This window comes from Salmo salar, chromosome 17 (genome assembly GCF_965601325.2).
Source record: "Salmo salar chromosome 17, fSalSal1, whole genome shotgun sequence".
In the NCBI taxonomy this organism is placed as follows: domain Eukaryota; kingdom Metazoa; phylum Chordata; class Actinopteri; order Salmoniformes; family Salmonidae; genus Salmo; species Salmo salar.
Genome location: NC_138307.1, coordinates 20,851,706 through 20,995,884, shown reverse-complemented (window position 1 = coordinate 20,995,884; position 144,179 = coordinate 20,851,706). Strand labels below are relative to the sequence as shown.

Below are 144,179 nucleotides of genomic sequence, written 5' to 3'. Positions count from 1 at the left end.
TATAATCACTCATACTGTACAGTACTGTGAGGGTTCTAGTTCTCATCAACATGTATGGTATAATCACTCATACTGTACAGTACTGTGAGGGTTCTAGTTCTCATCAACATGTATAGTATAAATTACTCATACTGTACAGTACTGTGAGGGTTCTAGTTCTCATCAACATGTATAGTATAAATCACTCATACTGTACAGTACTGTGAGGGTTCTAGTTCTCATCAACATGTATAGTATAATCACTCATAGTGTACAGTACTGTGAGGGTTCTAGTTCTCATCAACATGTATAGTATAATCACTCATACTCTACAGTACTGTGAGGGTTCTAGATCTCATCAACATATAATCACTCATACTGTAGAGTACTGTGAGGGTTCTAGTTCTCATCAACATGTATAGTATAAATCACTCATACTGTACAGTACTGTGAGGGTTCTAGTTCTCATCAACATGTATAGTATAATCACTCATACTGTACAGTACTGTGAGGGTTCTAGTTCTCATCAACATGTATGGTATAATCACTCATACTGTACAGTACTGTGAGGGTTCTAGTTCTCATCAACATGTATAGTATAAATTACTCATACTGTACAGTACTGTGAGGGTTCTAGTTCTCATCAACATGTATAGTATAAATCACTCATACTGTACAGTACTGTGAGGGTTCTAGTTCTCATCAACATGTATAGTATAATCACTCATACTGTACAGTACTGTGAGGGTTCTAGTTCTCATTAACATGTATAGTATAAATCACTCATACTGTACAGTACTGTGAGGGTTCTAGTTCTCATCAACATGTATAGTATAAATCACTCATACTGTACAGTACTGTGAGGGTTCTAGATCTCATCGACATGTATAGTATAATCACTCATACTGTACGGTACTGTGAGGGTTCTAGATCTCATCAACATGTATAGTATAAATCACTCATACTGTACAGTACTGTGAGGGTTCTAGATCTCATCAACATGTATAGTATAAATCACTCATACTGTACAGTACTGTGAGGGTTCTAGTTCTCATCAACATGTACAGTATAATCACTCATACTGTACAGTACTGTGAGGGTTCTAGATCTCATCGACATGTATAGTATAATCACTCATACTGTACAGTACTGTGAGGGTTCAGGTTCTCATCAACATGTATAGTATAAATCACTCATACTGTACAGTACTGTGAGGGTTCTAGTTCTCATCAACATGTATAGTATAATCACTCATACTGTACAGTACTGTGAGGGTTCTAGTTCTCATCAACCTGTATAGTATAAATCACTCATACTGTACAGTACTGTGAGGGTTCTAGTTCTCATCAATATGTATAGTATAAATCACTCATACTGTACAGTACTGTGAGGGTTCTAGTTCTCATCAACATGTATAGTATAAATCACTCATACTGTACAGTACTGTGAGGGTTCTAGTTCTCATCAACATGTATAGTATAATCACTCATACTGTACAGTACTGTCAGGGTTCTAGTTCTCATCAACATGTATAGTATACATCACTCATACTGTACAGTACTGTGAGGGTTCTAGTTCTCATCAACATGTATAGTATAAATAACTCATACTGTACAGTACTGTGAGGGTTCTCGTTCTCATCAACATGTATAGTATAAATCACTCATACTGTACAGTACTGTGAGGGTTCTAGATCTCATCGACATGTATAGTATAATCACTCACACTGTACGGTACAGTGAAGGTTCTAGATCTCATCAACATGTATAGCATAAATCACTCATACTGTACAGTACTGTGAGGGTTCTAGATCTCATCAACATGTATAGTATAAATCACTCATACTGTACAGTACTGTGAGGGTTCTAGTTCTCATCAACATGTTTAGTATAATCACTCATACTGTACAGTACTGTGAGGGTTCTAGTTCTCATCAACATGTATAGTATAATCACTCATACTGTACAGTACTGTGAGGGTTCTAGATCTCATCAACATATAATCACTCATACTGTACAGAACTGTGAGGGTTCTGGTTCTCATCAACATGTATAGTATAAATCACTCATACTGTACAGTACTGTGAGGGTTCTAGTTCTCATCAACATGTATAGTATAATCACTCATACTGTACAGTACTGTGAGGGTTCTAGTTCTCATCAACATGTTTGGTATAATCACTCATACTGTACAGTACTGTGAGGGTTCTAGTTCTCATCAACATGTATAGTATAAATCACTCATACTGTACAGTACTGTGAGGGTTCTAGTTCTCATCAACATGTATAGTATAAATCACTCATACTGTACAGTACTGTGAGGGTTCTAGTTCTCATCAACATGTATAGTATAATCACTCATACTGTACAGTACTGTGAGGGTTCTAGTTCTCATCAACATGTATAGTATAATCACTCATACTGTACAGTACTGTGAGGGTTCTAGTTCTCATCAACATGTATAGTATAATCACTCATACTGTACAGTACTGTGAGGGTTCTAGTTCTCATCAACATGTATAGTATAATCACTCATACTGTACAGTACTGTGAGGGTTCTAGATCTCATCAACATATAATCACTCATACTGTACAGTACTGTGAGGGTTCTAGTTCTCATCAACATGTATAGTATAAATCACTCATACTGTACAGTACTGTGAGGGTTCTAGTTCTCATCAACATGTATAGTATAAATCACTCATACTGTACAGTACTGTGAGGGTTCTAGTTCTCATCAACATGTATAGGATAATCACTCATACTGTACAGTACTGTGAGGGTTCTAGATCTCATCAACATATAATCACTCATACTGTACAGTACTGTGAGGGTTCTAGTTCTCATCAACATGTATAGTATAAATCACTCATACTGTACAGTACTGTGAGGGTTCTAGTTCTCATCAACATGTATAGTATAATCACTCATACTGTACAGTACTGTGAGGGTTCTAGTTCTCATCAACATGTATAGTATAAATCACTCATACTGTACAGTACTGTGAGGGTTCTAGTTCTCATCAACATGTATAGTATAAATCATTCATACTGTACAGTACTGTGAGGGTTCTAGTTCTCATCAACATGTATAGTATAATCACTCATACTGTACAGTACTGTGAGGGTTCTAGTTCTCATCAACATGTATAGTATAACTCACTCATACTGTACAGTACTGTGAGGGTTCTAGTTCTCATCAACATGTATAGTATAAATCACTCATACTGTACAGTACTGTGAGGGTTCTAGATCTCATCGACATGTATAGTATAATCACTCATACTGTACGGTACTGTGAAGGTTCTAGATCTCATCAACATGTATAGTATAAATCACTCATACTGTACAGTACTGTGAGGGTTCTAGATCTCATCAACATGTATAGTATAAATCACTCATACTGTACAGTACTGTGAGGGTTCTAGTTCTCATCAACATGTATAGTATAATCACTCATACTGTACAGTACTGTGAGGGTTCCAGTTCTCATCAACATGTATAGTATAATCACTCATACTGTACAGTACTGTGAGGGTTCTAGATCTCATCAACATATAATCACTCATACTGTACAGTACTGTGAGGGTTCTAGTTCTCATCAACATGTATAGTATAAATCACTCATACTGTACAGTACTGTGAGGGTTCTAGTTCTCATCAACATGTATAGTATAATCACTCATACTCTATAGTACTGTGAGGGTTCTAGTTCTCATCAACATGTAGGGAATAATCACTCATACTGTACAGTACTGTGAGGGTTCTAGTTCTCATCAACATGTATAGTATAAATCTGTCATACTGTACAGTACTGTGAGGGACCTAGTTCTCATCAACATGTATAGTATAAATCACTCATACTGTACAGTACTGTGAGGGTTCTAGTTCTCATCAACATGTATAGTATAATCACTCATACTGTACAGTACTGTGAGGGTTCTAGTTCTCATCAACATGTATAGTATAAATCACTCATACTGTACAGTACTGTGAGGGTTCTAGTTCTCATCAACATGTATAGTATAAATCACTCATACTGTACAGTACTGTGAGGGTTCTAGTTCTCATCAACATGTATAGTATAATCACTCATACTGTACAGTACAGTGAGGGTTCTAGATCTCATCAACATATAATCACTCATACTGTACAGTACTGTGAGGGTTCTAGTTCTCATCAACATGTATAGTATAAATCACTCATACTGTACAGTACTGTGAGGGTTCTAGATGTCATCGACATGTATAGTATAATCACTCATACTGTACGGTACTGTGAGGGTTCTAGATCTCATCAACATGTATAGTATAAATCACTCATACTGTACAGTACTTTGAGGGTTCTAGATCTCATCAACATGTATAGTATAAATCACTCATACTGTACAGTACTGTGAGGGTTCTAGTTCTCATCAACATGCATAGTATAATCACTCATACTGTACAGTACTGTGAGTGTTCTAGTTCTCATCAACATGTATAGTATAATCACTCATACTGTACAGTACTGTGAGGGTTCTAGTTCTCATCAACATGTATAGTATAATCACTCATACTGTACAGTACTGTGAGGGTTCTAGATCTCATTAACATATAATCACTCATACTGTACAGTACTGTGAGGGTTGTAGTTCTCATCAACATGTATAGTATAAATCACTCATACTGTACAGTACTGTGAGGGTTCTAGTTCTCATCAACATGTATAGTATAAATCACTCATACTGTACAGTACTGTGAGGGTTCTAGTTCTCATCAACATGTATAGTATAATCACTCATACTGTACAGTACTGTGAGGGTTCTAGTTCTCATCAACATGTATAGTATAAATCACTCATACTGTACAGTACTGTGAGGGTTCTAGTTCTCATCAACATGTATAGTATAAATCACTCATACTGTACAGTACTGTGAGGGTTCTAGTTCTCATCAACATGTATAGTATAATCACTCATACTGTACAGTACAGTGAGGGTTCTAGATCTCATCAACATATAATCACTCATACTGTACAGTACTGTGAGGGTTCTAGTTCTCATCAACATGTATAGTATAAATCACTCATACTGTACAGAACTGTGAGGGTTCTAGATGTCATCGACATGTATAGTATAATCACTCATACTGTACGGTACTGTGAGGGTTCTAGATCTCATCAACATGTATAGTATAAATCACTCATACTGTACAGTACTGTGAGGGTTCTAGTTCTCATCAACATGTATAGTATAAATCTGTCATACTGTACAGTACTGTGAGGGACCTAGTTCTCATCAACATGTATAGTATAAATCACTCATACTGTACAGTACTGTGAGGGTTCTAGTTCTCATCAACATGTATAGTATAATCACTCATACTGTACAGTACTGTGAGGGTTCTAGTTCTCATCAACATGTATAGTATAAATCACTCATACTGTACAGTACTGTGAGGGTTCTAGTTCTCATCAACATGTATAGTATAAATCACTCATACTGTACAGTACTGTGAGGGTTCTAGTTCTCATCAACATGTATAGTATAATCACTCATACTGTACAGTACAGTGAGGGTTCTAGATCTCATCAACATATAATCACTCATACTGTACAGTACTGTGAGGGTTCTAGTTCTCATCAACATGTATAGTATAAATCACTCATACTGTACAGTACTGTGAGGGTTCTAGATGTCATCGACATGTATAGTATAATCACTCATACTGTACGGTACTGTGAGGGTTCTAGATCTCATCAACATGTATAGTATAAATCACTCATACTGTACAGTACTTTGAGGGTTCTAGATCTCATCAACATGTATAGTATAAATCACTCATACTGTACAGTACTGTGAGGGTTCTAGTTCTCATCAACATGTATAGTATAATCACTCATACTGTACAGTACTGTGAGTGTTCTAGTTCTCATCAACATGTATAGTATAATCACTCATACTGTACAGTACTGTGAGGGTTCTAGTTCTCATCAACATGTATAGTATAATCACTCATACTGTACAGTACTGTGAGGGTTCTAGATCTCATTAACATATAATCACTCATACTGTACAGTACTGTGAGGGTTGTAGTTCTCATCAACATGTATAGTATAAATCACTCATACTGTACAGTACTGTGAGGGTTCTAGTTCTCATCAACATGTATAGTATAAATCACTCATACTGTACAGTACTGTGAGGGTTCTAGTTCTCATCAACATGTATAGTATAATCACTCATACTGTACAGTACTGTGAGGGTTCTAGTTCTCATCAACATGTATAGTATAAATCACTCATACTGTACAGTACTGTGAGGGTTCTAGTTCTCATCAACATGTATAGTATAAATCACTCATACTGTACAGTACTGTGAGGATTCTAGATCTCATCAACATGTATAGTATAATCACTCATACTGTACAGTACTGTGAGGGTTCTAGTTCTCATCAACATGTATAGTATAATCACTCATACTGTACAGTACTGTGAGGGTTCTAGTTCTCATCAACATGTATAGTATAAATCACTCATACTGTACAGTACTGTGAGGGTTCTAGTTCTCATCAACATGTATAGTATAAATCACTCATACTGTACAGTACTGTGAGGGTTCTAGATCTCATCAACATGTATAGTATAAATCACTCATACTGTACAGTACTGTGAGGGTTCTAGATCTCATCAACATGTATAGTATAAATCACTCATACTGTACAGTACTGTGAGGGTTCTAGTTCTCATCAACATGTATAGTATAATCACTCATACTGTACAGTACTGTGAGGGTTCTAGTTCTCATCAACATGTATAGTATAATCACTCATACTGTACAGTACTGTGAGGGTTCTAGTTCTCATCAACATGTATAGTATAATCACTCATACTGTACAGTACTGTGAGGGTTCTAGATCTCATCAACATATAATCACTCATACTGTACAGTACTGTGAGGGTTCTAGTTCTCATCAACATGTATAGTATAAATCACTGATACTGTACAGTACTGTGAGGGTTCTAGATCTCATCGACATGTATAGTATAATCAGTCATACTGTAAGGTACTGTGAAGGTTCTAGATCTCATCAACATGTATAGTATAAATCACTCATACTGTACAGTACTGTGAGGGTTCTAGATCTCATCAACATGTATAGTATAAATCACTCATACTGTACAGTACTGTGAGGGTTCTAGTTCTCATCAACATTTATAGTATAATCACTCATACTGTACAGTACTGTGAGGGTTCTAGTTCTCATCAACATGTATAGTATAATCACTCATACTGTACAGTACTGTGAGGGTTCTAGATCTCATCAACATATAATCACTCATACTGTACAGTACTGTGAGGGTTCTAGTTCTCATCAACATGTATAGTATAAATCACTCATACTGTACAGTACTGTGAGGGTTCTAGTTCTCATCAACATGTATAGTATAATCACTCATACTTTACAGTACTGTGAGGGTTCTAGTTCTCATCAACATGTATGGTATAATCACTCATACTGTACAGTACTGTGAGGGTTCTAGTTCTCATCAACATGTATAGTATAAATCACTCATACTGTACAGTACTGTGAGGGTTCTAGATCTCATCGACATGTATAGTATAATCACTCATACTGTACGGTACTGTGAGGGTTCTAGATCTCATCAACATGTATAGTATAAATCACTCATACTGTACAGTACTGTGAGGGTTCTAGATCTCATCAACATGTATAGTATAAATCACTCATACTGTACAGTGCTGTGAGGGTTCTAGTTCTCATCAACATGTATAGTATAATCACTCATACTGTACAGTACTGTGAGGGTTCTAGATCTCATCAACATATAATCACTCATACTGTACAGTACTGTGAGGGTTCTAGTTCTCATCAACATGTAGAGTATAAATCACTCATACTGTACAGTACTGTGAGGGTTCTAGATCTCATCGACATGTATAGTATAATCACTCATACTGTACGGTACTGTGAGGGTTCTAGATCTCATCAACATGTATAGTATAAATCACTCATACTGTACAGTACTTTGAGGGTTCTAGATCTCATCAACATGTATAGTATAAATCACTCATACTGTACAGTACTGTGAGGGTTCTAGTTCTCATCAACATGTATAGTATAATCATTCATACTGTACAGTACTGTGAGGGTTCTAGTTCTCATCAACATATATAGTATTATCACTCATACTGTAGAGTACTGTGAGGGTTCTAGTTCTCATCAACATGTATAGTATAATCACTCATACTGTACAGTACTGTGAGGGTTCTAGATCTCATTAACATATAATCACTCATACTGTACAGTACTGTGAGGGTTGTAGATCTCATCAACATGTATAGTATAAATCACTCATACTGTACAGTACTGTGAGGGTTCTAGTTCTCATCAACATGTATAGTATAAATCACTCATACTGTACAGTACTGTGAGGGTTCTAGTTCTCATCAACATGTATAGTATAATCACTCATACTGTACAGTACTGTGAGGGTTCTAGTTCTCATCAACATGTATAGTATAAATCACTCATACTATACAGTACTGTGAGGGTTCTAGTTCTCATCAACATGTATAGTATAAATCACTCATACTGTACAGTACTGTGAGGGTTCTAGATCTCATCGACATGTATAGTATAATCACTCATACTGTACAGTACTGTGAGGGTTCTAGTTCTCATCAACATGTATAGTATAATCACTCATACTGTACAGTACTGTGAGGGTTCTAGATCTCATCAACATGTATAGTATAAATCACTCATACTGTACAGTACTGTGAGGGTTCTAGATCTCATCAACCTGTATAGTATAAATCACTCATACTGTACAGTACTGTGAGGGTTCTAGTTCTCATCAACATGTATAGTATAATCACTCATACTGTACAGTACTGTGAGGGTTCTAGTTCTCATCAACATGTATAGTATAATCACTCATACTGTACAGTACTGTGAGGGTTCTAGTTCTCATCAACATGTATAGTATAATCACTCATACTGTACAGTACTGTGAGGGTTCTAGATCTCATCAACATATAATCACTCATACTGTACAGTACTGTGAGGGTTCTAGTTCTCATCAACATGTATAGTATAAATCACTGATACTGTACAGTACTGTGAGGGTTCTAGATCTCATCGACATGTATAGTATAATCAGTCATACTGTAAGGTACTGTGAAGGTTCTAGATCTCATCAACATGTATAGTATAAATCACTCATACTGTACAGTACTGTGAGGGTTCTAGATCTCATCAACATGTATAGTATAAATCACTCATACTGTACAGTACTGTGAGGGTTCTAGTTCTCATCAACATTTATAGTATAATCACTCATACTGTACAGTACTGTGAGGGTTCTAGTTCTCATCAACATGTATAGTATAATCACTCATACTGTACAGTACTGTGAGGGTTCTAGATCTCATCAACATATAATCACTCATACTGTACAGTACTGTGAGGGTTCTAGTTCTCATCAACATGTATAGTATAAATCACTCATACTGTACAGTACTGTGAGGGTTCTAGATCTCATCGACATGTATAGTATAATCACTCATACTGTACGGTACTGTGAGGGTTCTAGATCTCATCAACATGTATAGTATAAATCACTCATACTGTACAGTACTTTGAGGGTTCTAGATCTCATCAACATGTATAGTATAAATCACTCATACTGTACAGTACTGTGAGGGTTCTAGTTCTCATCAACATGTATAGTATAATCACTCATACTGTACAGTACTGTGAGGGTTCTAGTTCTCATCAACATGTATAGTATAATCACTCATACTGTACAGTACTGTGAGGGTTCTAGTTCTCATCAACATGTATAGTATAATCACTCATACTGTACAGTACTGTGAGGGTTCTAGATCTCATTAACATACAATCACTCATACTGTACAGTACTGTGAGGGTTGTAGTTCTCATCAACATGTATAGTATAAATCACTCATACTGTACAGTACTGTGAGGGTTGTAGTTCTCATCAACATGTATAGTATAAATCACTCATACTGTACAGTACTGTGAGGGTTCTAGTTCTCATCAACATGTATAGTATAAATCACTCATACTGTACAGTACTGTGAGGGTTCTAGTTCTCATCAACATGTATAGTATAATCACTCATACTGTACAGTACTGTGAGGGTTCTAGTTCTCATCAACATGTATAGTATAATCACTCATACTGTACAGTACTGTGAGGGTTCTAGATCTCATTAACATATAATCACTCATACTGTACAGTACTGTGAGGGTTGTAGTTCTCATCAACATGTATAGTATAAATCACTCATACTGTACAGTACTGTGAGGGTTCTAGTTCTCATCAACATGTATAGTATAAATCACTCATACTGTACAGTACTGTGAGGGTTCTAGTTCTCATCAACATGTATAGTATAATCACTCATACTGTACAGTACTGTGAGGGTTCTAGTTCTCATCAACATGTATAGTATAAATCACTCATACTGTACAGTACTGTGAGGGTTCTAGTTCTCATCAACATGTATAGTATAAATCACTCATACTGTACAGTACTGTGAGGGTTCTAGTTCTCATCAACATGTATAGTATAATCACTCATACTGTACAGTACAGTGAGGGTTCTAGATCTCATCAACATATAATCACTCATACTGTACAGTACTGTGAGGGTTCTAGTTCTCATCAACATGTATAGTATAAATCACTCATACTGTACAGTACTGTGAGGGTTCTAGATGTCATCGACATGTATAGTATAATCACTCATACTGTACGGTACTGTGAGGGTTCTAGATCTCATCAACATGTATAGTATAAATCACTCATACTGTACAGTACTTTGAGGGTTCTAGATCTCATCAACATGTATAGTATAAATCACTCATACTGTACAGTACTGTGAGGGTTCTAGTTCTCATCAACATGTATAGTATAATCACTCATACTGTACAGTACTGTGAGTGTTCTAGTTCTCATCAACATGTATAGTATAATCACTCATACTGTACAGTACTGTGAGGGTTCTAGTTCTCATCAACATGTATAGTATAATCACTCATACTGTACAGTACTGTGAGGGTTCTAGATCTCATTAACATATAATCACTCATACTGTACAGTACTGTGAGGGTTGTAGTTCTCATCAACATGTATAGTATAAATCACTCATACTGTACAGTACTGTGAGGGTTCTAGTTCTCATCAACATGTATAGTATAAATCACTCATACTGTACAGTACTGTGAGGGTTCTAGTTCTCATCAACATGTATAGTATAATCACTCATACTGTACAGTACTGTGAGGGTTCTAGTTCTCATCAACATGTATAGTATAAATCACTCATACTGTACAGTACTGTGAGGGTTCTAGTTCTCATCAACATGTATAGTATAAATCACTCATACTGTACAGTACTGTGAGGATTCTAGATCTCATCGACATGTATAGTATAATCACTCATACTGTACAGTACTGTGAGGGTTCTAGTTCTCATCAACATGTATAGTATAATCACTCATACTGTACAGTACTGTGAGGGTTCTAGTTCTCATCAACATGTATAGTATAAATCACTCATACTGTACAGTACTGTGAGGGTTCTAGTTCTCATCAACATGTATAGTATAAATCACTCATACTGTACAGTACTGTGAGGGTTCTAGATCTCATCAACATGTATAGTATAAATCACTCATACTGTACAGTACTGTGAGGGTTCTAGATCTCATCAACATGTATAGTATAAATCACTCATACTGTACAGTACTGTGAGGGTTCTAGTTCTCATCAACATGTATAGTATAATCACTCATACTGTACAGTACTGTGAGGGTTCTAGTTCTCATCAACATGTATAGTATAATCACTCATACTGTACAGTACTGTGAGGGTTCTAGTTCTCATCAACATGTATAGTATAATCACTCATACTGTACAGTACTGTGAGGGTTCTAGATCTCATCAACATATAATCACTCATACTGTACAGTACTGTGAGGGTTCTAGTTCTCATCAACATGTATAGTATAAATCACTGATACTGTACAGTACTGTGAGGGTTCTAGATCTCATTGACATGTATAGTATAATCAGTCATACTGTAAGGTACTGTGAAGGTTCTAGATCTCATCAACATGTATAGTATAAATCACTCATACTGTACAGTACTGTGAGGGTTCTAGATCTCATCAACATGTATAGTATAAATCACTCATACTGTACAGTACTGTGAGGGTTCTAGTTCTCATCAACATTTATAGTATAATCACTCATACTGTACAGTACTGTGAGGGTTCTAGTTCTCATCAACATGTATAGTATAATCACTCATACTGTACAGTACTGTGAGGGTTCTAGATCTCATCAACATATAATCACTCATACTGTACAGTACTGTGAGGGTTCTAGTTCTCATCAACATGTATAGTATAAATCACTCATACTGTACAGTACTGTGAGGGTTCTAGTTCTCATCAACATGTATAGTATAATCACTCATACTTTACAGTACTGTGAGGGTTCTAGTTCTCATCAACATGTATGGTATAATCACTCATACTGTACAGTACTGTGAGGGTTCTAGTTCTCATCAACATGTATAGTATAAATCACTCATACTGTACAGTACTGTGAGGGTTCTAGATCTCATCGACATGTATAGTATAATCACTCATACTGTACGGTACTGTGAGGGTTCTAGATCTCATCAACATGTATAGTATAAATCACTCATACTGTACAGTACTGTGAGGGTTCTAGATCTCATCAACATGTATAGTATAAATCACTCATACTGTACAGTGCTGTGAGGGTTCTAGTTCTCATCAACATGTATAGTATAATCACTCATACTGTACAGTACTGTGAGGGTTCTAGATCTCATCAACATATAATCACTCATACTGTACAGTACTGTGAGGGTTCTAGTTCTCATCAACATGTATAGTATAAATCACTCATACTGTACAGTACTGTGAGGGTTCTAGATCTCATCGACATGTATAGTATAATCACTCATACTGTACGGTACTGTGAGGGTTCTAGATCTCATCAACATGTATAGTATAAATCACTCATACTGTACAGTACTTTGAGGGTTCTAGATCTCATCAACATGTATAGTATAAATCACTCATACTGTACAGTACTGTGAGGGTTCTAGTTCTCATCAACATGTATAGTATAATCATTCATACTGTACAGTACTGTGAGGGTTCTAGTTCTCATCAACATGTATAGTATTATCACTCATACTGTACAGTACTGTGAGGGTTCTAGTTCTCATCAACATGTATAGTATAATCACTCATACTGTACAGTACTGTGAGGGTTCTAGATCTCATTAACATATAATCACTCATACTGTACAGTACTGTGAGGGTTGTAGTTCTCATCAACATGTATAGTATAAATCACTCATACTGTACAGTACTGTGAGGGTTCTAGTTCTCATCAACATGTATAGTATAAATCACTCATACTGTACAGTACTGTGAGGGTTCTAGTTCTCATCAACATGTATAGTATAATCACTCATACTGTACAGTACTGTGAGGGTTCTAGTTCTCATCAACATGTATAGTATAAATCACTCATACTATACAGTACTGTGAGGGTTCTAGTTCTCATCAACATGTATAGTATAAATCACTCATACTGTACAGTACTGTGAGGGTTCTAGATCTCATCGACATGTATAGTATAATCACTCATACTGTACAGTACTGTGAGGGTTCTAGTTCTCATCAACATGTATAGTATAATCACTCATACTGTACAGTACTGTGAGGGTTCTAGATCTCATCAACATGTATAGTATAAATCACTCATACTGTACAGTACTGTGAGGGTTCTAGATCTCATCAACCTGTATAGTATAAATCACTCATACTGTACAGTACTGTGAGGGTTCTAGTTCTCATCAACATGTATAGTATAATCACTCATACTGTACAGTACTGTGAGGGTTCTAGTTCTCATCAACATGTATAGTATAATCACTCATACTGTACAGTACTCTGAGGGTTCTAGTTCTCATCAACATGTATAGTATAATCACTCATACTGTACAGTACTGTGAGGGTTCTAGATCTCATCAACATATAATCACTCATACTGTACAGTACTGTGAGGGTTCTAGTTCTCATCAACATCTATAGTATATATCACTGATACTGTACAGTACTGTGAGGGTTCTAGATCTCATCGACATGTATAGTATAATCAGTCATACTGTAAGGTACTGTGAAGGTTCTAGATCTCATCAACATGTATAGTATAAATCACTCATACTGTACAGTACTGTGAGGGTTCTAGATCTCATCAACATGTATAGTATAAATCACTCATACTGTACAGTACTGTGAGGGTTCTAGTTCTCATCAACATTTATAGTATAATCACTCATACTGTACAGTACTGTGAGGGTTCTAGTTCTCATCAACATGTATAGTATAATCACTCATACTGTACAGTACTGTGAGGGTTCTAGATCTCATCAACATATAATCACTCATACTGTACAGTACTGTGAGGGTTCTAGTTCTCATCAACATGTATAGTATAAATCACTCATACTGTACAGTACTGTGAGGGTTCTAGATCTCATCGACATGTATAGTATAATCACTCATACTGTACGGTACTGTGAGGGTTCTAGATCTCATCAACATGTATAGTATAAATCACTCATACTGTACAGTACTTTGAGGGTTCTAGATCTCATCAACATGTATAGTATAAATCACTCATACTGTACAGTACTGTGAGGGTTCTAGTTCTCATCAACATGTATAGTATAATCACTCATACTGTACAGTACTCTGAGGGTTCTAGTTCTCATCAACATGTATAGTATAATCACTCATACTGTACAGTACTGTGAGGGTTCTAGTTCTCATCAACATGTATAGTATAATCACTCATACTGTACAGTACTGTGAGGGTTCTAGATCTCATTAACATATAATCACTCATACTGTACAGTACTGTGAGGGTTGTAGTTCTCATCAACATGTATAGTAAAAATCACTCATACTGTACAGTACTGTGAGGGTTGTAGTTCTCATCAACATGTATAGTATAAATCACTCATACTGTACAGTACTGTGAGGGTTCTAGTTCTCATCAACATGTATAGTATAAATCACTCATACTGTACAGTACTGTGAGGGTTCTAGTTCTCATCAACATGTATAGTATAATCACTCATACTGTACAGCTCTGTGAGGGTTCTAGTTCTCATCAACATGTATAGTATAATCACTCATACTGTACAGTACTGTGAGGGTTCTAGATCTCATTAACATATAATCACTCATACTGTACAGTACTGTGAGGGTTGTAGTTCTCATCAACATGTATAGTATAAATCACTCATACTGTACAGTACTGTGAGGGTTCTAGTTCTCATCAACATGTATAGTATAAATCACTCATACTGTACAGTACTGTGAGGGTTCTAGTTCTCATCAACATGTATAGTATAATCACTCATACTGTACAGTACTGTGAGGGTTCTAGTTCTCATCAACATGTATAGTATAAATCACTCATACTATACAGTACTGTGAGGGTTCTAGTTCTCATCAACATGTATAGTATAAATCACTCATACTGTACAGTACTGTGAGGGTTCTAGATCTCATCGACATGTATAGTATAATCACTCATACTGTACAGTACTGTGAGGGTTCTAGTTCTCATCAACATGTATAGTATAATCACTCATACTGTACAGTACTGTGAGGGTTCTAGATCTCATCAACATGTATAGTATAAATCACTCATACTGTACAGTACTGTGAGGGTTCTAGATCTCATCAACCTGTATAGTATAAATCACTCATACTGTACAGTACTGTGAGGGTTCTAGTTCTCATCAACATGTATAGTATAATCACTCATACTGTACAGTACTGTGAGGGTTCTAGTTCTCATCAACATGTATAGTATAATCACTCATACTGTACAGTACTCTGAGGGTTCTAGTTCTCATCAACATGTATAGTATAATCACTCATACTGTACAGTACTGTGAGGGTTCTAGATCTCATCAACATATAATCACTCATACTGTACAGTACTGTGAGGGTTCTAGTTCTCATCAACATCTATAGTATATATCACTGATACTGTACAGTACTGTGAGGGTTCTAGATCTCATCGACATGTATAGTATAATCAGTCATACTGTAAGGTACTGTGAAGGTTCTAGATCTCATCAACATGTATAGTATAAATCACTCATACTGTACAGTACTGTGAGGGTTCTAGATCTCATCAACATGTATAGTATAAATCACTCATACTGTACAGTACTGTGAGGGTTCTAGTTCTCATCAACATTTATAGTATAATCACTCATACTGTACAGTACTGTGAGGGTTCTAGTTCTCATCAACATGTATAGTATAATCACTCATACTGTACAGTACTGTGAGGGTTCTAGATCTCATCAACATATAATCACTCATACTGTACAGTACTGTGAGGGTTCTAGTTCTCATCAACATGTATAGTATAAATCACTCATACTGTACAGTACTGTGAGGGTTCTAGATCTCATCGACATGTATAGTATAATCACTCATACTGTACGGTACTGTGAGGGTTCTAGATCTCATCAACATGTATAGTATAAATCACTCATACTGTACAGTACTTTGAGGGTTCTAGATCTCATCAACATGTATAGTATAAATCACTCATACTGTACAGTACTGTGAGGGTTCTAGTTCTCATCAACATGTATAGTATAATCACTCATACTGTACAGTACTCTGAGGGTTCTAGTTCTCATCAACATGTATAGTATAATCACTCATACTGTACAGTACTGTGAGGGTTCTAGTTCTCATCAACATGTATAGTATAATCACTCATACTGTACAGTACTGTGAGGGTTCTAGATCTCATTAACATATAATCACTCATACTGTACAGTACTGTGAGGGTTGTAGTTCTCATCAACATGTATAGTAAAAATCACTCATACTGTACAGTACTGTGAGGGTTGTAGTTCTCATCAACATGTATAGTATAAATCACTCATACTGTACAGTACTGTGAGGGTTCTAGTTCTCATCAACATGTATAGTATAAATCACTCATACTGTACAGTACTGTGAGGGTTCTAGTTCTCATCAACATGTATAGTATAATCACTCATACTGTACAGCTCTGTGAGGGTTCTAGTTCTCATCAACATGTATAGTATAATCACTCATACTGTACAGTACTGTGAGGGTTCTAGATCTCATTAACATATAATCACTCATACTGTACAGTACTGTGAGGGTTGTAGTTCTCATCAACATGTATAGTATAAATCACTCATACTGTACAGTACTGTGAGGGTTCTAGTTCTCATCAACATGTATAGTATAAATCACTCATACTGTACAGTACTGTGAGGGTTCTAGTTCTCATCAACATGTATAGTATAATCACTCATACTGTACAGTACTGTGAGGGTTCTAGTTCTCATCAACATGTATAGTATAAATCACTCATACTGTACAGTACTGTGAGGGTTCTAGTTCTCATCAACATGTATAGTATAAATCACTCATACTGTACAGTACTGTGAGGGTTCTAGTTCTCATCAACATGTATAGTATAATCACTCATACTGTACAGTACAGTGAGGGTTCTAGATCTCATCAACATATAATCACTCATACTGTACAGTACTGTGAGGGTTCTAGTTCTCATCAACATGTATAGTATAAATCACTCATACTGTACAGTACTGTGAGGGTTCTAGATGTCATCGACATGTATAGTATAATCACTCATACTGTACGGTACTGTGAGGGTTCTAGATCTCATCAACATGTATAGTATAAATCACTCATACTGTACAGTACTTTGAGGGTTCTAGATCTCATCAACATGTATAGTATAAATCACTCATACTGTACAGTACTGTGAGGGTTCTAGTTCTCATCAACATGTATAGTATAATCACTCATACTGTACAGTACTGTGAGTGTTCTAGTTCTCATCAACATGTATAGTATAATCACTCATACTGTACAGTACTGTGAGGGTTCTAGTTCTCATCAACATGTATAGTATAATCACTCATACTGTACAGTACTGTGAGGGTTCTAGATCTCATTAACATATAATCACTCATACTGTACAGTACTGTGAGGGTTGTAGTTCTCATCAACATGTATAGTATAAATCACTCATACTGTACAGTACTGTGAGGGTTCTAGTTCTCATCAACATGTATAGTATAAATCACTCATACTGTACAGTACTGTGAGGGTTCTAGTTCTCATCAACATGTATAGTATAATCACTCATACTGTACAGTACTGTGAGGGTTCTAGTTCTCATCAACATGTATAGTATAAATCACTCATACTGTACAGTACTGTGAGGGTTCTAGTTCTCATCAACATGTATAGTATAAATCACTCATACTGTACAGTACTGTGAGGATTCTAGATCTCATCGACATGTATAGTATAATCACTCATACTGTACAGTACTGTGAGGGTTCTAGTTCTCATCAACATGTATAGTATAATCACTCATACTGTACAGTACTGTGAGGGTTCTAGTTCTCATCAACATGTATAGTATAAATCACTCATACTGTACAGTACTGTGAGGGTTCTAGTTCTCATCAACATGTATAGTATAAATCACTCATACTGTACAGTACTGTGAGGGTTCTAGATCTCATCAACATGTATAGTATAAATCACTCATACTGTACAGTACTGTGAGGGTTCTAGATCTCATCAACATGTATAGTATAAATCACTCATACTGTACAGTACTGTGAGGGTTCTAGTTCTCATCAACATGTATAGTATAATCACTCATACTGTACAGTACTGTGAGGGTTCTAGTTCTCATCAACATGTATAGTATAATCACTCATACTGTACAGTACTGTGAGGGTTCTAGTTCTCATCAACATGTATAGTATAATCACTCATACTGTACAGTACTGTGAGGGTTCTAGATCTCATCAACATATAATCACTCATACTGTACAGTACTGTGAGGGTTCTAGTTCTCATCAACATGTATAGTATAAATCACTGATACTGTACAGTACTGTGAGGGTTCTAGATCTCATCGACATGTATAGTATAATCAGTCATACTGTAAGGTACTGTGAAGGTTCTAGATCTCATCAACATGTATAGTATAAATCACTCATACTGTACAGTACTGTGAGGGTTCTAGATCTCATCAACATGTATAGTATAAATCACTCATACTGTACAGTACTGTGAGGGTTCTAGTTCTCATCAACATTTATAGTATAATCACTCATACTGTACAGTACTGTGAGGGTTCTAGTTCTCATCAACATGTATAGTATAATCACTCATACTGTACAGTACTGTGAGGGTTCTAGATCTCATCAACATATAATCACTCATACTGTACAGTACTGTGAGGGTTCTAGTTCTCATCAACATGTATAGTATAAATCACTCATACTGTACAGTACTGTGAGGGTTCTAGTTCTCATCAACATGTATAGTATAATCACTCATACTTTACAGTACTGTGAGGGTTCTAGTTCTCATCAACATGTATGGTATAATCACTCATACTGTACAGTACTGTGAGGGTTCTAGTTCTCATCAACATGTATAGTATAAATCACTCATACTGTACAGTACTGTGAGGGTTCTAGATCTCATCGACATGTATAGTATAATCACTCATACTGTACGGTACTGTGAGGGTTCTAGATCTCATCAACATGTATAGTATAAATCACTCATACTGTACAGTACTGTGAGGGTTCTAGATCTCATCAACATGTATAGTATAAATCACTCATACTGTACAGTGCTGTGAGGGTTCTAGTTCTCATCAACATGTATAGTATAATCACTCATACTGTACAGTACTGTGAGGGTTCTAGATCTCATCAACATATAATCACTCATACTGTACAGTACTGTGAGGGTTCTAGTTCTCATCAACATGTATAGTATAAATCACTCATACTGTACAGTACTGTGAGGGTTCTAGATCTCATCGACATGTATAGTATAATCACTCATACTGTACGGTACTGTGAGGGTTCTAGATCTCATCAACATGTATAGTATAAATCACTCATACTGTACAGTACTTTGAGGGTTCTAGATCTCATCAACATGTATAGTATAAATCACTCATACTGTACAGTACTGTGAGGGTTCTAGTTCTCATCAACATGTATAGTATAATCATTCATACTGTACAGTACTGTGAGGGTTCTAGTTCTCATCAACATGTATAGTATTATCACTCATACTGTACAGTACTGTGAGGGTTCTAGTTCTCATCAACATGTATAGTATAATCACTCATACTGTACAGTACTGTGAGGGTTCTAGATCTCATTAACATATAATCACTCATACTGTACAGTACTGTGAGGGTTGTAGTTCTCATCAACATGTATAGTATAAATCACTCATACTGTACAGTACTGTGAGGGTTCTAGTTCTCATCAACATGTATAGTATAAATCACTCATACTGTACAGTACTGTGAGGGTTCTAGTTCTCATCAACATGTATAGTATAATCACTCATACTGTACAGTACTGTGAGGGTTCTAGTTCTCATCAACATGTATAGTATAAATCACTCATACTATACAGTACTGTGAGGGTTCTAGTTCTCATCAACATGTATAGTATAAATCACTCATACTGTACAGTACTGTGAGGGTTCTAGATCTCATCGACATGTATAGTATAATCACTCATACTGTACAGTACTGTGAGGGTTCTAGTTCTCATCAACATGTATAGTATAATCACTCATACTGTACAGTACTGTGAGGGTTCTAGATCTCATCAACATGTATAGTATAAATCACTCATACTGTACAGTACTGTGAGGGTTCTAGATCTCATCAACCTGTATAGTATAAATCACTCATACTGTACAGTACTGTGAGGGTTCTAGTTCTCATCAACATGTATAGTATAATCACTCATACTGTACAGTACTGTGAGGGTTCTAGTTCTCATCAACATGTATAGTATAATCACTCATACTGTACAGTACTGTGAGGGTTCTAGTTCTCATCAACATGTATAGTATAATCACTCATACTGTACAGTACTGTGAGGGTTCTAGATCTCATCAACATATAATCACTCATACTGTACAGTACTGTGAGGGTTCTAGTTCTCATCAACATGTATAGTATAAATCACTGATACTGTACAGTACTGTGAGGGTTCTAGATCTCATCGACATGTATAGTATAATCAGTCATACTGTAAGGTACTGTGAAGGTTCTAGATCTCATCAACATGTATAGTATAAATCACTCATACTGTACAGTACTGTGAGGGTTCTAGATCTCATCAACATGTATAGTATAAATCACTCATACTGTACAGTACTGTGAGGGTTCTAGTTCTCATCAACATTTATAGTATAATCACTCATACTGTACAGTACTGTGAGGGTTCTAGTTCTCATCAACATGTATAGTATAATCACTCATACTGTACAGTACTGTGAGGGTTCTAGATCTCATCAACATATAATCACTCATACTGTACAGTACTGTGAGGGTTCTAGTTCTCATCAACATGTATAGTATAAATCACTCATACTGTACAGTACTGTGAGGGTTCTAGATCTCATCGACATGTATAGTATAATCACTCATACTGTACGGTACTGTGAGGGTTCTAGATCTCATCAACATGTATAGTATAAATCACTCATACTGTACAGTACTTTGAGGGTTCTAGATCTCATCAACATGTATAGTATAAATCACTCATACTGTACAGTACTGTGAGGGTTCTAGTTCTCATCAACATGTATAGTATAATCACTCATACTGTACAGTACTGTGAGGGTTCTAGTTCTCATCAACATGTATAGTATAATCACTCATACTGTACAGTACTGTGAGGGTTCTAGTTCTCATCAACATGTATAGTATAATCACTCATACTGTACAGTACTGTGAGGGTTCTAGATCTCATTAACATATAATCACTCATACTGTACAGTACTGTGAGGGTTGTAGTTCTCATCAACATGTATAGTATAAATCACTCATACTGTACAGTACTGTGAGGGTTGTAGTTCTCATCAACATGTATAGTATAAATCACTCATACTGTACAGTACTGTGAGGGTTCTAGTTCTCATCAACATGTATAGTATAAATCACTCATACTGTACAGTACTGTGAGGGTTCTAGTTCTCATCAACATGTATAGTATAATCACTCATACTGTACAGTACTGTGAGGGTTCTAGTTCTCATCAACATGTATAGTATAAATCACTCATACTGTACAGTACTGTGAGGGTTCTAGTTCTCATCAACATGTATAGTATAAATCACTCATACTGTACAGTACTGTGAGGGTTCTAGATCTCATTGACATGTATAGTATAATCACTCATACTGTACAGTACTGTGAGGGTTCTAGTTCTCATCAACATGTATAGTATAAATCACTCATACTGTACAGTACTGTGAGGGTTCTAGTTCTCATCAACATGTATAGTATAAATCACTCATACTGTACAGTACTGTGAGGATTCTAGATCTCATCGACATGTATAGTATAATCACTCATACTGTACAGTACTGTGAGGGTTCTAGTTCTCATCAACATGTATAGTATAATCACTCATACTGTACAGTACTGTGAGGGTTCTAGTTCTCATCAACATGTATAGTATAAATCACTCATACTGTACAGTACTGTGAGGGTTCTAGTTCTCATCAACATGTATAGTATAAATCACTCATACTGTACAGTACTGTGAGGGTTCTAGATCTCATCAACATGTATAGTATAAATCACTCATACTGTACAGTACTGTGAGGGTTCTAGATCTCATCAACATGTATAGTATAAATCACTCATACTGTACAGTACTGTGAGGGTTCTAGTTCTCATCAACATGTATAGTATAATCACTCATACTGTACAGTACTGTGAGGGTTCTAGTTCTCATCAACATGTATAGTATAATCACTCATACTGTACAGTACTGTGAGGGTTCTAGTTCTCATCAACATGTATAGTATAATCACTCATACTGTACAGTACTGTGAGGGTTCTAGATCTCATCAACATATAATCACTCATACTGTACAGTACTGTGAGGGTTCTAGTTCTCATCAACATGTATAGTATAAATCACTGATACTGTACAGTACTGTGAGGGTTCTAGATCTCATCGACATGTATAGTATAATCAGTCATACTGTAAGGTACTGTGAAGGTTCTAGATCTCATCAACATGTATAGTATAAATCACTCATACTGTACAGTACTGTGAGGGTTCTAGATCTCATCAACATGTATAGTATAAATCACTCATACTGTACAGTACTGTGAGGGTTCTAGTTCTCATCAACATTTATAGTATAATCACTCATACTGTACAGTACTGTGAGGGTTCTAGTTCTCATCAACATGTATAGTATAATCACTCATACTGTACAGTACTGTGAGGGTTCTAGATCTCATCAACATATAATCACTCATACTGTACAGTACTGTGAGGGTTCTAGTTCTCATCAACATGTATAGTATAAATCACTCATACTGTACAGTACTGTGAGGGTTCTAGTTCTCATCAACATGTATAGTATAATCACTCATACTTTACAGTACTGTGAGGGTTCTAGTTCTCATCAACATGTATGGTATAATCACTCATACTGTACAGTACTGTGAGGGTTCTAGTTCTCATCAACATGTATAGTATAAATCACTCATACTGTACAGTACTGTGAGGGTTCTAGATCTCATCGACATGTATAGTATAATCACTCATACTGTACGGTACTGTGAGGGTTCTAGATCTCATCAACATGTATAGTATAAATCACTCATACTGTACAGTACTGTGAGGGTTCTAGATCTCATCAACATGTATAGTATAAATCACTCATACTGTACAGTGCTGTGAGGGTTCTAGTTCTCATCAACATGTATAGTATAATCACTCATACTGTACAGTACTGTGAGGGTTCTAGATCTCATCAACATATAATCACTCATACTGTACAGTACTGTGAGGGTTCTAGTTCTCATCAACATGTATAGTATAAATCACTCATACTGTACAGTACTGTGAGGGTTCTAGATCTCATCGACATGTATAGTATAATCACTCATACTGTACGGTACTGTGAGGGTTCTAGATCTCATCAACATGTATAGTATAAATCACTCATACTGTACAGTACTTTGAGGGTTCTAGATCTCATCAACATGTATAGTATAAATCACTCATACTGTACAGTACTGTGAGGGTTCTAGTTCTCATCAACATGTATAGTATAATCATTCATACTGTACAGTACTGTGAGGGTTCTAGTTCTCATCAACATGTATAGTATTATCACTCATACTGTACAGTACTGTGAGGGTTCTAGTTCTCATCAACATGTATAGTATAATCACTCATACTGTACAGTACTGTGAGGGTTCTAGATCTCATTAACATATAATCACTCATACTGTACAGTACTGTGAGGGTTGTAGTTCTCATCAACATGTATAGTATAAATCACTCATACTGTACAGTACTGTGAGGGTTCTAGTTCTCATCAACATGTATAGTATAAATCACTCATACTGTACAGTACTGTGAGGGTTCTAGTTCTCATCAACATGTATAGTATAATCACTCATACTGTACAGTACTGTGAGGGTTCTAGTTCTCATCAACATGTATAGTATAAATCACTCATACTATACAGTACTGTGAGGGTTCTAGTTCTCATCAACATGTATAGTATAAATCACTCATACTGTACAGTACTGTGAGGGTTCTAGATCTCATCGACATGTATAGTATAATCACTCATACTGTACAGTACTGTGAGGGTTCTAGTTCTCATCAACATGTATAGTATAATCACTCATACTGTACAGTACTGTGAGGGTTCTAGATCTCATCAACATGTATAGTATAAATCACTCATACTGTACAGTACTGTGAGGGTTCTAGATCTCATCAACCTGTATAGTATAAATCACTCATACTGTACAGTACTGTGAGGGTTCTAGTTCTCATCAACATGTATAGTATAATCACTCATACTGTACAGTACTGTGAGGGTTCTAGTTCTCATCAACATGTATAGTATAATCACTCATACTGTACAGTACTGTGAGGGTTCTAGTTCTCATCAACATGTATAGTATAATCACTCATACTGTACAGTACTGTGAGGGTTCTAGATCTCATCAACATATAATCACTCATACTGTACAGTACTGTGAGGGTTCTAGTTCTCATCAACATGTATAGTATAAATCACTGATACTGTACAGTACTGTGAGGGTTCTAGATCTCATCGACATGTATAGTATAATCAGTCATACTGTAAGGTACTGTGAAGGTTCTAGATCTCATCAACATGTATAGTATAAATCACTCATACTGTACAGTACTGTGAGGGTTCTAGATCTCATCAACATGTATAGTATAAATCACTCATACTGTACAGTACTGTGAGGGTTCTAGTTCTCATCAACATTTATAGTATAATCACTCATACTGTACAGTACTGTGAGGGTTCTAGTTCTCATCAACATGTATAGTATAATCACTCATACTGTACAGTACTGTGAGGGTTCTAGATCTCATCAACATATAATCACTCATACTGTACAGTACTGTGAGGGTTCTAGTTCTCATCAACATGTATAGTATAAATCACTCATACTGTACAGTACTGTGAGGGTTCTAGATCTCATCGACATGTATAGTATAATCACTCATACTGTACGGTACTGTGAGGGTTCTAGATCTCATCAACATGTATAGTATAAATCACTCATACTGTACAGTACTTTGAGGGTTCTAGATCTCATCAACATGTATAGTATAAATCACTCATACTGTACAGTACTGTGAGGGTTCTAGTTCTCATCAACATGTATAGTATAATCACTCATACTGTACAGTACTGTGAGGGTTCTAGTTCTCATCAACATGTATAGTATAATCACTCATACTGTACAGTACTGTGAGGGTTCTAGTTCTCATCAACATGTATAGTATAATCACTCATACTGTACAGTACTGTGAGGGTTCTAGATCTCATTAACATATAATCACTCATACTGTACAGTACTGTGAGGGTTGTAGTTCTCATCAACATGTATAGTATAAATCACTCATACTGTACAGTACTGTGAGGGTTGTAGTTCTCATCAACATGTATAGTATAAATCACTCATACTGTACAGTACTGTGAGGGTTCTAGTTCTCATCAACATGTATAGTATAAATCACTCATACTGTACAGTACTGTGAGGGTTCTAGTTCTCATCAACATGTATAGTATAATCACTCATACTGTACAGTACTGTGAGGGTTCTAGTTCTCATCAACATGTATAGTATAAATCACTCATACTGTACAGTACTGTGAGGGTTCTAGTTCTCATCAACATGTATAGTATAAATCACTCATACTGTACAGTACTGTGAGGGTTCTAGATCTCATTGACATGTATAGTATAATCACTCATACTGTACAGTACAGTGAGGGTTCTAGATCTCATCAACATGTATAGTATAAATCACTCATACTGTACAGTACTGTGAGGGTTCTAGTTCTCATCAACATGTATAGTATAATCATTCATACTGTACAGTACTGTGAGGGTTCTAGTTCTCATCAACATGTATAGTATTATCACTCATACTGTACAGTACTGTGAGGGTTCTAGTTCTCATCAACATGTATAGTATAATCACTCATACTGTACAGTACTGTGAGGGTTCTAGATCTCATTAACATATAATCACTCATACTGTACAGTACTGTGAGGGTTGTAGTTCTCATCAACATGTATAGTATAAATCACTCATACTGTACAGTACTGTGAGGGTTCTAGTTCTCATCAACATGTATAGTATAAATCACTCATACTGTACAGTACTGTGAGGGTTCTAGTTCTCATCAACATGTATAGTATAATCACTCATACTGTACAGTACTGTGAGGGTTCTAGTTCTCATCAACATGTATAGTATAAATCACTCATACTATACAGTACTGTGAGGGTTCTAGTTCTCATCAACATGTATAGTATAAATCACTCATACTGTACAGTACTGTGAGGGTTCTAGATCTCATCGACATGTATAGTATAATCACTCATACTGTACAGTACTGTGAGGGTTCTAGTTCTCATCAACATGTATAGTATAATCACTCATACTGTACAGTACTGTGAGGGTTCTAGATCTCATCAACATGTATAGTATAAATCACTCATACTGTACAGTACTGTGAGGGTTCTAGATCTCATCAACCTGTATAGTATAAATCACTCATACTGTACAGTACTGTGAGGGTTCTAGTTCTCATCAACATGTATAGTATAATCACTCATACTGTACAGTACTGTGAGGGTTCTAGTTCTCATCAACATGTATAGTATAATCACTCATACTGTACAGTACTGTGAGGGTTCTAGTTCTCATCAACATGTATAGTATAATCACTCATACTGTACAGTACTGTGAGGGTTCTAGATCTCATCAACATATAATCACTCATACTGTACAGTACTGTGAGGGTTCTAGTTCTCATCAACATGTATAGTATAAATCACTGATACTGTACAGTACTGTGAGGGTTCTAGATCTCATCGACATGTATAGTATAATCAGTCATACTGTAAGGTACTGTGAAGGTTCTAGATCTCATCAACATGTATAGTATAAATCACTCATACTGTACAGTACTGTGAGGGTTCTAGATCTCATCAACATGTATAGTATAAATCACTCATACTGTACAGTACTGTGAGGGTTCTAGTTCTCATCAACATTTATAGTATAATCACTCATACTGTACAGTACTGTGAGGGTTCTAGTTCTCATCAACATGTATAGTATAATCACTCATACTGTACAGTACTGTGAGGGTTCTAGATCTCATCAACATATAATCACTCATACTGTACAGTACTGTGAGGGTTCTAGTTCTCATCAACATGTATAGTATAAATCACTCATACTGTACAGTACTGTGAGGGTTCTAGATCTCATCGACATGTATAGTATAATCACTCATACTGTACGGTACTGTGAGGGTTCTAGATCTCATCAACATGTATAGTATAAATCACTCATACTGTACAGTACTTTGAGGGTTCTAGATCTCATCAACATGTATAGTATAAATCACTCATACTGTACAGTACTGTGAGGGTTCTAGTTCTCATCAACATGTATAGTATAATCACTCATACTGTACAGTACTGTGAGGGTTCTAGTTCTCATCAACATGTATAGTATAATCACTCATACTGTACAGTACTGTGAGGGTTCTAGTTCTCATCAACATGTATAGTATAATCACTCATACTGTACAGTACTGTGAGGGTTCTAGATCTCATTAACATATAATCACTCATACTGTACAGTACTGTGAGGGTTGTAGTTCTCATCTACATGTATAGTATAAATCACTCATACTGTACAGTACTGTGAGGGTTGTAGTTCTCATCAACATGTATAGTATAAATCACTCATACTGTACAGTACTGTGAGGGTTCTAGTTCTCATCAACATGTATAGTATAAATCACTCATACTGTACAGTACTGTGAGGGTTCTAGTTCTCATCAACATGTATAGTATAATCACTCATACTGTACAGTACTGTGAGGGTTCTAGTTCTCATCAACATGTATAGTATAAATCACTCATACTGTACAGTACTGTGAGGGTTCTAGTTCTCATCAACATGTATAGTATAAATCACTCATACTGTACAGTACTGTGAGGGTTCTAGATCTCATTGACATGTATAGTATAATCACTCATACTGTACAGTACTGTGAGGGTTCTAGTTCTCATCAACATGTATAGTATAATCACTCATACTGTACAGTACTGTGAGGGTTCTAGTTCTCATCAACATGTATAGTATAAATCACTCATACTGTACAGTACTGTGAGGGTTCTAGTTCTCATCAACATGTATAGTATAAATCACTCATACTGTACAGTACTGTGAGGGTTCTAGATCTCATCAACATGTATAGTATAAATCACTCAAACTGTACAGTACTGTGAGGGTTCTAGATCTCATCAACATGTATAGTATAAATCACTCATACTGTACAGTACTGTGAGGGTTCTAGTTCTCATCAACATGTATAGTATAATCACTCATACTGTACAGTACTGTGAGGGTTCTAGTTCTCATCAACATGTATAGTATAATCACTCATACTGTACAGTACTGTGAGGGTTCTAGTTCTCATCAACATGTATAGTATAATCACTCATACTGTACAGTACTGTGAGGGTTCTAGATCTCATCAACATATAATCACTCATACTGTACAGTACTGTGAGGGTTCTAGTTCTCATCAACATGTATAGTATAAATCACTGATACTGTACAGTACTGTGAGGGTTCTAGATCTCATCGACATGTATAGTATAATCAGTCATACTGTAAGGTACTGTGAAGGTTCTAGATCTCATCAACATGTATAGTATAAATCACTCATACTGTACAGTACTGTGAGGGTTCTAGATCTCATCAACATGTATAGTATAAATCACTCATACTGTACAGTACTGTGAGGGTTCTAGTTCTCATCAACATTTATAGTATAATCACTCATACTGTACAGTACTGTGAGGGTTCTAGTTCTCATCAACATGTATAGTATAATCACTCATACTGTACAGTACTGTGAGGGTTCTAGATCTCATCAACATATAATCACTCATACTGTACAGTACTGTGAGGGTTCTAGTTCTCATCAACATGTATAGTATAAATCACTCATACTGTACAGTACTGTGAGGGTTCTAGTTCTCATCAACATGTATAGTATAATCACTCATACTGTACAGTACTGTGAGGGTTCTAGTGTTCATCAACATGTATGGTATAATCACTCATACTGTACAGTACTGTGAGGGTTCTAGTTCTCATCAACATGTATAGTATAATCACTCATACTGTACAGTACTGTGAGGGTTCTAGTTCTCATCAACATGTATAGTATAATCACTCATACTGTACAGTACTGTGAGGGTTCTAGATCTCATCAACATATAATCACTCATACTGTACAGTACTGTGAGGGTTCTAGTTCTCATCAACATGTATAGTATAAATCACTCATACTGTACAGTACTGTGAGGGTTCTAGTTCTCATCAACATGTATAGTATAAATCACCCATACTGTACAGTACTGTGAGGGTTCTAGTTCTCATCAACATGTATAGTATAATCACTCATACTGTACAGTACTGTGAGGGTTCTAGTTCTCATCAACATGTATAGTATAATCACTCATACTGTACGGTACTGTGAGGGTTCTAGATCTCATCAACATGTATAGTATAAATCACTCATACTGTACAGTACTTTGAGGGTTCTAGATCTCATCAACATGTATAGTATAAATCACTCATACTGTACAGTACTGTGAGGGTTCTAGTTCTCATCAACATGTATAGTACAATCACTCATACTGTACAGTACTGTGAGGGTTCTAGTTCTCATCAACATGTATAGTATAATCACTCATACTGTACAGTACTGTGAGGGTTCTAGTTCTCATCAACATGTATAGTATAATCACTCATACTGTACAGTACTGTGAGGGTTCTAGTTCTCATCAACATGTATAGTATAATCACTCATACTGTACAGTACTGTGAGGGTTCTAGATCTCATCAACATTTAATCACTCATACTGTACAGTACTGTGAGGGTTCTAGTTCTCATCAACATGTATAGTATAAATCACTCATACTGTACAGTACTGTGAGGGTTCTAGTTCTCATCAACATGTATAGTATAAATCACTCATACTGTACAGTACTGTGAGGGTTCTAGTTCTCATCAACATGTATAGTATAATCACTCATACTGTACAGTACTGTGAGGGTTCTAGATCTCATCAACATATAATCACTCATACTGTACAGTACTGTGGGGGTTCTAGTTCTCATCAACATGTATAGTATAAATCACTCATACTGTACAGTACTGTGAGGGTTCTAGTTCTCATCAACATGTATAGTATAATCACTCATACTGTACAGTACTGTGAGGGTTCTAGTTCTCATCAACATGTATAGTATAAATCACTCATACTGTACAGTACTGTGAGGGTTCTAGTTCTCATCAACATGTATAGTATAATCACTCATACTGTACAGTACAGTGAGGGTTCTAGATCTCATCAACATATAATCACTCATACTGTACAGTACTGTGAGGGTTCTAGTTCTCATCAACATGTATAGTATAAATCACTCATACTGTACAGTACTGTGAGGGTTCTAGATGTCATCGACATGTATAGTATAATCACTCATACTGTACGGTACTGTGAGGGTTCTAGATCTCATCAACATGTATAGTATAAATCACTCATACTGTACAGTACTTTGAGGGTTCTAGATCTCATCAACATGTATAGTATAAATCACTCATACTGTACAGTACTGTGAGGGTTCTAGTTCTCATCAACATGTATAGTATAATCACTCATACTGTACAGTACTGTGAGTGTTCTAGTTCTCATCAACATGTATAGTATAATCACTCATACTGTACAGTACTGTGAGGGTTCTAGTTCTCATCAACATGTATAGTATAATCACTCATACTGTACAGTACTGTGAGGGTTCTAGATCTCATTAACATATAATCACTCATACTGTACAGTACTGTGAGGGTTGTAGTTCTCATCAACATGTATAGTATAAATCACTCATACTGTACAGTACTGTGAGGGTTCTAGTTCTCATCAACATGTATAGTATAAATCACTCATACTGTACAGTACTGTGAGGGTTCTAGTTCTCATCAACATGTATAGTATAATCACTCATACTGTACAGTACTGTGAGGGTTCTAGTTCTCATCAACATGTATAGTATAAATCACTCATACTGTACAGTACTGTGAGGGTTCTAGTTCACATCAACATGTATAGTATAAATCACTCATACTGTACAGTACTGTGAGGGTTCTAGTTCTCATCAACATGTATAGTATAATCACTCATACTGTACAGTACAGTGAGGGTTCTAGATCTCATCAACATATAATCACTCATACTGTACAGTACTGTGAGGGTTCTAGTTCTCATCAACATGTATAGTATAAATCACTCATACTGTACAGTACTGTGAGGGTTCTAGATGTCATCGACATGTATAGTATAATCACTCATACTGTACGGTACTGTGAGGGTTCTAGATCTCATCAACATGTATAGTATAAATCACTCATACTGTACAGTACTTTGAGGGTTCTAGATCTCATCAACATGTATAGTATAAATCACTCATACTGTACAGTACTGTGAGGGTTCTAGTTCTCATCAACATGTATAGTATAATCACTCATACTGTACAGTACTGTGAGTGTTCTAGTTCTCATCAACATGTATAGTATAATCACTCATACTGTACAGTACTGTGAGGGTTCTAGTTCTCATCAACATGTATAGTATAATCACTCATACTGTACAGTACTGTGAGGGTTCTAGATCTCATTAACATATAATCACTCATACTGTACAGTACTGTGAGGGTTGTAGTTCTCATCAACATGTATAGTATAAATCACTCATACTGTACAGTACTGTGAGGGTTCTAGTTCTCATCAACATGTATAGTATAAATCACTCATACTGTACAGTACTGTGAGGGTTCTAGTTCTCATCAACATGTATAGTATAATCACTCATACTGTACAGTACTGTGAGGGTTCTAGCTCTCATCAACATGTATAGTATAAATCACTCATACTGTACAGTACTGTGAGGGTTCTAGTTCTCATCAACATGTATAGTATAAATCACTCATACTGTACAGTACTGTGAGGATTCTAGATCTCATCGACATGTATAGTATAATCACTCATACTGTACAGTACTGTGAGGGTTCTAGTTCTCATCAACATGTATAGTATAATCACTCATACTGTACAGTACTGTGAGGGTTCTAGTTCTCATCAACATGTATAGTATAAATCACTCATACTGTACAGTACTGTGAGGGTTCTAGTTCTCATCAACATGTATAGTATAAATCACTCATACTGTACAGTACTGTGAGGGTTCTAGATCTCATCAACATGTATAGTATAAATCACTCATACTGTACAGTACTGTGAGGGTTCTAGATCTCATCAACATGTATAGTATAAATCACTCATACTGTACAGTACTGTGAGGGTTCTAGTTCTCATCAACATGTATAGTATAATCACTCATACTGTACAGTACTGTGAGGGTTCTAGTTCTCATCAACATGTATAGTATAATCACTCATACTGTACAGTACTGTGAGGGTTCTAGTTCTCATCAACATGTATAGTATAATCACTCATACTGTACAGTACTGTGAGGGTTCTAGATCTCATCAACATATAATCACTCATACTGTACAGTACTGTGAGGGTTCTAGTTCTCATCAACATGTATAGTATAAATCACTGATACTGTACAGTACTGTGAGGGTTCTAGATCTCATCGACATGTATAGTATAATCAGTCATACTGTAAGGTACTGTGAAGGTTCTAGATCTCATCAACATGTATAGTATAAATCACTCATACTGTACAGTACTGTGAGGGTTCTAGATCTCATCAACATGTATAGTATAAATCACTCATACTGTACAGTACTGTGAGGGTTCTAGTTCTCATCAACATTTATAGTATAATCACTCATACTGTACAGTACTGTGAGGGTTCTAGTTCTCATCAACATGTATAGTATAATCACTCATACTGTACAGTACTGTGAGGGTTCTAGATCTCATCAACATATAATCACTCATACTGTACAGTACTGTGAGGGTTCTAGTTCTCATCAACATGTATAGTATAAATCACTCATACTGTACAGTACTGTGAGGGTTCTAGTTCTCATCAACATGTATAGTATAATCACTCATACTTTACAGTACTGTGAGGGTTCTAGTTCTCATCAACATGTATGGTATAATCACTCATACTGTACAGTACTGTGAGGGTTCTAGTTCTCATCAACATGTATAGTATAAATCACTCATACTGTACAGTACTGTGAGGGTTCTAGATCTCATCGACATGTATAGTATAATCACTCATACTGTACGGTACTGTGAGGGTTCTAGATCTCATCAACATGTATAGTATAAATCACTCATACTGTACAGTACTGTGAGGGTTCTAGATCTCATCAACATGTATAGTATAAATCACTCATACTGTACAGTGCTGTGAGGGTTCTAGTTCTCATCAACATATAATCACTCATACTGTACAGTACTGTGAGGGTTCTAGTTCTCATCAACATGTATAGTATAAATCACTCATACTGTACAGTACTGTGAGGGTTCTAGATCTCATCGACATGTATAGTATAATCACTCATACTGTACGGTACTGTGAGGGTTCTAGATCTCATCAACATGTATAGTATAAATCACTCATACTGTACAGTACTTTGAGGGTTCTAGATCTCATCAACATGTATAGTATAAATCACTCATACTGTACAGTACTGTGAGGGTTCTAGTTCTCATCAACATGTATAGTATAATCACTCATACTGTACAGTACTGTGAGGGTTCTAGTTCTCATCAACATCTATAGTATTATCACTCATACTGTACAGTACTGTGAGGGTTCTAGTTCTCATCAACATGTATAGTATAATCACTCATACTGTACAGTACTGTGAGGGTTCTAGATCTCATTAACATATAATCACTCATACTGTACAGTACTGTGAGGGTTGTAGTTCTCATCAACATGTATAGTATAAATCACTCATACTGTACAGTACTGTGAGGGTTCTAGTTCTCATCAACATGTATAGTATAAATCACTCATACTGTATAGTACTGTGAGGGTTCTAGTTCTCATCAAAATGTATAGTATAATCACTCATACTGTACAGTACTGTGAGGGTTCTAGTTCTCATCAACATGTATAGTATAAATCACTCATACTATACAGTACTGTGAGGGTTCTAGTTCTCATCAACATGTATAGTATAAATCACTCATACTGTACAGTACTGTGAGGGTTCTAGATCTCATCGACATGTATAGTATAATCACTCATACTGTACAGTACTGTGAGGGTTCTAGTTCTCATCAACATGTATAGTATAATCACTCATACTGTACAGTACTGTGAGGGTTCTAGATCTCATCAACATGTATAGTATAAATCACTCATACTGTACAGTACTGTGAGGGTTCTAGATCTCATCAACCTGTATAGTATAAATCACTCATACTGTACAGTACTGTGAGGGTTCTAGTTCTCATCAACATGTATAGTATAATCACTCATACTGTACAGTACTGTGAGGGTTCTAGTTCTCATCAACATGTATAGTATAATCACTCATACTGTACAGTACTGTGAGGGTTCTAGTTCTCATCAACATGTATAGTATAATCACTCATACTGTACAGTACTGTGAGGGTTCTAGATCTCATCAACATATAATCACTCATACTGTACAGTACTGTGAGGGTTCTAGTTCTCATCAACATGTATAGTATAAATCACTGATACTGTACAGTACTGTGAGGGTTCTAGATCTCATCGACATGTATAGTATAATCAGTCATACTGTAAGGTACTGTGAAGGTTCTAGATCTCATCAACATGTATAGTATAAATAACTCATACTGTACAGTACTGTGAGGGATCTAGATCTCATCAACATGTATAGTATAAATCACTCATACTGTACAGTACTGTGAGGGTTCTAGTTCTCATCAACATTTATAGTATAATCACTCATACTGTACAGTACTGTGAGGGTTCTAGTTCTCATCAACATGTATAGTATAATCACTCATACTGTACAGTACTGTGAGGGTTCTAGATCTCATCAACATATAATCACTCATACTGTACAGTACTGTGAGGGTTCTAGTTCTCATCAACATGTATAGTATAAATCACTCATACTGTACAGTACTGTGAGGGTTCTAGATCTCATCGACATGTATAGTATAATCACTCATACTGTACGGTACTGTGAGGGTTCTAGATCTCATCAACATGTATAGTATAAATCACTCATACTGTACAGTACTTTGAGGGTTCTAGATCTCATCAACATGTATAGTATAAATCACTCATACTGTACAGTACTGTGAGGGTTCTAGTTCTCATCAACATGTATAGTATAATCACTCATACTGTACAGTACTGTGAGGGTTCTAGTTCTCATCAACATGTATAGTATAATCACTCATACTGTACAGTACTGTGAGGGTTCTAGTTCTCATCAACATGTATAGTATAATCACTCATACTGTACAGTACTGTGAGGGTTCTAGATCTCATTAACATATAATCACTCATACTGTACAGTACTGTGAGGGTTGTAGTTCTCATCAACATGTATAGTATAAATCACTCATACTGTACAGTACTGTGAGGGTTCTAGTTCTCATCAACATGTATAGTATAAATCACTCATACTGTACAGTACTGTGAGGGTTCTAGTTCTCATCAACATGTATAGTATAATCACTCATACTGTACAGTACTGTGAGGGTTCTAGTTCTCATCAACATGTATAGTATAAATCACTCATACTGTACAGTACTGTGAGGGTTCTAGTTCTCATCAACATGTATAGTATAAATCACTCATACTGTACAGTACTGTGAGGGTTCTAGATCTCATCGACATGTATAGTATAATCACTCATACTGTACAGTACTGTGAGGGTTCTAGTTCTCATCAACATGTATAGTATAATCACTCATACTGTACAGTACTGTGAGGGTTCTAGTTCTCATCAACATGTATAGTATAAATCACTCATACTGTACAGTACTGTGAGGGTTCTAGTTCTCATCAACATGTATAGTATAAATCACTCATACTGTACAGTACTGTGAGGGTTCTAGATCTCATCAACATGTATAGTATAAATCACTCATACTGTACAGTACTGTGAGGGTTCTAGATCTCATCAACATGTATAGTATAAATCACTCATACTGTACAGTACTGTGAGGGTTCTAGTTCTCATCAACATGTATAGTATAATCACTCATACTGTACAGTACTGTGAGGGTTCTAGTTCTCATCAACATGTATAGTATAATCACTCATACTGTACAGTACTGTGAGGGTTCTAGTTCTCATCAACATGTATAGTATAATCACTCATACTGTACAGTACTGTGAGGGTTCTAGATCTCATCAACATATAATCACTCATACTGTACAGTACTGTGAGGGTTCTAGTTCTCATCAACATGTATAGTATAAATCACTGATACTGTACAGTACTGTGAGGGTTCTAGATCTCATCGACATGTATAGTATAATCAGTCATACTGTAAGGTACTGTGAAGGTTCTAGATCTCATCAACATGTATAGTATAAATCACTCATACTGTACAGTACTGTGAGGGTTCTAGATCTCATCAACATGTATAGTATAAATCACTCATACTGTACAGTACTGTGAGGGTTCTAGTTCTCATCAACATTTATAGTATAATCACTCATACTGTACAGTACTGTGAGGGTTCTAGTTCTCATCAACATGTATAGTATAATCACTCATACTGTACAGTACTGTGAGGGTTCTAGATCTCATCAACATATAATCACTCATACTGTACAGTACTGTGAGGGTTCTAGTTCTCATCAACATGTATAGTATAAATCACTCATACTGTACAGTACTGTGAGGGTTCTAGTTCTCATCAACATGTATAGTATAATCACTCATACTGTACAGTACTGTGAGGGTTCTAGTGTTCATCAACATGTATGGTATAATCACTCATACTGTACAGTACTGTGAGGGTTCTAGTTCTCATCAACATGTATAGTATAAATCACTCATACTGTACAGTACTGTGAGGGTTCTAGATCTCATCGACATGTATAGTATAATCACTCATACTGTACGGTACTGTGAGGGTTCTAGATCTCATCAACATGTATAGTATAAATCACTCATACTGTACAGTACTGTGAGGGTTATAGATCTCATCAACATGTATAGTATAATTCACTCATACTGTACAGTGCTGTGAGGGTTCTAGTTCTCATCAACATGTATAGTATAATCACTCATACTGTACAGTACTGTGAGGGTTCTAGTTCTCATCAACATGTATAGTATAATCACTCATACTGTACAGTACTGTGAGGGTTCTAGTTCTCATCAACATGTATAGTATAATCACTCATACTGTACAGTACTGTGAGGGTTCTAGATCTCATCAACATATAATCACTCATACTGTACAGTACTGTGAGGGTTCTAGTTCTCATCAACATGTATAGTATAAATCACTCATACTGTACAGTACTGTGAGGGTTCTAGTTCTCATCAACATGTATAGTATAAATCACCCATACTGTACAGTACTGTGAGGGTTCTAGTTCTCATCAACATGTATAGTATAATCACTCATACTGTACAGTACTGTGAGGGTTCTAGATCTCATCAACATATAATCACTCATACTGTACAGTACTGTGAGGGTTCTAGATCTCATCAACATGTATAGTATAAATCACTCATACTGTACAGTACTGTGAGGGTTCTAGTTCTCATCAACATGTATAGTATAAATCACTCATACTGTACAGTACTGTGAGGGTTCTAGATCTCATCAACATGTATAGTATAAATCACTCATACTGTACAGTACTGTGAGGGTTCTAGTTCTCATCAACATGTATAGTATAATCACTCATACTGTACAGTACTGTGAGGGTTCTAGTTCTCATCAACATGTATAGTATAATCACTCATACTGTACAGTACTGTGAGGGTTCTAGTTCTCATCAACATGTATAGTATAATCACTCATACTGTACAGTACTGTGAGGGTTCTAGATCTCATCAACATATAATCACTCATACTGTACAGTACTGTGAGGGTTCTAGTTCTCATCAACATGTATAGTATAAATCACTGATACTGTACAGTACTGTGAGGGTTCTAGATCTCATCGACATGTATAGTATAATCAGTCATACTGTAAGGTACTGTGAAGGTTCTAGATCTCATCAACATGTATAGTATAAATCACTCATACTGTACAGTACTGTGAGGGTTCTAGATCTCATCAACATGTATAGTATAAATCACTCATACTGTACAGTACTGTGAGGGTTCTAGTTCTCATCAACATTTATAGTATAATCACTCATACTGTACAGTACTGTGAGGGTTCTAGTTCTCATCAACATGTATAGTATAATCACTCATACTGTACAGTACTGTGAGGGTTCTAGATCTCATCAACATATAATCACTCATACTGTACAGTACTGTGAGGGTTCTAGTTCTCATCAACATGTATAGTATAAATCACTCATACTGTACAGTACTGTGAGGGTTCTAGTTCTCATCAACATGTATAGTATAATCACTCATACTTTACAGTACTGTGAGGGTTCTAGTTCTCATCAACATGTATGGTATAATCACTCATACTGTACAGTACTGTGAGGGTTCTAGTTCTCATCAACATGTATAGTATAAATCACTCATACTGTACAGTACTGTGAGGGTTCTAGATCTCATCGACATGTATAGTATAATCACTCATACTGTACGGTACTGTGAGGGTTCTAGATCTCATCGACATGTATAGTATAAATCACTCATACTGTACAGTACTGTGAGGGTTCTAGATCTCATCAACATGTATAGTATAATTCACTCATACTGTACAGTGCTGTGAGGGTTCTAGTTCTCATCAACATGTATAGTATAATCACTCATACTGTACAGTACTGTGAGGGTTCTAGTTCTCATCAACATGTATAGTATAATCACTCATACTGTACAGTACTGTGAGGGTTCTAGTTCTCATCAACATGTATAGTATAATCACTCATACTGTACAGTACTGTGAGGGTTCTAGATCTCATCAACATATAATCACTCATACTGTACAGTACTGTGAGGGTTCTAGTTCTCATCAACATGTATAGTATAAATCACTCATACTGTACAGTACTGTGAGGGTTCTAGTTCTCATCAACATGTATAGTATAAATCACCCATACTGTACAGTACTGTGAGGGTTCTAGTTCTCATCAACATGTATAGTATAATCACTCATACTGTACAGTACTGTGAGGGTTCTAGATCTCATCAACATATAATCACTCATACTGTACAGTACTGTGAGGGTTCTAGATCTCATCAACATGTATAGTATAAATCACTCATACTGTACAGTACTGTGAGGGTTCTAGTTCTCATCAACATGTATAGTATAAATCACTCATACTGTACAGTACTGTGAGGGTTCTAGTTCTCATCAACATGTATAGTATAATCACTCATACTGTACAGTACTGTGAGGGTTCTAGTTCTCATCAACATGTATAGTATAATCACTCATACTGTACAGTACTGTGAGGGTTCTAGTTCTCATCAACATGTATAGTATAATCACTCATACTGTACAGTACTGTGAGGGTTCTAGATCTCATCAACATATAATCACTCATACTGTACAGTACTGTGAGGGTTCTAGTTCTCATCAACATGTATAGTATAAATCACTGATACTGTACAGTACTGTGAGGGTTCTAGATCTCATCGACATGTATAGTATAATCAGTCATACTGTAAGGTACTGTGAAGGTTCTAGATCTCATCAACATGTATAGTATAAATCACTCATACTGTACAGTACTGTGAGGGTTCTAGATCTCATCAACATGTATAGTATAAATCACTCATACTGTACAGTACTGTGAGGGTTCTAGTTCTCATCAACATGTATAGTATAAATCACTCATACTGTACAGTACTGTGAGGGTTCTAGATCTCATTGACATGTATAGTATAATCACTCATACTGTACGGTACTGTGAGGGTTCTAGATCTCATCAACATGTATAGTATAAATCACTCATACTGTACAGTACTGTGAGGGTTCTAGATCTCATCAACATGTATAGTATAAATCACTCATACTGTACAGTACTGTGAGGGTTCTAGTTCTCATCAACATGTATAGTATAATCACTCATACTGTACAGTACTGTGAGGGTTCTAGTTCTCATCAACATGTATAGTATAATCACTCATACTGTACAGTACTGTGAGGGTTCTAGTTCTCATCAACATGTATGGTATAATCACTCATACTGTACAGTACTGTGAGGGTTCTAGTTCTCATCAACATGTATAGTATAAATCACTCATACTGTACAGTACTGTGAGGGTTCTAGATCTCATCGACATGTATAGTATAATCACTCATACTGTACGGTACTGTGAGGGTTCTAGATCTCATCAACATGTATAGTATAAATCACTCATACTGTACAGTACTGTGAGGGTTCTAGTTCTCATCAACATGTATAGTATAAATCACCCATACTGTACAGTACTGTGAGGGTTCTAGTTCTCATCAACATGTATAGTATAATCACTCATACTGTACAGTACTGTGAGGGTTCTAGATCTCATCAACATATAATCACTCATACTGTACAGTACTGTGAGGGTTCTAGTTCTCATCAACATGTATAGTATAAATCACTCATACTGTACAGTACTGTGAGGGTTCTAGTTCTCATCTACATGTATAGTATAAATCACTCATACTGTACAGTACTGTGAGGGTTCTAGTTCTCATCAACATGTATAGTATAATCACTCATACTGTACAGTACTGTGAGGGTTCTAGTTCTCATCAACATGTATAGTATAATCACTCATACTGTACAGTACTGTGAGGGTTCTAGATCTCATCAACATATAATCACTCATACTGTACAGTACTGTGAGGGTTCTAGTTCTCATCAACATGTATAGTATAAATCACTCATACTGTACAGTACTGTGAGGGTTCTAGTTCTCATCAACATGTATAGTATAAATCACCCATACTGTACAGTACTGTGAGGGTTCTAGTTCTCATCAACATGTATAGTATAATCACTCATACTGTACAGTACTGTGAGGGTTCTAGATCTCATCAACATATAATCAGTCATACTGTACAGTACTGTGAGGGTTCTAGATCTCATCAACATGTATAGTATAAATCACTCATACTGTACAGTACTGTGAGGGTTCTAGTTCTCATCAACATGTATAGTATAATCACTCATACTGTACAGTACTGTGAGGGTTCTAGATCTCATCAACATATAATCACTCATACTGTACAGTACTGTGAGGGTTCTAGTTCTCATCAACATGTATAGTATAAATCACTGATACTGTACAGTACTGTGAGGGTTCTAGATCTCATCGACATGTATAGTATAATCAGTCATACTGTAAGGTACTGTGAAGGTTCTAGATCTCATCAACATGTATAGTATAAATCACTCATACTGTACAGTACTGTGAGGGTTCTAGATCTCATCAACATGTATAGTATAAATCACTCATACTGTACAGTACTGTGAGGGTTCTAGTTCTCATCAACATGTATAGTATAAATCACTCATACTGTACAGTACTGTGAGGGTTCTAGATCTCATTGACATGTATAGTATAATCACTCATACTGTACGGTACTGTGAGGGTTCTAGATCTCATCAACATGTATAGTATAAATCACTCATACTGTACAGTACTGTGAGGGTTCTAGATCTCATCAACATGTATAGTATAAATCACTCATACTGTACAGTACTGTGAGGGTTCTAGTTCTCATCAACATGTATAGTATAATCACTCATACTGTACAGTACTGTGAGGGTTCTAGTTCTCATCAACATGTATAGTATAATCACTCATACTGTACAGTACTGTGAGGGTTCTAGTTCTCATCAACATGTATGGTATAATCACTCATACTGTACAGTACTGTGAGGGTTCTAGTTCTCATCAACATGTATAGTATAAATCACTCATACTGTACAGTACTGTGAGGGTTCTAGATCTCATCAACATATAATCACTCATACTGTACAGTACTGTGAGGGTTCTAGTTCTCATCAACATGTATAGTATAAATCACTCATACTGTACAGTACTGTGAGGGTTCTAGTTCTCATCAACATGTATAGTATAAATCACCCATACTGTACAGTACTGTGAGGGTTCTAGTTCTCATCAACATGTATAGTATAATCACTCATACTGTACAGTACTGTGAGGGTTCTAGATCTCATCAACATATAATCACTCATACTGTACAGTACTGTGAGGGTTCTAGATCTCATCAACATGTATAGTATAAATCACTCATACTGTACAGTACTGTGAGGGTTCTAGTTCTCATCAACATGTATAGTATAAATCACTCATACTGTACAGTACTGTGAGGGTTCTAGTTCTCATCAACATGTATAGTATAATCACTCATACTGTACAGTACTGTGAGGGTTCTATTTCTCATCAACATGTATAGTATAATCACTCATACTGTACAGTACTGTGAGGGTTCTAGTTCTCATCAACATGTATAGTATAATCACTCATACTGTACAGTACTGTGAGGGTTCTAGATCTCATCAACATATAATCACTCATACTGTACAGTACTGTGAGGGTTCTAGTTCTCATCAACATGTATAGTATAAATCACTGATACTGTACAGTACTGTGAGGGTTCTAGATCTCATCGACATGTATAGTATAATCAGTCATACTGTAAGGTACTGTGAAGGTTCTAGATCTCATCAACATGTATAGTATAAATCACTCATACTGTACAGTACTGTGAGGGTTCTAGATCTCATCAACATGTATAGTATAAATCACTCATACTGTACAGTACTGTGAGGGTTCTAGTTCTCATCAACATGTATAGTATAAATCACTCATACTGTACAGTACTGTGAGGGTTCTAGATCTCATTGACATGTATAGTATAATCACTCATACTGTACGGTACTGTGAGGGTTCTAGATCTCATCAACATGTATAGTATAAATCACTCATACTGTACAGTACTGTGAGGGTTCTAGATCTCATCAACATGTATAGTATAAATCACTCATACTGTACAGTACTGTGAGGGTTCTAGTTCTCATCAACATGTATAGTATAATCACTCATACTGTACAGTACTGTGAGGGTTCTAGTTCTCATCAACATGTATAGTATAATCACTCATACTGTACAGTACTGTGAGGGTTCTAGTTCTCATCAACATGTATGGTATAATCACTCATACTGTACAGTACTGTGAGGGTTCTAGTTCTCATCAACATGTATAGTATAAATCACTCATACTGTACAGTACTGTGAGGGTTCTAGATCTCATCGACATGTATAGTATAATCACTCATACTGTACGGTACTGTGAGGGTTCTAGATCTCATCAACATGTATAGTATAAATCACTCATACTGTACAGTACTGTGAGGGTTCTAGTTCTCATCAACATGTATAGTATAAATCACCCATACTGTACAGTACTGTGAGGGTTCTAGTTCTCATCAACATGTATAGTATAATCACTCATACTGTACAGTACTGTGAGGGTTCTAGATCTCATCAACATATAATCACTCATACTGTACAGTACTGTGAGGGTTCTAGTTCTCATCAACATGTATAGTATAAATCACTCATACTGTACAGTACTGTGAGGGTTCTAGTTCTCATCTACATGTATAGTATAAATCACTCATACTGTACAGTACTGTGAGGGTTCTAGTTCTCATCAACATGTATAGTATAATCACTCATACTGTACAGTACTGTGAGGGTTCTAGTTCTCATCAACATGTATAGTATAATCACTCATACTGTACAGTACTGTGAGGGTTGTAGTTCTCATCAACATGTATAGTATAATCACTCATACTGTACAGTACTGTGAGGGTTCTAGATCTCATCAACATATAATCACTCATACTGTACAGTACTGTGAGGGTTCTAGTTCTCATCAACATGTATAGTATAAATCACTCATACTGTACAGTACTGTGAGGGTTCTAGTTCTCATCAACATGTATAGTATAAATCACTCATACTGTACAGTACTGTGAGGGTTCTAGTTCTCATCAACATGTATAGTATAATCACTCATACTGTACAGTACTGTGAGGGTTCTAGATCTCATCAACATATAATCACTCATACTGTACAGTACTGTGGGGGTTCTAGTTCTCATCAACATGTATAGTATAAATCACTCATACTGTACAGTACTGTGAGGGTTCTAGTTCTCATCAACATGTATAGTATAATCACTCATACTGTACAGTACTGTGAGGGTTCTAGATCTCATCAACATGTATAGTATAAATCACTCATACTGTACAGTACTGTGAGGGTTCTAGTTCTCATCAACATGTATAGTATAAATCACCCATACTGTACAGTACTGTGAGGGTTCTAGTTCTCATCAACATGTATAGTATAATCACTCATACTGTACAGTACTTTGAGGGTTCTAGATCTCATCAACATATAATCACTCATACTGTACAGTACTGTGAGGGTTCTAGTTCTCATCAACATGTATAGTATAAATCACTCATACTGTACAGTACTGTGAGGGTTCTAGTTCTCATCAACATGTATAGTATAAATCACTCATACTGTACAGTACTGTGAGGGTTCTAGTTCTCATCAACATGTATAGTATAATCACTCATACTGTACAGTACTGTGAGGGTTCTAGTTCTCATCAACATGTATAGTATAATCACTCATACTGTACAGTACTGTGAGGGTTCTAGTTCTCATCAACATGTATAGTATAATCACTCATACTGTACAGTACTGTGAGGGTTCTAGATCTAATCAACATATAATCACTCATACTGTACAGTACTGTGAGGGTTCTAGTTCTCATCAACATGTATAGTATAAATCACTCATACTGTACAGTACTGTGAGGGTTCTAGTTCTCATCAACATGTATAGTATAATCACTCATACTGTACAGTACTGTGAGGGTTCTAGATCTCATCAACATATAATCACTCATACTGTACAGTACAGTGGGGGTTCTAGTTCTCATCAACATGTATAGTATAAATCACTCATACTGTACAGTACTGTGAGGGTTCTAGTTCTCATCAACATGTATAGTATAATCACTCATACTGTACAGTACTGTGAGGGTTCTAGTTCTCATCAACATGTATGGTATAATCACTCATACTGTACAGTACTGTGAGGGTTCTAGTTCTCATCAACATGTATAGTATAAATCACTCATACTGTACAGTACTGTGAGGGTTCTAGATCTCATTGACATGTATAGTATAATCACTCATACTGTACGGTACTGTGAGGGTTCTAGATCTCATCAACATGTATAGTATAAATCACTCATACTGTACAGTACTGTGAGGGTTCTAGATCTCATCAACATGTATAGTATAAATCACTCATACTGTACAGTACTGTGAGGGTTCTAGTTCTCATCAACATGTATAGTATAAATCACTCATACTGTACAGTACTGTGAGGGTTCTAGTTCTCATCAACATGTATAGTATAAATCACTCATACTGTACAGTACTGTGAGGGTTCTAGTTCTCATCAACATGTATAGTATAATCACTCATACTGTACAGTACTGTGAGGGTTCTAGTTCTCATCAACATGTATAGTATAATCACTCATACTGTACAGTACTGTGAGGGTTCTAGTTCTCATCAACATGTATAGTATAATCACTCATACTGTACAGTACTGTGAGGGTTCTAGATCTAATCAACATATAATCACTCATACTGTACAGTACTGTGAGGGTTCTAGTTCTCATCAACATGTATAGTATAAATCACTCATACTGTACAGTACTGTGAGGGTTCTAGTTCTCATCAACATGTATAGTATGAATCACTCATACTGTACAGTACTGTGAGGGTTCTAGTTCTCATCAACATGTATAGTATAATCACTCATACTGTACAGTACTGTGAGGGTTCTAGATCTCATCAACATATAATCACTCATACTGTACAGTACAGTGGGGGTTCTAGTTCTCATCAACATGTATAGTATAAATCACTCATACTGTACAGTACTGTGAGGGTTCTAGTTCTCATCAACATGTATAGTATAATCACTCATACTGTACAGTACTGTGAGGGTTCTAGTTCTCATCAACATGTATGGTATAATCACTCATACTGTACAGTACTGTGAGGGTTCTAGTTCTCATCAACATGTATAGCATAAATCACTCATACTGTACAGTACTGTGAGGGTTCTAGATCTCATTGACATGTATAGTATAATCACTCATACTGTACGGTACTGTGAGGGTTCTAGATCTCATCAACATGTATAGTATAAATCACTCATACTGTACAGTACTGTGAGGGTTCTAGATCTCATCAACATGTATAGTATAAATCACTCATACTGTACAGTACTGTGAGGGTTCTAGTTCTCATCAACATGTATAGTATAATCTCTCATACTGTACAGTACTGTGAGGGTTCTAGTTCTCATCAACATGTATGGTATAATCACTCATACTGTACAGTACTGTGAGGGTTCTAGTTCTCATCAACATGTATAGTATAAATCACTCATACTGTACAGTACTGTGAGGGTTCTAGATCTCATCGACATGTATAGTATAATCACTCATACTGTACGGTACTGTGAGGGTTCTAGATCTCATCAACATGTATAGTATAAATCACTCATACTGTACAGTACTGTGAGGGTTCTAGTTCTCATCAACAGTATACTATAAATCACCCATTCTGTACAGTACTGTGAGGGTTCTAGTTCTCATCAACATGTATAGTATAATCACTCATACTGTACAGTACTGTGAGGGTTCTAGATCTCATCAACATATAATCACTCATACTGTACAGTACTGTGAGGGTTCTAGTTCTCATCAACATGTATAGTATAAATCACTCATACTTTACAGTACTGTGAGGGTTCTAGTTCTCATCAACATGTATAGTATAAATCACTCATACTGTACAGTACTGTGAGGGTTCTAGTTCTCATCAACATGTATAGTATAATCACTCATACTGTACAGTACTGTGAGGGTTCTAGTTCTCATCAACATGTATAGTATAATCACTCATACTGTACAGTACTGTGAGGGTTCTAGTTCTCATCAACATGTATAGTATAATCACTCATACTGTACAGTACTGTGAGGGTTCTAGATCTCATCAACATATAATCACTCATACTGTACAGTACTGTGAGGGTTCTAGTTCTCATCAACATGTATAGTATAAATCACTCATACTGTACAGTACTGTGAGGGTTCTAGTTCTCATCAACATGTATAGTATAAATCACTCATACTGTACAGTACTGTGAGGGTTCTAGTTCTCATCAACATTTTTGTATAATCACTCATACTGTACAGTACTGTGAGGGTTCTAGATCTCATCAACATATAATCACTCATACTATACAGTACAGTTGGGGTTCTAGTTCTCATCAACATGTATAGTATAAATCACTCATACTGTACAGTCCTGTGAGGGTTCTAGTTCTCATCAACATGTATAGTATAAATCACTCATACTGTACAGTACTGTGAGGGTTCTAGTTCTCATCTACATGTATAGTATAAATCACTCATACTGTACAGTACTGTGAGGGTTCTAGTTCTCATCAACATGTATAGTATAATCACTCATACTGTACAGTACTGTGAGGGTTCTAGTTCTCATCAACATGTATAGTATAATCACTCATACTGTACAGTACTGTGAGGGTTGTAGTTCTCATCAACATGTATAGTATAATCACTCATACTGTACAGTACTGTGAGGGTTCTAGATCTCATCAACATATAATCACTCATACTGTACAGTACTGTGAGGGTTCTAGTTCTCATCAACATGTATAGTATAAATCACTCATACTGTACAGTACTGTGAGGGTTCTAGTTCTCATCAACATGTATAGTATAAATCACTCATACTGTACAGTACTGTGAGGGTTCTAGTTCTCATCAACATGTATAGTATAATCACTCATACTGTACAGTACTGTGAGGGTTCTAGTTCTCATCAACATGTATAGTATAATCACTCATACTGTACAGTACTGTGAGGGTTCTAGTTCTCATCAACATGTATAGTATAATCACTCATACTGTACAGTACTGTGAGGGTTCTAGATCTAATCAACATATAATCACTCATACTGTACAGTACTGTGAGGGTTCTAGTTCTCATCAACATGTATAGTATAAATCACTCATACTGTACAGTACTGTGAGGGTTCTAGTTCTCATCAACATGTATAGTATAATCACTCATACTGTACAGTACTGTGAGGGTTCTAGATCTCATCAACATATAATCACTCATACTGTACAGTACAGTGGGGGTTCTAGTTCTCATCAACATGTATAGTATAAATCACTCATACTGTACAGTACTGTGAGGGTTCTAGTTCTCATCAACATGTATAGTATAATCACTCATACTGTACAGTACTGTGAGGGTTCTAGTTCTCATCAACATGTATGGTATAATCACTCATACTGTACAGTACTGTGAGGGTTCTAGTTCTCATCAACATGTATAGTATAAATCACTCATACTGTACAGTACTGTGAGGGTTCTAGATCTCATTGACATGTATAGTATAATCACTCATACTGTACGGTACTGTGAGGGTTCTAGATCTCATCAACATGTATAGTATAAATCACTCATACTGTACAGTACTGTGAGGGTTCTAGATCTCATCAACATGTATAGTATAAATCACTCATACTGTACAGTACTGTGAGGGTTCTAGTTCTCATCAACATGTATAGTATAAATCACTCATACTGTACAGTACTGTGAGGGTTCTAGTTCTCATCAACATGTATAGTATAAATCACTCATACTGTACAGTACTGTGAGGGTTCTAGTTCTCATCAACATGTATAGTATAATCACTCATACTGTACAGTACTGTGAGGGTTCTAGTTCTCATCAACATGTATAGTATAATCACTCATACTGTACAGTACTGTGAGGGTTCTAGTTCTCATCAACATGTATAGTATAATCACTCATACTGTACAGTACTGTGAGGGTTCTAGATCTAATCAACATATAATCACTCATACTGTACAGTACTGTGAGGGTTCTAGTTCTCATCAACATGTATAGTATAAATCACTCATACTGTACAGTACTGTGAGGGTTCTAGTTCTCATCAACATGTATAGTATGAATCACTCATACTGTACAGTACTGTGAGGGTTCTAGTTCTCATCAACATGTATAGTATAATCACTCATACTGTACAGTACTGTGAGGGTTCTAGATCTCATCAACATATAATCACTCATACTGTACAGTACAGTGGGGGTTCTAGTTCTCATCAACATGTATAGTATAAATCACTCATACTGTACAGTACTGTGAGGGTTCTAGTTCTCATCAACATGTATAGTATAATCACTCATACTGTACAGTACTGTGAGGGTTCTAGTTCTCATCAACATGTATGGTATAATCACTCATACTGTACAGTACTGTGAGGGTTCTAGTTCTCATCAACATGTATAGCATAAATCACTCATACTGTACAGTACTGTGAGGGTTCTAGATCTCATTGACATGTATAGTATAATCACTCATACTGTACGGTACTGTGAGGGTTCTAGATCTCATCAACATGTATAGTATAAATCACTCATACTGTACAGTACTGTGAGGGTTCTAGATCTCATCAACATGTATAGTATAAATCACTCATACTGTACAGTACTGTGAGGGTTCTAGTTCTCATCAACATGTATAGTATAATCTCTCATACTGTACAGTACTGTGAGGGTTCTAGTTCTCATCAACATGTATGGTATAATCACTCATACTGTACAGTACTGTGAGGGTTCTAGTTCTCATCAACATGTATAGTATAAATCACTCATACTGTACAGTACTGTGAGGGTTCTAGATCTCATCGACATGTATAGTATAATCACTCATACTGTACGGTACTGTGAGGGTTCTAGATCTCATCAACATGTATAGTATAAATCACTCATACTGTACAGTACTGTGAGGGTTCTAGTTCTCATCAACAGTATACTATAAATCACCCATTCTGTACAGTACTGTGAGGGTTCTAGTTCTCATCAACATGTATAGTATAATCACTCATACTGTACAGTACTGTGAGGGTTCTAGATCTCATCAACATATAATCACTCATACTGTACAGTACTGTGAGGGTTCTAGTTCTCATCAACATGTATAGTATAAATCACTCATACTTTACAGTACTGTGAGGGTTCTAGTTCTCATCAACATGTATAGTATAAATCACTCATACTGTACAGTACTGTGAGGGTTCTAGTTCTCATCAACATGTATAGTATAATCACTCATACTGTACAGTACTGTGAGGGTTCTAGTTCTCATCAACATGTATAGTATAATCACTCATACTGTACAGTACTGTGAGGGTTCTAGTTCTCATCAACATGTATAGTATAATCATTCATACTGTACAGTACTGTGAGGGTTCTAGATCTCATCAACATATAATCACTCATACTGTACAGTACTGTGAGGGTTCTAGTTCTCATCAACATGTATAGTATAAATCACTCATACTGTACAGTACTGTGAGGGTTCTAGTTCTCATCAACATGTATAGTATAAATCACTCATACTGTACAGTACTGTGAGGGTTCTAGTTCTCATCAACATTTTTGTATAATCACTCATACTGTACAGTACTGTGAGGGTTCTAGATCTCATCAACATATAATCACTCATACTATACAGTACAGTTGGGGTTCTAGTTCTCATCAACATGTATAGTATAAATCACTCATACTGTACAGTCCTGTGAGGGTTCTAGTTCTCATCAACATGTATAGTATAAATCACTCATACTGTACAGTACTGTGAGGGTTCTAGTTCTCATCTACATGTATAGTATAAATCACTCATACTGTACAGTACTGTGAGGGTTCTAGTTCTCATCAACATGTATAGTATAATCACTCATACTGTACAGTACTGTGAGGGTTCTAGTTCTCATCAACATGTATAGTATAATCACTCATACTGTACAGTACTGTGAGGGTTGTAGTTCTCATCAACATGTATAGTATAATCACTCATACTGTACAGTACTGTGAGGGTTCTAGATCTCATCAACATATAATCACTCATACTGTACAGTACTGTGAGGGTTCTAGTTCTCATCAACATGTATAGTATAAATCACTCATACTGTACAGTACTGTGAGGGTTCTAGTTCTCATCAACATGTATAGTATAAATCACTCATACTGTACAGTACTGTGAGGGTTCTAGTTCTCATCAACATGTATAGTATAATCACTCATACTGTACAGTACTGTGAGGGTTCTAGATCTCATCAACATATAATCTCTCATACTGTACAGTACTGTGGGGGTTCTAGTTCTCATCAACATGTATAGTATAAATCACTCATACTGTACAGTACTGTGAGGGTTCTAGTTCTCATCAACATGTATAGTATAATCACTCATACTGTACAGTACTGTGAGGGTTCTAGATCTCATCAACATGTATAGTATAAATCACTCATACTGTACAGTACTGTGAGGGTTCTAGTTCTCATCAACATGTATAGTATAAATCACCCATACTGTACAGTACTGTGAGGGTTCTAGTTCTCATCAACATGTATAGTATAATCACTCATACTGTACAGTACTTTGAGGGTTCTAGATCTCATCAACATATAATCACTCATACTGTACAGTACTGTGAGGGTTCTAGTTCTCATCAACATGTATAGTATAATCACTCATACTGTACAGTACTGTGAGGGTTCTAGTTCTCATCAACATGTATAGTATAATCACTCATACTGTACAGTACTGTGAGGGTTCTAGATCTCATCAACATATAATCACTCATACTGTACAGTACTGTGAGGGTTCTAGTTCTCATCAACATGTATAGTATAAATCACTCATACTGTACAGTACTGTGAGGGTTCTAGTTCTCATCAACATGTATAGTATAAATCACTCATACTGTACAGTACTGTGAGGGTTCTAGTTCTCATCAACATGTATAGTATAATCACTCATACTGTACAGTACTGTGAGGGTTCTAGATCTCATCAACATGTAGTATAATCACTCATACTGTACAGTACTGTGAGGGTTCTAGTTCTCATCAACATGTATAGTATAAATCACTCATACTGTACAGTACTGTGAGGGTTCTAGTTCTCATCAACATGTATAGTATAAATCACTCATACTGTACAGTACTGTGAGGGTTCTAGTTCTCATCAACATGTATAGTATAATCACTCATACTGTACAGTACTGTGAGGGTTCTAGTTCTCATCAACATGTATAGTATAATCACTCATACTGTACAGTACTGTGAGGGTTCTAGTTCTCATCAACATGTATAGTATAAATCACTCATACTGTACAGTACTGTGAGGGTTCTAGTTCTCATCAACATGTATAGTATAATCACTCATACTGTACAGTACTGTGAGGGTTCTAGATCTCATCAACATGTATAGTATAATCACTCATACTGTACAGTACTGTGAGGGTTCTAGTTCTCATCAACATGTATAGTATAAATCACTCATACTGTACAGTACTGTGAGGGTTCTAGTTCTCATCAACATGTATAGTATAAATCACTCATACTGTACAGTACTGTGAGGGTTCTAGTTCTCATCAACATGTATAGTATAATCACTCATACTGTACAGTACTGTGAGGGTTCTAGTTCTCATCAACATGTATGTATAATCACTCATACTGTACAGTACTGTGAGGGTTCTAGTTCTCATCAACATGTATAGTATAAATCACTCATACTGTACAGTACTGTGAGGGTTCTAGTTCTCATCAACATGTATAGTATAATCACTCATACTGTACAGTACTGTGAGGGTTCTAGTTCTCATCAACATGTATAGTATAATCACTCATACTGTACAGTACTGTGAGGGTTCTAGTTCTCATCAACATGTATAGTATAAATCACTCATACTGTACAGTACTGTGAGGGTTCTAGATCTCATCGACATGTATAGTATAATCACTCATACTGTACGGTACTGTGAGGGTTCTAGATCTCATCAACATGTATAGTATAAATCACTCATACTGTACAGTACTGTGAGGGTTCTAGTTCTCATCAACATGTATAGTATAAATCACTCATACTGTACAGTACTGTGAGGGTTCTAGTTCTCATCAACATGTATAGTATAATCACTCATACTGTACAGTACTGTGAGGGTTCTAGATCTCATCAACATGTATAGTATAAATCACTCATACTGTACAGTACTGTGAGGGTTCTAGTTCTCATCAACATGTATAGTATAATCACTCATACTGTACAGTACTGTGAGGGTTCTAGTTCTCATCAACATGTATAGTATAATCACTCATACTGTACAGTACTGTGAGGGTTCTAGTTCTCATCAACATGTATAGTATAATCACTCATACTGTACAGTACTGTGAGGGTTCTAGATCTCATCAACATATAATCACTCATACTGTACATTACTGTGAGGGTTCTAGATCTCATCGACATGTATAGTATAATCACTCATACTGTACGGTACTGTGAGGGTTCTAGATCTCATCAACATGTATAGTATAAATCACTCATACTGTACAGTACTGTGAGGGTTCTAGATCTCATCAACATGTATAGTATAAATCACTCATACTGTACAGTACTGTGAGGGTTCTAGTTCTCATCAACATGTATAGTATAAATCACTCATACTGTACAGTACTGTGAGGGTTCTAGTTCTCATCAACATGTATAGTATAATCACTCATACTGTACAGTACTGTGAGGGTTCTAGTTCTCATCAACATGTATAGTATAAATCACTCATACTGTACAGTACTGTGAGGGTTCTAGTTCTCATCAACATGTATAGTATAAATCACTCATACTGTACAGTACTGTGAGGGTTCTAGTTCTCATCAACATGTATAGTATAAATCACTCATACTGTACAGTACTGTGAGGGTTCTAGTTCTCATCAACATGTATAGTATAATCACTCATACTGTACAGTACTGTGAGGGTTCTAGTTCTCATCAACACGTATAGTATAATCACTCATACTGTACAGTAAAGTGAGGGTTCTAGATCTCATCAACATGTATAGTATAAATCACTCATACTGTACAGTACTGTGAGGGTTCTAGTTCTCATCAACATGTATAGTATAATCACTCATACTGTACAGTACTGTGAGGGTTCTAGTTCTCATCAACATGTATGGTATAATCACTCATACTGTACAGTACTGTGAGGGTTCTAGTTCTCATCAACATGTATAGTATAAATCACTCATACTGTACAGTACTGTGAGGGTTCTAGTTCTCATCAACATGTATAGTATAAATCACTCATACTGTACAGTACTGTGAGGGTTCTAGTTCTCATCAACATGTATAGTATAATCACTCATACTGTACAGTACTGTGAGGGTTCTAGTTCTCATCAACATGTATAGTATAAATCACTCATACTGTACAGTACTGTGAGGGTTCTAGTTCTCATCAACATGTATAGTATAAATCACTCATACTGTACAGTACTGTGAGGGTTCTAGATCTCATCGACATGTATAGTATAATCACTCATACTGTACGGTACTGTGAGGGTTCTAGATCTCATCAACATGTATAGTATAAATCACTCATACTGTACAGTACTGTGAGGGTTCTAGATCTCATCAACATGTATAGTATAAATCACTCATACTGTACAGTACTGTGAGGGTTCTAGTTCTCATCAACATGTATAGTATAATCACTCATACTGTACAGTACTGTGAGGGTTCTAGTTCTCATCAACATGTATAGTATAATCACTCATACTGTACAGTACTGTGAGGGTTCTAGTTCTCATCAACATGTATAGTATAATCACTCATACTGTACAGTACTGTGAGGGTTCTAGATCTCATCAACATATAATCACTCATACTGTACAGTACTGTGAGGGTTCTAGTTCTCATCAACATGTATAGTATAACACTCATACTGTACAGTACTGTGAGGGTTCTAGTTCTCATCAACATGTATAGTATAAATCACTCATACTGTACAGTACTGTGAGGGTTCTAGTTCTCATCAACATGTATAGTATAACACTCATACTGTACAGTACTGTGAGGGTTCTAGTTCTCATCAACATGTATAGTATAATCACTCATACTGTACAGTACTGTGAGGGTTCTAGTTCTCATCAACATGTATAGTATAAATCACTCATACTGTACAGTACTGTGAGGGTTCTAGTTCTCATCAACATGTATAGTATAAATCACTCATACTGTACAGTACTGTGAGGGTTCTAGATCTCATCGACATGTATAGTATAATCACTCATACTGTACGGTCTGTGAGGGTTCTAGATCTCATCAACATGTATAGTATAAATCACTCATACTGTACAGTACTGTGAGGGTTCTAGATCTCATCAACATGTATAGTATAAATCACTCATACTGTACAGTACTGTGAGGGTTCTAGTTCTCATCAACATGTATAGTATAATCACTCATACTGTACAGTACTGTGAGGGTTCTAGTTCTCATCAACATGTATAGTATAATCACTCATACTGTACAGTACTGTGAGGGTTCTAGTTCTCATCAACATGTATAGTATAAATCACTCATACTGTACAGTACTGTGAGGGTTCTAGTTCTCATCAACATGTATAGTATAATCACTCATACTGTACAGTACTGTGAGGGTTCTAGTTCTCATCAACATGTATAGTATAATCACTCATAGTGTACAGTACTGTGAGGGTTCTAGATCTCATCAACATATAATCACTCATACTGTACAGTACTGTGAGGGTTCTAGATCTCATCGACATGTATAGTATAATCACTCATACTGTACAGTACTGTGAGGGTTCTAGATCTCATCAACATGTATAGTATAAATCACTCATACTGTACAGTACTGTGAGGGTTCTAGATCTCATCAACATGTATAGTATAAATCACTCATACTGTACAGTACTGTGAGGGTTCTAGTTCTCATCAACATGTATAGTATAAATCACTCATACTGTACAGTACTGTGAGGGTTCTAGTTCTCATCAACATGTATAGTATAATCACTCATACTGTACAGTACTGTGAGGGTTCTAGTTCTCATCAACATGTATAGTATAAATCACTCATACTGTACAGTACTGTGAGGGTTCTAGTTCTCATCAACATGTATAGTATAAATCACTCATACTGTACAGTACTGTGAGGGTTCTAGTTCTCATCAACATGTATAGTATAATCACTCATACTGTACGGTACTGTGAGCGTTCTAGTTCTCATCAACATGTATAGTATAAATCACTCATACTGTACAGTACTGTGAGGGTTCTAGTTCTCATCAACATGTATAGTATAACACTCATACTGTACAGTACTGTGAGGGTTCTAGTTCTCATCAACATGTATAGTATAAATCACTCATACTGTACAGTACTATGAGGGTTCTAGTTCTCATCAACATGTATAGTATAACACTCATACTGTACAGTACTGTGAGGGTTCTAGTTCTCATCAACATGTATAGTATAATCACTCATACTGTACAGTACTGTGAGGGTTCTAGTTCTCATCAACATGTATAGTATAAATCACTCATACTGTACAGTACTGTGAGGGTTCTAGTTCTCCCTCTCTCCTGCATTTGGCCATAAGTTGTCATCAACATCACATCTTATGTCTTCTCTGGCGATGCGTCTTGGAAAGTATGTTCTGGAATGTCTAATCCAACCCTGGCAGTCTTCAGGAGAAGTGTCTCCACACCCCGCATTCATGGCCTCCAGTAAGGACATCTGGTCATGTGGATGGTGGTCATAAACCTTTCACCTCCAAGCAGAGAAAAACTCCTCTATGGGGTTTAGGAAGGAGTATGGAGGCAGGAATAGTACTGACATCCTGGGATGTGCAGTAAACTAGTCTGACTGCAGCAGAGTGGTGGAATGCCACATTATCCCACACAACAACGAAGGTAGGGGAGTTTCTTGCCCCTCTCTCCTCCGCTGCCACAAGTTGATTATGCAGGTCATCAAGAAAATAAATGAGCCTCTCTGTTGTAGGGGCTGTTTGTGTAACAGCAAACCATCATTGGACAGTGCAGCACACATTGTGATGTTAGCTCCTCTCTGGCCTGGGACATCCACGGTTGCTCTCTGTCCAATCACATTTCTTCCCCTGCGGCGCGTTTTTGCCAGGTTGAATCCAGCTTCATCCACAAAGATAAATGTATGTGCAGTTTGCCAGGCTTCCATCTCCATTACTCTCTAAAATACAGTAAATCCACAGTTGTACAGTACTTTACATTATGCATAGCTGTTTATGTACCCTGTTTGGTTACAGACATCTTACCTGGACATATTGATACCGGAGTTCTTTCACACGTTCCATGTTTCTCTCAAAGTGCTTTCACGTCATAGTCTTCGTAATGTTGAGCTACAGTTGGAGTGAATGCTATCGCTATGGCAGACTAGTATAAGAATACAGTCAGGTAACAACTCATAGAAGTACGGTTACTGTGAATGAGTCTAATGACAATCTGTTATGTGACTCACAGTGTGACTGGCTCCAACTACATTGAGGTTTCAAAGGCAAAGAGAACAGGAAAATAATGATTTTCTGTCCGTCCTCCATTTCCCTTTCATCAATCTGTAGAATCACATTAAGTCAATATTCTATATCTTACTAAGCCTTCCCTGTAGCTCAGTTGGTAGAGCATGGTGTTTGCAACGCCAGGGTTGTGGGTTCGATTCCCACGGGGGGCCAGCACAGGGAAAAAAATAAAAAAAATGTATGAAATGAAGTGTATGCATTCACTACTGTAAGTCGCTCTGCATAAGAGCGTCTGCTAAATATGTAAAATGTACTAGGACACATGCAGTGGACGATTCTACAGGGGTTTTGCTGATAGAGGTATCAATTCACAGACATTGAATGATCTAATTTTGCATCAGTTATTCACACTTTTAAATTGTGAATTGAATTAGGTCTACTTTGACCATTCCTTTTTAACGTCTTGTCCAATCAAGAACATGTACTTGTAAGAGTAGGATAAGTCCATTGAAGAACTGATGTAGTATAGCGACCTCTTGTGGTCACAAGGGGCTCTCACAGCGTTGTTGTCTGCTTGAGTTAGATCAACGTCTCACCATTTGTGGCCTATTTTGGAATATTTAATATGTCATGATATTTTCACTTAATCTGACTGAAAAAGCAATGCAATCAAACTAGTTTAGCATAATGACTAGACATCATTATCTGATATAGGTTTAGTTTGTCTTTCATATTTACATACATTACATACACATTTAAATATACAGTTGAAGTCGGAAGTTTACATAAACTTAGGTTGGAGATATTAAAACTTGTTTTTCAACCACTCCACAAATTTCTTGTTAACAAACTATTGTTTTGGTAGGTGGGTTAGGACATCTACTTTGTGCATGACACAAGTCATTTTTCCAACAATTGTTTACAAACAGATTATTTCACTTATAATTCACTGTATCACAATTCCAGTGGGTCAGAAGTTTACATACACTAAGTTGACTGTGCCTTTAAACAGCTTGGAAAATTCCAGAAAATTATGTCATGGCTTTAGAAGATTCTGATAGGCTAATTGACATAATTTGCGTCAATTGGAGGTGTACCTGTGGATGTATTTCAAGGCCTACCTTCAAACTCATTGCCTCTTGGCTTGACATCATGGGAAAATCAAAAGAAATCAGCCAAGACCTCAGAAAAAAAATGTAGACCTCCACAAGTCTGGTTCATCCTTGGGAGCAATTTCCAAACGCCTGAAGGTACCACGTTCATCTGTACAAACAATAGTACGCAAGTATAAACACCATGGGACCACACAGTCGTCATACCGCTCAGGAAGGAGATGTGTTCTGTCTCCTAGAGATGAACGTACTTTGGTGTGAAAAGTGCAAATCAATCCCAGAACAACAGCAAACGACCTTGTGAAGATGCTGGAGGAAACCGGTACAAAAATATCTTTATCCACAGTAAAACAAGTCCTATATCAACATAACCTGAAAGGCCCTCAGCAAGGAAGAAGCCACTGCTCCAAAAGCGCCATAAAAAAGACAGATTACGGTTTGCAACTGCACATGGGGACAAAAATCGTACTTTTTGGAGAAATGTCCTCTGGTCTGATGAAACAAAAATAGAACTGTTTGGCCATAATGACCATCATTATGTTTGGAGGAAAAAGGTGGAGGCTTGCAAGCCGAAGAACACCATCCCAACCGTGAAGCACGGGGGTGGCAGCATCATGTTGTGGGGGTGCTTTGCTGCAGGAGGGACTGGTGCACTTCACAGAATAGATGGCATCATGAGGTAGGAAAATGATGTGGATATATTGAAGCAACATCTCAAGACATCAGTCAGGAAGTTAAAGCTTGGTGGCAAATGGGTCTTCCAAATGGACAATGAGACCAAGCATACTTCCAAAGTTATGGAAAAATTGCTTAAGGACAACAAAGTCAAGGTATTGGATTGGCCATCACAAAGCCCTAACCTCAATCCTATAGAAAATTTGTGGGCGGAACTGAAAAAGCGTGTGCGAGCAAGGAGGCCTACAAACCTGACTCAGTTACACCAGCTCTGTCAGGAGGAATGGGCCAAAATTCACCCAACTTATTGTGGGAAGATGGTGAAAGGCTACCTGAAATGTTTAACCCAAGTTAAATAATTTAAAGGCAATGCTAACAAATACTAATTGAGTGTATGTAAACTTCTGACCCACTGGGAATGTCATAAAAGAAGTAAAACTGAAATAAATCATACTCTCTACTATTATTCTGACATGTCACATTCTTAAAATAAAGTGGTGATCCTAACTGACCTAAGACAGGGAATTTTTACTAGGATTAAATGTCAGTAATTGTGAAAAACTGAGTTTAAATGTATTTGGTGTATGTAAACTTCCGACTTCAACTGTATATACTTTTTTTAAATGAAAAACTTCATACAACTTGATTAGAGATTTCACTTCTCCTGTGGAAATCCTTCACTTCTGCTGCATAAAAGTCACTGTGTTGCCATGGAGAGATGACTTCCTTTCGGAAGACAAAGCGGTCCAGCCGCTTTCTCTTCTTTATTTGATGCTCAAATAAAGAAATAAAAGACTGTCATGGTGCAATACTTTGGGATGACAAAAGAGGTTGCTACATGTACTTCCCTAATGAAATAGCATGCAGTATGGGTGCATCTCATACAGTGGGGGGAAAAAACGTATTTGATCCCCTGCTGATTTTGTACGTTTGCCCACTGACAAAGAAAGGATCAGTCTATAATTTTAATGGTAGGTTTATTTGAACAGTGAGAGACAGAATAACAACAAAAATATCCAGAAAAAAACGCATGTCAGAAATGTTATAAATTGATCTGCATTTTAATGAGGGAAATAAGTATTTGACCCCCTCTCAATCAGAATGATTTCTGGCTCTCAGGTGCCTTTTATACAGGTAACGAGCTGAGATTAGGAGCACACTCTTAAAGGGAGTGCTCCTAACCACAGCTTGTTACCTGTAAAAAAGACACCTGTCCACAGAAGCAATCAATCAATCAGATTCCAAACTCTCCACCATGGCCAAGACCAAAGAGCTCTCCAAGGATGTCAGGGACAAGATTGTAGACCTACACAAGGCTGGAATGGGCTACAAGACCATCGCCAAGCAGCTTGGTGAGAAGGTGACAACATTTGGTGCGATTATTCGCAAATGGAAGAAACACAAAAGAACTGTCAATATCCCTCGGCCTGGGGCTCCATGCAAGATCTCACCTCGTGGAGTTGCAATGATCATGAGAACGGTGAGGAATCAGCCCAGAACTACACGGGAGGATCTTGTCAATGATCTCAAGGCAGCTGTGACCATAGTCACCAAGAAAACAATTAGTAACACACTACGCCGTGAAGGACTGAAATCCTGCAGCGCCCGCAAGGTCCCCCTGCTCAAGAATACATATACATGCCCGTCTGAAGTTTGCCAATGAACATCTGAATGACTCAGAGGACAACTGGTGAAAGTGTTGAGGTCAGATGAGACCAAAATGGAGCTCTTTGACATCAACTCAACTCGCCGTGTTTGGAGGAGGAGGAATGCTGCCTATTACCCCAAGTACACCATCTCCACCGTCAAACATGGAGGTGGAAACATTATGCTTTGGGGGTGTTTTTCTGCTAAGGGGACAGGACAACTTCACCGCATCAAAGGGATGATGGACGGGGCCATGTACCGTCAAATCTTGGATGAGAACCTCCTTCCCTCAGCCAGGGCATTGAAAATGGGTCGTGGATGGGTATTCCAGCATGACAATGACCCAAAACACACGGCCAAGGCAACAAAGGAGTGGCTCAAGAAGAAGCACATTAAGGTCCTGGAGTGGCCTAGCCAGTCTCCAGACCTTAATCCCATAGAAAATCTGTGGAGGGAGCTGAAGGTTCGAGTTGCCAAACGTCAGCCTCGAAACCTTAATGACTTGGAGAAGATCTGCAAAGAGGAGTGGGACAAAATCCCTCCTGAGATGTGTGCAAACCTGGTGGCCAACTACAGGAAACGTCTGACCTCTGTGATTGCCAACAAGGGTTTTGCCACCAAATACTAAGTCATGTTTTGCAGAGGGGTCAAATACTTATTTCCCTCATTAAAATGCAAATCATTTTATAACATTTTTGACATGCGTTTTTCTGGATTTTTTTGTTGTTATTCTGTCTCTCACTGTTCAAATAAACCTACTATTAAAATTATAGACTGATAATTTCTTTGTAAGTGGGCAAACGTACAAAATCAGCAGGGGATCAAATACTTTTTCCCCCACTGTACTGAAGTGGCTTCCTTTCCTTTCCTCCTTTCCTTCATCCCTACTGGGCACACACTGGTTGAATCAACGCTGTTTCCATGTAATTTCAATTAACCAAAGTGGAATAGATGTTGAATTGACGTCTGTGCCCAGTGGGTCTGCACATATCTTGTTGGATAGAGTTGGACAGGTTAAAGCAAATACCTGCTAAATGTAATCACCATGTTGCTTTCACGTTTGCTTTATTTTCAGATCAGTGCAGATGAGGAAGTTGAGAAAAGAGGAAGCAGCGTTAGACTATTGAGAGTCACCCTCACTCACAGGGGTAGTGGTGGAAACCACATGTCCTGGTCTTTAGTGCAGTAGTCTATATAACTCAGCACATCACTGTCCCCCTTCCACTTTTCACTCTCTCTCGTTCTCTCTCTCTCTCACAAACACACACACACACACTCAATTATAATTTCACCATGGGCAACTTTGCTGCCAACGAGGGACTTTCGGTCTTTGTCATTGTAAGTCTGTCAAATTAAATTGTATAATTACTCTACATTTCTGTTTTGGGGTGTAATGTCCTATTGATCTAACCAGGTGAATTGGGTCTGTTTTAGCTGGTATGGCTGGGAATCAACGCTTACCTGTTTGTCCAGTTCTACATGAACTTCCTTACTGAGAGATGGTTCTACACACGGGTTCTTATTGGGGTAAGTTTGAGAACCAAAGTCCTTAGATTTTCTATTTAAGAAATTATTTAAGAAATGGAGGTCAGTTTAAGATTTCATACTCTGCTCTTAGTGTATTAGACATCTTGGCAACCCAGAACCAAATCTGGAGTGCTGGCCTCTGGCCAACTGTTGTGATCTGTCAGCAGGGCCTGCTGTATTACCGGTACATATTTAGCACGTAGACTTTTATTCTTATTTTATTTTATATTTATACATGTATATTGTACAGTTAGTAGGTCATTCATATTGAATATGTGTAGTCCATATTACGCCTAACCCCTCTTGTCTGACAGAGATTGAAACAAAAAAGATCACAAGTTGATGTGATATCTTTACTCTGTGGTCACAGCTGTGTGTACGGCTGACTACAGGTTCCTCACAGGAAGCCCAGGTGGCTAAACTAAAAGTAGTAATGACCAGAAGTGAAACTGAGTCTCCACTCTACTCTACGTCCCTCTCACTCCTGCTCAGTCCCTGAGGGCCCCTTTCAATTGAAACCAGTAACCAGAAGTAAAAAAAAAACCAGATTCAAACTGTAAAAAAAAAATTGTTTGACTAATTATTCCCACTTCATCTCTCTCTCCCCCTCTCTATCTAACCCTACCATCACTCCCCTCAGGATGCCCTCTCCTGGGCCAGGGCTCCTGCAGCCTGCCTTAACTTTAACTGCATGCTTATTCTGCTGCCAGTCTGCCGGAACCTTCTGTCCTTCCTCCGCGGCTCCATTCAGGTAACACAGACACACCCCGACCCTATTTAATTCAAATGTGTATGGGTAGCCATCTATAAATAATAGCTGGATCACATTTTTTCAAACGTTTCCTACACGATCAGTGTTGCAGTCGCACAGCTGCTCGACAACTGGACAGAAACATCACCTTTCACAAGCTGGTGGCTTACATGATAGCATTTCACACAGGTACCCTTCTCACTTACTTAGTTTGCTTTACATTGCCTTCGATCCTCTTCATTCATCTTCATTGTTCATCTTCATTGTTCATCAAACAGATGTCTCTGTACAGATTGTAATCTTTACTTTGCCTTTGTCCTTCCCTAGCGGTCCACATCATCGCCCACCTGTTTAACTTTGAGTGGTTCATGGGAGCCCAGCTGTACAGGAACAGCAGCTCTCTGCCCTTTGTGCTGTCCCAGATTGGCACCGGAGACAATGCCTCCTACCTAAACCCCATCAGGACTGACCAGACCGTGAGTATTCTATTAGCTACAGATTTTCATTGTTCATTATGTCTATGACTGCCTAGGACACTGTGTTCATTATGTTTATAACTGCCTAGGACACGTTCTAATGTCTTATGTTGTGTTATAAAGGCTTTAGGAATGCATAAAGTGTTACAGAGTATTCTGTATTTAATGTAGCTATGCCAAGAGGTCAGTTCTAACCTAGGACAGAATGTTGACACTTGATAGCAGATTATGACAGAGAGGAATCCCCCAGCATAGAAATAGAATGAATAGAATGATAATGTATTTCTATGTTCCTCAGCTCATAACACACTATGACTCCATTACTCATCGGCTGCCTCCTCTGAACAGAGAGAAATAATATATGACTAAAACAGATCGTAAAATGGTCAGCAAATGTCCCACCTCTTGTAATATTAAAGCAAGTTCATTATGCTGAATCAGAAGGAAGCATTTCTGAACATTACCGACTTCCCTGAATAGGTTGAGCAGATAGTCCCAAACACAGCCTCCACACTCCCTCCGAGGCAACAACATGACTGCATTACTCTGAAATCCCCCTTCTCTGATTGGGTCAGAACCCAACCATAGTGATGTTCACTACCATCGCGGGGTTAACGGGCGTGGTCATCACCTTGGCCCTGATCCTCATCATTACATCATCCATGGAGGTCATCCGCAGGTCATACTTCGAGGTTTTCTGGTACACCCATCACCTCTTCATCATCTTCTTCATCGGACTCGTCTTCCACGGCTTTGGGTGAGTCAGTTAAAACTCTCACAGAAATGTGTGCACATTCATTGTTTCTCCATAATACCCCTTTTGAGTCAGTTGAACATTTCCTACAGAGACATAACATATTATTAGCCTAATTTTAAGATATTAAAAGGGTTCATACATGCTTATAACAAGTAATAAAAGCATTATACCTGCAGGTAAAGCCCTACCGTTTTATGTTTAAATCTCTCTAAAACGGTTTGCCACAGGCGAATTGTCCGAGGGCAGACCGCTACAAGTCTCCTGGAGAACAAGCCATCGCAGTGTGCAGATCAGTTTGAGTCATGGGGAAAGAACGGGACCTTCTGCCCTAAGCCAGAGTTTGCTGGGAACCCTCCTATGGTGAGCTATGACAGTTCGGTTTTTTACATGACTTAAGTGTGCTGCTTCTTTTTTGTAAAGAACATTTTCTCTGTCGGTTTCCTCTTCAGACATGGAAGTGGGTGGTGGGGCCTATGATCTTGTATGTGTGTGAGAGACTGGTCCGATTCTACCGCTCCCAACAGAAGGTGGTCATCACCAAGGTCAGTACTGTCCTTCAAGCCAGTTTGTACACTTCCAACAGGCAATTTCTCTAACGGCCAATTTCTTTTAAATTCAAAGCCAGCGTGATTGAGACAGTCGTCCTTGTTGGAAGGCAGCCCTGGCCAAGAACCAGAATCATGCACTATGCAGTTCACGCGTCTACTCATCCAACAGTTAGTTGTCTCTTTTGGCCTCCATCTTGTTTTTCTCCCATCCTTCTCCTCTCCAGGTGGTGATGCACCCGTCCAAGACCCTGGAGCTCCAGATGAAGAGGAAGGGCTTCAGGATGGAGGTCGGCCAGTACGTCTTCATGCAGTGTCCCTGCGTCTCCCAGCTGGAGTGGCATCCCTTCACCCTCACCTCCGCCCCCGAGGAGGATCACTTCAGCGTCCACATCCGTATCGTGGGCGACTGGACCCAGGGCCTGTACGAGGCCTGCGGGGGGGACAAGAACGAAACCCAGGAGGCATGGAAACTGCCCAAGTACGTGCTTGAATGCAGAGAGCGAACATTTTCTACGACCCCATCCCCTTAACTAATCTTCGGTTAAATATCCATTAGGTTGAATGTCAATTAGGTTTTTATACGGCTATTTCTGCACTTAATGTCCCTACTTGACATCATAGTGTAGTTAGTGGGCTGTCATTTAGAACGTGAGGATGGGGTAGTAGTGTTTTCTTTTTACTGTGAAATAACGGTGAGGGGAAGTGCCATAAGAGAGGAAACGTGGTTTTCAGGAGTAGTACATTTCAATAACGGCAACATTGTGTAATTGTTTAACCAGAAAGTATCCAGTATATTAGATTCTTTCATGTTTTTACCATATAAATGTAATTAGAAAACTATTCAACTGTTATATGACTGTAACTCTCTCCCTGTATGCAGAATGGCGATAGATGGCCCGTTTGGTACGGCCAGTGAGGACGTGTTCGGCTATGAGGTGGTCATGCTGGTGGGTGCTGGCATCGGGGTCACCCCCTTCGCCTCCGTCCTCAAGTCAGTGTGGTACAAACACATCCAGGAGAACCAGAACGTCTTCACCAAGAAAGTGAGAGAGGGGCTTTGTCTGTCTGGTTTATTGTCTTTCTAAACTGCAGTGTAGGGTACTTCCCCATTTCATTCCAACAATATCTCAGCTGAAATGTTCTTCATTGCATTGTGATTTGCTTTTCTATTTAATTTCATCAAGTGAGAGAAAATCTCACTGCTATGAGTGCAATGTTCATTTATTTTCAACGTTTACATCGTTTCTTTAGTCTGCTCTTCACTCCTTGTTATATGTCCAATATGTGATTCAAAATTCAAAAGGGCACTCGCACATCTGAGCTATCTTTGTTGCAGGTGCACAGTAACTGTTGAATAAGATGAGGAAAAAGAAGAAACCTGCATACTGCTCGTGATAGTATCACTGCTCTTTATTAAGCTTTATGTTGCAGCCTCAAGGCCTTCGTCAGAGCTTTGTTTTGTCCAATATGTGAAACGGACAATCTTTCTTCCATCTCCTCCATGCCAGATCTACTTCTATTGGCTGTGTCCTGAGACCCAGGCGTTTGAGTGGTTTGCTGACCTGTTGCAGTCTCTGGAGGGACAGATGACAGAGAAAGGCATGGTGGACTTCCTCAGCTACAACATCTACCTGACCCGCTGGAAAGAGACCGAGGTCAGCACACCACACTTTTCAGCAGGGGCGCAACTTTGGTTTTAGAAGTGGGGGGGACAAAACACTCCAAACAGCCTACCCGACCGCTCGGACATGTCCGCGTGGTCCTAAAGCACACCTTCGCCTAATTTTGTATCATATTCCAATGATAAAACTGTGTGGGGACAAAAATGCAATTTCAGAATGTGGTCCTCCCCCCGTCCCCAGTGAAGGTTGTGCCCCTGCTTTTCAGAGTAATACTGATGAGAAATACAATTTTCTTCAACTCAAAAGACACACCGATGTACAGATACACAGCACTAACACACACATATTTATCTTGTATGTACAAGGATGAAAACTAAAGAAAATCTGCGTTGTCTCAAACTGAATAACTATTGCCCACAGATGAGAGTGGGACAATGCATAATCACAAAATGAATCTCAAAAAGTGATACTTTTTTTTTTTACAAAAGGCTGCTCACTTCAGAGTTCACCATGAGGCAGAGAATGACCCGATCACAGGGCTGAAGCAGAAGACTTTGTATGGGAAACCTAACTGGGACAATGAGTTTACTACTATTGGGACAAAGCATCCAGAGTGAGTGCCTTTCATCCTCTTCTAATCCAAATTACAGCCAACAGAAATTGCATATTCCAGAGAGACATATGAGTTAGATGTAAATTGTAAAATGTGTTACATGTATAGTTCACAACTTGTGAACTATTTGTAATTAATGTGTGTGTCCAGGAAAAAAGTAGGAGTGTTCCTGTGCGGTCCCACCCAGCTGGCTGACGTCTTGGAGAAGCAGTGCCTGTCTCACTCTGAGGCTGGCGTCAAGTTCATCTTCAACAAGGAAAACTTCTGAGACCCCAACACCCCTCCAAGAGCACCAATGAGGCAATAACAATATTCCTACTTTGTTACCAAAGTTAGCTTTCAATATTGCTCTGACCCAGAGTATCCTCTGGCTTGTAAGCCGTTTCACATTCCTAAACTGTTGTTATCCCCAACATAAACAATCAATGGTTTTTAATATGGATTCTTTGGGTGAATCAACATTTTTTTTTTACTTAAGTGCCCTTATCTCACACAAGCTTATCAGATCATAGCACCAAAAATGGAAGTAAACTTCACTGTTCTAATGATCATGACCTTCTACACCTCTCCTCCTCAGTGATATTTCACAATGTGTTTCTTGCACAAATCTGTGAAGAAATGACCAAACCTACTCGCATTTACCACAGAGGCCAGAACGTTATTCTTGTTCTGCAATACAACACGCAAACACAGAAACTCCAGTGTCAAAACACTCTAGTTCCACTTCCTCCTGTTTCTGCTGTTGTATTTACAAGTTTGTATAAGCAAAATAGTATGCATAAAGCTTACTTCATTTAAAAAAATATTTTATTTTCACTGCACCAGGGATAGCCTACCAGACATTTTGCCTTTGCAGCTTTCTTCAGTGTGTAGGTACAGCAAAAGTTTGTCTAAAATGAAAATGAGCAGCAACAAAAAGCTGTTTGGGATGTGATATTCTACTTATCCCAGCTTCAGCTTCTCCTGCTGGACTCAATAGCAGCTGAGAGTTTCTGTAGGCTGGCCAAGTGAGTGATACATTTCAGTGACCACTGAGACATGTCAGTCCTGTGTGTGTACGTGTGCGAGTTCAGCTTCTCTTTTTACTGAGGTCAGAGTCAAATAAACCTAAAGTGCTGGTGAGGAAAAGTCTTGCAGCTTGTGGCTGATCAACTAGACTGCATAAAGTATTGTAATAACGCTTGGCTAGTTGTTAAATACCTATGGATCTGCATGGTGTTGTATTTGTGCTGCTTGATATAAGTTATACACGGACATCATAAAAAGGTTTAATTTGAACGTTTAATGACATTCAGCTATGGGTCCTACAGTCTATCGATGGCACCTTCCACCCCACAAAATTACAGGCATATTATTATTTCTATGGAAACTTGTTTTTTTATTCTTCATTTGTTTAAACAATGATTGCAACTTGAAATCGTGTCTGTATGCAATATCCTGTGATCTGTTTACATAGCATTTCCTAAAACAAGTTCATCTGCTCTATGATGTAAAATAATGTACATAAACACACTGCTTTTCCTCACCCTATATCAAAGGACAAATAAGCACCCCCCCAAAATAATGATTTATTCATTAAGTAAAGCCAACATTATAGTTGGAACATTGGTATCGTAAGGTAGCAGCTTTGAAGCCAAGCTGTCATAATAGGAACATTTCAACTGATGCATTTAAAGTCAATGAATAAAGTCTCTTCAGGGTAGACAGCACTTCAGCCCACCCAGAGCATTTCAATAGATGCAGTAAATAGGTCAATGGAACGCAGATCGTGGGGATAGAAGGACACAGGATTGGTGCACATTCAACATATCTGATCTAACAAAGTAGATTTGTCAAATCCGTCATGATTGATGTATTGTAACGGGCCCACAATTACATTTACATTTAAGTCATTTAGCAGACGCTCTTATCACAATGTGGTTACTAGAGTTCGATTTGGATATATTTGGCTGTTTTCACTGCATAACATCCAGAAGTAGTCCCTTTTCAGGTTTAGAAGAAGTGACTGCTAAATGCTAACTCCCATTCCTATAAGCTGGTAGCATAGCTAGCATACAGAAGTCAGTGGTCATCAGTTGTTTTTTTCCCTTCTAGTAGTACATTGTTTTTGATTATTGCATTGATGGATTTTGAGTTTGCAAGAAAGGCATTTTACTGTACTTGTGCATGTGACATTAAAAATGTGACACTTGATGGCATGAATATGTCTTGTCAAATACACAAACAATAACCTTATTTTTCTGGAGGGCAATTAGGAGAGTCGGGATCTTTCCTACACGCATTTCCATTGTTTTGGTCGAGTTCCATTGACCCCTTTACCACATCTATAGCCGTCTCATTGCTTGTCCCATTCATCATATAATCTACAGTGAGCTACTGAATACCTCCCCTGCAGGATGGGTGAAGCATTGCACCTTCTATAAGCAGTATCAGGGTTGGTCCTGGTCTAGGGGGTTAAGGCCACAGCAAACACACTGACTACACAGTACATGGTGCGGTTCTCCCATTTGACTGAGCAGCTCCCTGAGAGAAAGGAACAGACAGTGCATGAGTCAGTTTGATAAGCAGTGTTTCCTAGGCAGCTGGGGGAGGGCTGGTTTAGTGAAGAGACCGGTGGTTCCACCCCAAAGTGCCGCATGTCATGATGACACACCTGTTTTGTTGAATGAAAGAAGATTTGAAATAGACAAGATGGCGGCATACACATTGACGATTACTTCATGGAGTAAAAAAATATATTTCAATAACGGCGCAGTTTCTAAATTACCCCCTGCCACTGGTCATTTTATAATATACATGTTTGGCTGAATCAAGAAGTATTGCCAAGGTTGGTCGAAAATTCTCTGTGCTACCAAACAGTACTTAACCTGTAACTCCCAGTAATAGATACCAAAAGTATTTCGTTAAATATCATTATCTGGTGTAAGAATCTGTAGCTAGGAAACCCTTTGAACTGAGCAGTGGTGGATGTTATCTTACCATCAGTAACAGTGTCCCAGTAGCAGGAGTTAGCTGTGTGGAGACCAGCACCACTCTTCTGCATGACAGCACAGCTAACTGTAGAGAGGAACAGGCAAGGGTCAAATTATGATCATCGTTAACAAAATATCAGTAAGCAATTGTATTTTGTCACATATGTTTCACCATTGGCATCATAGAATAAGTTTGCATGCTGGATTTACAGTAAAATTAACAAGTCTGTGTTCAATAGGAGATGACGGCAGCCGTACCAATGTACTTGTATGACTTAGTCTGTTTGACCAGCAGGGTGAGGGCTTGCTCCACAATCTTGGCTGTCCACTGGTTCACAGTGTCCTGTCTGTAGCTCTCTTCTCCAATGATACTCTGAATACACTGCAAGACAGTCAGTTTGGACACACACACACACACATCTGAGAAGGCTGGCCCCTTTAGGCATGTGGGGAGCATGGGACCTGATGTGAACAGTGCTGTATTCAGAGTCACGTCTATACTGGGGATATGAATGTTTGTCTTGAGTAATCAGGGGACAAACAGACTGCGAGGCTGGATACTGTTTCACATGATACCTAAGTATTAGCTAGCTAAAACTATTTCAAAATCCATCTTAATGTCCATATTCCCATTTGGTTATTCAAACGTATTGATGCTGAATCAATAGATAGTTACCTCTTTCACGGAGTTACTGGCCTCTTCAGAGTTGAAAGAGCCCTAGAAACAATGAGTCAGAGACTTGCACTGGCATCTCTTCAGCTCATCACACCTTTCACTGCAGTTAGAATGGTCAAAACTCTAGGACTAAAAATGAAATGCGGTAATATCAAGGTAGTTTTATAAATGCTGTAACGCAGATTATGTCTAGGTAGTTTAAACTTTAAACAATAGCTAGCTAGTTGTCTTTTCCACTGTAATTGTATTGCTATTTGGCTAGTTAAGAAGATAACTCGGCTAGCTAACAGGCGTTGTTGGGCCAGCTAGTATAGCAACGAAATAGTTGGTAGCATATTCAGTACCTCTTCGCCAGAAAATTCCTCCATTCTCGCCTTCTTAAAAGTGATAGAAATAGCTGCTTTTCCAGTGAAAATCTGCTTGATAAATGTTTGAGAGATTTCCTGTTTGCCGTCACAGGTGGTTAACGAGTGGAGGGAAGCAGGTCACAGCACCAAGAAATGAACTGCGAGTCTGTGAACACTGCCACCTAGCGAACGAGCCTTAAATAACACAGGATAAAAGAGGACGGCGCTTTCCAGCAATCTCGTTACATTAAAGTGAAAAATGATCAAAGCTTTTACATAAAGTTGTTTTACTAGTATTCAAATCATGAGATGATTGTCACACCAGAACCAAGTTCAAACGGTTTATGAGACAATGAAAATAAAATATTAGAACTCACACAAACGTCATATTTCCCTGAAAAACAGACAATAAGGTTACATTTAAAGTGCAATTGTGCATTTAGGATATTTCAGTCAGCAATAAATACTATATCCTCACAGTTTATAACACACGACTACATTATAAAAACAAGATCAAAACACAGTGGTTAATTAAAGACATTTTTGTGCACGTTAAATACAGAAAATACAAGTATACATATTTATAATACACTTTTCGCATATGGGAAGTTTGGGAACTGAATGTCAATAAATAGGTCACTTTGTGAGAAGTTAACTAGTGTTCAAAGTGGAGTGGTTGTTTGTGGTGTACAGTCAATGTGCATCCTCTTCAATGGTTTATTGGTTGTTGGCGCTGCCAGTCCAGTTCTCCAACCCCCTGTGAGTGGTGTCACAGTAGGGTGCAGGTGGTAGAGCGGGGACCGCTACCACCAGGGTCCGAGGGTACTCTCAGAGGGGGCTGGGCACCACTAGCGCTGGTCTCTGATGGATCTCTGTTCTCCAGCGCTGCAAAGGGACCCTTGGCACTGGCAGGCAGCTCCCCCATGCCGGTGCCCTCTGTCTGCTTGGCTTTGGAGGAGGACAGGCGTTTGAATAGCGACAGCTGAGGGCAGTAGAGAGGAGAGAACACAGTGAGATCTGACCTACTCAATCACTGACGTTCACAGAGCTTTATGAAGTGGTTTTCTGTTGTTTAAATTCTACCTCTTTGTTCTAATGACTTTCTGTTATACCTTTCTGTTGGTCCTTGGTTGGTTCTTGGGTTTCTCCTCTGTTGTTTGATTCTGCAGCTGAGTGCTGGATGCAGAGCTCTCCTCTGTCGGAGCCAAAGGACTGGGCTGACCCGAGTCCTCTGCAACTATACACAACAGACACTTCATGATAATCCATCCACCCTTAGCACAGAAACAGTAAAGCATTAACCACATAAATAGTTCAAGACAAAGTTCACCTGTTGGTCAGACATTTCAGAAAATCTCTTTTATGCTCACCTTTCTGCACACCGTCTGGGAGTTTTTCTTCTTTCACACCCGCTGGTCCCTAGAAAGAGGGCATTCTGTTTTAGAAGTTAACAAACATACAGGTCCTAGATCTGTAGATTAGGGTCATCTGTAGGGTAGAGTACCTGGAGGGGTTCTGCTGTGGACTGGCTCTGACCCTGTAATGATTGTCCCTCCATGTCCTCAGATTTCTCTTTCTCCTCTGCTTTGTTGTTCTCCTCCTCCTCCTCCTCTTCATCATCCTTATGTCCTTCCCCCTCTTCAGCTCTTAAATCCTGCAAAAAGGGATGAGAGTGTGTGGGGCAGATTGGTTTAAACAAGCGATAGTAAGTTAGGTAACAGATACAACTTAGTCACAGGGGAGAAACTGCACACTGGCACACACACACACGGGGGAGAGTCAGCACTAAAGAGACTTGAGGAAGAGGTGGGTGCTTCACATTGGATATGGATAGTGGAGTCACAACAGGGAGCTAAGGGATTACAGACAGGGATAAAGGAAGGAAAGGGATCCCACCTGCCACTGGAAGGTTAATGCAAACAGCACTATGTATTCATGTGTAGAGAATGTGTTCAACACAAATGATATGATATGTGATGGGACTAGTTCTTGACACTGATTTTGATAGTTTTAGAACAAATATGTATTTAAACATAAATATTTGTAATATTCATTATATCAAACAAATCATGATTAAAAAAAAAAGTTGTCCAAATCGTTGGAGGGTATGCCTGGAAAATAGTAGCTACTATTAGTAAATCTGTCTTTACAGAAGAACAAAGTTGAAAAGGGGATTTAAAAAAGCATTTTAGCATCAAATCTTAACTGCCATGCATGTAAAATGGTAAAGGACTATACAAGGAGATTGAAAGACAAGGCGGTGGACATGCAGTTGATATAAAGTAAAACAAAATGGAAGTCGTGAATAAAAACAGTGAGACAGTAAAGGCAGTTGCTATAAAGGAAAACAAAATGGAAGTCATGAATAAAAACAGTAGGAGAAAAATCTAAAGTACACAAAAAGGTATAGGTTGTAAAAAGGCATTAAAATGCTCAATTAAGAGTGTTCCTGAGAGAAGTTGACAGACAGCACTGGTTAGGAACAGAACAGATAGGGCTATCATTTGAGATTGAGGCACTGAGGTAAAACATTGTCCCAGAACTCTTCCCCTGACCTCTGTTTGGACCTTTACCTCTGGCCGCAGCATTCTGATGACTCTCCTGGCCTTTATTAGCTTTTTTTTTGTCAACCACCTCCTCATCTTCCCTCTCCTGCTCCCCTCCAGCTTCTTCTTCTTCCTCACCTTCACTCTCCTCCTCCTCTCTGGCTTCATTTTCTTCTTTCTCCTCTTTTCCTTCTTCTTCCTCACCTTCACTCTCCTCCTCTCCAGCTTCTTCTTCTGCCTCATCTTTACTCTCCTCCTCCTCCTCTCAAGGTTCTTCTTCTTCCTCATCATCTTCACTCTCCTCCTCTCCAGCTTCTTCCTCATCTTCACTTTCCTTCTCTCTGGCTTCTTCTTCAGTCTCCTCCTCTTCACTCTTATCCTCTTCTTCCCTCTCCTCTGCAGTATTGCTCTCCTCTGCAGTACTGCTCTCATCCTCTTCCTCTTCCTCTCCTTCCTCTGCCTCTGTTCCACTGTCTGCCTCATTCTCATCTTCCTCCTCTAAAGATCCTACACTCTCAGCCTCTTCCTCACTTTCTTCTTCCTCTTTATCTCCATCTTCTTCATCCTTGTCTTCATAATTGGATTCCTTACTCTTAGTGTCACTGCGATACTTTCCCACTCTCTTCCTCCTTGCTCTCTCCCTCCCCTTCTTCTTCCTCCTCTCCCACACTCTCTCCCTCTCCTCCCACTGGGCTACTCGTCCCGTCACCCTCCTCCTCCAGTCCACTCTCCTCTTTCTCTGCATCCTCTAACTCACTCTTCTCCCTGATCTGTTTCAGTCTTACATTGCTCATCTCCTCCCTCGCTCTCCTCCCCTTTTTCAGAGATCCCTCCATCCTCATCCTCTCCTTCTGTTCTCTGTTGTCTGGGGGACCAGAGTAGGACCTGCCTTGCTCCTCCTCCACCCCCTGATCAGAGCTCCCCGGGGCAGGGATGATGTTGATGCGGACTGCTGTTCTCTAGCCTCCTGGTTCAGAGACCATGGATGCAGACGACTGGCTCCAGGAAGACTGGGTGTCCTCAGCACTCTGTCTGCTGAACCTTTGGGCCCTGCTCTGACTCCGGACTGACTCACTGTCTGAGGGAGAACCAAACTGCCTGGCTGCCACTAGCCCCACACCTGACCCCAGAGAGGACACTCCGGTCAGTAAGCTGCGCAGCGGTGTCCGTTCAGGTGGTTCAGTCTTTGGTTTGCTCTTTCCTCTTTCTGTGTTTTCATTTGTCGTTTTTTGTGGCACTTTAGACACCAGGTCTGGTTCAGTTGTCTTGCCCACAGGCAGCGCATCAGTTAGCTTAAGGCCTTGTGAATGTCTGCCACTCTATCTGGTGTCCCACTAACAGCTACATGTTGACTTTTCACCTTTGTAAATATAGGGTTGACCTCTAAGAGAGTCTTTTTGACCTCTGCACTTTGACCTTCGCTGCGCCCTTTATTTGGATTGCCTTAGAATCCACGACAAATCTCTCCCTCACTTTTCTCTCAACTGCTAACAGTTGTTTTTTCTGTGAGGACGGACAGGGTTTGAACTTGGCCTCGCTAATGTCCCCTATGCTGGAGGGCTTGGCAGGGCCAGCCTTCGGCTCAGCAGGCTTTATCGCCTCCAGAGCCACAACGAGGTTCTCCTTGCCACTGCCTTTGCCCTGGGCAGCCCTGTGGCGCGGTCTCTTCTCAACCACCAGAGGAGACCTGTCACTGGAGCTCCTCAGCAGCTCTGTGGGCAGTGCCCCCCACGGGGTGGAATCCACCCTCCTAGGGGTACAGAGTTCTGGCTGTTCCCCAGCCTTACCATGCCCTTTCACAAGCTTACCCTTCCTCTATCACCAGCGCCAGGAAGCAGAGGATGAAGAAAATATGAAAGAGTTAGAGGAAAATAGTAAAGATGCAGAGAAAACAGAGTGAAGAACACAACAGAGCTCAACGCTGAATGAAAACCACAGACAGATGGTAGATAGTCACTGTAAATGGTACAGGGAAGCAGAATGGCTAGCGTGACATAAATGGAAGTGTATGCCCTGAGTTCCTCAGTCAGACCGTCCCTTGTTCAGGAAGACTTATTGATCATGCTGAGTAATTTTGCAAGGAGCTTGCTGGTCGGTGCGCAGAAGCTACAAGAAAAATCTTTAGTTGACAGTTATGCTGTGTGTGGGTCTTACCTTCTGTACAGGGGACAACGTCAACGTCTTGTCACTGGGGTCCATTTTCATCACAAGTCTGCCACAAAGAAGAAGAGATTTTTGTTCAGAACTTTTGTGATAACTTCTGTATGAAAGCCTCACAGAATGTACAGGACAGAATTGGGTCAGAGTTGGTGACTCGCCATGTTGAGGAAGTCCGTGGTGTCTCCCAGATCTTTAACACTCTCGTTGTCCATCACGTTCTCCACAGCGCTGCTGTCTCCCTCATCTCTTCCCTTCTCAGCTGACCTCTTTTCTGCCATCAACAAAATATCACAAGAATCTTTTGACTTCTTAAAAAGGAATATATAGGCTCAAGAAAAGTTAGTAGAAATGTGAACAGTTGCATTGTGATGTGTTAATGAAAAAGGGATCATGCTAGCTGTTGAAAATGCAATCCTTCACCAAGAAATATGCGTGTTTTCTAAATAGTTCAACATTCAAAACAGATATGCCTGCAATGTAATGTAATGCAATGTAGTTCAGTGTAGATACCCTTATTGTTAGACCCAGTGATCCTGTGTTGGTGAATGCCGTTGTGCACCTTTTTGTTGGTTAGCTCGTCTGGCTGGACACGGGCAGGGGTGCGGAGGTATTGAGGTGTCCGGACATCAGGGGGGGCAGGGTCCGAAACATGAGCCCAAACTGCTCCGGGGAACGCTCCTGAAACACAGAACACAGAGTTAGTTAGCTGTGTTAGCTTAGCTAGCTTACTTATATCCACTACTTGTTAGGCCCATAATTAGGCTCCATGTTGTTACTTATATCCACTACTTGTTAGGCCCATAATTAGGCTCCACGTTGTTACTTATATCCACTACTTGTTAGGCCCATAATTAGGCTCCACGTTGTTACTTATATCCACTACTTGTTAGGCCCATGATTAGGCTCCATGTTGTTACTTATATCCACTACTTGTTAGGCCCATAATTAGGCTCCACGTTGTTACTTATATCCACTACTTGTTAGGCCCATGATTAGGCTCCACGTTGTTACTTATATCCACTACTTGTTAGGCCCATGATTAGGCTCCATGTTGTTACTTATATCCACTACCTGTTAGGCCCATGATTAGGCTCCATGTTGTTACTTATATCCACTACCTGTTAGGCCCATAATTAGGCTCCATGTTGTTACTTATATCCACTACTTGTTAGGCCCATGATTAGGCTCCTTGTTGACAGTGCTAAAAGGTGGAGGATGTCTAGTTAGGGATTTCCTTAGAGAACCAGGCCGCTAACATTAAAACAAACACTGACTCAATAGTTTCAGGCAACTATCTGAGGAACTAGACCACAACATCCCAGGGACCTGTGGTGGTTCAGGGACTGGATGCTGAGACTCCCAACACTCCCACTTTTACATGTGTGGACCCCCAGGCCAGTACCCACCCTCTCTCTCCTCCTGACCCGGGCAGAGAGGCTACTGTTCAGGGTAGCAGGGGTGGAGGTGAGGGTGTCCCCTAAGAGCTCTGTGTAGGACGTCTCCAGGTAGTCCTCTGTGACATCATTCTCCTCCAGAGTCACTTCCTGACAGCTCTTGTCTCTGGGCTTGGCTAGAACCAGCATGTGACAACCTCCGCATGTCACCTGGAACAAAGACTAAATGTAATTGACCTGAATCTTGCACTAGACAAAATATGAGAAGAATGGATGTCCAACTACCGTCACTTTGTTACACTTTCAGGGAAAAATCTAAACTTCAGATAAATGTGCAGAACTTTAAATTTGGCATCAGTGAAATTCTCGAATTACAATTCAGCCTTCAGTTGAAAACATGAGGTACAGTTGAAGTCGGAAGTTTACATGCACGTAGGTTGGAGTCATTAAAACCCGTTTTTCAACCATTCCACAAATTTCATGTTAACAAACTATAGTTTTGGCAAGTCGGTTAGGACATCTACTTTGTGCATGACATAAGTCATTTTTCCAACAATTGTTTAACGACATTATTTCACTGTATCGCAATTCCAGTGGGTCAGAAGTTTACATACACTAAGTTGACTGTGCCTTTAAACAGCTTGGAAAATTCCAGAAAATTATGTCATGGCTTTAGAAGATTCTGATAGGCTAATTGACATCATTTGTGTCAATTGGAGGTGTACCTGTGGATGTATTTCAAGGCCTACCTTCAAACTCAGTGCCTCTTTGTTTGACATCATGGGAAAATCAAAAGAAATCAGCCAAGACCTCATAAAAAAAATTGAAGACCTCCACAAATCTGGTTCATCCTTGGGAGCAATTTCCAAACGCCTGAAGGTACAACGTTTATCTGTACAAACAATAGTACGCAAGTATAAACACCATGGGACAACGCAGCCATCATACCGCTCAGGAAGGAGATGTGTTCTGTCTCCTAGAGATGAACGTACTTGGGTGTGAAAAGTGCAAATCAATCCCAGAACAACAGCAAATGACCTTGTGAAGATGCTGGAGGAAACAGGTACAAAAGTATCTATATCCACAGTAAAACGAGTCCTATATCAACATAACCTGAAAGGCCGCTCAGCAAGGAAGAAACCATTGCTCCAAAACCGCCATAAAAAAGCCAGACTACGGTTTGGAACTGTACATGGGGACAAAGATTGTACTTTTTGTAGAAATGTCCTCTGGTCTGATGAAACAAAAATAGAACTGTTTGGCCATAATGACCATTGTTATGTTTGGAGGAAAAAGGGGGAGGCTTGCAAACCAAAGAACACCATCCCAACCGTGAAGCACGGGTGTGGCAGCATCATGTTGTGGGGGTGCTTTGCTGCAGGAGGGACTGGTGCACTTCACAAAATAGATGGCATCATGAGGTATGGAAATTATGTGGATATATTGAAGCAACATCTCAAGACATCAGTCAGGAAGTTAAAGCTTGGTCACAAATGGGTCTTCCAAATGGACAATGACCCCAAGCATACTTCCAAAGTTGTGGCAAAATGGCTGAAGGACAACAAAGTCAAGGTATTGGAGTAGCCATCACAAAGCCTTGACCCCAATCCTATAGAAAATTTGTGGGCTGGACTGAAAAAGCATGTGCAAGCAAGGAGGCCTACAAACCTGACTCAGTTACACCAGCTCTGTCAGGAGGAACGGCCCAAAATTCACCCAACTTATTGTAGGAAGCTTGTGGAAAGCTACCCGAAACATTTGGCCCAAGTCAAACAATTTAAAGGCAATGCTACCAAATACTAATTGAGTGTATGTAAACTTCTGAACCACTGTAAATGTGATGAAAGAAATAAAAGCTTAAATAAATCATTCTCTCTACTATTATTCTGACATTTCACATTCTTAAAATAAAGTGGTGATCCTAACTGACCTAAGACAGGGAATTTTTACTAGGATTAAATGTCAGGAATTGTGAAAATCTGAGTTGAAATGTATTTGGCTAAGGTGTATGTAAACTTCCGACTTCAACTGTACATACCGCTTGGACATTGTATTTGAGGAAGCGTGGACAGAGAGTCGGCTTGAATTGATTGGTGAAGTTCTCCTCTCCCAGACCCAGCTTCCCATGTCTCCCGTCCCCAAAGGTATAGAGAAGACCATTGTCTGAAACCATGACAACTACATGTCAGTCAGCTGACGCAAGCAATGTTATCATGGCAAATGGCAATGGAGTTCATCCATAAAATGCTAGTACCACTGTTGTATAAAAGTTTGCACATTTTACAATGTCTTTGTAACATTTTCTGAATTATAACTGTTTTGGGGTGAAAATTGTGTCCGCTAAGCCTGTTTACCTGTGATGACAGCAGTGTGGTTCTCCCCACACATCACCTGTCGTACTCGGCCCTTCCTGAAGTGATCCACCGCTCTGGGCAGCCTCGCCTCAAAGATGAAGGTCCCCTGACCCAGCTGACCAAACTGACCCAGGCCAAAGGTGTACAGGTCCTCCTCTAGAGTCAAATCAAACCCAGCACTACATGGTTAACCCACTATCTCCTGATGCTTTGTGCCATAGAGAAAAACCCCAGACAGTTTCATTACGCATATAAAACATAAAAGTAATACACAGCTACAATCAGGTACATCAAAATCTTATAACAATGTGCATTTAGACTTTACACAACCTAACTTCACTATTTGGATAAATACGAGCATTTTAAGGACACTTTCAAAGTGGGACCAAAACTTGTTCATGGGACATGCTGAAAGCCACAGCCTTGTGAGAGTCAACTGTCCATTAGCTGACACCAAGCTGCCTACCTGTCACAGCCACGGTGTGCCCGCCTCCACATGCCACCTGGGTCACCTGGTCTGTGATGCCCTTTACCAGCTGCGGCACGCGGTGTCCATCCAGCTGACCCGTGGCCAGGCCCAGTTTGCCGCTGTCGCGCTCCCCAAATGCGCACAGGCTCCCGTCAACTGTGACAAAAGAGATTCCCTGTTGATTAATAGCATTAACATATTTACCTATTTTTAAATCTATACATTATTCTACCAACCCAAGAAAAATGACATGTTCAGACACGATGGGGTAACTCCCTATTCCTACAAAGTTGTGGAATCATGTGACCTGCCACACTGACAGTGCTGAAGTAGGCTATGTCATTGTCCTCTCACCAGTGACGAAGGCAGAGTGGTAGTACCCACAGGACACCCAGGCCACTGGCCGACCCACAGTGACCTCCTGGGGGGACAGGGCACTGCTCTCCTTCCCCCAGGCCGATCTGACCCTCAGTGTTGTCACCCCACATGAACAGCGTCCCACTCTCTAGAACAAGGACATCATCACCGTGATTATTTCCAGCAAAAACCAGGTGAGGAGGAGCAACAGAAATATAGACAGTTGATAGTAAATTAGTGCAACTCTGGCCCATGAAGTAAAAATTTAAAAATGTTTGTCATCAATATGAACCAGAAGACACTCAAAGTTGTAACTCAGAGATTGTGACTTATAACGGGAGAGTCTTACCTGTGAGGGCAGCAGAGGTGTTGGAGCCGGCAGCAAGCATTTTGATTGGTCCATGTGAACTGAAGTCCACCAATTGGAAGGCTGTCCTCTCCTCACAGTCCGCCAGACCTAGCTGACCTTCGTTGTTTCCACCGGTAGAGTACACGTTTCCCTGAGCTGTGGACAGGACACATACATGAATCAGTCTCAGCTCTACTACAACAAGGATTATAATATAAAACATTAAAGGCAAAAACTTAACTTTCCTGTGTTTGTTTGTATATATATATATATATATATATATATATATCTATCTATCTATCTATCACACACGGTCCAATGTTTTAGAAAACCCCTCGAATGCATAGGTGTTCTTATTTTTTTTTTTTACTATTTTCTACATTGCTAAATAATTGTGAAGACATCAAAACTATGAAATAACACATATGGAATCATGTAGTAACCAAAAAAGTGTTAAAGACAATCAAAAATGTATTTTCTATTTTAGATTCTTCAAAGTAGCCACCCTATGCCTTGATGACAGCTTTGCACACTCTTGGCATTATCTCAACCAGCTTCATGAGGTAGTCACCTGGAATGCATTTCAATTAACAGGTGTGCCTTGTTAAAAGTTAATTTGTGGAATTTATGTCCTTCTTAATGCGCTTGAGCCAATCAGTTGTTTTGTGACAAGGTATGGGTGGTATACAGAAGATGGCCCTATTTTGTAAAATACAAAGTCCATATTAAGGCAAGAACAGCTCAAATAAGCAAAGAGAAACGACAGTCCATCATTACTTTAAGACATGAAAGTCAGTCAATACGGAAAATGTCAAGAACGTTGGAAGTTACTTAAAGTGCAGTGGCAATGCGTAGGTGTGTCCAAACTTTTGATTGGTACTGTATGTTATGTATGTACACTACCGTTCAAAAGTCTGGGGTCACTTAGAAATGTTCTTGTTTTTGAAAGAAAAGCACATTTTTTGTCCATTAAAATAACATCAAATTGATCAGAAATTCAGTGTATACATTGTTAATGTTGTAAATGACTATTGTAGCTGGAAATGGCTTATTTTTTATGGAATATCTACATAGGCGTACAGAGGCTCATTATCAGCAACCATCACTCCTGTGTTCCAATGGCACGTTGTGTTTGCTAATCCAAGTTTATCATTTTAAAAAGCTAATTGATCATTAGAAAACCCTTTTGCAATTATGTTAGCACAGCTGAAAACTGTTGTTCTGATTAAAGAAGCAATAAAACTGCCCTTCTTTAGACTTGTTGAGTATCTGGAGCAGTAAACTTTGTGGGTTCGATTACAGACTCAAAATGGCCAGAAACAAAGAACTTTCTTCTGAAACTCGGTAAAAGGCCTACTCCTTGCAGGACACAAAGAGTCAACTTTCACTTAGTAATATGATCATAATTTGGTACTTGTCATCATTTATATTGTACCTGTTGTCATAACTGTGTACTTACAAGTGTAAACTATAGTGTGATTTCTTCCACAGGCTGCAAGCCGCACATTTTCAGACTTCAAAGCTTACAGAAAGACAAGAATGAGAAAGACACCCATTTTCAGATTGCAATCAGCCACAATAGCAGTCCAACCCTCTCTTTCTCTCCTCTGCTGCCCTCCTGCTCAGGAGATTATTCCAGATTACAGACCCCTCCAGATTGGGATTACAGCAGTGACAAATCTCTCTGTCTCCTGCTACTAGTATACCCATTCACAATTTACAAAACAACAGCATCAACACTTAGTTTAAGCCACAGAAAATCCAACTAATTTTGTGGGGGAAAAACATCATGGGACATTTGATTTCAGTGGCTATATTGTCTGTCGTCGTCCCCCACTCCCTCTTGTCTAGTACATTCAAGGGGAGATAAGCAGCTGTGTATGACAGCAATACAAGAGAGTACTGTTTTTGAACCAAAACAAAGGGAGAGCAATTTAGACCCACCTTTCACACAAGTGGGCTTGTTCACCATGGTCTTTGATCCCAAACCCAGCTGATCCCAGTTGTTACTGCCAAACATGAAAAGCTTGCCATTCTCTGTTGAAAAATAAATAAATAAAACCACTTGAGAAAGCTACAGGAACAGCGACATTAATACTAATAGCAGCTGCAGTTGAGCAGCAGTTCATTTGCATACAAATTGATTTGAAACGTGTGATAGGGTGTGTTAGCAAATTCTTTTATCTTACTTCAGATGTTGCATGTTCTTCAGAATTGCAGGCCTATTTTCATATGACTCTGATCACTACTATCAATTTGAAAACGTAATCAGTCACTGACCTGTTATCAATGCAGTGTGTTCATCCCCACAGGCGATTTTCAGAGGTACATCATTTTTCAGCCAAAATTTACTAGGGATGTTATCTGCAAATTTGCTTTTTCCAAAGGTGAAGACTGCTCCCGTTTCTGTTAGAACAAAAACAACATCGATCACATTTCAAATAGCTAGCTAGCCAGCTAATAATATACAGTCATGGCTAGATGGGATACAAATGGACGTCAAATGATGCATTTTAGCTAACCCAACCTTTTATTTTATAAATTTAACTAGGCAAGTCAGTTAACTACAAATTCTTATTTACAATGACCACCTACCCCGGACGACGCTGGGCCAATTGTGCGCTGCCCTATGGGACTCCCAATCACGGCTGGACGTGATAGAGCCTGGATTCGAACCAGTGACTGTAGTGACGCCTCTTGCACTAAGATGCATTGCGTTAGGCCGCTGCACCACTCGGGAGCCCTAAAAGTTCCAATACAGCCATTTTATTTTTTATCTCAATATCAAATAATTTCTGGGTAACAATGAAGTACCATAATTAATGTGATTGTTTTCAATTAAAATAGTCAAAAATAAACAAAAATAGTTAGCAAATACTAGCAATTTCTCAAACAATTTTACTAGGACTGTCGGTGTGGTCTGAATGGGGAAGGGAAAACTGAAAACTAGCTGTTATTGGCAGAGGTTTGGAACTCTTTCTTATGGTCTTTGGTCTTTTAACTAATTTACCCGCAAACTCCATCCCACCAAAGCAAGCTGAAATTACAAGTGTACTTTTCCAAACAGCTAAAAGGGCATTGTCATAATTTCCACAATTTCACAGTATTATTGCAACCTCATAGTATGGAAATATACACTGCTCAAAAAAATAAAGGGAACACTTAAACAACACAATGTAACTCCAAGTCAATCACACTTCTGTGAAATCAAACTGTCCACTTAGGAAGCAACACTGATTGACAATAAATTTCACATGCTGTTGTGCAAATGGAATAGACAACAGGTGGAAATTATAGGCAATTAGCAAGACACCCCCAATAAAGGAGTGGTTCTGCAGGTGGGGACCACAGACCACTTCTCAGTTCCTATGCTTCCTGGCTGATGTTTTGGTCACTTTTGAATGCTGGCGGTGCTTTCACTCTAGTGGTAGCATGAGACTACAACCCACACAAGTGGCTCAGGTAGTGCAGCTCATCCAGGATGGCACATCAATGCGAGCTGTGGCAAGAAGGTTTGCTGTGTCTGTCAGCGTAGTGTCTAGAGCATGGAGGCGCTACCAGGAGACAGGCCAGTACATCAGGAGACGTGGAGGAGGCCGTAGGAGGGCAACAACCCAGCAGCAGGACCACTACCTCCGCCTTTGTGCAAGGAGGAGCAGGAGAAGCATTACATTTACATTTACATTTAAGTCATTTAGCAGACGCTCTTATCCAGAGCGACTTACAAAATGGACTGCCAGAGCCCTGCAAAATGACCTCCTGCAGGCCACAAATGTGCATGTGTCTGCTCAAACAGTCAGAAACAGACTCCATGAGGGTGGTATGAGGGCCCGACGTCCACAGGTGGGGGTTGTGCTTACAGCCCAACACCGTGCAGGACGTTTGGCATTTGCCAGAGAAGACCAAGATTGGCAAATTCGCCACTGGCGCCCTGTGCTCTTCACAGATGAAAGCAGGTTCACACTGAGCATGTGACAGACGTGACAGAGTCTGGAGACGCCGTGGAGAACGTTCTGCTGCCTGCAACATCCTCCAGCATGACCGGTTTGGCGGTGGGTCAGTCATGGTGTGGGGTGGCATTTCTTTGGGGGGCCGCACAGCCCTCCATGTGCTCGCCAGAGGTAGCTTGACAGCCATTAGGTACCGAGATGAGATCCTCAGACCCCTTGTGAGACCATATGCTGGTGCGGTTGGCCCTGGGTTCCTCCTAATGCAAGACAATGCTAGACCTCATGTGGCTGGAGTGTGTCAGCAGTTCCTGCAAGAGGAAGGCATTGATGCTATGGACTGGCCCGCCTGTTCCCCAGACCTGAATATATATTTATAAAACACTGGGAAATCAAGTTGTTGGCTGCACTGGCCCTTTAACCCAATTCTCATAACCTGCTACTCAAAGTTCACTCTGATATAAAATGTATCCCATCTAGTCCAAACAATAATACACCACTAGAAGCTAATTTAGCTAGCTTACTACCTGTTAACCACATTATCAAAGATACTGATAACTTTTCCCTTTTTCCTGTGACATTATTCTCCGTGACAGACGTAAACAACGGCGCACATGGAGGTTGTCCCGTGTTGCCAGCTAGTTAGCTAATTTTCACTAGTGTTATCTTGCCTGGCTACTTTGCTCATGCGTGATAGTTTATGTTAGCAAGCGATATATTTCATGTTCATTCCGAAACATTTTCAAACGGGTGAAATATGTTAACTAGTTAACGTTAGCTATATAGCAAGCTATCTTACCAGGTATCTCGTCTTCTGTCTCCCCTGCCATCATGTCAAATCGGCTTAGCAACTACACTACACAGAGTTAGCTGCTTCTATGCATGTTGTGTGTTGTTTTCGTCCGAAACAACCCGGATGTAAACAAAATTTCACCTGTAGCAACCAAGGCTACGTTTCATTTTGAATCGTGGACGCACCCTCCCCTGTGTCATTTGTTTAGTCCACCTCGCACATCTGGGGCGTCTGTTGAAAGCAAATGGCAGAAATAATGTTTACCTTTTGCTTACATTCATCCAGTGGCCTCAGATCTTAAGGGGAATGAGGCAGGGCAGAGGGGAAGAAGCATATTTTAAACTGAAACCCAGCCCAGGGATCAACTTCTATTGTGCAGCCATACGTTACGTTCCCTTACTCAACGAATGCTTACGTGCAACATCATCGATTGTGTCATCAACTGACAGATTGCTATAACATTATGATGTGGTTAGCTGATATGTTAAAAACCTATCCAGGCGTTGTAAGATGTGGCAGGCGTAAGGAACGCCTGGGCAGAGGAACGTGCCGACAGATAGCAGGGTTAGGTATTTACCGGTATCTTTGGTGCGGTCAGTGCCAGGGGTGTATTCATTAGTCGGATACCGTTTACTCCAAACGTAAAACCAATAGTTTTTATTGGAGAAATTCAGTTAGGCCACTCCCGGTTTCGTTCAAACCGGTTTTGCTACAGACAATCAAAGATGGTTTTAACCCATGGTCAAATATGGTTTTAACTCTGTGGCTAGGTTTCCCTTAGTCTGGTTATAACACCTAACTCTCGAAGTCCTCCTGACTTCACAGTTAGCCTGAACGAGGTTAACTGGCCTATTAGACTATGTTTGTGGAGCCTATGCCCCCTTTGGTTGCTAAGATCTTTCCCTTGCGGGTTCACGATAAGTTGCAATCTCAAGCATCTCACATGGAACACCTGCCTGTAAATTCTGTTACCAGTCTGTGAACTCTTTTCACACATTTTTACATTACATTTACATTTTAGTCATTTAGCAGACGCTCTTATCCAGAGCGACTTACAGTAGTGAATACATACATTTCATTTTCATTTCATGCATTTTATTATTTTTTTATTTATATATTATTTTATTTTTTTGCACTGGCCCCCCGTGGGAATCGAACCCACAACCCTGGCGTTGCACACACCATGCTCTACCAACTGAGCCACAGGGAAGGAAGGCGCCTTCCCTGTGGCTCAACCTTGTCAGATGATCACATGAACTTTAGTCACACTCCAAAATCACAGGAAAACGAAGATATGTAAAAATATATATATATATATATTTTTTAAAGATGGCTTCGTCAGCATTAGCGAATGCTTGGCTTAATTTGTGGATTCATTTCTTTCCAATAGTTGTACCCCTAATAGTTAAAAAAAAAATTAAGTGCAATAAATAGGCTTTGTCTTTAGACCAGTATTATAATGTTTTTGTAACGACTTTCACATAAAATGCAACACGTATTTTAAAATGATTCATTGACTTTGTAACACCTGTTATATACACCGCATAATAATCATTGATCACGGTTTTCACAGTAACCCGTGAACCCCGCCAGACGGCGCATGGAGAGGTCCGAGGCCTGTAGAATCACCTGCAGCTCATTCATTTACCGCCAGTGAGGAGAGAGCGACTGCGCTGTGAAAGACTGCGGGTGGATCAACTGAACCAACGAAGCCCAGTGGAGAATCACAGCAACGCAGCCCCGCTGAAAACCCAGCGCCCCATTTTACTGGAGAATGGCATCAAGAAGAATGGAGACCAAACCAGTGATAACCTGCCTCAAAACGCTCCTCGTCGTCTATTCCTTCGTGTTTTGGGTAAGCAGACATGACAAAGCGATAGTTTATTGTCGTCCTAAATGTCATATGTAGGTAATAATCTAGTTTGTAAACGGTATGATTGAGTTTGTAAACGGTATGATTGAATAGTTTACGTTGAAAAAAACGGATGTTGTGCCGTGCGCACAGGCTGCTGCCTTGGAACAAGCGCATGTTTATTAGTGGGCACGCTGTGTGGACCGTTATCTTTATTATAGGATAGCATTATTATAACGTTTGAGTTTTTTTTCTTCTGTAGGCTAGGAAATATATTTGTATCAAGTGGGCTATAAATATTGAAACAAATGTTGATTATGTGAAATGTCGTTAATATTTTTTCGCTAATGCTGACGAAGCCATCTTTTAAATGTTTGTATTTTTTATTTTTACATATCTTCGTTTTCCTGTGATTTTCTAAGTGGATAACATAACATTCGCATGCTATTGTAAGAATGTTAAGAATAGTCCAACAGGTAACCTAATCAACATCTGGTCACACTTTATTTGGATAGTCCGGATTTTCCATCTGTAGATGTTCTACAGATGCTCATACTATCAACAAACTATCTGTTGATAAGCAACTGCTTCATAAGGTTACGGTTAGGGATATGTTTAGAATAAGGGCTAAGGTTTATGGCTAGGATAAGGTTTAGGGCTAGTGCTAAGGTTAGGGTTAGTAGATAGTTAGTTGAAATGTTACTGATAGCCTGTAGATAATCTGTAGAGCATCTAAAGATGGACTATCCAAATAATGTGATACCCAACATCCTTGCATCTAATGGTGGCAGGTTCTCAAAGTACCATGATGGACACTGTGCACATTAAAGCAAATGTGTAAACTCTCCTGTAGCACCACCCCAATTGGTTGAATGATGTGTGTGAGACAGACAGAGTACTGTTTGGGTGTTATGCCTCTTATTTATTGAGATAGCCTATACTTGTCTCACTGTATTGGGTGAATGATCTTGTTGCTTTACAGGAAGGAAAGGGGTAAGTTACCCAGGTTGTAATCAAATGCCAGTAGCCTACAGCTATTTTAGCACAGGGCTGGGCATGCCCTCTCTCTGCATTTACATACATGGGTCCATATGGAATATATGCTTGTGATGGATGAGAGTAGGCGTGGCTCAGTCAGTCCTATATGTTAGTGGGGCTGGAGTCCCTTACACAAGGCATAGCAGCATCGGTGAAAAAAGTACTCAATTGTCATACTTGAGTAAAAGTAAAGATACCCTAATAGAAAATGTCTCAAGTAAAGTGAAAGTCACTCAGTAAAAAAAGTATCAAAAGTAAAAGTATAAACCATTTCAAATTCCTTATTTTAAACAAACCAGACTGATAGCTAGAGGCAAACTCCAACATTCAGACATAATTTACAAATGAAGCATTTGGCGATAGAGATGACCAGGGATGTTCTCTTGAACAAGTGTGTGAATTGGAGCATTTTCCTGTCAAAATAAGTTATTTTGGGTGTCGGAAAATGTATGGAGTAAAAAGTACATTATTTTCTTTAGGAATGTAGTGAAGTAAAAGAAAAAGTTGGCAAAAATATAAATAGTAAAGTAAAGTACAGATACCCCCAAAAACGACTTGAGTAGTACTTTAAAGTATTTTTACTTAAGGACTTTACACCACTGCATAGCAGGGATGATCTACCTCAACAAGCTCCTGAGTGGCGCAGCGGTCTAATGCACTGCATCGCAGTGCTAGAGGCGTCACTACAAACCAGGGTTTGATCCCAGGCTGTATTACAACCGGCCGTGATCGGGAGTCCCACAGGGCGGCGCACAAATTGGCCCAGCATCTTCAGGGTTAGGGGAGGGTTTGGCCGGTTTGGCTTTACAAGTAGGCCGTTATTGTAAATAATAATTAGTTTTTAACTGACTTGCCTAGTTAAATAAATGCCTAGTTAAATAAATGCCTAGTTAAATAAATGCCTAGTTAAATAAATGCCTAGTTAAATAATGGTTACATTTAAAAAAGGTGCTACCGTACTTATTGGAGCATCAGTAAGGCAGTTAGGCAGAACCCACACCTCCCATCAGCGAACACATATTTCCAGCTCTAATCTCATCCATCCATCCATCCATCCATCCATCCATCCATCCATCCATCCATCCATCCATCCATCCATCCATCCATCCATCCATCCATCCATCCATCCATCCCATCTACTATGTCTGTGACCCACATTCTCTGTGTCTGCGTCCCAAATGGCACCCTATTCCCATATATAGTGCACTACTTTTAACCAGGACCAGTGTCCCTCAACCCCTTCTCCATCCGTGGCCATGGGGGTCTGACTAATATCTTGCTACCCTCTGTGCAGTCCATATCTGCAAGGGGACATACAGATGAAATAGGCTTTCACGTCATCTCACAGGATTACAGCATGTGTCGTCACAGGATCGACCATGATTTCTCGGGATGAGGTTTTTGTCACCTCCTATGTAGTGACTGAAAGGATGGTGATGGTGGTGGTGATTAGGGGGGAGGAGATTTGACAGACGCCTCACAAGTCCTCAACTGGCAGCTTCATTAAATAGTACCCGCAAAACACCAGTCTCAACGTCAACAGTGAAGAGGCGACTCCGGGATGCTGGCCTTCCAGGCAGAGTTGCAAAGAAAAAGACATATCTCAGACTGGCCAATAAAAAGAAAAGATTAAGGTCGGCAAAAGAACACAGACACTGGACAGAGGAACTCTGCCTAGAAGGCCAGCATCCCGGATTCTCCTCTTCAGTGTTGACACTGAGACTAGTGTTTTGCGGTACTATTTAATGAAGCTGCCAGTTGAGGACTTGTGAGGTGTCTGTTTCTCAAACTAGAAGAAAGTTCTTTGTTTCTGGCCATTTTGAGCCTGTAATCGAACCCACAAATGCTGGGGCTCCAGATACTCAACTAGTCTAAAGAAGGCCAGTTTTATTGCTTCTTCAATCAGCACAACAATTTTCAGCTGTGCTAATAATTGCAAAAGGGTTTTCTAATGATCAATTAGCCTTTTAAAATGATAAACTTGGATTAGCTAACACAATGTGCAATTGGAACACAGGAGTGATGGTTGCTGAAAATAAGCCTCTGTACGCCTATGTAGATATTCCATTAAAAATCAGCCATTTCCAGCTACAATAGTCCTTTACAACATTAACAATGTCTACACTGTATTTCTGATCAATTTGATGTTATTTTAATGGGCAAAAAATGTGCTTTTGTTTCAAAACAAGGACATTTCTAAGTGACCCCAAACTTTTGTTACTGTAGTGTATTCATACTTGGGTTATCACTTTTCAACAGAAAAATATAAAAAATCACTGGAGGACGTCTTTAAGGAGTACATCGACTACAGGGCATTACCACTTAGACTGTGATTGAACAGAAAGACCCACTCCAATGAGATGAATTGCTCAGATTATATGTTGTGGACCGATATTGTGTTCACTCTGGGATGCAACATTACAATACAAGAATGTGGAGGGAGTCGGATACAAATAAAATTGGCTCGTTCATCATGACACAATTGGACCTGTAATCGTAGTTCTGATCACATTTTCTCCCCATTCAATTTTGACATGCTATTCTCTGTGTTTATTGGCTTCTTGAAGTTGGGTTGGGCTTTGGAGGGATGTTTGATGTTATAGGTCCTATGCACAGCGTAACAGCAACAACCTACGTATGTATCTTATTGAATATTATAAACTGGGTGGTTTGAGCCCTGAATGCTGATTGTCTGAAACACCGTAAACCACGGGTATGACAAAAAAGTACATTTTACTGTTCTAATAAAGTTGGTAACCAGTTTATAATAGCAATAAGGCACCTCTGGGGTTTGTGGTATATGGCCAATATACCACGGCTAACGGCTGTATCCAGAACAGCCCTTACCCGTGGTATAATGGCCATATAACACACCCCATTGTGCCTTATTGCTTAAACAACCAAACCAGACCCACCCACCTTGACCCAGCCAGCCACCCTGACCCATCCGCCCTGACCCATCCACCCTGACCCATCCACCCTGACCCATCCACCTACCGTGACCCACCCTGACCCACCCGGCCTGACCCATCTGCCCTTACCCATCTGCCCTGACCCATCCACCCTGACCCATCCACCCTGACCCATCCACCTACCTTGACCCACCCTGACCCACCCGGCCTGACCCATCTGCCCTTACCCATCTGCCCTGACCCATCCACCCTGACCCACCCTGACCCACCCACCCACCTTGACCCACACTGACCCACCCGCCCTGATGCACCCGCCCTGACCGATCCGCCCTGACCCACCTGCCCTGATCCATCCGCCCTGACCCATTCGCCCTGATCCACCCAACCTGACCCATCCGCCCTGGCCCACCCACCCACTCACCCACCCTGACGCACCCACCCACCCACCCTGACCCATCCACCCTGACGCTCCCACCATGATGCACCCACCCACCCACCCTGACCCATCCACCCACCCTGACCCATCCACCCAGCCTGACGCACCCACCCACCCACCCTGAGCCATCCACCCTGGCCCAGCCACCCACCCACCCTACCTGACGCTCCCACCATGATGCACCCACCCACCCACCCTGACCCATCCACCCAGCCAGCCACCCGCTGCAGCTATACTTGTATTAAAATAGACCCGTTCCTTCTCCAACAAGCAGACTCCATTGATGTTGACCAGAGGGCCACTTAGACAAAGAAAGCCATATGGCCTGCTTAACTAAACATATTAGAGGCTGTTTTCCTCCCCAGCCAGACAGACAGATGTATGAGGATGGACTGCAGAGAGAGATAGATAAACAGAGACAGGAGGAGACAGGAGGAGACAGGAGGAGACAGGAGGAGACAGGAGGAGACAGGAGGATGACAGGAGGAGACAGGAGGAGACAGGATGAGACAGAGTGCCACTGCTCTGCTGTCTTACTTGTTTTGAGAGCTTACCAGGGGGAGGTTGTTTGAGAGCTTGGCAGGGGGAGGTTGTTTGAGAGCTTGGCAGGGGGAGGTTGTTTGAGGCAGCTCAGCTGTCATTCTACTCTGGGTGCCTACTCTTTTTGTCTCTAACTTCTATGCCAAGAGCTCCAACCCCAACAATGGTACACTCTTAGAAAAAAGTGTTCCAAAGGCGTTTTGTGGCTGTACCCACAGGAGAACCCTTTTTGGTTCCAGGTAGAACCCATTTTGGTTCCAGGTAGAACTATTTTGGGTTCCATGTAGATGGAACCTAAAAGGGTTCTATCTGGAACCAAAAGGGGTTCATCAAAAGGTTCTCTTATGGGGACAGCCGAATAACCTTTTTTGTTCTAGATAGAACCTTTATTTCTAAGAGTGTACCTAGAGCCTGGCTATCAATCTGTTATTTACTGCTGTTGCCTGGACCAGTACCAGAAAGGTTCTTTGCATGATTACTGTGAGATTATCTGACAAATTGGGCGTAATTACTCAGCACTTCTCACTCTGTTTGTCACATTGTAATAAACCAAGGGCTTAGCATTGTGTAACGTACAGGCCGGGAGTCAGCAAACAGGTGAAGAAGGTGATTTTAATAAAGAACCGAAGCAAATGAACAAACATGACGTGAGAGAAAACAATAACACCTAGTGACTGGAGACAACTGAGGGATAAATAAAGGGGGAGCAATCAAGGAGAAAACTATCAGCAGGTGTGCGCAATGTGGGTTGCCAGGACCGGTGGTTAGTAGACCGGTGACGTCGCCCGGCGGAGGGAGGGCATGACACATTATTAGATTTACTACTGTTATTTTGGAGAAATATCGTTTTGGGTACAAGACTGTCAGTGTCAAGACAACAAATAACTTTTATTTTGAAATAATGTTTTGCACAAGCACCTTTTAACCGTCTAATTAACCTGATAATAACGTGTAACTCTGCTCTCTAACATGGTAGCTGGTTCATAGGCTTCATTTAGGGCCAGGCTGCCTGTCATTTCCTCAATTAAGATTTCTGCAGGGACTAAAGATTGACCTAGTTGTCGTTAGGTTCGAGTTGTAAGTGTACACCGTCACCATTGGCCAGACTTATTTTTATGGGTTGGTTTTCAACTTGTACACTCTTAGAAAAAAATGTGCTATCTAGAACCAAAATGGGTTCTTCGGCTGTCCCCATAAGAGAACCCTTGGAAGAACTCATTTTGGTTCCAGGTAGAACCCTTTTGAGTTCCATGTAGAACTATTTCCACAAAGGGTTCTACATGGAACCCAAAAGAGTTCTCCCAGGAACCAAAAATGGTTCTCCTCTGGGGACAGCCGCAGAGCCCTTATGGAACCCTTCTTTCCAAGAGTGTAAAATGGTCTGATTTTATGGATAACATTTACGTTTTCAAATCCACTCAGGCCATACCCTTTTGCAGAGTTTCTCCCCTTCATATACACGTTTTCTATGAACTATAGCTTGAAGGTAGCTTGAAGACTGTGCGTATATTTGCTGAAACAAGCCTACAGATGCAGTACATTGATAGACAATCCCATAGCCTCTTGGTATTAGGCTTCTCTGTGTAGTAGGAACAGCAGCTTGTTCAGTAGGCTAAGAACAGACAGACGCCCTAAGACTTGGCGTAATTCATGCTGTGGATGCATATTATTAATGCCCAGATGGGAATTAGAAGCATAATGTATTGTGTGTTTTGTGTTCCCTCTGTAGCAGGCTTTTATTGGGGCTTATTCCTCTGAGAATGTGATTGTACGTCTTATTGTACAGCATTTAAATGACTGAGCTCAGCTAAAGTTATTTCTAAATAATCATAGGAAATTGGCTAGGCTGCCATCTGAGCAAAGACATCAGATCAATATTCAATTTTGGCTCATATATCATTGTCAACAAACGTGAATTAAACTTCAAATAAATACTTTTTTTTTTAAAAAAACTAATGTTGATTCTGTGTTAAAATATGGGTTAAAATGTCTTCAAGAGAAGATGAAAAACAAGGAGTTAAAACTTTTACCCATCTACTTCAGCCAGCTAGAAGGATGGTTAACAGAGACAAACAGTTGCACAAGCCCAGCACACATCTCCCAGGCAACCGTATCAGTAGTCGCCTCCTTGTCCACTCTGTTAGTGCTGCTCATACAAATGTGGGTTCTTCATTTGAGCCAGTTTGATACAGCAGGATAATAATGCTGCAGCAAAAGGAAATGTGAATTATTATGTGGATTATAATTAATGGACATTTTTGTAGGGGTTAATCAATTTTTTCCTAAGGGAAAATTGGAAAAGTGGAAATTACAAACTTCAGAAGCCTTTTAACCCTGAAATTCACTACAAGAAAGGTGTCCTGCAACAGGTTAATCAAATTAAGATCCTCCATTTATCTGTTTCTCAGTATTCATTACAAATCCCCCTCAACGCTATCATCATCTCCACCGTCTGGTGGACTCCCTCCTCAGACCGACATTAGCCTAGCTAGCTCACCTCTGTCTGAATCCCATTACTGAAGGCCTCAAGAGGAAGAGGAAGCAACCTCTGGTCTCCAGGCTGAAAGCTAGGCCTTAGAAGCTCCAGCTAAAGCTTACAATGTGTAAGGCTTAGCCGCGGCTGTGTTAGCGAACGGGTAATGCATTAAATCTGTCTGATAGGAGCTGCCTGGATCTGATCTGGATCTGGCCTGGCACCGCTTAGTTACATTGGTTGCTTGGTGACAGCATTTACACTGGTCCAAAGGTCACTTATTTTCTTCTCAGAAAGGGAAAACAACGTAAATGGGGCAATCTGCAGTTGCAACATTCATTTTTTAACTCCTAAATTAATGATATGTACCCATTGATTCGTGAAAAATATAACTTATAAAAAGCCTCATGAGGTTCGTTCAACTGTCGTACCCCGTCAGAACCCGCAATAAAACCTTGTTTTACTCCAATGTTTATAAACAAAGTAAATGTAAACAAACACTGTAAAGCCTCAAAACATGGTTAAAATGATACTTTTGATATGAGTCATTTTGCATACATAGCTCTGTCTATTAATTTGAAAGTGGTTACATTTCTCCAGCAACACCCCCCGGCTTTTTACCGAAACAGTGGCGGGGTGGACACTTTGTTATTGTTTCAACTGCGGCTTGACCCTTTTAAAGGGTAAAACACAGGGAGAGTGAAGGTTACAGGGGAATAGAATGAATAAGACCTCGCCTCCCTTGCAGAAGAGATGATTAATAAAAGAGCCTAAGGCCTACAGTATCACTACACAAGAGACTGAAGAAAGTAAGGGATTTAGAGTGATGAACTCCTGGTCTCGGTGTGTATTGATCTCTCCAGGCAGCCGGCAAACTGCCCATCACTGAGGCAGCTAGAAAATATCTCATTAAGAACTTCCCTTCAGACTTCCAACCGAGTGGGGTTCAAAGGTGAAATAGCCACAGAGGTCATCCAGTGCCGGCCATCCAACCAATTAGTCTGTGATTGAGGAATTCCAAGGTGGCTGAAAATTCTAGTAATTGTGTGGTGTGTTAGATTTAGAACCAATAGACGTTGAACAAACAGTGTCTCTGACTCTTAGTCAGGGCTTTACATGTTGCTGGTAATGAAATATGGCCTAAAATTAGCCTGCAGCCAGGGAGGAGGTGCTGAATGCTTTGGATTGACTTTGATCGCTCGCCATAATTCCCTATGTGTGAGTGAACACAGTAGAGTGAGTAGGCAGCTGTTAGCATCTCAGCTATGTTCAGCATGGGGTGATTTGGACGCTCACCCAACAAACGCATTCTCAATGGCTAGGTCATTTGACTCTTTCACAGCGCTACTGATTGTCATTATGGGAAATGTACAGTAGTTTAACAGTTCGCTTGTCACAAATTAACACTCTGGATGAGCATTATATTGTAGACTAGTGATCACCTGTATAGATTCAGCTGTAGACCTACAGACAATATGCACTGCAGTGTTGTTGTAGCATATGTCCTTCATTGTTGACGATTTAAAGCCATATATCCAAATCTGTATTGCTTTGAAAGCAGACCTTTAAACCTCTTGCACCTGGCCTTTAATCCTTTGTTTTGCCTCTTTATCTTTTAAAACATGATGTGTTCCTTGTAGTAGATACACTATTTTTGCATGAATTTAGATCCATTTCAGAGATTGGGTTGTTTTTTGTCATACTCAACCAACTCCCAGAACTAGCCTCTAAGGCAAACTCAGAAGGCCATAGCTAATGCATGGCTGTGTGAGGTTAGGCAAGTCGCCGGCCAGGGTCAAGGCTAGCTATGGCTGGGGGTTGCTTGATCCCCCAATAAGTGATGTGGCATTCATAGGGGATCTTGCTATTCTTTGGTCTAGTAGGAAGGCTATATCCGACAGGAAGACATTAAACATGAGTCATTGTTGACCCGTGGACCAATGACAGTGAGCCGCTGGATCAGGGGGAATATTAAGTGCACTGATGTCTGTTTGCCTGTCTGATGGCGTGAGAGTGTTACCATGCTTCACGTCTTTAACATGCATGTAGTGCTCAGCTCACACATTAAGTTTGGCTTTCCTGCAAAGCCATCAGGTGACTGTAATATGTCATATGTAATATACCTTATGACTAATAATAATTGCAACAAACGAATCAATAAAGACTATAAGATGAATCATTATGGTGCCCTTCAAAAGACTTTTAAACAAGACGATATCTTCCTCCAGATAGGCCTACTGTCTTTCCAATGTTTCCGCCCGGTCCCTGAAAGCAAGAACCTCAGAAATGTTCAGTATGCTGTTTGTAAACATCTGGTACACATCTAGACGTTTCACTTCGCTCCCTGAAAGTGAGACCCTCCAGAATGTCCAGTATGTTTGTAAACACATAGGCCTGCAGAACCCAGAATGTGCTTCTGCGACCCTGTGTCAGCAAGGCCACTGTGGTATGGGCTACGACACCTCCACTGTGGTATGGGCTACGGCACCTCCACTGTGGTATGGGCTACGGCACCTCCACTGTGGTATGGGCTACGGCACCTCCACTGTGGTATGGGCTACGGCACCTCCACTGTGGTATGGGCTACGGCACCTCCACTGTGGTATGGGCTACGGCACCTCCACTGTGGTATGGGCTACGGCACCTCCACTGTGGTATGGGCTACGGCACCTCCACTGTGGTATGGGCTACGGCACCTCCACTGTGGTATGGGCTACGGCACCTCCACTGTGGTATGGGCTACGGCACCTCCACTGTGGTATGGGCTACGGCACCTCCACTGTGGTATGGGCTACGGCACCTCCACTGTGGTATGGGCTACGGCACCTCCACTGTGGTATGGGCTACGGCACCTCCACTGTGGTATGGGCTACGGCACCTCCACTGTGGCTACGGCACCTCCACTTTGGTATGGACTACGGCACCTCCACTGTGGTATAGGCTACGGCACCTCCATTGTGGTATAGGCTACGGCACCTCAACTTTGGTATGGGCTACGGCACCTCCACTGTGAATTGTGTGCCAATAAAATGTCTCAGGGCCAACCGTTTGGGGGTCACACTGACAGCCACCTGACTCAGCAGGTGGAGGGGAACAGGCTCCTCACTGGCTGGCTTGTCACCTGTTGGGAAACATTTGTGTCGTGTTTGTGCTAGCTAGCGACTCACAAAGCCTAATGTCACGCTGGACTCCAGGTCAATAAAAACAGGCTTATTTCCAGACACCATGCCTCCACTGGAGATATGTAAACAATATGAAGTATATCTTATCTATCCCATCCCAGGAAGTCTCACAGGGCACAGGCAGAGGAGAAAATTGATGCTGCTAATCCCTCAGTGGGACTGGAGAGCCAGGCAGTGCAAAACCCAAACAACGCTGCTGCCTGTTATTACACCTATCCAATGACAACACTGCTGCCAGCCAGGCTGCCTGTTATTACACCTATCCAATAACAACACTGCTGCCTGTTATTACACCTATCCAATAACAACACTGCTGCCTGCCAGGCTGCCTGTTATTACACCTATCCAATAACAACACTGCTGCCTGTTATTACACCTATCCAATAACAACACTGCTGCCTGTTATTACACCTATCCAATAACAACACTGCTGCCTGTTATTACACCTATCCAATAACAACACTGCTGCCTGTTATTACACCTATCCAATAACAACACTGCTGCCTGCCAGGCTGCCTGTTATTACACCTATCCAATAACAACACTGCTGCCTGTTATTACACCTATCCAATAACAACACTGCTGCCTGTTATTACACCTATCCAATAACAACACTGCTGCCTGTTATTACACCTATCCAATAACAACACTGCTGCCTGTTATTACACCTATCCAATAACAACACTGCTGCCTGCCAGGCTGCCTGTTATTACACCTATCCAATAACAACACTGCTGCCTGTTATTACACCTATCCAATAACAACACTGCTGCCTGTTATTACACCTATCCAATAACAACACTGCTGCCTGTTATTACACCTATCCAATAACAACACTGCTGCCTGTTATTACACCTATCCAATGACAACACTGCTGCCTGTTATTACACCTATCCAATAACAACACTGCTGCCTGTTATTACACCTATCCAATAACAACACTGCTGCCTGTTATTACACCTATCCAATAACAACACTGCTGCCTGTTATTACACCTATCCAATGACAACACTGCTGCCTGCCAGGCTGCCTGTTATTACACCTATCCAATAACAACACTGCTGCCTGTTATTACACCTATCCAATAACAACACTGCTGCCTGTTATTACACCTATCCAGTGACAACACTGCTGCCTGTTATTACACCTATCCAATAACAACGCTGCTGCCTGTTATTACACCTATCCAATAACAACACTGCTGCCTGCCAGGCTGCCTGTTATTACACCTATCCAATAACAACACTGCTGCCTGTTATTACACCTATCCAATAACAACACTGCTGCCTGTTATTACACCTATCCAATAACAACACTGCTGCCTGTTATTACACCTATCCAATAACAACACTGCTGCCTGTTATTACACCTATCCAATAACAACACTGCTGCCTGCCAGGCTGCCTGTTATTACACCTATCCAATAACAACACTGCTGCCTGTTATTACACCTATCCAATAACAACACTGCTGCCTGTTATTACACCTATCCAATAACAACACTGCTGCCTGTTATTACACCTATCCAATAACAACACTGCTGCCTGCCAGGCTGCCTGTTATTACACCTATCCAATAACAACATGGCGCAGAAGAAAAGTATTGGGTGTGAAAACAGGGACAATGGCAGGTTATAGTGAGACCAACACAGCACAATAGTAACTCTCATGGCCACACAGGCTGGCAGGCAGGCGGGCTGCTGAGACTGCCGTTGCCATGGAGATGAACTCCCCCGTTGGTTCTGTGTACTGCCTGGTTTAGTTTGGTTCCTTCACTGTAGAATGGACCCACAACTTTTCTGAGAGAGCAAGGGAGCCTTGTTGAGTTTATAGTTAAATTCCCAAACATCGTACTTTACTTGGCACCATTTTGAGCCTTTAATGAACTAATGATCAGTCCAACTCAGAAACCCTGCCAGCACCAGTGAATGATGTGAATCCCCCTCTTTCTCTCTATCCCCCTCGTTCTGCCTTCTCCGATTGTTTCTCTTTCACATTTTCTCTCCTTCTCTCTTTGTCTCTCTCCCTCTCTATTTTTGTCTCTCTCCCTCTCCTTCCCTCTCATTAATCAAAAGTGAACAGACATTTACATATAAACCATGGTTAAGAGGTACCCTTACCTTCAGTCTCTGCTAGCCGTTTCAGCTACTACTGTATAGCTCAGAGTAGTCAACCTTAATGTACAGTATAAATGCAATCATTTCCATCTTCCTTTTCCACTTCGGAAGCACTATCAATCCCTCTGGGTCTGAAGAGTAGTGCAGAGAAGGAGGCCTGTGGTGTGCTCAGCCAAGGATGCACAATATGGCTGTCGCTTTAAGGACCATTTTAGGATGTCATTATCCACCTTGACGAGCACAACACTTCCCGTCTTGTCTTCTTTGTCTGTGTTCATTACCTCCAATGATGTAGAGAATTCTGTCGTTGACCCCCATCAACTTGCATTACAGAGTCATCTTGGAGTTCTATCATTGTTGTAGTTCTAGCTGGTTATATTAGAAGCACAGGTTCACTCTAGAAACACCAAAGTCCTCTGGAGTAGAATGTTTGTATTTCAGAGGTGAATGTTATTGATCACTCCCTACACAGACTAAGTGAATTTAATGGCCCGCAACAAAGCAATCATTGTAATACTGTTAGGGCTGCCATCAAGCGACATCAAACTTTCTGATCCATGCTGTCATGCACGCACACATTAATTACTGTAGTGTTTTTGCAGACATTACTGTAATATTTACTATAGTGTTTTTGCAGACATTGCTGTAGTATTTGCTATAGTGTTTTTGTTTTATCTTTTATTATCCTACTGGACAAATTCTAAAAGAGCAAATTTTCCATAACCTGTAGGTAGGTAGGACTGGAGTCTGAATGGATAGTTGAGAGCTTCAGTTCTTTTCTATAACACAATATATGGTCTACACTGTACTTGGCATGTAGGTTTCTCACTTTTGGCTGGCACAAATTGGGATATGGGGGAGGGGAATAGGCAGGTTATATGCAAATTAAATACTGTACTGTTACTATAGTTAAACAACTGTCGTGTTTTTACAGACTGTAGTGTTTTTGCAGACATTGTGCTTTTTGGGGTAATACTGTAGTATTAACTATAGTATTCTACAGTGTACTACACAATTCTATAGTAAGTACTACACATGATTGAGGGATACTACAGTGTGTAGTATAGTATTCTACAGTATACTACACAATTCTATAGTAAGTATTTATTCAGGTGGGCTGTCAGTTATGCAACATAACATTTCTTGAACACCACATTGGAGTTTCAATAAAACACAGTCAGATGTCAAGATTTCTGTAACAGAATTCAGATTGGGGTTTCATTTTCACTCTGATTCTAGTCCCCCCCCATCCTAAAGTAAACAAATAAATAACAAAAAAAAGCATTTTATTTGAACGAGATTGAACTATAAGAGCCTGGCTTTGAGAGCCCATAGAACAACAGTGCCTTTGATCATGTCTGTGGCGAGGGGAGAAGGAGGGGTGCGCTTCCCCTTTGAAATCAAATGTGCTCTTTTCATTTCTACATCACCCTCCCTGCCAATTCTCCCGCTCTGCCATCCACTGAGCGACTGTTCTGGGGACACACTGAGTCCCTGTATCTCCCACAGCTTATTTTGTCTGTCTGGTTTGATTGTAGCCGTGTTGTTGTTAAAGGAAAAAGCTGGATGAGACGGTGTGAGCCAGATGAGCGGCTTGTTGAAGGTGTCTGTTCTGTTGTTGTTGGTGGTTTCCTCCAGGCATCGTTCATGTGCTGTGTTTAATCTGTCAGGAAGTGGCTCAGTGTTGTTTAGCTGGCTCCCAGGGGAGGATGGAGTGTGACTGTAGTCCATCTGTGAGTGGCTGGAATCCTATAGGGAACATAGGGGTGTGGCTCCCCCTGCTTCCCTGCTCCAGGAACATCGGGATCCAAAGAAACAGAGCAGAACCAAACAGAACAGAACAGAGCAGAACAGAGCAGAACCGAGTAGTGCAGAAAAGAACCAAACAGAGCAGGAAAGAGCAGAACCGAACAGAACAGAACAGAGCAGAACAGAGCAGAACCGAGTAGTGCAGAAAAGAACCAAACAGAGCAGGAAAGAGCAGAACCGAACAGAACAGAGCAGAGCAGAACAGAACAGAGCACAACAGAGCTGAACATAACAGAACAGAACAGGGCTGAACAGAGCAAAACAGAACAGAGCAGAACAGAGCAGCAATTCCTGTTGATGCAACACCAAGCAAACACAAGTGCCTTGCTTGGCTTTCAGATACAGAATAATAATGATCCAAGGGGGTCTCCTACCTAAATTCCTTGCGTGTGTGTCTCTTCATCATGTTCCCCTTACTGTATTTCTACCGAGACTAAAGCTCTATCTCAAAGGCTCTTCCTGCAGCTCACAGTGGCACAGCATAAAGGTGCGATGTCGTCTCATGTTTGCATGAGCATCAGTGCACCTGCCAGGGCAGATGGTCAGACCATTAGTCAGGCCTCGTCCCCAGCCGTCTCATTTATACATAGAGGCACCTCCAATCACAGTCCCTGCCCAGTGGTGGTGGATGACGTGTGTTTCCTCTTACACAATGTGTAGCGTCTAGTCTGAGCATCTGGAAAAGCTCTCTAAATCGAATCAATTATTCATTATAGTTTATCGACAAATCTCTTTCTGTTAGTGTTTTTCTGTGGATTGTTCCTGGTATCACGGGGCCACTCTTTTGAGGAGAGTCAGGAGAGTGCTTGAAGAGAGCAATAAGTAAGACAATCAAAACAGGTTGAACCGTTGTTGCTGTCGGCCCAGTACCTCAGCTCTAGGACAGGATTCTGACACCTCTACGTGTCACACTGTGAGATGTGAAAGTGAAATCACACTAGAGTACATATCGTGCCACCTCAGTTCTTGGAAGTCTAGTCTTGTCTAGAAAAGTTTGGGGTGAGCTGTGGATCTTTTTAATCTAGCTCGGCCAAATACGGCGCTACATTACATTTCATCTACATCAAAGTGTGTCTGGATATGAGCAATCCTGACCTGAAAAAACATTTAGAGCTCAACCTTTAAGTTACTAACTGCCCACTATAGTGATTATTAAGGGTTGACAACTGTCAGTGGCAACTCTGCTTGGAACAACGTCATGACATAAAAGTCCCCCACGGTTCATCCTAATCCTCTGAGTGGTGACAGTGGTGACCCCATGCTGTCCTGGCATCTGCCTTACTCTGTTGTCACAGAAAACAACATGAATCTGCCCATCAGGACGGAACCTGTTCAAAGTCTGAGGAGTTGTCATGGTGCTCTTATTTCTAGTTCCTTTCTCGTTCTGTATATTAACAGCCACAAATGGTTTGCCATCGACCAGATGTATTGGGACTGCACACGGGTGCTGGTAGCTTGCCAAGAAATATTACCTCGAACCCATCGTCAGTAAAAAACAGCATGTGGTTGTACCACTATCTTCACAAACCTAATTTTGTATTTCTGCGAGGCCAGCAGCTGCAGTGATAGACGGATGAGGAGAATGTCCGGAGGGAAATTGCCATAGCTGACGAATTCCATTACCTCTGTCAGGCTGTGTGAAGACTCCAATCTGGTGTTGAAATGAAACTAGCTCCTGTGCACCATCCGCGACGGACTCTGATAAAAGTGGCTCACTTTAACAGACTGGGAACTTCAGCGTTTATAGGTAAAATGGCTGACTTACCTATTCCTGCTCTGCAAGCCCTAGTTCACTCAAAATCAACATAGGCTACACACAGTACATCACAGTGTAAAGGGACTTCGCCATCTAGCATCGTGTATACATTTGTGTTTCAGATGTTGAATTTATTTTTACTGTAACCGAAACACGTGCAGTGTAACTGGCATAAAGGGTTGAAACCCTATGACCATGTCTCATGACTGTGGTGTAACGTCCCAGCTGAGATAATATACAGTACACATAAATACTTAAACACATAGCCCTGCTGAGTTAACTGAGGCCAATATGGCCGCCGACTGCAACACACCCCACAGGGCCTCTGCTTCATTTTAGCGGGGCTCTTTTTGTCAGTCCCCTCACACACACACATACACACACACATACACACACATACACACACACACACACACACACCATTTCCCCTTAATCCCTCCTGCCTAGGACGGTATCCCCTGCTGATGGAGCATGTAGGGGGCCCTTCGCTTGCTACAGCAGATGGCTCCATGAATCATTCATAGTGTCACGTTGAATAAGACATGAACACTGTAGAAGAGAGGAAACTGAGGACAGGGGAACGGTACATTACAGGGAAATGAACCTGCCGCTGCTCCCAGACATTACTAGAGAAGAGACAGTGGATGGGCATGAGATGGGGACAGAGAGAACTCATTCATATGCTATCTCTCAGATGTGTTCAACAGCGCTGTCTAAGTGTCATGCTACATGTCGGGCAGTGACTCATCTCTCGCTCTCTTTAATCTCTCTCTCTTGTATCTCTCACTAAATACACTCTCTCTTCCCTCCCTTTGTCTTCCTCTCTTTCGTGCTCTGTTTCTCACTCTACCTTTCTCTCCATCTCTCTCTCTCTCTCTCTCTCTCTGTCTCTCTCTCTCTCCATCTCTCTCTCCATCTCTCTCTCTCTCTCTCTCTCTCTCTCTCTCTCTCCATCTCTCTCTCTCTCTCTCTCTCCATCTCTCTCTCTCTCTCTCTCTCTCTCTCTCTCTCTCTCTCTCTCTCCTCTCTCTCTCTCTCTCTCTCTCTCTCTCTCCATCTCAACTCTCTCTCTCTCTCTCTCTCCATCTCAACTCTCTCTCTCTCTCTCTCTATCTCTCACTCTTTCTCTCTCTCTCTCTCTCTCTCTCTCTCTCTCTCTCTCCATCTCTCTCTCTCTCTCTCTCTCTCTCTCTCCATCTCAACTCTCTCTCTCTCTCTCTCTCTCTCTCTATCTCTCACTCTTTCTCTCTCTCTCTCTCTCTCTCTCTCTCTCTCTCTCTCTCTCTCTCTCTCTCTCCATCTCTCTCTCTCTCTCTCTCCATCTCTCTCTCTCTCTCTCTCTCTCTCTCTCTCTCTCTCTCTCCATCTCTCTCTCTCTCTCTCTCTCTCTCTCTCTCTCCATCTCAACTCTCTCTCTCTCTCTCCATCTCAACTCTCTCTCTCTCTCTCTCTCTCTATCTCTCACTCTTTCTCTCTCTCTCTCTCTCTCTCTCTCTCTCTCTCCATCTCTCTCTCTCTCTCTCTCTCTCTCTCGCTCTCTCTCTCTCTCTCAGTGTCTGACTCACTCCATCTGTGAGAGTGTTGCTGTTCCTTCTCATGCTGTGTTCTTGGGTAATCAGGCAGACAGACAGACAGGGAGGGAGACAGGCAGGCAGGCAGGCAGGCAGGGAGGCAGGGAGGCAGGCAGGCAGGCAGGGAGGCAGGGAGGCAGGCAGGCAGGCAGACAGGGAGGGAGGGAGGGAGGGAGCCAGGGAGGGAGGGAGAATGGCAGACAGGGAGGGGGGGAGGGAGGCAGGCAGGCAGGCTGCTCTGTATGTGTCAGCGGGCCTCTGACGCACGGCCAGCACCAGACATGCTCAGAATCACAACAGCATTTCCCAACGCATGATGGCTACAGGGAGGTGATGCTATTTGCGTCCCAAATGGCACCCTCTTCCCTATATAGTGCACTACTTTTGACCAGAGCCCTATGGGAAGTGTACTATGTAGGGAATAGGGTGCCATTTGGGATGCATCCCCTGTTCCACTGCTCAAGGTAGATGTTGCCCTTTACCACAGAACTAGGATCAAATCTCTATAACTCCTATCCTAAACTTAACCATCAGGGGAATGACAAAATATCTGACCCTGTATCAGTGGTTAGGTAGCCTTTTTCCATGTGCTTCCTCTCTGCCGTGTTCGTTGTCATGTTAACCATGAGGCATAGCAATGATAAGGGAATTTCTTAGCTGTGCCACTACTACCATGCACTCCTTCCTGGTCTGAAACTGTGGTGATGCAGTTATTTCTGTGCCTCAGCAGCATGCAGCTCTGGTATCTGTGTCACACAGTCATTAGCATGGCCATGAGACACACCGATCTGGGGGGGAACTTTTTTCTGGTTCATATACAGTCAATGAACTAAGCCTACCAGACCCAGCTGCTAATGCATTGGGGCCTGTGGGAGAGCCACCCCTTAAGCAGACCAGAACTGTGACCATTTCTTTCAATGGCAAACGACCTGAGTGGGACCTCTTTATTTATACACCATCTTTGATATAGATCTCTCCGATAAAGTCTTCCTCTGCTGCTGTTCTGTGTGGGTTAGACACATATTGGTTTGGGGCGGCAGGTAGCCTAGTGGTTAGAGCATTGGGCCAGTAACCGAAAGGTTGCTAGATCAAATCCCTGAGCTGACAAGGTAAAAATCTGTCGTTCTGCCCCTGAACTAGGCAGTTAACCCACTGTTCCTAGGCCGTCATTGTAAATAAGAATTTGTTCTTAACTTACTTGACTGGTTAAATAAAATATTGAATAGGCTGATATTTATGGCAGATGGTGGACTAAGAGTCTTATGATACTGCGTTCACATCTCACACCAGCTGAGCCAACGCCTTCTGGCTTGTGTAAGGAAGGAGTGATCTTCTACCAGAGAAGCTATAAGGTGAGATAAGATAAGCATATTTAGTTATGGTTGAGGGCAGGGGTGAACGTTTCTTCAGTGATGTCACTGCTATGCTAGTAAGGGACGACTAGCCGCCTTAACTATGAAGAAAACCTTGACCCAACCCTGCAAACTGCTAACTGGTTTTACAAAGAAAGGAACTCCAGTTATTGTCATTTTAGATGTAATCCTGATTCCTGATCTTCCCTACCACACAGATGCTGTTAATTAATGACTGAAATATGCATATATTAATTATAATGGAGAGATATAGAGAGGAACTCCATGGAGAACCCAGTCCTTGAGTGGAACCCCTGCTTTGAACAAGGACCCCAAATCCCCAAAGTGAATACATTAACCCACTTTTCACTCCACATTCATTTAATGATATGGAGGAGGAGACCCATGTTTTTTGTGTATATGTGGGGCTCCGGAGTGGCGCAGCGGTCTAAGGCACTGCATCTCAGTGCTAGAGGTGTCACTACAGACCCTGGTTCAATTCCAGGCTGTATCACCATGGGCTGTGATTGGGAGTCCGATAGGACGGTGCACAATTGGCCCAGCGTCGTCCGGGTTAGGGTTTGGCCGACATTGTAAATAAGAATTTGTTCTTAACTGACTTGCCTAGTTAAATAAAGGTCAAATAATAATTTACCAGGTACATGTTGAGGTGAGATAGTACCAGTAGTAGCCTTCCTTTCTAGACCCACAATCTCACACTGTTCAGGACAGTTTTTATTATTTTTTTTTCCTCATCAAAGGGAATGGGATCTTCTGCTCTGGACAGGTGGACGTGCCACTGCTGTATTCCTTGAGCTGTTCTTGTCTAATAATGTTCTGTATTACGTCATTCTGTATTATGTTTCATGTTTTGTGTGGACCCCAGGAAGAGTAGCTGCTGCTTTTGCAACAGCTAATGGGGATCCTAATAAAATACCAAATTCCAGTCTTTACCAATACCCACAGCACCATCTGCTGGTTCAAGAACACACTACTAGAGGGCTCGACACAGTAGTCTGGTGCACACAATTATTTATTTATACACTAGATGACTGATAGGGGGCGCTGTGTTGGCACTCCCTCACAGTTGTAAAACATATTTTCTAAGCAATAGAAACGCATGTAATGTGTACATTTGTTTTTGCCTCGTTTATTCTGTTGCAGACACATTAATGCATACTATTATATTATGTGAGCTAAACATAAAATAACAATATATGAAAACATATTCCTTAAAGTATAATTTGTTTTATTGCTGATGTTACTGTCCCCACTTCAACAAAAAATACTTAAATACATGTTCTTGGAACATTTAACTGAAATACAGTAGCATTCCATGTATTCCTGTGAAGGACTGGTCCTACTGGGGAGTGCCAATATGGCCGACAGGTGGCTTCAAAGCCTCTCAATGGCCGATACATAGCATACACTTACATACATTTACAAAATAGCCTCCAACACCCTACTCAACAAATTGGATGCAGTCTATCACAGTGCCATCTGTTTTGTCACCAAAGCCCCATATACAACCCACCACTGCAACCTGTACGCTCTCGTTGGCTGGCCCTCGCTTCATACTTGTCGCCAAACCCACTGGTTCCAGGTCATCTACAAGACCCTGCTAGGTAAAGTCCCGCCTTATCTCAGCTCGCTGGTCACCATAGCAGCACCCACCCGTAGCACGCGCTCCAGCAGGTGTATTTCACTGGTCACCCCCAGGGCCAATTCCTCCTTTGGCCGCCTCTCCTTCCAGTTCTCTGCTACCAATGACTGGAACGAACTAAAAAAATCTCTGAAACTGGAAACACTTATCTCCCTCACCAGCTTTAAGCACCAGCTGTCAGAGCAGCTCACAGATCACTGCACCTGTACATAGCCCATCTATAATTTAGCCCAAACAACTACCTCTTCCCCTACTGTATTTATTTATTTATTTTGCTCCCTTGCACCCCAGCATTTCTACTTTGCACATTCACCTACTGCAAATCTACCATTCCAGTGTTTTTTAATTGCTATATTGTATTTACTTCGCCACCGTGGCCTTTTTATTGCCTTTACCTCCCTTATCTCACCTCATTTGCTCACATTGTATATAGACTTGTTTTTGTACTGTATTATTGACTGTATGTTTGTTTTACTCCATGTGTAACTCTGTGTTGTTGTATGTGTCGAACTGCTTTGCTTTATCTTGGCCAGGTCACAGTTGTAAATGAGAACTTGTTCTCAACTTGCCTACCTGGTTAAACAAAGGTAAAATAAATCTCAGTCTCCTAACCTGCTACATTAATTATCCTAACCTGTGGTGTAAGTTCTCCTAACCTTCTATGAAAAAATTATTTTTCTCCTTATGAATATGGAGTTTTTCCTGGTCACGATACATGGTCAGGAACCAGTCATCATTCATGAGTAGGGCCAAAGATGATGGAAAAATCAAGATATCCCATGAAGGCTGTTTGCCATTGAAACAAATGTTCACAGTTCCCATCTACTTAATGGAATTTGTATTTGTTTCATAGACCCATTGTTGACATTGACCCAAAAAATGTTGCTTGTCGGCGCTCAAGTTTTCAAGATATGTAACTTTCAAAATACAGAAATCATCATACGGTATGATTTCTGTATTTTGAAAGTGAAATATCTTGAAAACTTGACAGCAGCTGGGTCTGGTCTACTTAGTAAGTATTAGTTATTTTTAACCAGAAAAAAGGAGCCTATAAAATGTCTCGCTTTCTCTTCTGTCTCATGAGCCATGCAGTGAGGATTCAGATTCTTTCATTGGGTGGCAGCAAAGAGCTATCTCCAGTGCCACTAACAGCATTATAGTAGATCGGCAGTGTATCATTTATAGTGTAATCAATGGTTTATTACATAGAGAAATTGACTGGTTTTATGGACGACTGCTTAAACAGACCACTGACATTTCATATTATATGTAACGTGTCATTTAGCATGAAGCTGTGATGGCTGTGTTACAGTTGTGCCACCTATCATCTCTATGGGTCTGAAAACTCCAGGGATGCCCTTGATGACTTTTCAGTGACAGGGCTCTAATGCTCTTTCACCTTATCTCACCTCTCTCTCTCTCTCTCTGTCCAGATCACGGGGGCGATCCTCTTAGCTGTGGGACTATGGGGGAAGTTTATGCTGGGTGCGTACATATCTATCATCGCTGACAGCTCCACCAATGCTCCTTACGTTCTCATCGGCACCGGAACATGCATCATCGTGTTCGGACTGTTTGGATGCTTCGCTACCTGCCGCGGGAGCCCATGGATGCTCAAGCTGGTGAGAGCTAGGAGAAGTTGGTGAGAGCTAGGATAAGTTGGTGAAGGCTAGCAGAAGTTGATGAGAGCTAGGAGAAGTTGATGAGAGCTAGGAGAAGTTGATGAGAGCTAGGAGAAGTTGATGAGAGCTAGGAGAAGTTGATGAGAGCTAGGAGAAGTTGATGAGAGCTAGGGGAAGTTGTTGAGAGCTAGGAGAAGTTGGTGAGAGCTAGGAGAAGTTGGTGAGAGCTAGGAGAAGTTGGTGAGAGCTAGGAGAAGTTGGTGAGAGCTAGGAGAAGTTGGTGAGAGCTAGGAGAAGTTGATGAGAGCTAGGAGAAGTTGATGAGAGCTAGGAGAAGTTGATGAGAGCTAGGAGAAGTTGATGAGAGCTAGGAGAAGTTGATGAGAGCTAGGAGAAGTTGGTGAGAGCTAGGAGAAGTTGGTGAGAGCTAGGAGAAGGTGGTGAGAGCTAGGAGAAGGTGGTGAGAGCTAGGAGAAGGTGGTGAGAGCTAGGAGAAGGTGGTGAGAGCTAGGAGAAGGTGGTGAGAGCAAGGAGAAGTTGGTGAGAGCTAGGAGAAGTTGATGAGCGCTAAGAGAAGTTGGTGAGAGCTAGGAGAAGCTGGTGAGAGCTAGAAGTTGATGAGAGCTATGAGAAGCTGGTGAGAGCTAGGAGAAGCTGGTGAGAGCTAGAAGAAGCTGGTGAGAGCTAGGAGAAGTTGGTGAGAGCTATGAGAAGTTGGTGAGAGCTAGGAGAAGTTGGTGAGAGCTAGGAGAAGTTGGTGAGAGCTAGGAGAAGTTGATGAGCGGTATGACAAGTTGGAGAAGATGATGAGAGCTAGGAGACGCTGGTGAGAGCTAGGAGAAGTTGGTGAGAGTTAGGAGAAATTGGTGAGAGCTAGGAGAAATTGGTGAGAGCTAGGAGAAGTTGGTGAGAGCTAGGAGAAGTTGGTGATAGCTAGGAGAAGTTGGTGAGAGCTAGGAGAAGTTGGTGAGAGCTAGGAGAAGTTGGTGAGAGCTAGGAGAAGTTGGTGAGAGCTAGGAGAAGTTGGTGAGAGCTAGGAGAAGTTGGTGAGCGCTAGGAGAAGTTGGTGAGAGCTAGGAGAAGCTGGTGAGAGCTAGAAGTTTATGAGAGCTATGACAAGTTGGAGAAGTTAGTGAGAGCTAGGAGAAGTTGGTGAGAGCTAGGAGAAGCTGGTGAGAGCTAGAAGAAGCTGGTGAGAGCTAGGAGAAGTTGATGAGAGCTAGGAGAAGTTGGTGAGAGGTAGGAGAAGTTGGTGAGAGCTAGGAGAAGTTGGTGAGAGCTAGGGGAAGTTGGTGAGAGCTAGGAGAAGTTGGTGAGCGCTAGAAGTTGGTGAGAGCTAGGAGAAGTTGGTGAGAGCTAGGAGAAGTTGGTTAGAGCTAGAGAAGTTGATGAGAGCTAGGAGAAGTTGATGAGAGGTATGACAAGTTGGAGAAGTTGGTGAGAGCTAGGAGAAATTGGTGAGAGCTAGGAGAAGTTGGTGAGAGTTAGGAGAAATTGGTGAGAGCTAGGAGAAATTGGTGAGAGCTAGGAGAAGTTGGTGAGAGCTAGGAGAAGTTGGTGAGAGCTAGGAGAAGTTGGTGAGAGCTAGGAGAAGTTGGTGAGAGCTAGGAGAAGTTGGTGAGCGCTAGGAGAAGTTGGTGAGAGCTAGGAGAAGCTGGTGAGAGCTAGGAGAAGCTGGTGAGAGCTAGGAGAAGCTGGTGAGAGCTAGGAGAAGTTGGTGAGAGCTAGGAGAATCTGGTGAGAGCTAGGATAAGTTGGTGAGAGCTAGAGGAGTTGGTGAGAGCTAGGAGAATCTGGTGAGAGCTAGAGGAGTTGGTGAGAGCTAGAGGAGTTGGTGAGAGCTTGGAGAAGTTGTCATCCGAGTAACTCAAATTTGTCTATTTCTTCCCAATGGGGAAGAAACAGAATTCAACATCTATTCCACATTGGTTCAACGTAATATCATTGAAATGATGTGGAAACAACATTAATTCTACCAGTTTGTTTGCCCACTGGGTTTGTTTATGTCTTTGTTTCGTTTTTGATTTAAAAAATGTCTTCCTTTCCTACTGTCATTCAACGTTCCTTGCAGTGTTTCGAGGATCTTATTGTGAGCAAAGGGTGAGAAAGTCTGCAAAATGTAACTCAGTGGCCGTTTTGTGGCGCCCTGTGTGCCCTCTCTCTGCAGTATGCCATGTTCCTGTCCTTGATCTTCCTGGCAGAGCTTGTGGCTGGCATCTCCGGCTTTGTCTTTCGTCATGAGGTAGGTGGCCCTGCCATACCTGCCTCTGGCACTCACCCACAAGATCATGAGTACCCACCCAGTGGGCACAGATGTCAATTCAACGTCTATTCCACGTTAGTTCAACGTAATTTTGTTGAACTGACGTGGAAACAATGTTGATTCAACCAGTGTGTGCCCAGTGGGCAGAATTCATGGGGATAAGAATTAATTCAATCAGTCAGAGTGTCCATCTGTTTCACAACAACAACTGAACACAACAAGAACTGTGTGTTTGTGTTCCCAGATAAAGGGTACCTTCCAGAGGACCTTCAGTGAGGCGGTGAAGAACTACAATTCCCAGGACGAGAGGAGCCTGGCCGTGGACAATGTGCAGCGCAGTGTGAGTGATGGTGATTTTGACAGCCAAATTAGGATTGTGATTAAAAACGGATTGTGATAAATCTCTCTCTCTCCACCCCCCCCCTCTCTCTCTCTTGCTCTTTCTCCATCTCTCTCTCTTGCTCTCTCTCCCTCTCCATCTCTCTCCATCCCTCTCTCTCCCTCCAGTTGAAATGCTGTGGTGTGTTGAACTACACCAGCTGGTTGTCCAGTATCTGGTTCCCTAACAACGGCATCCCACCCAGCTGCTGTGCCAGCATCTCTGACTGTAACTCTTCTGACCTGCGCAATGTCACCATAGCCCCCAGCAAGGTCCACCAGCAGGTCAGACACACACACACACGGACAGACAGACACACACCGTACACACTGACAAACACACTCACTTGTCTTGTCTTCTACAGGGCTGTTATGAGCTGGTGACTGACTTCATTGAGACTAACATGGGGATCATTGCTGGAGTGACATTTGGAATAGCTGTCTCACAAGTAAGTAACAGTATGGACCAGCTGTTCTTCCACTCTCCTCCTGTGTGTGTGTGAGCGTGCGCCCAGTGCAGGTTATTAATGATTACACACGGCTGGGGCGATGTTCGCCGCGGCTCCTTCAGACCCAATCAGCTAGTCCGCCACTCAGAGCCTGTTCCATCACACACATACCATTCAGGCGCGCCTCGGGAACTATTATGCAGACCAGAGTACAAGAGCACACACACACGCTCTCCATCCCTCTCGCTTTTCCACATACGCATACAGACACACACACTCTCTCTCTCTCCCCTACCTCCTTCCTTCTCCAGATCCCTTTCTCTCCATTCCTCGTCTCTCTCCATTTCTCCTCTCTCTCCCTCTCTCATTTCTCCTCTCACTCCTTCGCTCTCTCTTTCTCTCTCTCTACTCTGCGCGAGTGTGGTCGTTACCTCCTGCTCGGGCTGACATGCTCGATTAGCCCCACAGCGCCGCTCGTCGTCACAGCGACCCCCTCCATTACCCTTAATGGGCCTGGGGGAGGTAGGTAGAGAGAGTGAGAGTGTGTGTGTGTCTCCGTGGATGCTGTGACCTGCGACGGCCTGCTCTTCTGCAGTCCCGAGCCCATTAATTGCACCGTAAACGTTATGGAGGGAAACGGCGAGGGGAGAAGGAGGGGTGGCAGAGAGATCAATGACACCTCTTAGAGGAGCAGCCACCCCTTTAATGCATCTTATCCCTATCCCTCCTCTCTTCCTTCCCTGATCCCTCCTCTCCTCCTTCCCTGATCCCTCATTGGCCCTCCATCCCCCGGCAATGAGGATGGATGGAAGAGGGAGAGGGTGGAGGGAAGAGGGGGAGGATAGAGGGAAGAGGGGGAGAATGGAGGGGGGAGGGAAGAGGGGAATGGTGGAGGGAAGACTGAGGAACTCTACGAGAGATGATTTATTGTGTGCTGTTGGAACTGACTCATTTTCATCACCACCCCTCTCTCTCTCTCTTCCTCCTCTCTCTACTCTCTCTCTCATCCCCATTATCTCACTCTCTCTTTCTGCCACTCCCTCTTTTTCACACTCTCTCTCTTTCTCTTCAGTCATTTGGTATGCTGTTGGCATGCTGTCTGTCGCGGCTTATCACTGCCAACCAATATGAGATGGTGTAGCAGTGAGGTGCAGGTGAGTCTGACACACACACAAATACTTTATTTGAATCCACCAATCAAATGTAAAAAAAAGGATCCAAACATTTCAAAGGTCCCTGTATGCATGGCACTCAAGGGTACAGAAAGCACCTCCTTCTCCAAACAGCTAGGCTGCCCACGACAGCTGAAACAGAGCAGTACCTAGCCAATTGCTTTGCCCTAGTTTTTGTCAGGCCCGCAATCTGGAGGCCACGCACTGCAAGCCTGTGTACGTGGCCGAGACTGCCAAATATCAACCCCACCAGCTTGCACCTCCACCCCAGGCTGTCCCAGCATGCCACGAGGGGCTGGTATTTAAGCAGCTTCTCAGCAAGTCCTGCTCCATGTAGCCATCCAATGAGCAGCCCACTTCCAAAATGAACACCTCCCCCCACAACAACAACATCTGGCACACAGGAAAACCCATCGTCATCAATATCAAACGAGCTTCCCTCACACAAGAATGTTTATGCATACGTGCTGTTGGTGAGACCACTTGTCCCACCTTGCTGGCTATCAGGTCAACAAGGCGGTCATGTCTAGCAATGTATAAATCCTTGTATGATCAGCAGCCATTCACAACATGGGCAATGGACTCCATTTCATTTGACTCATGTAGAATACAAAATGGGTCATTATCTGCAGGGTACCAGAGTGCTACAAACACAACACACACACACAAACGTGATCTCACTATGCAAGGTGGTTATCGCTAGCTCACACCTTCCCAGCAGGCCCCTCTAATTGGCCGTCCTCGACTGTGCTGCTGTGGATTATAAATAAAGCTGTTTGGCTCGCAATTAAACACTCTGATTTATACTGTGTTGGCAGGGCTGTGTGGCGTGATTATGCCTTAAAGAGTTAGAATCCCCCACTTCTCCCCCCTATGACACACTGGCTTAACCTCATAGGGTTTAGCCTGCTAGCAGTTAGCATGGCCGAGCTTCACCAGAGCGTCATTGTCAATTCGAAGCTTGCAGAAACTGTTACTGGCTCCTATCCACCAGACACTGGTTGGCTGTTTCGTCACTTCAGAAGCCTCAGGGCTCTAAATAGACCTAAAGCCTGGCACGGGAGGCTCCGGGAGGGTTAACCGACAGACTGCGTTCCACAGGTGCAGAGAGAGAGTGGCATTTAGGCTTCTTACACACATCACAGTCCAAAGGCTCCGCTCATTACAGCAGACAAATGGCTATCCCTCTGGCTGTGTGGCGGCCCCGCAGAGACTTCTCAGGGAGATCTGTCTTCCAAAAGCTTCAGGTGACAAGTTCCAAAAGAGAGGATCCCCTCGTTGTCACTGATTATGGGTGGTGGTGATGGTGTTTTCAGGGAATGTAGACACACATGCGCAGACACACACGTACACCACAATCATGTTGAGCCTCTCTGTGATTGTCGGCACCTTTGTTCTTGTTTCCTTCCAGGGAGACCAGGAGGAGGAGAGAGTACACGTCACCTTGGAAACTGGGGAGGAACACACCCAAACGCTGGCACACTCCATTCTTACTTTTCCACTCCTTATCTTTCTTACTTTATCGCTCTCTTTTTCTCTCTTTCATCTCTTTGAACACATTCCTTAATATGCCATCATGCCATGATTAAAAATGTTACCTTTCAAGACCTTAATTCTTCTAAAATGAATGGTTGTCGATTAGCACCTGCCTCAGCCATATGCTCCGATCCAGGCATGCCATGCCTAATTCAAACAGTATCAATCTTCACTTACACAAGTTGACAATATTCCTAAGAAATTGCCTTGATGGAACATAGCCGTCGAAAGAAGAGCTATCTCCCCCAGTGTAAATTTCCTGGAAATAATTTGAGAGATGCCATCAGAATTTCCAATATGAGGTCTTTGAAAGAAACTTGAGCCCACTCAGAAGGGACTGAGTTTCTCTAACTGACACACACACACACTCACGCACACAGCATCTGCTTTTTGCTTCTACATGGACAACAGTAAACCTACATCCTGCTTCTAATGACTATCACTCTAAATGACCTTGTACAAGTTGCTCTCTGTGGATGTGTATTTATGATGCGTTTAGATCCTCTGTATTCAGTTGAGTCCTGTACTTGGTGATCTCTGCCACTCCCTCCCCTGTGCCTTCTGTCTGTCAGTTAGTTAGTCATAATGTTGTTTTGTTGTTGTAATATTTAATTTCATTTTAAAAGTCTTAACTAGTCATGCGTGTTTCTATAACAGTAGTCTGAGACACAGCCATTTTTCTGGTTTAAACCCCAGTTTTGGTGTTCAAATGTTTTTACACATTCACCTTCTGCTTGAGATTACATTACATTTACATTTAAGTCATTTAGCAGACGCTCTTATCCAGAGCGACTTACAAAATGGTGCATTCACCTTATGATATCCAGTGGAACAACCACTTTACAATAGTGCATCTAAATCTTTTAAGGGGGGGGGGGGGGTTAGAAGGATTACTTTATCCTATCCTAGGTATTCCTTAAAGAGGTGGGGTTTCAGGTGTCTCCGGAAGGTGGTGATTGACTCCGCTGTCCTGGCGTCGTGAGGGAGCTTGTTCCACCATTGGGGTGCCAGAGCAGTGAACAGTTTTGACTGGGCTGAGCGGGAACTGTGCTTCCTCAGAGGTAGGGGGGCCAGCAGGCCAGTGGTGGATGAACGCAGTGCCGTTGTTTGGGTGTAGGGCCTGATCAGAGCCTGAAGGTATGGAGGTGCCGTTCCCTTCACAGCTCCGTAGGCAATCACCATGGTCTTGTAGCGGATGCGAGCTTCAACTGGAAGCCAGTGGAGAGAGCGGAGGAGCGGGGTGACGTGAGAGAACTTGGGAAGGTTGAACACCAGACGGCCTGCGGCGTTCTGGATGAGTTGTAGGGGTTTAATGGCACAGGCAGGGAGCCCAGCCAACAGCGAGTTGCAGTAATCCAGACGGGAGATGACAAGTGCCTGGATTAGGACCTGCGCCGCTTCCTGTGTGAGGCAGGGTCGTACTCTGCGAATGTTGTAGAGCATGAACCTACAGGATCGGGTCACCGCCTTGATGTTAGTGGAGAACGACAGGGTGTTGTCCAGGATCACGCCAAGGTTCTTAGCACTCTGGGAGGAGGACACAAGGGAGTTGTCAACCGTGATGGCGAGATCATGGAACGGGCAGTCCTTCCCCGGGAGGAAGAGCAGCTCCGTCTTGCCGAGGTTCAGCTTGAGCTGGTGATCCGTCATCCACACTGATATGTCTGACAGACATGCAGAGATGCGATTCGCCGCCTGGTTATCAGAAGGGGGAAAAGAGAAGATTAATTGTGTGTCGTCTGCATAGCAATGATAGGAGAGACCATGTGAGGATATGACAGAGCCAAGTGACTTGGTGTATAGCGAGAATAGGAGAGGGCCTAGAACAGAGCCCTGGGGGACACCAGTGGTGAGAGCACGTGGTGCGGAGACAGATTCTCGCCACGCCACCTGGTAGGAGCGACCTGTCAGGTAGGACGCAATCCAAGCGTGGGCCGCGCCGGAGATGCCCAACTCGGAGAGGGTGGAGAGGAGGATCTGATGGTTCACAGTATCAAAGGCAGCAGATAGGTCTAGAAGGATGAGAGCAGAGGAGAGAGAGTTAGCTTTAGCAGTGCGGAGAGCCTCCGTGACACAGAGAAGAGCAGTCTCAGTTGAATGCCCAGTCTTGAAACCTGACTGATTAGGATCAAGAAGGTCATTCTGAGAGAGATAGCAGGAGAGCTGGCCAAGGACGGCACGTTCAAGAGTTTTGGAGAGAAAAGAAAGAAGGGATACTGGTCTGTAGTTGTTGACATCGGAGGGATCGAGTGTAGGTTTTTTCAGAAGGGGTGCAACTCTCGCTCTCTTGAAGACGGAAGGGACGTAGCCAGCGGTCAAGGATGAGTTGATGAGCGAGGTGAGGAAGGGGAGAAGGTCTCCGGATCGAGATCGAGATCCCACTCTATTTTACTATCCTTGTCCGTTCTCCAGCACATCCAGTTCTCTCTGTCTCTCTCTCTACACCGCCACACCCCAGTACATTCGGTTCCAATTCCCTTCCCCCTGACGAGAGAGAGAGAGAGAGAGAACTGGATGTGCTGGAGAATGGACAAGGATAGTAAAATAGAGTGGGATCGCTGCACAAAAGTCCTACCACTGAGTCATTCTCAGTGGTAGGACTTGAGGTGTTCGAGCTCGATTCGGTCTGTCATTGCTCTGGCTTGGAACAATCAAATGAAATACCACTTTTTGAAGATTTGCCACTTTTGTGTATTGCTTAAATGGAGAATCAGTAATATGACAGCAACCTCTTAGATGGTAATGACTGTAGGAGTACTAAGCTTTAGTGGGGGCCTGGGGGTAGAATGGAGTGGGGCAGACCACCGAGGTCACTGACACTGTTACTGGTTTAATTCAACTGTCATGTGAGTACAGCAAGTTGGTTCCAAGATTCTATTTCTGTAATTACTAGGATTCTTTTAGGTTTTTGTTGTTTTGTTTTGGCGTTTTGACGCATTCTGAAGTTGCTCTTTGTTTTCGAAGGATCAGTATAAAACCAATGTACAAGATCAATTAATCTCTCAATCCAAAATTGGACAGATGAAATAAGACTTTGTATAAAAAAAAGAAAACGTTTTAAAATGCATCATCAGCTAGCATGCCAACAAATGTATGTTGATATTGTGATCTTGAATCTATTAATAAAATGGTCATTACATCGTTTCAGTTGTGAGCTTCTGTTGTGAGATATTTACTCTCTCTTTTGTTTCTATAACCGAGTATTTTGATTTTTTTTTGATAATAAGGTGGGTAGTTAATCATCAATAATTAATTCTGCACCTGATAGATCCAATATAATTTACAGGTAGCAATAATGTTTTTTACCCCACGGTGTCACTATCACATCTATGAAAAACGTATTCGCGATCCCGTCTAGAAAGGGTGTTCGCGAGGCAGGCTTGACCACAGAATTAGCAATTAGAATAATTTAATTCGAGTAATTTAATAGGATTTTCATGGGCTTGACTGTAAAAAAAAAATTACGAACAAGAACAACATCCAATGAAATCCTTACCGTTTGTTACAATGTAATGTATTCACAATAGACATCCGTATTCGTGATCATTAATCAGTTACAGCATCAGAAACGATACTTTGTTGATACAGCATAAAACAACGAAGTACTTTGTTGATAGTGTATACATTGTTAAAATTGTCACTAGTACATCTACTACTTAAAATGTTTTTGTGGGCAGGAATGACGCAACCCCAGCCTGAATTAAACTCCTGCTTCAACACGTCGCTAGTTTCCTCAGACGAGCCTGCTCTATTTCACCACTCAAATTGCATAATTATGATTCCTTCCTCGCCTCCGTATTTCTTTGAAAGGATGTCATTTGAGACGCTCATATTCAAATGTACACGAGCCCTGGTTTTACTAAAACTGTGAACGCAAGTTTTTCACAGTACACATTTGAGTCATCAGTATTGAAGTGACATTATGTTATTTACTTCATAATCTCTCCAAAAGAGGAAGTATGGAAGGAAGGTAAAGATAAGTGTTTTTGTTTTTTGAAGGAAGTAAACATGTTCTAACCGGGAGCTGACTTGGCAGAAAATCAGCCGGGTTGGTGAGAAACCGGCTAAAATCTGATTGGCTGAAAACTGAGTTACGGTTTGTGGGCTGATGCAAGTACGCCACTCCTGCACATCACCGTCCTCCTGCTGGTGCTGAGGATTTATTCAACTAGCAAACTGCTATCGCTCACAACAAGCTGTCAAATTAAGACTTTATACCTTCCACAGAAGTTTAACAAGGAAGTGGTTATTCGGGAAAATACCAGGGACAATAACATCACGGTGAGTTTGTACTGCTTGAGCTCAATTTATTCTCCAAATATGGCTAGCTAGCTAATGTTAGCTGTTCATTCAGTTAGATGCTTCCGTTCTCAACTATTGGCTAGTGTAAGGATTTCTTCATTTTTGCTAAGCCTACTGTGCAACTAATGGTACTGAAATAACGTTACTTGAAAAAACTAACGGTATGGTGTCTCTTATTTCAGGTCGTTCGTCCGGTTACTTTGGCCTGAGGGGGAAAACATCCGACTGAAACAGATCCGGCAACGCCCTTAGAAAAAAGCCACTTGTTAGTCAATTAGTGTGTAACGTTAACGTTAGTACAGTTCTCACAAGGCAGACAAGACGTTTCCTCGGACCGAGTAAGCTTTTGCAGCAGCTAAATTTGTCGTTGTAATCCGATAAAAAGCATTAGCTAGTTAGCTTGCTAAGGTTGATTTCAGACTGACAGAAGCGTACAACGGTATTATCGGTGACGCGAGGTAACTAGATTGTCTGCACACGGTCAGGTCTCTCGCAAAAATGATGCAAATTTCGGATTCGTACAATCAAAAGAATTCATTGTTCAATGCAATGAACCGCTTTATTGGTGCCGTAAATAACATGGATCAGACGGTGATGCTTCCTAGTCTGCTAAGAGACGTGCCTCTAGACGAGGAAGAAGAGGTGAAAACGATATCACCGATTAGGACCGCCAGCAATGGGTCAGCCACCTATTTCCAGGACGGGGACATGTACAATTACTATGTGCTGTTAAAATCGATCAGGAATGACATCGAATGGGGGGTCCTACAAGCAGACGACAGGCGGAAAGAAAAAATGGGGGTGACCGCGTTGGACATATCCAGAATAGAATCCGATGATGATGACTTGGAGAAACAATTTCATTATCATTTGACCGGACTGCACACTGTTCTGTCCAAGCTTACCCGGAAAGCAAACACCCTCACGAACAGGTACAATCAGGAGATTGGAATAAGGGGCTGTGGACTGTGACTACTATAAAGTTGTGTGTCAGACGATAACATCAAAACGGTCATTGGTGAACAGTGGAATGGGGGGGGATGTCCTAGTGGTATCGTTTGTATTTATTCCCACAGTGGGAATGTAACCTACTAGACGTTTCATATGCATTGTTAAACATTTTCCATCAACTGTTTGAATGATTGTCTTATGTATTAATGGCTTGTTGTATGGATGGTCTATCCACGTTAAGATTTTGTTGTTGATTGGGCCACGTTGCATAATGCCAACTGACAGTGATTTCATGTTATGGTAGCAATGAGTCATTGCCATTAACTAAATCATATGCTTGATAATCTATGAACTGGAATCAAATGATTATTTTTAATTTGAGAGATTCCAAGAGATTAACACCAACTGTAAACCTTTCTTATTTAAGCAGCATTTTATTTTTCTAGAGAAATGACAGCTCAGTGATTAAACATCTACTTATTGTTATGTTGTGATCAGTTTATTTGACAGTCACTGGTTTATTGAGAGGTACACAACTTCGGCATGATAGTTTTGTGACTGATTAAACTGTAAGATTGTGATTAGTCTGTGAACTGATGCCTACAGTGGATATAGAAAGTCACCACCCCCTTGAAAAATGTTCACCTTTTGTTGCCTAACAGCCCGAAATGAAAACACATACATTTCGACTTTTTCCAGCTTTATTTACACACCGTAACCCACAATATCCAAGGGAATCTTTCTCTTCTAAACTCAAAGTAAAACAGTAAAATACCCTATTTGGATAAGTGAACACCCCCCTTTAAAATTGCAAACTTGCTGGGGTATAACCAACCACCTTCCAGATCACAAGTCAAGCTAATTGTCTTCCATCTGTGATCCATTTTAGGACTTTGATTAGTTCAGAATAAAAGCAGTTGTTCATAGAGGACAACTGCTCAATAGTGCAATTCAAAGCAAAGAATCCACTATGGTAGGAAAGGTACTGTCAAAAGATCTACGAGATAAAGTTGTGAAAAGGCACAAGTCGGGATGGATATAAAAAGATTTCAAAATCTTTGTCTCTCGAAGCATAGTTAAGACCATTATTAACAAGTGGTTAAGGCGTATGGCACCACCCAGATCCCGCATAGATCAGGCCTTCCCTCCAAACTGGATGACCGGGCAAGGAGGAGACTGATCAGAGAGGCTACCAAGAAGCCATTGGTGACTTTGAAGGAGTTTCAGGCCTTTATGGCAAAGACTGGTCAATGTGTGCATGTGCCCACTATCACAAGCGCTCCACAAATCTGGCCTCTATGGTAGGGTGGCAAGAAAAGGAAAAAAAACACATCAAGTCTTGTTTGAGCTTTGCCAAAAAGCACATTGTAGATTCTGGGGCCAAGTGGCAAAAGATGCTGTGGTCAGATGAGACCAAAATTGAACCTTTTGGTCTGAATGCAAAGCAATATGTCTGGCGAAAACCCAATACATCTTTCCACCCAAAGAACACCAAGCCTACAGTAAAGAACACCATGCCTACAGTAAAGAACACCATGCCTACAGTAAAGAACACCATGCCTACAGTAAAGAACACCATGCCTACAGTAAAGAACACCATGCCTACAGTAAAGAACACCATGCCTACAATAAAACATGGCGGTGGCAGCATCCTATTGTGGTGTTTCTATTCAGCAGGGGCAGCATAGAAGGGAAAATGGACAGTGCAAAATACCAACAGATTCTTGAGGAGAACAGGCTGCCCTCTGCCAGGAAGATGGTTAACTTTTCAACATGACAATGACCCAAAGTACACTGCCAAAGCAACCGTACAGTGGCTGAAAGACAAGAAGGTGAATGTCCTTGAGTACCTAATCAGCCCCGACCTAAATCCCATTGAGAATCTGTGGAATGACTTGAAGAGTGCAGTCCTTAAGCGGTCACCATGCAATTTGACTGAACTTCAACAATTCTGCAAGGAAGAATGGGCAAATATTGCGCAGTCTAGGTGTGCAAAGTCAGTAGAGACGTATCAAATATTGCGCAGTCTAGGTGTGCAAAGTCAGTAGAGACGTATCAAATATTGCGCAGTCTAGTTGTGCAAAGTCAGTAGAGACGTATTCAAAGAGACTCGTGACTAATTCAAGCAAAAGGGGGTTCAACCAAGTGTTAACTTGGGGGTGTTCACTTATCCAAATAGGGTATTTTGCAGTTTTAATTTTAGTACATATTTTGTACGTTTTTGTAAGAATTATAAAAATAATACTTGGATATTCTGGGTTACTGTGTGTAAATATAGCCGAAAAGTCATTTTATGTGTTTTCATTTCAGGCTGTAACAACATGCCCAAACCGGACGCGTGTGTGTGCCGCGTGCGCAAGTTGAGTTTGTCCCCCCACGCCAAACGCGATCACAACACGCAGGTTGAAATATTAAAACAAACTCAGAACCATTTATTATCTTAATTTGGGGACAGGTCGAAGAGCATTAAACATTTATGGCAATTTAGCTTGCAGTTGCTAGCTAATTTGTCCTATTTAGCGAGCTTGATGTTGCTAGCTAATTTGTCATATTTAGCTAGCTTGCTGTTGATAGCTAATTTGTCCTGGGATATAAACATTGGGTTGTTATTTTACCTGAAATGCGCAAGGTTCTCTACTCCTACAATTAATCCACACATAAAACGGTCAACCGAATCGTTTCTAGTCATCTCTCCTCCTTCCAGGCTTTTTCTTTTTGGGACTTTATACGGCGATTGGCATCTAACTTTCATAATAAGGTGTATTACCACAACCGACCGATCTCAGTTCATCTTTCAGTCACCTACGTGGGTATAACCAATGAGGAGATGGCATTGTGGGTAATGCTTCTTTAAAACAATGAGATGGGAGAGGCAGGACTTGCATTGTGTTCAACATCACAAATAGAACGGATTTATATTTTAGTGCTTGGCAACGCAGATGCTTGTTGGTGCGCGTAAGCAGTGTTGGAGCAATGATTGAATAACATGTATGTGTACATTTATTTTGCAACGCTCGCGAATGCGACACGAGTGATGTGGTCAGCATGTAAGGCAACAAAAGGTGAACATTTTGAAAGGGGGTGGTGACTTTCTATACCCACTGTATATTCTGGGCAAATAGGAATTTGTCAATAAGGTCATCTGAGGTCACACAAAGGTCAGGCAATCAAACATTCACAGGAACTCAAACGGGTCCATTTCCAGTTGGCTAGAAATACCTCTTATGCAGCACTGTTGATTCCAAGATTCTTCTAGGTTGTGGGATTCCATGTATCCGGGATAAAACTATTAGATAGTCGACCTCTGAGGTACAAGATCCAAATCCTTCAGATACTTGATCTTCCTTGAACCCCTTTCCCTGTTGGGCTTATCTAAACAGTTGCCAACCACATATGGCCTGTGTTCTGATGTGGTGCTGGGACAATTATTAGGCCAGTGCAGTACTGTATGTCTGGACATGAGATTAAAGTCACTGGCCAGATTTGGACCTGGCTGTAATTTTATTTTACTAGGCAAGTCTGTTTAGAACAAATTCATATTTTCAATTACAGCCTAGGAACAGTGGGTTAGCTGCCTTGTTCAGGGGCAGAATGACAGATTTGTACCTTGTCAGCTTGGGGATTTGATCTTGCAACCTTTCGGTTACTAGTCCAACGCTCTAACCACTAGGCTGTGACACAACCTTTCTACTTGACTGTCTGCCATTCACAGCCAGCTCCCAAATATCTCACCAGCCTCTCATCTCCATCCACGTCAATCGTAAAAAATTAAAGAAATGAACACAAAGTGGAATTCTACACAGTTTAGGTCTAATACAGCTGTATTACATTCAGTAGGCCTTTAGTATTGTCATTTAGCAGGGGATTGTTTTGATTCACTAGGCCTTTGGATTTCTGTGTGTCCTGTGCTTAAAGTTATGGTACGCTATATTTTTTTTGTATTCTAAACCAAAGTCACGAGACGGCAATTTCATAACTCCTAGATGTAATTGCATCATCTACCTCTCAACTCCAGCGGATGCACTAATTCTGAAATAGACAAATTCCTTTGAGATGGAAAAGTGTTCCAACACCTATCCACTTACTCTCTCATTTCAAAGGTTGCCTTGACAACAGCTAAACCCCTTGACCCTCTCTGACAGCACAGATTATTCTGTATATCTAGTCAGACAGGTACAGTAAGTGACCTTCACCCTCGAAGGGAGAGATGTCACACCTGATAATCTTATATGAGGTGGCATTGTGCTGGCAAAGCATCTCTGCCAGTCACCAGGGATGACTGTCTGTTGCTGTGGAGAAATAAAATCTAGGCAGTACTTTGCCATCTATTATAGTCAATCACAACATTTCTGACTATATTTTCAGCTATTTTTTCCACATACAACACTGTCACCCCAGTTCACTCGAGTCTTGTTTGATCATATCATCCCAGTGAACCACAGTTCAACCTGTTTGTTTGATTGTCTCGGACGTGACCACAGATAATGCAGTAGTGGCCAACTGTGTTAAGTAGCAACGGAAAGGATTAAATGTTCACTGTTAATATAATAATAACCCGTGTCATTTAGCAGACGCTTTCATCCAAAGCAACTTACAGTCATGCGTGCATTCATTTTAAGTACGGGTGGTCCCGGGAATCAAACCCACTATCCTGGTGTTGCAATCGCCGTGTTTTACCAACTGAGAACCCTTTAGATCAAGGTCTTTGTCTTAAACATACATACAGTGGGTTTCTATACAGAAGGATCTGTTCAGGAGAGCAGCGCTACAGTACATGATGAATACAATGCTAGCGTTGAGCTGCATCCTCAGGTCAGTTTGGCTCACGTTCCAGACTGTATCAACTGACGTTGTCTTTGTGAGCAAACATCTGAAGGGATGTAAAAGGATAATTCACCCAAATTGCAAAATTAGGTATTGGTTTCCTTGTATGCAGTCTATGGACAAGGTATGACAGCAGACAGCTAGCTATCCATGCTTTGGTTTAGCTTCCCTGGCACTGTTTCCATGTGCAACAAAATACTAATATCGGTACCATGACTTGAATGCGATTTATGCCACAAATGCTAAAACATTAACATTTAGAAGCAGTGCCAGGGAAATAAAACCAAAGCATGAATTGCTGTCATACCTTTTCCGTAGACTGCTTATAGAGTAAGGAAACCAAATGTGTCATTTAGTAATCTGGGTGAACTATACCATTAAGACGTAATGTCCCTTGGATATTGTTATAGGATTGTGGTGAGATGCATCACTGTAGTCTTAACACCCACATGAGAGAAAAAGACAATGTTGCAGGAGTATGGAAGTCTATAGTGAAACTGTGTAAAGGGAAGCTGATAAAGCTCATGATTTGTAGCTAGCATGACTTGTACTGTACCTTTAAATGCCTGAGTTAAATTGGCCATGACAAATAAGAGTGTGATTAAACTCAGTCATAGAACGACAGACTGCCAGTCTGTAATTAAGTATACTGGTTTTTGGCACGTTCCTAACTTCCTCTTGAATTAGAAATCATTATAGGCCCTTTCCCATTTCAGCACATTAGCAATATTTCTGTGTCTGCATTCATTAAGGAAAGTGGAGCAGTAAGCAGTGGATGTAAGATATGTCATTAAGCTGATATTATCTCTTTCTCTCTCTCTGTCTTTCTCTCTCTTTCTCCCTTTCCCTCTCTCTTTCCCTCTCCCTTTCCCCCTCTCTCTCTTTCTCTCCCCTTCTCTCTCCCTTTCCCTCTCTCTCTCTCTCCCTCTCTCTTTCCCTCTCTCTCCATCCCCCCTCTCTTCTCAGGCACGATTTCCTGCTCTCTGAAATATGCATAAGTTGTTCATGTTACGATGCATTTTCCCTTTGAATGTGGCTAATTTGCATGATTTTTAAAAGAGCTGGCGAGTTAGAGAGCTGTGTGGGGAGTGCAGGAAATGAGAGAGCGAGGAGAATATGGATATTAAAAGAAGGGAGTAGGGTGAAGTGGGGAAGTGTATTGGTGTTTATCAAGCCTCATAATTGGTAATGTGTCTCTCCCATTGGACGCAGATAGTGCAAGTCTCTATCCAATTGGAAAATTGTGTTTGGCACAGCGGAAATGGAGATGCTGGCCTTTATTTTCTACCTAATTAGCTTTTAATTAACCCTTTACCTCTGGGGCTAGACTGGGTGGGTGGGGATCCTCTCCAGTGTCCCCTTGAGAGGCCCCCTCACACACACGCACGCAAACACACACGCACACACACAAATACACTCAGTCACATCACACACACACCTCGGCCAGCAGCTCAATCATGTCTATGAATGTTCATGTTTCCCAGTGCAGACAGCATTGATTTGTATTGACGCCATAATGAGAGGACTATTAGCTGTGTTCTTCCTGAGAGGCTGTGTGTGTGTGTGTGTGTGTGTGTGTGTGTGTGTGTGTGTGTGTGTGTGTGTGTGTGTGTGTGTGTGTGTGTGTGTGTGTGTGTGTGTGTGTGTGTGTGTTAACATAGTTGTGAAGGCCAGAGGACTGTGCAGTACAGTGTGATTGGGCCTCCTATCTCTCCAGGGGACACCATGCTGGTCTGCTTGGCTCCAGAAGATGAGCGATGGCAGCGATAACTCCACCGAGGCTCTGTGCTACAAGAGAGCAATCACTGGCCCTGTGTGTATCTGACAGTCTGGGGACATACCACCCTAGTCCTGAAACGAAAGAGGAAACAAGGTCTTTGAGGTTTCCGCTAGCTATGTGGGCTAACGCAGTCCATTCCTGCCACTGCAGACCTGGCATTCAAACCACTGGCTCTCTGAACAGAAAGGACTGCTGATGGGCTGCGGCTCCTGAGCACTGCATTTCTGTCCAATCAAAGCTGACCAGCTGACTCAGAGCCTCCACAACACTGGAGGGATGTCTCAGTTGGGTTATACAGAGTTGTCAGCATCTTATTTAGATTCACCCCTCCTCCCCTCCCTCTTGCCCCTGACACACACTCCAACCCTTCCACCTCCCCTCCCCTCCCTCGTGCCCCTGACACACACTCCAACCCTTCCACCTCCCCTCCCCTCTCTCGTGCCCCTGACACACACTCCAACCCTTCCACCTCCCCTCCCCTCCCTCGTGCCCCTGACACACACTCCAACCCTTCCACCCCCCCTCCCCTCCCCTCCCTCATGCCCCTGACACACACTCCAACCCTCCCACCCCCCCTCCCTCTTGCCCCTGACATACACTCCAACCCTCCCACCCCCCCTCCCTCTTGCCCCTGACACACACTCCAACCCTTCCACCCCCCCCCCCCCCCCTCGTGCCCCTGACACACACTCCAACTCTCCCTCTTGCCCCTGACACACACTCCAACCCTTTCACCCCCCCTCCCCTCCCTCTTGCCCCTGACACACTCTCCAACCCTTCCACCCCTCCCCCCTCGTGCCCCTGACACACACTCCAACTCTCCCTCTTGCCCCTGACACACACTCCAACCCTCCCACCCCCCCCTCCCCTCCCTCTTGCCCCTGACACACACTCCAACCCTTTAACCCCCCCTCCCCTCCCTCGTGCCCCTGACACACACTCCAACCCTTCCACCCCCCCTCCCCTCCCTCTTGCCCCTGACACACACTCCAACCCTTTCACCCCCCCTCCCCTCCCTCTTGCCCCTGACAAACTCCATCCCTCCCCCTCTCCCTCTTGCCCCTGACACACTCCATCCCTCCCCCCTCTCCCTCTTGCCCCTGACACACTCCAACCCTCCCACCTTCCCCCTCCCTCTTGCCCCTGACACACACTCCATCCCTCCCCCTCGTATCATTTCTCATCCCACAAGCCTGTCTCTGGGGGTGGGTGTTGCTGTAAATCAAAGCCCTACTAATCAATTCTGCCCATCGCCGCTCTCTCTCTTCCCCTTTCTTTCTCTCTCTCTCTGTCTCTGTGTTGGTGCGGTGCGGCGTAATGATTATCTACAGTCCTTCATCAGCCAGCCAGTGAGTCAGCCAGCCAGCCAGCCAGGCCGATTGCCAGGACAGAAGTGGCTAATTAAATTAGTGCCGACCTTCTTTCCTGCGCTGGAGGCTCACGCGCACGGAAACATGCGCACGGAGCGGGCTTGAGAACATGACTCACACCGAGAGAGAAGTAGGGGATTGAACTGTGAGTCGCCATGACTACACACACACACACCAGTGGAGGGTGCTGAGGGGAGGACAGCTCATAATAATGCCTGGAACGGAGCAAATGGAATGGTATCAAACACCTGGAAACAATGGAAACCATGTGTTGATGTATTTGATACCATTACACTGATTCTGCTCCAGCCATTACCACGAGCCCGTCCTCCCCAATTAAGGTGCCACCAACCTCCTGTGGTACAAGCTGTAGCCAGACTCCTGCTGATGATAACCTCTCCTATAGGGATTATCATGTGTATTAATGCTAGAGGAACAAACTGAACAACATGTTTTACTGTGAGGGAGGTGTGAATGTACTGATGGCTTGTATAACATCTACACAGAGAGAGAGAGGGAGAGAGGGAGAGAGGGAAGGGTGGTTTAATTGGTGTTGTTCAGTGGAAAAGATAATGACTGTATACCTGTGTGTGTGTGTGTGTGTGTGTGTGTGTGTGTGTGTGTGTGTGTGTGTGTGTGTGTGTGTGTGTGTGTGTGTGTGTGTGTGTGTGTGTGTGTGTGTGTGTGTGTGTGTGTGTGTGTGTGTGTGTGTGTGTGTGTGTGTGTGTGTGTGTGTGTGTGTGTGTGTGTGTGTGTGCATGCATGTGTATATTGTTATACCAGTCTTTTAGTATTGGCACCAGGGTTGGGTTGTGATGATTTGAAATAAAATCTTAACAACTACAAAACTCCAGGTTGGGAAATAAGGGACCCTTTTCATCTCTTGAATTGGAATTCCAATTATTCCCAGTAATGGACAGCATCTGAATGGAACTGACCCCAACCCTGGAGGGCATTGGTTTTATATTCCACTTGACCACATGGTCAGAAGTGACATTTATCAGTGGCTGACAATCTGTGCCAAAAATCAATACATGGACCTAAAGATGTTACAATGTCATTTAGAGTGCAATCCATGGTGGGTCAAGCATTTTGACCTCTCTTGACCCCAACTGATTGTTATTGGAAATACAGTACCTCTAAGTGTATGGCTCCTTATTGGATGATTTCAACATCCGTTCGGTGATAATTAGATCTGGTAAACATTTAAGATTTAGCTGTGATGTGTGTGCAAAGGAGGCCATGTACGGTAGGTTAGCAGTCTGTGGATCGGCCTCTCTCTCTCTCTCTCTCTCTCTCTCTCTCTCTCTCTCTCTCTCTCTCTCTCTCTCTCTCTCTCTCCATCGCTGTCTGACGTCTGACAAGCTCTCTGCTCTCTGCCCCAACCACTCTACTGTGTCTGAGTGACTGACAGCAGAGAGAGCGGGAGAGCAGACCTGGGGGGAGAGAGGGGGAGCAGACCAGGGGAGAGAGGGGGAGCAGACCAGGGGAGAGAGAGGGGGAGCAGACCAGAGGAGAGTGGGGGAGCAGACCAGGGGAGAGAGAGGGGGAGTAGTCCAGGGGAGAGAGAGGGAGAGAGATATTTTCTCCATCCCTATAAGCCTATCCCCTCTGAAGTTATTTCCCTTGAGAGGGGACTGAGCATAAAAGCGAGGTTATATCTGAGCTAGCCGGTGTGAGAGGAGCACAAAGGGTTAAGTCTGAGTACCTCTCCCAGGGGAGGGAGGGAGAGAGAGGAATTGTCCCAGCTCCACCTCTCCTTCACCTCTCCTCCCTCGCTTTGTCCTCTGGCAGTTTGCTGGGAGGGTTGCTAAGTAACCACCAAACCTACTGTTAGAGAGAGAGAGAGAGAGAGAGAGAGAGAGAGAGACTGGTAGAGAGAGAGAGAGCGAGAGAGAGAGAGAGAGAGAGAGAGAGAGAGAGAGAGAGAGCGAGACGGACCACAGATAAAGAGAGATAGAGGAGTGAGAGAGGAGGGGAAAAGCAATTAGAAAGTTCTTGGTTTCAGATGGTTCATTACTATGTTAGTGAGAACATATTGGCTCCTTAGACAAAGTTACGCTGAAGCTTTTATATAAACATGTGGAGCCATTGTCATATTGTTTAGAGAACTGATGAGAGAACTCTTCTGGTAACACACTAGGTGTTTGTCAGTGAAGGCTAATGGGAGGAGCTATAGGAGGACGGACTCATTGTAATGGCTGGAATGGAATTAACCTCTACGGGATCGGTGTCCCCCCGTGGGACGGTTGAGCTAATGTGATTAGCATGAAGTTGTAAGTAACAAGAACATTTCCCAGGACATAGACATATCTGATATGGGCAGAAAGCTTACATTCTTGTTAGTCTAACTGCACTGTCCAATTCACAGTAGCTATTACAGTGAAAGAATACCATGCTATTGTTTGAGGAGAGTCCACAGTTATGAATTTAAAATGTATCAATAAACCAATTAAGTACATTTGGGCTTGATACAACATTTTGAACAGAAATGCAGTGATTCATTGGATCAGTCTAAACTTTGCACATACACTGCTGCCAAAATCTAAATTGCACCTAACCTGGAAAAATACATGATGGCCTTTCTCTTGCATTTCAAAGATAATAAAAAAAATAAAAACCCATGTTTTTTGTCTTTGTATTATCTTTTACCAGATCTAATGTGTTATATTCTCCTACATGAATTGCTTCAGGTCCTGAGCTACAGGCATTTAGATTTGGGTGTCATTTTAGGCAAACACTGAAAAAAAGGGTCAAATCCTTAAGAGGATTTATTAGTGGAACAGAGTCAAAACATTTATTCCATTCCAGCCATTACAATGAGCCCGTCCTCCTATAGCTCCTCCCACCAGCCTCCACTGGGGTTTGTGTTGATAAGGACGCCATGTCATTGTGATTTATCAGGTTGTTTTCGTCATGCCTCGTAAAGCCATGTCAATGAAATATATATGCTAGTTATTCGCCTACCCTGTGTGTTTGTCCTGCCTTGCATTGGGTCAGTCATTGTGGAACACAAAGTGTCTAGCAGTGTTGCACAATAATCTGAAGGCTGGTGCATGGTGGGGGTGTGGGGCACAGTGGGTAGCATGGCAGTATGCTCATGTCTGTCACGTACCCTCACCTCTACATTACCCTCTGAGCAATATCAGCTACTGGCACCGTGACCTGAATGCTTTTGTCTTGATTTGGGATGCTGGGAGGGGGGTGGGGGTTAAAAATCAATGTAAAAAAATCTCCTTTTTAATAAAGCGTCTATAATCACATTTGTGTAGTGGCACACAGTTGAGCAGGATTTCCATACAGTATTTTTTGTTGTTGCAGGGTCTGGAAAAGGGTTTTGCCTTTTATGAACGCATTTCATGTAATTCTACGTCATTTACATGATAGAAGAATCTTTTGTAATACCACAAAATGAGTGGCTACTCTCAGTGACAAACTGATAGCAATGAAAACAATAGCCCAGGCCAATGAAGAGACACACTGATTGTACAATATTAGGAGGAATATACTGTGTCTATATATACTGTATAGTGGAGGCTATATATATATACATATATATACGGTACCAGTCAAAAGTTTGGACACACCTACTCATTCAAGGGTTTTCTTTATTTTTACTATTTTCAACATTGTAGAATAATAGTGAATACATCACAACTATGAAATAACACAAATATATTTTTGATTTTAGATTCTTCAAAGTAGCCACCCAGGTGACAGCTTTGCACACTCTTGGCATTCTCTCAACCAGCTTCATGAGGTAGTCACCTGGAATGCTTTTCCAACAGTCTTGAAGGAGTTCCTACATATGCTGAGCACTTGTTGGCTGGTTTTCCTTCACTCTACGGTCCAATTCATCCCAAACCATCTCAATTGGGTTGAGGTCAGGGGATTGTGGAGGCCAGGCCCATCACTCTCTTTCTTGGTCAAATAGCTCTTACACAGCCTGGAGGTGTGTTTTAGTCCCAATAAGCACAAACCAGAAGGGATGGCGTATCGCTGCAGAATGCTGTGGTAGACATGCTGGTTAAGTGTACCTTGAATTCTAAATAAATCACAGACAGTGTCACCAGCAAAGCACCCCCACACCATCACACCTCCTCCTCCATGCTTCACGGTGGGAACCACACATGCAGAGATCATCCGTTCCAACCGCCGTCTCACAAAGAGACGGCGGTTGGAACCAAAAATCTCAAATTTGGACTCATCAGACCAAAGAACAGATTTCCACTGGCCTAATGTCCATTGCTCGTGTTTCTTGGCCCAAGCAAGTCTCTTCTTCTTTTTGGTGTGCTTTAGTAGTAGTTTCTTTGCAGCAATTTGACCATAAAGGCCTAATTCACGCAGTCTCCTCTGAACAGTTGATGTTGAGATGTGTCTGTTACTTGAACTCTGTGAAGCATTTATTTGGGCTGCAATCTAAGGTGCAGTTAATTGCCGATTTCTGAGGCTGGTACTGTAATTCGAATGAACTTATCCTCTGCAGCAGAGGGAACTTCGGGTCTTCCTTTCCTGTGGCGGTCCTCATGAGAGACAGTTTCATCATAGCGCTTGATGGTTTTTGCGATTGCACTTCAAATTTTCCGGATTGACTGACCTTCATGTTTTAAAGTAATGATGGACTGTTGTTTATCTTTGCTTATTCGAGCTGTTCTTGCCATAATATGGAATTGGTCTTTTACCAAAAATGGCTATCTTCTGTATACCAACCCTACCTTGTCAAAACACAACTGATTGGTTCAAACGCACTAAGAAGGAAAGAAATTCTACAAATTAACTTTTAACAAGGCACACCTGTTAACTGAAATGAACTCCAGGTGACTACCTCATGAAGCTGGTTGAGAGAATCCCAAGAGTGTGCAAATCTGTCATCAAGGCAAAGAGTGGCTACTTTGAAGAATATCAAATATAAAATATATTTTGATTTATTTAAAACTTTTTTGATTACTGCATGATTCCATATGTGTTATTTCATAATTTTGATGTCTTCACTATTATTCCACAATGTAGAAAATAGTAAAAATAAAGAAAAACCTTTGAATGAGTATGTGTGTCCAAACATTTGACTGGTACTATATACACTGCTCAAAAAAATTAAGGGAACACTAAAATAACACATCCTAGATCTGAATGAATGAAATAATCTTATTAAATACTTTTTTCTTTACATAGTTGAATGTGCTGACAACAAAATCACACAAAAATAATCAATGGAATCCAATTTATCAACCCATGGAGGTCTGGATTTGGAGTCACACTCAAAATTAAAGTGGAAAACCACACTACAGGCTGATCCAACTTTGATGTAATGTCCTTAAAACAAGTCAAAATGAGGCTCAGTAGTGTGTGTGGCCTCCACGTGCCTGTATGACCTCCCTACAACGCCTGGGCATGCTCCTGATGAGGTGGCGGATGGTCTCCTGAGGGATCTCCTCCCAGACCTGGACTAAAGCATCCGCCAACTCCTGGACAGTCTGTGGTGCAACGTGGCGTTGGTGGATGGAGCGAGACATGATGTCCCAGATGTGCTCAATTGGACTCAGGTCTGGGGAACGGGCGGGCCAGTCCATAGCATCAATGCCTTCATCTTGCAGGAACTGCTGACACACTTCAGCCACATGAGGTCTAGCATTGTCTTGCATTAGGAGGAACCCAGGGCCAACCGCACCAGCATATGGTCTCACAAGGGGTCTGAGGATCTCATCTCGGTACCTAATGGCAGTCAGGCTACCTCTGGCGAGCACATGGAGGGCTGTGCGGCCCCCCAAAGAAATGCCACCCCACACCATGACTGACCCACAGCCAAACCGGTCATGCTGGAGGATGTTGCAGGCAGCAGAACGTTCTCCACGGCGTCTCCAGACTCTGTCACGTCTGTCACATGTGCTCAGTGTGAACCTGCTTTCATCTGTGAAGAGCACAGGGCGCCAGTGGCGAATTTGCCAATCTTGGTGTTCTCTGGCAAATGCCAAACGTCCTGCACGGTGTTGGGCTGTAAGCACAACCCCCACCTGTGGACGTCGGGCCCTCATACCACCCTCATGGAGTCTGTTTCTGACCGTTTGAGCAGACACATGCACATTTGTGGCCTGCTTGAGGTCATTTTGCAGGGCTCTGGCAGTGCTTCTCCTGCTCCTCCTTGCACAAAGGTGGAGGTAGCGGTCCTGCTGCTGGGTTGTTGCCCTCCTACGGCCTCCTCCACGTCTCCTGATGTACTGGCCTGTCTCCTGGTAGCGCCTCCATGCTCTGGACACTATGCTGACAGACACAGCAAACCTTCTTGCCACAGCTCGCATTGATGTGCCATCCTGGATGAGCTGCACTACCTGAGCCACTTGTGTGGATTGTAGACTCCGTCTCATGCTACCACTAGAGTGAAAGCACCGCCAGCATTCAAAAGTGACCAAAACATCAGCCAGGAAGCATAGGAACTCAGAAGTGGTCTGTGGTCACCACCTGCAGAACCACTCCTTTATTGGGGGTGTCTTGCTAATTGCCTATAATTTCCACCTGTTGTCTATTCCATTTGCACAACAGCATGTGAAATTTATTGTCAATCAGTGTTGCTTCCTAAGTGGACAGTTTGATTTCACAGAAGTGTGATTGACTTGGAGTTACATTGTGTTGTTTAAGTGTTCCTTTTATTTTTTTGAGCAGTATATTATAGGCTACAGTAGGCTACTAAATACACTTTACAGTTTGCCTGTGCAAAATTCAAAGTAGAATCGTGAAAAAAATATACAGTTTGTAAAGCAAATGCCTACTATTGAAAAGATGACACGAATCTGTCTGTTGAAGCTAACAATTTCTTTCTCAATGACTTTATAGCAATTCTGAGCGAACAGCACTGTTTTTCAGAGTAGCTTATCTTGAGATTGGCTGTTGGAACGAGCGCATCGGCCATCACCGGTGAGTAGCCCACGCTTCATCTTCATCGTCGGCCATCACCGGTGAGTAGCCCACGCTTCATCTTCATCGTCGGCCATCACCGGTGAGTAGCCCACGCTTCATCTTCATCGTCGGCCATCACCGGTGAGTAGCCCACGCTTCATCTTCATCGTCGGCCATCACCGGTGAGTAGCCCACGCTTCATCTTCATCGTCGGCCATCACCGGTGAGTAGCCCACGCTTCATCTTCATCGTCGGCCATCACCGGTGAGTAGCCCACGCTTCATCTTCATCGTCGGCCATCACCGGTGAGTAGCCCACGCTTCATCTTCATCGTCGGCCATCACCGGTGAGTAGCCCACGCTTCATCTTCATCGTCGGCCATCACCGGTGAGTAGCCCACGCTTCATCTTCATCGTCGGCCATCACCGGTGAGTAGCCCACGCTTCATCTTCATCGTCGGCCATCACCGGTGAGTAGCCCACGCTTCATCTTCATCGTCGGCCATCACCGGTGAGTAGCCCACGCTTCATCTTCATCGTCGGCCATCACCGGTGAGTAGCCCACGCTTCATCTTCATCATTGAGACAGTGTCTTTAGAAAGTTTATTTAGAAGCCTATCCCAAACCTTAACCAGTCGGAATTAATGCCTAAACTTAACTGTTGCAATTTGACGTTTTATCCCCCCTGGACAAACATTGAATACTGAAGAGGTCTTGTTGGTTAAATAGGATGTAAATATATTTTAGCCAAAGCCAAGAGGAAGGATAAGATACTCTTGTACGAAACAAGCGAGACAGTGTTTATTTTATTATTAAGGAGCCGATCAACAGTAACAGCTGTGCCCAGCTACCTCTGCCTTTTATCTGGCGCTGAGAGAGAGAGATTCAAGGACAACACAGGACAAAGAGAGTTGGCTGATAAATGAATAAAGGAATAAAGGTCTGGAATTAGATTTTCTGCAGCCAGGGTATCGATCCCATATGATCCTCAGATGCAGGATAACACAGTGGCCTGTGTGTGTGTGTGTTCTCTCTCTCTCTCTCTCTCTCTCTCTCTCTCTCTCTCTCTCTCTCTCTCTCTCTCTCTCTCTCTCTCTCTCTCTCCTCTCCTCTCTCTCTCCTCTCTCTCTAAACAAAAAACCTCACATACGGGGGGAGGGGTGGGGCGGAAGAGAGGCACTAGGACCTTTCTGTTTGCTCAGGGAACAGACGAGACAAGCCTTGTAGGATTCCTAGAAAATGGGGCTGAAAATATTCTCATTCTCCATGACACTCCTTCACTCCCTCTCTCCTTCTCGCCCTCCTGGGAAGGTGGGGGCATTCTATTTCTGCCAGTCCCCTCCTGACATCAGCATGGTTGTTTTCCAAAACAGGGTAGTGTGAAGACTTGTTTTATTACCGTATCCACAACTAACTAATAACGGGGGGGGGGGGGGGGGATCGATAGTTACATATCGCAATATTATGTTGGAAAATATTATATCGATACTTTCAACAAAAAAATCGATTTCCAAATAATAATATTGATATATGTATTTTTTGTTGTTGTTGCTATTTAGCTAGAGCTAATCGGCTATACCGGCGGAAAAACTGGTATTATCCATCCTATAGCTTGTTTTCTAGCTCCTTTTTAAATGGTGAGCCAACATGTTTTCAACACTTTTATTTCCATGACTGATAAAAATAAACATATTCTCTCTTGTCTCTCTGTAGCAGACATGTAGAGAGCAATATGTTTCGAACATCAAATCACAATAAAATCGCAGTATCGAATCACGATACATATAGAATCGTGAGAATCATGTGAATTGCAACACATATCGTATCGGCACCTAAGTATCATTATATAACCGTATTGTGAGGTCCCTGGAAATTCCCAGCCCTACAGCTGACAGTATTGAGTGCATATCCTTCTCCTTGGCTGAGGCAGACCTAAACCACTAACTGTTCCTGGCTGAGGCAGACCTAAACCACTAACTGTTCCTGGCTGAGGCAGACCTAAACCACTAACTGTTCCTGGCTGAGGCAGACCTAAACCACTAACTGTTCCTGGCTGAGGCAGACCTAAACCACTAGCTGTTCCTGGCTGAGGCAGACCTAAACCACTAACTGTTCCTGGCTGAGGCAGACCTAAACCACTAACTGTTCCTGGCTGAGGCGGACCTAAACCACTAGCTGTTCCTGGCTGAGGCAGACCTAAACCACTAACTGTTCCTGGCTGAGGCGGACCTGAACCACTAACGGTTCCTGGCTGAGGCAGACCTAAACCACTAGCTGTTCCTGGCTGAGGCAGACCTGAACCACTAGCTGTTCCTGGCTGAGGCAGACCTTAACCACTAGCTGTTCCTGGCTGAGGCAGACCTAAACCACTAGCTGTTCTTGGCTGAGGCAGACCTAAACCACTAGCTGTTCTTGGCTGAGGCAGACCTAAACCACTAACGGTTCCTGGCTGAGGCAGATCTAAACCACTAACGGTTCCTGGCTGAGGCAGACCTAAACCACTAACTGTTCCTCATCACTACAGGATAATCTATATTGAAGTATTGTATGGTATCTGGGCTCCTAGTCCACCAGTAATTCCACAGGCAGTTCTGATGTTATTGTTGAACAACGTAACTGTGTGTGCTGTGTGTATGCACACAAGCCATTTTCTTATCAAACATGCCAACCTGTTACGCAAAGACATAGGTGTTTTTGGCCTGCCTCGCGCGTGTGTGTGTGTGTGTGTGTGTGTGTGTGTGTGTGTGTGTGTGTGTGTGTGTGTGTGTGTGTGTGTGTGTGTGTGTGTGTGTGGTGTGTGTGTGTGTGTGTGTGTGTGTGTGTGTGTGTGGGGGGGGGGGGGGGGGGGGGCAGGCAGTTAGATGGCTTCATAAATCAAGTAGACAGCTATTCTGTTGAGCTGAGAACATTTCAATGGGACCTCTGTCAAAGATCTACTGCCGGCACTGCTGCTATACTCTGACTCAGAGCTTCACCACACTATAGACGACAGAAAATAAATAGCACACTTTGACATGAAGGACTTTCTCTCTTTCTCTTTCCGTCTCTCACTCTCTCTCTCATGCCACACACATCCACACACGGTCACACACAAATGCACAAGGCCAACCATTCCTGAACTGTGTATGCGTGTGTGTGTGCGCACCCGTGTCTGCAGTTATGTGTGTGACCGCCCCAGTCTATTGAGCACACACAGTAACATGTGGCTCTCCCTAACTGAACATAATCAACATCAACCCGTCTCTGCCGTCACCACTCTGAGGAAATGATTCTATTAGAGAATGGATTAGGCCTGGGAGCTGGAAATCCCCATGAATCCACATGGCACTGGAGCTCCAAGCCTCATTTACCGGCTCCGCTATTGGACACCACCGTAACCCTCCCCTCCCTCTCATTCGACAACCCTCCCACTCCCCCACTTGTCAATATCATCATACCGGCCCCAAGTCATCGAGCTAACGTCTGACTCAGTTGATGGAAACAGGAAGTGGGGAAGGTGGGGACTTTTTCATAATTAGTCATCCCAGGTCTGTTGTTTGCTTAATATAGCTGCTACATAGTGTGTGTGCTTTAGACAGTGCTCAGTTCAAAGCACTGATATGGAGTGGTATGGGGTTTCAGCCAACACAAAATAACCCAGGCCTATGAATAGATTCCATGTAAACAAAACACGGCAGACCACGACAAGAGAGCGTGGCTCAAGAGTGTACTGTGTGTGGTATGTTTGTGTGTGGTATGTTTGTGTGTGTGCGTGCCTGCCTGCCTGCCTGCTTTTGTGTGTGTGTGTGTGTGTGTGTGTGGCGAGAACAAGCTGCTTTTATCCAGCTTGGTACCGTTGATAAGCTGTCGTTTTATTGGCTAGCTAAATGCCACCTACTGACTGTGTGATATATCACTCTTTTTTTATTTGATATATTTATTTATTTTTCTCCCGTTTTTCTCCCCAATTTCGTGGTATCCATTTGGTAGTTACAGTCTTGTCTCATCGCTGCAACTCCCGTACGGACTCGGGAGAGATGAAGGTCGAGAGCCGTGCATCCCCCGAAACACGACCCAACCAAGCCGCACTGCTTCTTGACACAATGCCCACTTAACCCAGAAGCCAGCCACACCAAATGTGTCGTCGGAAACCTGGCTACCGTGTCAAACTCTCTAGTGGCACAGCTAGCACTGCGATGCAGTGCCTTAGACCACTGCGCCACCCGGGAGGCGTGATATATCACTCTTGTCACTGAGACGCAGAAAAAAAACCTTTAGACAGAAACTATCCCCATCACGTAATGTAGAGGGCTGGGAAATATCACACTACTGCTGCTACTGGCCAGTCCAACATGCTATTCATATCTTACCCTTATGGGTTATCAGCTCACCAGCTGAAACTGCATGGTGATGATAAAGAATGTACTTTTAGGAGTTAAGTTACTGTATAGTTCAGCAGTACTGGCAAACATAATGTGAAAATCTTCATGTTTGAGAACCTGTTGCAGTGAAAGCAAATAACTGTAAAAATGGACTGTTGTTTACAGGATAGTACAGTGTACTAATGCTACATGCTACAGTACAGTACAACATTATACCACACCACTCTTATCTCACTGGTTAGATATTAGACAGAAATAGAGAGAGCTAAGGGGCCTCTGGTATGGGAGCCGTTACCCTCGGGCCCCTGGATACACAATACTGAGAGATCGACTGTATTGATGCAGCTCCTGTCTTTGTGTACACTAGCTAACCAGCTCAGACCCCTCTTACCTCACCTGTGGGAGAAAGGCCAGGTTGCTGACACAGACCATACAGATGCCCAGACATGTCACAATGTCCTCCAGCTGATCTACCGCGAGTTGCACTCTGGGCCGCTGCATGGCTGTGAGGGACTAAGTCAATGTTTTGGATGTGATCAACTTGTTCTCTCTGTCCAGAAGTCCTATCTAGGGTCAGGTCAAGAAGGAAGTTAGATTACTAGATGTACTAAGCAACTCTTTTAGAAGAATGTTAATTTCTCTATTACCTCAACCTTTTACCTTATTTTGGGGTTTTGTTTACTCATGCTGCAGTAAAATGGGCCCAAGACAGACGTCATGGATTTTGCATCAAACCATATATTCTTTACACAAACTATCATACCAATCTGATTACAGTGTGCTGGAGTGGTTCCAAACCTTTTTCGGTTACTGTACCACCAACTGAATTTTGCCCTGCATGAAGAACCCCCTCATGTGCATTTTACCAGTAAAAACCTATGGTCTCATGAGTCTTCTCAAGTACCCCCTGATGATAAGCCAAGTACCCCAAGAGGTCCTAATACCCCTGGTTGGGAACCACTGGTATACTGGATAGGGTTGTAATGATACTGGTAATAGGTAACCACTGGTGTACTGGATAGGGTTGTAACGATACTGGTAATAGGTAACCACTGGTGTACTGGATAGGGTTGTAACAATACTGGTAATAGGGAACCACTGGTGTACTGGATAGGGTTGTAACGATACTGGTAATAGGTAACCACTGGTATACTGGATAGGGTTGTAACGATACTGGTAATAGGTAACCACTGGTGTACTGGATAGGGTTGTAATGATACTGGTAATAGGGAACCACTGGTGTACTGGATAGGGTTGTAACGATACTGGTAATAGGTAACCATTGGTATACTGGATAGGGTTGGAACGATACTGGTAATAGGGAACCACTGGTGTACTGGATAGGGTTGTAACAATACTGGTAATAGGTAACCATTGGTATACTGGATAGGGTTGTAACGATACTGGTAATAGGGAACCACTGGTGTACTGGATAGGGTTGTAATGATACTGGTAATAGGTAACCACTGGTATACTGGATAGGGTTGTAACGATACTGGTAATAGGTAACCACTGGTATACTGGATAGGGTTGTAACGATACTGGTAATAGGTAACCACTGGTATACTGGATAGGGTTGTAACGATACTGGTAATAGGTAACCACTGGTGTACTGGATAGGGTTGTAAGGATAGTGGTAATAGGTAACCACTGGTGTACTGGATAGGGTTGTAATGATACTGGTAATAGGTAACCACTGGTATACTGGATAGGGTTGTAATGATACTGGTAATAGGTAACCACTGGTGTACTGGATAGGGTTGTAAGGATACTGGTAATAGGTAACCACTGGTGTACTGGATAGGGTTGTAACGATACTGGTAATAGGTAACCACTGGTGTACTGGATAGGGTTATAACAATACTGGTAATAGGTAACCACTGGTATACTGGATAGGGTTGTAACGATACTGGTAATAGGGAACCACTGGTATACTGGATAGGGTTGTAACAATACTGGTAATAGGTAACCACTGGTGTACTGGATAGGGTTGTAATGATACTGGTAATAGGTAACCACTGGTGTACTGGATAGGGTTGTAACGATACTGGTAATAGGTAACCACTGGTGTACTGGATAGGGTTGTAATGATACTGGTAATGGGTAACCACTGGTATACTGGATAGGGTTGTAACGATACTGGTAATAGGTAAGCACTGGTGTACTGGATAGGGTTATAACAATACTGGTAATAGGTAACCACTGGTGTGTCAGAGGTCACCAAGCGCAACATAGCTTCAGCGTGTAAATCAGCTAGAAAGATGTGTCGGCATCGATTAATTGTCTCTGGCCCCCTCCCAGTTAGGGGGAGTGATGAGCTCTACAGCAGAGTCTCACAACTCAATCGCTGGTTGAAAACTGTTTTCTGCCCCTCCCAAAAGATAGAATTTGTAGATAATTGGCCCTCTTTCTGGGACTCACCCACAAACAGGACCAAGCCTGGCCTGTTGAGGAGTGACGGACTCCATCCTAGCTGGAGGGGTGCTCTCATCTTATCTACGAACATAGACAGGGCTCTAACTCCTCTAGCTCCACAATGAAATAGGGTGCAGGCCAGGCAGCAGGCTGTTAGCCAGCCTGCCAGCTTAGTGGAGTCTGCCACTAGCACAGTCAGTGTAGTCAGCTCAGCTTCCCCCATTGAGACCGTGTCTGTGCCTCGATCTAGGTTGGGCAAAATTAAAAATGGCGGTGTTCGCTTTAGCAATCTCACTAGTATAAAGACCTCCTCCATTCCTGCCATTATTGAAAGAGATTGTGATACCTCACATCTCAAAATTGGGTTACTTAATGTTAGATCCCTCACTTCCAAGGCAGTTATAGTCAATGAACTAATCACTGATAATAATCTTGATGTGATTGGCCTGACTGAAACATGGCTTAAGCCTGATGAATTTACTGTGTTAAATGAGGCCTCACCCCCAGGTTACATTAGTGACCATACCCCCCGTGCATCCGGCAAAGGCGGAGGTGTTG

The 144,179-nt window shown here is 41.1% G+C and overlaps 5 protein-coding genes and 1 pseudogene across 7 annotated transcripts; 3 read left to right on the top strand and 3 right to left on the bottom strand.

Annotated features, from left to right (window-relative positions):
- Nucleotides 1-63,105: 63,105 nt before the first annotated feature.
- Nucleotides 63,106-70,437, top strand: LOC106575674 (NADPH oxidase 2). Its single transcript, XM_014152306.3, has 13 exons — nt 63,106-63,288; nt 63,385-63,477; nt 64,118-64,228; nt 64,333-64,417; nt 64,556-64,704; nt 65,280-65,461; nt 65,689-65,821; nt 65,911-66,003; nt 66,234-66,487; nt 66,890-67,052; nt 67,518-67,664; nt 68,120-68,244; nt 68,395-70,437. Exons 1-13 carry the CDS (start codon nt 63,244-63,246, stop codon nt 68,510-68,512), a joined length of 1,698 nt encoding a protein of 565 aa, XP_014007781.2. The 5' UTR covers nt 63,106-63,243; the 3' UTR covers nt 68,513-70,437.
- Nucleotides 69,508-72,389, bottom strand: LOC106575675 (dynein light chain Tctex-type 3). Of its 2 annotated transcripts, none has more exons than XM_045699220.1 (5): nt 72,237-72,389; nt 71,893-71,934; nt 71,475-71,598; nt 71,224-71,301; nt 69,508-70,897 (listed from the first exon to the last, which is right to left on the bottom strand). In XM_045699220.1, the coding sequence occupies exons 1-5, from the start codon at nt 72,258-72,260 to the stop codon at nt 70,884-70,886; spliced, it is 282 nt and encodes a 93-aa protein (XP_045555176.1). In that variant the 5' UTR covers nt 72,261-72,389; the 3' UTR covers nt 69,508-70,883. The 2 variants fall into 2 exon arrangements, with proteins under 2 accessions (XP_045555176.1, XP_045555174.1); XM_045699218.2 differs by having other exon boundaries at nt 69,508-70,767.
- A 178-nt stretch (nt 72,390-72,567) lies between these two features.
- LOC145861370 (uncharacterized) lies at nt 72,568-74,700 on the bottom strand. The gene is made up of 4 exons (XM_082963583.1): nt 73,744-74,700; nt 73,610-73,658; nt 73,352-73,476; nt 72,568-73,221 (listed from the first exon to the last, which is right to left on the bottom strand). The coding sequence occupies exons 1-4, from the start codon at nt 73,795-73,797 to the stop codon at nt 73,009-73,011; spliced, it is 441 nt and encodes a 146-aa protein (XP_082819709.1). The 5' UTR covers nt 73,798-74,700; the 3' UTR covers nt 72,568-73,008.
- LOC106575538 (X-linked retinitis pigmentosa GTPase regulator-like) lies at nt 74,673-84,380 on the bottom strand (annotated as a pseudogene). The gene is made up of 16 exons (XR_014381056.1): nt 84,323-84,380; nt 84,149-84,274; nt 83,813-83,905; nt 83,328-83,390; nt 81,869-82,024; nt 81,517-81,667; nt 81,160-81,318; nt 80,694-80,849; nt 80,378-80,502; nt 78,352-78,549; nt 77,521-77,623; nt 77,100-77,216; nt 76,940-76,942; nt 76,259-76,497; nt 75,454-75,744; nt 74,673-75,257 (listed from the first exon to the last, which is right to left on the bottom strand). The product of XR_014381056.1 is annotated as an X-linked retinitis pigmentosa GTPase regulator-like (transcript).
- Nucleotides 84,381-88,215: 3,835 nt separating this feature from the next.
- Nucleotides 88,216-119,872, top strand: LOC106575677 (tetraspanin-7). The gene is made up of 8 exons (XM_014152310.3): nt 88,216-88,463; nt 110,742-110,930; nt 113,098-113,172; nt 113,438-113,533; nt 113,701-113,856; nt 113,937-114,020; nt 115,093-115,174; nt 116,604-119,872. The coding sequence occupies exons 1-7, from the start codon at nt 88,383-88,385 to the stop codon at nt 115,159-115,161; spliced, it is 750 nt and encodes a 249-aa protein (XP_014007785.2). The 5' UTR covers nt 88,216-88,382; the 3' UTR covers nt 115,162-115,174; nt 116,604-119,872.
- A 977-nt stretch (nt 119,873-120,849) lies between these two features.
- LOC106575673 (mid1-interacting protein 1-B) lies at nt 120,850-122,467 on the top strand. The gene is made up of 2 exons (XM_014152305.3): nt 120,850-121,009; nt 121,213-122,467. Exon 2 carries the CDS (start codon nt 121,529-121,531, stop codon nt 122,000-122,002), a length of 474 nt encoding a protein of 157 aa, XP_014007780.1. The 5' UTR covers nt 120,850-121,009; nt 121,213-121,528; the 3' UTR covers nt 122,003-122,467.
- Nucleotides 122,468-144,179: the final 21,712 nt, after the last annotated feature.

Bases quoted from the DNA above. Each gene is read 5' to 3' on its own strand.
- LOC106575674 (XM_014152306.3), top strand. From the start codon at position 63,244: ATGGGCAACTTTGCTGCCAACGAGGGACTTTCGGTCTTTGTCATT. The intron at 67,665-68,119 runs GTCAGCACACCA...TTTTTACAAAAG, and splicing joins CCCGCTGGAAAGAGACCGAG to GCTGCTCACTTCAGAGTTCA. The intron at 68,245-68,394 runs GTGAGTGCCTTT...GTGTGTGTCCAG, and splicing joins ATTGGGACAAAGCATCCAGA to GAAAAAAGTAGGAGTGTTCC.
- LOC106575675 (XM_045699218.2), bottom strand. From the start codon at position 72,260: ATGGAGGAATTTTCTGGCGAAGAG. The intron at 71,302-71,474 runs GTACGGCTGCCG...TCCTCTCTACAG, and splicing joins TAAGTCATACAAGTACATTG to TTAGCTGTGCTGTCATGCAG. The intron at 70,768-71,223 runs GTAAGATAACAT...CCTTTCTCTCAG, and splicing joins CTGGGACACTGTTACTGATG to GGAGCTGCTCAGTCAAATGG.
- LOC145861370 (XM_082963583.1), bottom strand. From the start codon at position 73,797: ATGGAGGGACAATCATTACAGGGTCAGAGCCAGTCCACAGCAGAACCC. The intron at 73,659-73,743 runs GTACTCTACCCT...CCCTCTTTCTAG, and splicing joins CCACAGCAGAACCCCTCCAG to GGACCAGCGGGTGTGAAAGA. The intron at 73,222-73,351 runs GTATAACAGAAA...TACTGCCCTCAG, and splicing joins AACCAAGGACCAACAGAAAG to CTGTCGCTATTCAAACGCCT.
- LOC106575677 (XM_014152310.3), top strand. From the start codon at position 88,383: ATGGCATCAAGAAGAATGGAGACCAAACCAGTGATAACCTGCCTCAAA. The intron at 88,464-110,741 runs GTAAGCAGACAT...CTCTCTGTCCAG, and splicing joins TCTATTCCTTCGTGTTTTGG to ATCACGGGGGCGATCCTCTT. The intron at 113,857-113,936 runs GTCAGACACACA...TGTCTTCTACAG, and splicing joins CCAGCAAGGTCCACCAGCAG to GGCTGTTATGAGCTGGTGAC.
- LOC106575673 (XM_014152305.3), top strand. From the start codon at position 121,529: ATGATGCAAATTTCGGATTCGTACAATCAAAAGAATTCATTGTTCAAT.